At 41.8% G+C, this 144179-nt stretch overlaps 1 protein-coding gene across 3 annotated transcripts; it reads right to left on the reverse strand.

The window, feature by feature from the left end:
* Nucleotides 1-1747: 1747 nt before the first annotated feature.
* LOC104641010 (metabotropic glutamate receptor 3) lies at nucleotides 1748-113841 on the reverse strand. 3 transcript variants are annotated; one of them, XM_075770735.1, is made up of 7 exons: nucleotides 113035-113841; nucleotides 74700-74798; nucleotides 52434-53037; nucleotides 40982-41837; nucleotides 18436-19502; nucleotides 7873-8047; nucleotides 1748-2295 (listed from the first exon to the last, which is right to left on the reverse strand). In XM_075770735.1, exons 3-7 carry the CDS (start codon nucleotides 52929-52931, stop codon nucleotides 2222-2224), a joined length of 2670 nt encoding a protein of 889 aa, XP_075626850.1. In that variant the 5' UTR covers nucleotides 52932-53037; nucleotides 74700-74798; nucleotides 113035-113841; the 3' UTR covers nucleotides 1748-2221. The 3 variants fall into 3 exon arrangements, with proteins under 3 accessions (XP_075626850.1, XP_075626767.1, XP_075626933.1); XM_075770652.1 differs by having other exon boundaries at nucleotides 74690-74798; nucleotides 113035-113832; XM_075770818.1 differs by lacking the exon at nucleotides 74700-74798.
* Between the last annotated feature and the right edge of the window lie 30338 nt (nucleotides 113842-144179).

Consider the following 144179-nt stretch of genomic DNA (forward strand, 5'->3'; position numbering starts at 1 on the left):
GTGATCTGAGCAAGCTCTGCTAGCCTTTGTTTGGAGAGATTCATCTCAGCCTAAAGGAGCAGTCTGAGATAAGCCAGGGGAATTGTGCCTGCTTCTCTCCACTGAATACAAAGGGAGAAGAGGTTGACAAGCTCATATGTAGCTATTTATACTAATGAATGTTAGGTGAGGTGGATTTGACCCTGATTGTTGCTTTCCATAAAAATTGAGAAGAAATTTGCATTGGTTTAGACATTTTTAAGAGGTCCATAAAGATAATGTAGAAGCAGAGATATGAGCATTATGTTCAGATATTTTGACCTTTTGCTATACTGTGCAAATCCTCTTAATCCAAAAGGAGCACAAAAAAAGTCAAATAAATGTAGCTGACCAAACTGAGATGCTTTAAGGGGCCTTGATTTAGAAATCAAGACCCCAACCTATCAAAGCTTGACCCCTACAGGAACCAAGCCCAGAACACTAGCCAATCCAGTGCTTGTGGAGAGAAAGAAGCTGAATGTAGGGCTCTGCATGTAATGTGGGCTGAGCAATACTTACTTTGAGGAAAGTCACACTGCCTGTGTAGCCAGTCACAGAAGCGTAGACATCAAGAGGTCTTTGCTGGTGGACATGTGGATGTCCAAAGAAAATAAGCGTCTATCTGCGAGTAGGAATTTTAAGAACCTGCATCTTTAATTGTTGCATTCAAAATAACAGCTACTTCCTTTGCTAGTGCAGCCCTAAGGGCTTGCACCTTTCTAGAAATATGTAAAAAAGCATATGCAAGTGCAGGAGAACTGGGCTCCAGAGAACTTACATACTGTTGGATATACATCTGTAGTGTCTGCCTTTCAAGCCTCAGTGGTGTTGCCTTTGAAGTCAATGAGAATTTTGCTATTGACCTCAGCTGGAATGAGATCAACGGGAACAAGCCCTTAGGTAAATATGCCCAGACACATTAATCAAAGGTGTGTTTGTTTCCTTAATGACTTATTGGACGCGGCAGAAGGGAGGATTTCAGATTGTTTCAATAGCATGAGGGCAGCTTTAAGACTGCAGTTATAAAAGCCAGACTTTAAAGGTATTTTGCAATTGTCTAAGTAGCTGGTAAGTGTGTCTTGAATCGTTTAGTTTGAATGCAAAGGTCACCCCAGAGATGTGTGTAAATGTCTCCTGGATTTCTCTTTTGATCTCTGTGTTTTTGCAGTGTTCCAATTACCTTTCACTGCACTGTTGATGCAGACAAACTGAACCAGCTTTGTTTTGGCTGGAGGTATAAAACAGTCTTAGCTAATTTTCTGACAGATTTTCTCCCATCTCTCTGCCAACCTAATCTAAAATCTCTTTGGTTTTTATATGCTACCAATCTATTGTGTGCATGACAGCATTAAGTTATGCCAAATGAGTGAGCCAGTGATCAAAAATTTTTTGTTAATAACTCATTGAGATGCAATTAGGCATTTTCACTTTTGGAAATTACGCTACATTTTAATAACAAAAAGAGCACTTGAGATGCTTTAAAAATATGCGCTCTTTTTTTGGTTTTGTTTTGTTTTGTTAAGGAGAGGGAATTTATGCTTTATCCTGACAAAGCATTCACCATAAGCACATATTATGTGATATGGATTTTGTAATACAGGCACACACCCATAGACAGATACGTGTGTGCACACACCAGTACTGCAGACATTTTATCCTTTTTACCTATCCTTATGCCTAGGGAAATGTAATGACCTTGAGGGAGGAAGAAACAAAAATGAAACCATGCTGAAAAACTTTTATCTTTTTATTATTGGTGCCTTTACATTAATACTGCTGTTTTGTGCTGAGAAAACCAATCTGTTACACGTAAGGTAACTGTAATATACAACATAGAAATGCAGTCTAAGTTAATTACAACGAGGAGCTACAAAAAAATTTCGTAGGAAAGAAGTCACCTAACATTGCAACTGTGCTTGCAACAAATCACTCCCTTACTGTAGGACTATGCACATTGTGAACCACGGTTATTTACATGTCCCTTACAACCGTTAACAACAGAAGGGCTAAAATCAGTCTAAAAAGTTCCAGAACATCACTATATACTGTACAATCCTCAAAAATAATTTATTACACCGTTTCTAAAAAAAGGTACTAGTTTTGTCTTGATTTCTTTTTTTTTCTGGTGTTTTCTGGAGAGCACAACATGTGCAAAATTTTGCCTAACAGTCTAAAAACTCAAGAACTGAACTGCAAGTCACAATCACAGAGATGAGGTGGTGGAGTCCAGAACTTCCCTTCCGTTGCAGACGGTCGGTACGTACATACTAGCAGATGCTGAAAGAGAAAGACAGGGGAAAATCAACCCACGGCAAAAAATTATAATTAGAATTTATGTTGATCTGGACTATCTCACCCAATTTAACCAACATGTCCAATGAAAAGTCACTGTACGTGACTGTGTCAGCAGTGGAGCTGATGGAGGTACTGCTTGCACTTCTACAAGGCGATTCAGATCTGAGGCTGGAGTATCCTCTGGAGGAACCTGGTTTCTCTTTGCTGACTATTGAGAACGCTTAGGGACTAAGCTTCTCCAAGAAGTGTCTGAATAAAATACATGAAATATTTTTGGATGATTCTGGGCCACTGGGTCTCACGTGACAGCACTTTGCATGTTAGTGTGAATTAATGTAGCTAGAGTGGTGCTAAGATATCCCCGTAGAATAAAAGGTGAACCTTTGGATTTTTCGTGTTTTATTGGCAAGAAATGCTAAGGTCTGATCCTTTGAGCTTTCACGTAATTGGAATGGACCTTCCTGAAATAAAAGATATGCATTTTTAAATTCAGGAGAGAATTCACTTCTGCATATTAGGACTGTGTGTTAATCTGCTTTTTAATTACCAAAAAAAAAAAAAAAAAAATTCCTATGTACATGTTGGATGGAGTGAAGAAATTTTTGAATAACTGAATTTGGAAGTAAGATTCTTTCTCACCTAATCCCAGAATATTTTCTGACCATAATATCCTTCATTTCTAGGAGCTCTGGACCAGGATTCAATATACATCCAGAGATGAGGGCCAGATTCTGATACCCTTGTCTACATTACCTAATATTTTACTCAACAGGTTTTCATTGCTTCAGTGATACGACAATTGAATCTGAGTCAGAATCTGTTTCTAAATGCATTTGTATTTTGACTGTAGGATATATTGCTATTCTGCTAAAGCCTTGTGGATTTTAATTTAAAAGCAAGCTGGTTTGTCCATCTTTGTTAAAATTATCAATTGGGCATCAGGAATATGTTTTCAGATGCTCTGTGACATCCCTGCTCATGGCACCATAAAGCTGTTTTTTGAAAGATACATTAGGTTAATGATAACAGTGACCCAGAGTAATGTGATGCCTTCATCAAAGAAAACACACAGCAAACAATGACTTCGTAAACTCAATCATCCAGTGTAAAAAGCAATTTATGCAGCTGACCAAGGGCATGCTCAGTCTTCCAAAACTGGTGCTGGCTACACTCAGTTGCAGACCAGCTCTCTGAAGACACTCAGCATCATTTTCAGAACAGATTATTCTTTCTTCAAATCATCTACTATTTCTAATTCTTTCATTGACCGAACAAATATTTTGTGGAAAACAGAACTGCTTTAACAAGAGAAATTTAAAGGCACCTATTAGACTAACCTACTACTCAGAGGTCAGGACATATTCCTGATAAACAGGAGAGCCAAGAATGAGCCCCTGCTCTGAATTAGGTAGATGGAGTTTTATCTTTCATGATCTGGGTATGTGTTCTGAGTCCCATATATGAAAGCAATCATTTGTAGGTAAAAGGGCATCATGCCTATGATTTTGGGAAAATTAGCCATCAGGTTTTGTATTCAGTTTTTAACTGGGTATAATATGGGAGCACATTGACCTGAAATTTTATTATTGTTGTTATTTTTATTTCTACTTATTTTTGGCAAATAGAAAAATCAATATTGCTTAGGAGACCTGATTCAAATCCCTGTTCTACTGCAGTATGACTACAGGCAAAATAATTTTGTTACTGTGAACATCAGTCACCCACCCAGAATGCTTTTAGCTTCAGGGTTTTTTTGAAGTCCAACATATTGAGCAGCATGAATAGATCAAATACTACAGTAACTGGGTCAGGAGGATGTCAAAGTTGGACAGAGAAATATGGTGGTAGGCAAGCAACAAGTGGCCTTGTGTTTTCAGTTCCCAGTCTTCCTCCACAGCACGTACCTCTCTTGTAGTGCTGAGAGGCAGTTGTTAACTCTGCCGGCTGGAGTAAAGCGTTCAGACTGAGTATCCAGCTCTCTCTGAGACTGAAAAAAAGATCTTGCTTTTCCTTACAGACCTTGGCAATGTTAATTGCTGGCCCTGCAGGGTTCTGGGTTTCACGTCATGTCTTACACCAGCAGCCAAGGGGTTTCCTGAAATATTGCTGGACCTGCTAGAGACGCTTCACCTCCATTTTGCCTTGTGTTGAGGCCAAAGAAAAACGTGTGACATGACCAGAAGTCTTGATTTGGCTGCAATTCATGCTTTTGATCTCCTCTTTCCTGGCTGTCTCTCATTTTGCTCAGATAATCCAAGGCAAAGAACAGGAGGTGAAATGCAAGAGCCCAGCACTGCTGTGGCACCTTGCAGCATGCCTACAGTCAGGAACAGGCAGATTCAAACTGCTGTCTGTGTGCCACTTCCTCTACTCATGCTCACAGTTGGACAACTGTGAGTTAATCATGTATAAAAGCCACATATCAAGGCTAGTTTGGAGCAAGGGCTGGGAAAATAAATTCTGAGAGAGAAAATTTTACCAGCCTGGCTATAAACAGCAGGTTCAATTCTTTCTCTGACCCCTGTTGAGCACACCTGGAGGAGCTCAAGTCTGTGTGCAGCTCTCCATGTGGACATAACTTGGATGAATCACACCTTCTGGGTGTAAAAGCTCAACCTGAATCATGTATGTGCTTAAATCAGTCCTAAGCTCCCTGGGAAGTTTTATGAGTGCTGACCTGCTACCTTATGGGAATACCTCTGCCAAGTCTATAAAGCAGGCCACAGGAAAATTGGGGAACATCTTGATGGGGGAAACACTACAGGGGAAGCAGAACTCACGCAGCATTGCCAAATATGAATTTTCAGATTCAAATAAATGTGTACAGATACATACGTTTCAAAAATTGTCATATATCTATATATACATATATCCTGCCTCTCTTCAGCTTAAATCTATATTCTTTTGTAGTCCAGACTTCAGCTGTCAAAATGGTCAAAGCTCAGTGCCTCCAAAATAAATTTCCTTCCTTTGCAGTCACGTATTCACTCCTACTTGTTTTCTGCAGAGCATGCATCTGTATTCAGATGACTACATGAGGTGGTCAATTTGGCTTTCATGACCATCACCACACTGCAGCTTATGTGGTTGACCGTTAACAAAGACCCTCCCTCCACTGCTTAGTTTTGGGATGTAGTTATGATACACATTTAGAGCTAACACTTAACACTACCCAAGAGCATCATCAGTGTCACTTACCTTTTCCCATAGTGTTTGGCCAGTTTTCACGGTTCAAGGAACTGTGTTAAAAACTGTCCATGAGTTACTTGCTGTTCATGACTCACTATACTCATGGCATTAATGACTGATGGAGTGAAGAGGTTGTGGCAGCCCTGAGATGCAATGGAAGTGAGAATCCATTGAGATAGGAAACACACTGCCCATTCGAGCAATTTGGGTACTCCTGTCTTCTAAAGCTCTGACAATGAACAAGAACTGGCTTTTCAGATGTTGCTGTTATTAGAATGCCCTGGAGCTAATTTTGATCAGTCTCATATTAAGCAGTTTCTGACTGATGAAAACATCATCAAGACCAAAATAAAAACAAGCTGACAGCTCCAGGACTCATGAGAGGAATACTTTAGACATGGATTAGAATTAATTTGCCTGACAACATTTTTGGAGCTTTATGAATGACTAAAGAGTTAAAAAAAAAAAAAAAAGAAAATTTATTCAAAATAATTTATCAAAAAATGGGAGTAAGCGAAAATTTTCCTTCTTAAAAAAAATGATGCTGTGATAGACAGTTAATTCTCAGTGTTATTTTCCCAAATAATTGTCCTAGATGGAAACTATAGGACTTTTTCCATAGTGTGTGATGGGCATTTTAGTCCTACTTCCAGGCCCAAGTCTTGCCATGGTCCAAGAAGACCAACAGCCTTTACTCAGCTAGGTGTAACCAGGAAAAATGTCCACCTTTCCAAACAATGAAGTAGCAGGAGATTGTAAGTCTAGATTTTTATGCTTTCCTTAAGTCTAAAAGCTATTAACAAAGCTGAAAAAGTAGGCTTTTAATATAAAGATGTGCAATAAGGATGTCTTTCAGTTGCATGCATGCTTGTGCACACACATGTATTATCTGGCCATTATAATAACAATAACAGATTCAAAAATGCAGTCCTGTACAAAAGTATCCATGAATCAAAATGGTTTCTGACTAAGCTTATTCCGTAGTATGAGAGAATTAAAAAACTTGGAAAGATCATTTACACAAAATTCAGAAGGGATGAAAATAATCTCATGGGACTTACCATTTTGTCAAGGGACCAAACTTCTAAAGGTCATTGGGAGACCATTGGTCTTGCAAATCCATCACTTTTGGGAGTGCTCGGCACTTAGGGCCATCTCATCTCTCTTGGTTTAAGTTTTCCAAAACATCAAGGAGATTTGAGGTTCTGGTGTCAGGGCTGGATGCAGTGCTGACTCTGATGCAATGGAGGATGTGTAGAGCCACATGGCTGCTCTCTTGTTAAGGGACCCTGGGCGTTCATGACACATTATGGTTCGGGGTGGGAAAGCCAGAGATGGCTAGGACCCCTTTATCTCCTAATCCCTGTCAATGTGATACACAGCAGGGTCCTAAGTTTCTTCCATGTTCTGCCTGAAATCTGAAGTGCCAAAGGTATCTAGCAAATTTTGAAATTTAAGTGATACTCAAAAACTTGAAGTTAGGTTAATGTGAACTTGCTGGCACACCTTGCTCTGTGTCCCCCCTTTCCTTTTTCTTATTCCTTGCCTCTTTATAGTTGTAGTGTACTTTTTCAATTAGCTTTCCATGTTAGACATGCTGTCCACAGAGATCTGTGAACAAGGCACTGTATGCTCCCATCCTTGACTAGTTAAGGTTGACAAGGAAAAAAACCCCAAAAACATACAGGTTACTTTTTTTTTTTAAAAAAAAAAATCCAAAAAAGTCTCAGAGCAACTCACACAGAAGAGGAGCGACAGGCTCAAAACAAAATCACAGATGTGAATCTGCTGGGGATGAGGAGATTGGAGATGAAGGAAAGGAGGGAGGCAGATGAGTTGTCCTTGCAACAGAGCACTGATTGCTTCTCCTGGCTGTGGCACTTACAAAGGGTATGGCTCACACTCAGCATACAGATACAGTTTATGGCATCTCTTGTATGCTTTTGCTGCAGACTTGGAGCCTTTCCTTATAATGCAGGCAATAAAAGCCATTGAGAGCACGCTGCATTGTGGCCCAGGTCCTGTCGGCATGTCATTTTGACAGGAATACCCCAGGGCAATCTGTTGCTGTCACTGCTGCAAGAGTGACAGAGAACGACGGGGTCTACTTGCTTTGTGCAGCAGGATGGAGTCAGAGCCCGCCAAAAGCTTTCTGCTGACTTCAGTGAGCTTCAGAGCGGGCTCTGAGCTGATTCCCATGGGAGGCTGATGAGTTCTTCTCTCCAGACACAAATGAAGTGATGCTTGCATAGGGGCACACAGCCCAGCCTATAAAGGTCTTTTTGTTTCTGGTAAAAAACACATCTTGTCTTTACCCAAACTCACCGCAATCCCACATCCTCATAGAAAGGTGGCGGTTTTGTTACTTACACTGGGAATAAGTGGTCCCGGTCCCACTGACACTGAACCTGTTGAGATGGAGTCTGTGAGTGACCACATTCTTCTGGGGCTGGAAGAGGATGATGTGCACTTTGGGTGCGAACAAGCAGCCCAGCACAACGAAGCCGCTCAGACTCACAGAGATGCACATGGTGGTGGTTTGCACCTAGGAGAGAGTGGGCGCAAAGCGCTGTGTTTCAGTATGTAAAGCTCTGAAATGCAGAATATTAGAAGCATTATCTACAACAGTAGGAACCACAGTCCTGGGGGTTTGCACTGGTACAGGCTTGCTTGAACATCTGTCGCATCCTTATCTTCCACAATCCTAGCATCATATGAGTGAGGTGCATGGTGCTGATAGTACCCTGTGTCTCTACATATCAGGGGGAGCTTGACTGAGCGTGTTCTCCCTCGGATTAGCACCGAAAGGATAGTTCTGCTCTCTTTCTCTCATCTCTCATCGTCTTGATTTCTAAATTAATCAGGAAATCCGCTGTAATGTCTGTCATGCAACAACTGGGCAAAGCTGTCTACAGTGGAAACCAGCTTGCACGTACTGTAATTTATGTGGTTATGTGCTTTATGTGGGTTAACATTAGATGCCTCATGTAGAGCATCCCTTTTGAAAAACAGTTTAGTCTCCAACTTCAATCCTGATCAGAGAACTTGAACAATCCCTTGCAGGAACATAGGTGTAATTTGGAGTAAACATAAGAGCTGGTGACATTTGTCAGACTGGGCCTGAAAGGTGCCCTGATTTTGAGACAGAAGTTTTTTGGGCTGAGAAATGCATTGTGTGTAAGGCTGCAGGATTTTAGAGTAGTTGCCTTTGGGGTATTTGTTAGTACAACTTTACTGGTACTATCTTTCTTCCTTTTTGTTCTATGGTATAACTAGGTGGCAGTTTACTGCCTCATTTTCAGTTTATATTCTTTTCTTTCAAGCAGATTCCTTAGTTAAGATGTTGAATTAAACTGCTTTAAACTCTACTGCTTAATTTGAATGATTATACATCCATGGCTCATTTTTCCTTAGTTACACTCCTGCAGTCCTTGGAGATTAGCCTTCTTCCACAGGAATGCTTCTCATACCTACTTGTCACAAATAATTGGTGCAAAACGAAAAATAGAGTAGGGAGTGGATTTTGTTGCTTTATGTATAAACTGAGCACCAAGTGCTTTGTCAGCAGTGAGTATAATTAATGTGATCTTGTAATAATCACTCTTTCCCCAAGGTAGCTGTGGCAAGCACCATGAAAAGGTACTCAGCTTTCATAAGATGAGTGAACATGGAAGACCCCACAGGGGCAGCAAGAGAAAGGGACACCTGAATGTTTCCAGCTGCACTTTGTCCTTCACTTCTTTGCATTTTGTCCACAGGGCTCTGCTCTCACTTCAGGGTGGGTATTGAACCAGGCACTGCACAGGTAAAACAGGACTGGGAATCTTCTTATAAAACAAGAATAAATGAAGGTAGTAGTTTCAAGTGCTCTTCACTAACAAAGCCCTCCTCCCTACCCTGCTCTGCTAGGGTTTGTGCTCAGCTGTGCTGACATAATTATAGACTCAATCGATGAAATGATTTGGGTTAAAAATAGCCCAATCCCACAGGGTTCCTTTTAACCCAGGTCACTTAATGGTTCACTGTGTAACTTGGCCTCTGGTGTGCTGGTACAACAGAGGCTGTCCTGCTGGACCTGGCAGGAATGACTGGCAGGGGGGCAAGCTCCTTGAGCCAGAATTACCCCTAAAGCAAATGCAGGGAGAAACTGTCTAAACAGTAGGAATTTTGGACACCTCATTTCATTATAACCAGATTAACATTCAGACTTTTCCCTTCCAGTGTTATTGCTTTTGTCTAAGGTGATCAGGTTGAAAATGCCTTTAAATGTGCTAGATGTCAGGGCTGCTGTGAATTTATGTTATGTGTGCTTATTTAATCGTATCAGGTTTCACTGTATCTTTGATTCTGAAATCAGTGTGGACCTCTGCATGAACATCAATGGCATCGGAGAAATCTATCTTTTCCAGGAGCTATCCTTTACATTTTTGACAGTGCAGCTAACGGAGTCAGCCACCAAACGCAACTGTTTGCAAAGCAGTTTCTGGCCTCTGCTTTGGGATCCTCTAGACCTTCTGGGAACAACTTCTGGGATCATTAAAGGACTCATGGGAACACTTTGAGGAATGTCAGGGTACCTTACTGCTGTTGGGAGAGGACCGCTGCAGGAGGCTGTGACTTCTAGCAACCTCCATCAGCTCCTAAGCAGCTCTGTCAGTTGTCCTTGACCAGCTTTTGTCCGAGCTGACTCTTGGTTAGGTAAGGTTTGGCATTCTTGTTGCAGGTGCTGGGAAGAGCCCTCTGAAGGTGCTGGACAGCTAACATGTTCATCACTATGCAGAAATGTGCACAGAAGAGGGCTGAAAATTTTGCTGAATGCTGTGTTTGCGTGCAGAGCAAGGGGGATGCCACAGGGCATGGTTCCCAATGCCTGCAGGGGCAACTATCCCTGGCATATCAGGATTGACCAAAACTGAGCTCCCAAGGGAGGATGCAGCTCTGCAGCCTTGGAGTTGCAGGGATGCCCGAAGCCTTTCATCGGGGCTGAGGGAGCTGTTCTCCTTTTCTGCAGGAGATGTGGAAGATTTCTCTTGCCATGTTAAAGAGCTATGGGAGGAGGTCAGCAGACTTTACAGCATCAGACATGATGAGAATAAGGTGGACTTGATCTTCTCTGACACTTTGCAGGTACAAGAACCTGGCCTGTACTAGAGAAGAACAAAGCAGACTATGTTTCTTGAGTTGGGAAATGGAGGCTCCCATGATGATGAAGGCTGGAAGTCTGTGACTTGTTGCAGCAGGCAGATTGTGGAATCATAGAATGGTTTGGGTTGGAAGCGACCTCAAAGATCATCTAGTTCCAACACCCCTGCCATGGGCAGGGACACCCTCCACTAGACCAGGTTGCCCAAAGCCCCATCCAACCTGGCCTTGAACACTTCCAGGGATGGGGCATCCACAGCTCCTCTGGGCAACCTGTGCCAGTGCCTCACCACCCTCATCATAAAGAATGTCTTCCTAATATGTAATCTAAATCTTCCCTCCTTCAGCTTAAGGCCATTCCCCCTTGTCCTATCACTCCATGCCCTTGTAAACAGTCCCTCCCCAGCTTTCTTGTAGGCCCCTTTAGGTACTGGAAGGCTGCTCTAAGGTCTCCCCAGAGCCTTCTCTTCTCCAGGCTGAACAACCCCAATTCTCTCAGCCTGTCTTCATAGGAGAGGTGCTCCGGCCCTCTGATCATCTTCATGGCCCTCCTCTGGACTCACTCCAACAGCTTCATGTATTTCTTGTACTGGGGCCCCCAGAGCTGGATGCAGTACTCCAGGTGGGGTCTCGCAAGAGCGGAGTAGAGAGGGAGAATCCCCTTCCCTCGACCTGCTGGTCACGCTTCTTGTGATGCAGCTCAGGATACAGTTGGCTTTCTGGGCTTCAAATGCACATTGCTGGATCAAGTTGAGCTTCTTGTCCATCAGTATGCCGAAGTCCTTCTCCTCAGGGCTGCTGTCAATCCATTCTCCATGGAGTCTATATTTGTGCTTGGGATTGCCTTGACCCATGTGCAGGACCTTGCACTTGGCCCTGCTGAACTTCATGCGGTTTGCCTGTCAAGGTCCTTCTGGATGGCATCCCTTCCCTTCAGTGTGTCGAGGAATGCCACTCGTCACTGGTCTCCACTTCGACATTGAGCTGTTGACCGCAACTCTTTGAGTGCAACCATCCAGCCAATCACTTATTCACCGCGTGGTCCATCCATCAAATCCATGACTCTCCAATTTAGAGGCAACGATGTCATGCGGGACAGTGTCAAATGGTTTGCCCAAGTCCAGGTAGATGACATCAGTTGCTCTTCCCTTATCCACCAACACTGTAAACCTGTGGTAGAAGGCCACCAAATTTGTCAGGCACAATTTGCCCTTAGTGAAGCCATGTTGGCTGTCACCAGTCACCTCATTATTTCCCATCTGCATTAGCATAGTTTCCAGAAGTTTCTACTCCATGATCTTGCCAGGCACAGTGGTTTAACTGAGCAGCCTGTAGTTCTCCGAGTCTTCATTTTTTCTCTATTTAAAAATGGGAGTTATGTTTCCCCTTCCCATGACTTCTCAAATATGATGGATAGTGGCTTAGCAACTTCATTCACCAGTTCCCTCAGGAGCCATGGATACATCTCAACTTCTGCACCTTCAGGTTCCTTAGATGGTCTTGAACCTGATCTTCATCCTCCCAGTCCCTGCCTTTGCTGTGTGAGGCTTGGGTGGTGTGGCTAGGACACTTGCCAGTGAAGACTGAGGCAAAAAAGTCATTGAGAACTTCAGTCTTCACCATAGCTGGGGTAACCAGGTCTCCAGTTTCCTTCCCTAAAGGGCCCATATTTTCCCCAGTCTTCCTTTTATCACTGACATACCTATAAAGCTCTTCTTGACGTCCCCGGCCAGATTTAACCCTGTCAGGGCTTTAGTTTTCCTAACTCAATCCCTGGCTGCTTGGGCAGTTTCTCTATATTCCTCCCAGGTTACCTGCCCTTGCTTCCACCCTCTGTAGGATTCCTTTTTGTGTCTGAGTTTGTCCAGGAGCTCCTTGTTCATCCATGCAGGCCTCCTGGTGTTTTTGCCTGACTTCCTCTTTGTTGGGATGTATAGCTCCTGAGCTTGGAGGAGGTGATCCTTGAACCTGCTATCTTGGGCCCCTCTTCCTTCCAGGGCTTTGTCTTATGGTACACTACCAAGCAGGTCCCTGAAGAGGCCAAAGTCTGCTCTCCTGAAGTCCAGGGTAGTGAGCTTGCTGTGCGTCCTCCTCGCTGCCCTGAGGACCTTGAACTCCACCATTTCATGGTCACTGCAGCCAAGGCTGCCCTTGAGCTTCACATTCTTCACCAGCCCCTCCTTGTTAGGGAGAACAAGGTCTAGCATGGCACCTCTCCTTGTTGGCTCCTCTATCACTTAGAGAATGAAGTTATCATGAACACATTCCAGGAACCTCCTGGACGGCTTATGCCCTCCTGTGTTGTCCCTTCAATAGGTATCAGGGTGGTTGAAGCCCTCCATGCGGATCAGGGCTTGTGAATGTGAGGCTGCTCCTATCTGTCTATAGATGGCCTCATCTGCTCAGTCTTCCTGGTTGGGTGGCCTGTAGCAGACCCCCGCTATGATGTCACCTGTCCCTGCCCTCCCTTTAATCCTGACTCACAAGTTCTCAGTCTGGTCCTCATCCATCCCCAGGCAGAGCTCCATGCACTCCAGCTGGTCATTGAGATAGAGGGTGACACCCCCTCCTCGTCTGCTCTGCCTGTCCTTCCTAAAGATAATAGTCAGTGGACTGTATGAGGCTTGGTATTCTCTCGGTGTCATCCCTGATCCGAGCCCTGGTAAGCAGCACACCTCCCTGGAGACTCCGTCAGGTAGGCAGATGGGTACTTCTGTACCTCTCAGAAGAGAGTCGCCTACTGCTGTCACCCGTTGCCTTTTCTTACTTGCACTGGTTGTTACATGGGGCGCAGACCAGGTTGCCTTAGCTCCAGCATCTCTCCTCATGTGGTGGGTCTTTCCTCTTCAGTCTGCAGAGCAGTGAAGCAGTTTTGCAAGGGCACCTCAGGCTTCTGGGGAAGTCTCTTCCTCCTCCTGGTCCTTGCTGTCGCAAGCTTCCACTCTTCTGCATCATTGGCCCCCCTCCCTTCTGTGTGTGCCGGTGGGGGAGTTTTTGTCTGTCTGGCCATGAGCTGTGGGTGTGCTGCAGACTGTGCTTGGAACCAGCTATCTCACTCCTTCTTGGCTCCCTGATGTTACACAGCCTTCTCACTGCTGCCTGCAGCTCAGCCACCTGCTGCAGGAGGTCCTCCACCTGGGCACACCTTCTGCAGGTAAGTCTGCCTTGGGGCTCAGGTAGGATGGGTGCCCTTGGCCTGTCACAGGACGGTGCCCAGTTGCTGGGTTATGTGTACTTTGAGTCTCCCACCTGGCCAGTGGAATGTCCCTCCTTCGAAGAGGCACCCCTCCTGCATGCCCTCCTGCGTCAACTACCACATCGACTGCCGTGTCAATTGCCACGTCACACCCTGGCTGCTGCCCCATGCCCTGTTTGTCCGCTCTGGTCATGGCGCTCCTGGCCCATTGCGCTTCCTGGGCTGCCCTTTGTAGGTGTGGGGTGGCCATCATGGCTCTGGCAATGCCCAGGCCCCATCAGCATCTCCCAGGAGAGCTGCTGGCTCCTGGAGGGTCTCTCCGCTCCCCTGGCATTTCCCTGCCTCAGGAAAACCACCAGTGCACCAAGACCTGGTGCTCCACTGCAGGCCAGGCTGGATCCAGAGCAGCCTCAGTGACTGGCTCCTGCTCTCCTTACCAACCTGCAATTACAGCATGGCTGCCATTACAGCATAGGGCAGTGCGCTGGTAGCAGGGCAAGGAGACGGGGTTGCACTCTGTGTGAGAGAGCAGCAGGAGTGAATGGAGGTCTGCCTGGCAATGGGTCTTGAGCCACCTGATAGATTACGGGTCAGGATTAGCGGGCAGAACAAAGTGGACAACATTGTGGTGGGTGTCTGCTATAGACCACATAATCAGGAAGAAGTAGGTGAGGCTTTTTTCAGACAACTGGGAGAAGTCTTGCATTTGCAGGCCCTGGTGTCCTTGGAACAGTTCAACCTGCCTGATACCTGCTGGATGGACAACACAGCAGGGCAGAGGCAATGCAGGAGGGTTTTGGAGCACACTGAAGTCAACTTCCTAAAAAGGTGACTGAGGAACTGATGAAGGAAGATGCTCCTCATGATCTCATAAACAAGCAAGAACTTGTCAGGAATGTGACAGGCAGGGAAAGCTTTGGCTGCCACAACCAGCAAATGGTGGAATTCAGGATCCTGAGAGAAGGAAGCAAGGCAAAAAGTAGGATCGCCACCCTGCAGAGCAGGTTGACCTGTTCAGGCATCTTTTTGGAAGAATACCATGGGATATGGTCCTGGAGAGAAGAGAGGTCCAGGAGGCCTGGCTGTTTTTCAAGAATTGCCTCACCCAAGGTTAAGAATGGCCCATCCCAATGGTGAGGAAATCAAGTAAATGTGGCAGGAGGCTTGCATGGAGGAGCAGTGTCTGCCAGTAGTCAGTATGGATTTACACAGGGGAAATTATACTTAACCAATGTGTTAGACTTCTACTTAGACTTGGTGGATGATGACAGAGTAGTTAATATTATTAAATTTGTCTTTGTAAGGCTTTTCACACTGTCTCCTGTAACATCCTCTCTGACAAGCTGATGAAGTACAGGCTAGATAAGTGGGCAGTGAGCTGAATGGAAAACTGGCTGAACTGCTGAGCTCAAAGGATTGAGATTGTGGCACAAAGTCCAGCCAGAGGCCACTTACTAGTTGTTCCAGGGGTTGATATTAGGACCAATGCAGTTTAACATCTTCATTAACAACCTGGGTGCTGGGGCAGATTGAACCCTCAATAGCTTTGAAGATGATACCGAAGTGGGATAGTCGTTGATACAGTAGATAGCTGTGCTGCCATCCAGAGCTACCTTGACAAGCTGGAGAAATGGCATCACAGGAACCTCATGAAGTTCAAAAAAAGGAAAAACAGAGTCCTGCACCTTGGGAGTAACAACCCCAGACACCAGTAGATGCTGGGGGCTACCCAGCTGGAAAGCAGCTTTGCAGAGAAAGTCCTGGTGGGACAAGTAGATCGTGAGCCAACAATGCGCCCTTGCAGCAAAGAGGGCCAATGGCCTCCTGGGCTGCATTATACAGAGTGTTGGCAGCAGGTCAAGGGCAGTGATCTTTCCCCTCTGCTCAGCACTGGTGAGGCACATCTGGGGTGCTGAGCCCAGCTCTGGGCTCGTCACTACAAGAGAGACATGAACATACTAGAGGAAGTGCAGCAAAGGGCCATGGAGATGATTAAGGGACTGGAACAATCTGTCATATGAGGAGAAGCTGAGAGAGCTGGGACTGTTCAGCTTGGAGAAGAGAAGGCTCAGGAGGATCTTATCATTGCATATATATACCTTGTGGAGGAGAAAAGAAACAGGAGCTAGACTTTTCCTAGTGGTACCCAGAAAAGAGGCCATGGCACCAACCAAAATACAGGAAATTTTGATTAAACATAAGAAAATTGTTAAGATGGTCAAACACTGGTACAGGTTGCCCAAAGAGATTGTGGAGTCTCTATCCTTGGAGATATCCAAACCCTGACTGGACACAGCCTTGAGTGACCTGCTGTAGATGACTTGGCTTTGAGCAGGGGAGGTAGGACAAGACAATCCCCAGAGGTCCTTTTCAACCTTGGTGATTATGTGAAGACATGTTGTGTGTGGAAAAATCCCACAGCTGACATCATGATTGAATCACCAAGAGCTCTACTGTAAACCCTTCCCCCAGAATTCCTTTTGCTGTTAAAATTTATTTAATTCAGGGACAAGAGACTGATCATGCCAATACAAGCAAGCTTTATCTAACAGAAAAAAAGAATGTATGTACTGGAGGCATAGCTATACCATAAGTCCTTCTCATAGCAGAGAAGGCCTTAACCAAATAGCAGGGTTATTTGGTGGGTGAATCTGTAAGACATACAGTAATATGACATCCCAGCATATCTAACATTGTCTGGCACCTGTTGTATAGGGTTCATACAGGGACATTTCTGATTCAGGATTGGTAGGAATGTATACTACATTGAACTACTTTTTTTTTGTTTGTTCTTTAACTACTATGGTGGGGCCAACACCAAATCTTTGGATATATTTCCAAGGCCTCTCTCTTTTTTTTTTTTAGAAAGATGAGTCCTAAGTGATGTTTGTGCTTAATGATAAAATCTCAAGCCAGTCAACATTCTTTTTTTTTTCATTGCTACAATTATGTTTCTAAGGTTGTTTATTGGGGATGCCACCAGTATTGGTCTACATTAGGATGGCACGGGTTGATTCAGAGTCAACATGTAACACTGCATGGAAATTAAACATGGGCTTTTCAAAGGAGCCCCAGAAGTGGAGACATCTAGGACAGGATTTTCAAAAAACTCCTGACATGTCATGAAAGTATCAAAAAAGGTGTTAAAAGCATTTTCTGTCAATTTGGCAGGACTCAAGTTGGCTTACTTGGAACCTTGCATTTAAATTAAATGCCTATGGGTGGTTTTGAAAATTCCACTCAGGAGATAAGGCTGAAAAATGATGCTTGAGCAATCAAGTCATGCTCTTCTTGACCATTAGTGTCTGTGCTGCCCACTCATGTGACTGTCTGCGCTGATATTACCCTCCTTCTGTGTCTATCTTCCTGATTACTTTGGGTGTCCAGAGCTGTTCCCCAGTGCCTTCCTTAAACTTTTCCTTCATTAGCTTCAATCCATTACTCACCATTCTAATTTCTCTTGAGACTGAATAATCCCTTTCTCTCTTTTTGTTGCCTTGAAATTATTTATAGTCTGCGATCACGTCTCCCTGGGTTTACTCTTGTCTAGACTAAATATATTTAGCTCTTTTACTGTCACTCCGTGTGTCTTACTGCGTCGTTTGTTATCTATCCTTGTTTTCTTGAGGTTTGCAGTACCTTTCCTAAGCTGAGAAAAATAATACTAAATATACTGTTCCAGGCTGTTACACCAAAAGTATGTTAAATGACATTATTAGCTCCACAGTTTTACATGCTATTTCATGTACATACTACTGGTTATAATACCAACCTAAGTTAGTCTGCTACCTTTCTTCTGGGCAGAAAGTTGAATTAATTCACTGCAAACTGCTGTAAGGGCCAACTCCAGCAGTCATTTCTCACATCATAATAACTGTGAGATTTCTAGTGGAGCAAATCTGAATCTTTTTCTGAGGCAATTTTCTTCTGTCCAAAAATATGATTTTATTGAACTTTAAGCTTTGCAACACTATATGACAACTTAAACAATTTAATTTTTTTTAGGTTTGTTGGTGAAGGCTGACCAATATTTTCTGCTCAGTGAGGTATGTGCTTTGTCCCCTATAAAATGTAGAAAGAATAAAAAGTTCTGTATTCAAGCATAACATTAGTTGGTTTTTTTAAACAACTCTGTTTTCTTATCTTTTTTATTTAGAAGAAAATAACCTGTTTGGATGGCAGATTCTTTTACAGGAGACGACTAGTTTGTTCAGTTTTTAATTTAAGGCCCACCTCCACCAAAAAATGGATTATGACTCATTCTAACTCATGATCTACTAGGTTTTTCTGTTAGGACTATGACTTCACATACTGATGTACCAGTATGAATACTTTATCTATATTCTATCGCTCTAACATGATCAGACTCATAGTGCTAATCCCTTCCACCTCCAACTGTACATACTCAGTTTGAAATGAGACCATCTTTCTTAGAGATAAACAAAAATTTTGTAATATGCTTAGGTGGACATTAACGTTGAAACAGAGCAAGGGATCCAGGGGACAAAAGAAGTGAAAGAAGCTTTTAGTGAATGATGACACGGTCCTCTAAAGTGATGTACATGATTTATGGAAACAGGTATCCAAAGACTTACTCTGTAGTCACTGGATGTCACATAAAATATGGGGAGAAAGGCCAGCCAAATGATGCACGTTGTGTACATTGTGAAACCGATAAACTTGGCTTCGTTGAAATTCTCTGGACATTTTCTTGTTTTGAAGGCATATACAGTGCATAAGACTACGAGGATTACATCATATGTTAAGGAGATTAACATACTGGAATCTTTGACATTGCATTTCAATATGACAGTCTCTCTCTTCTCAGGAAGAGTGTACCGCCTGGTGCCAGGGGCCTCCAAGATAAGCCACACGGACACCACCACAATCTGTACCAAAATGAGGCTCAGGCAGATGAAGACCTGAGAGCTGGGGCTGATGAACTTAGGCCTTTGAGCACCGTTCTTTACACCATCAAATATTCTGGCTATGCAGTTTGTTTTTGTCAGAAGGGCAGAGTAGCAGACAGCAAAGGAACTTCCTAGCCCCAAACGACGCAGGGTGCAGATAGCTGGAGAAGGCTTGGCTATGAAGAAGAAAGTCATGCTGTAAGACAGGAAGACCCCAAAGAGCAATATGTAGCACAGTTCACGGCCAGAGGCTTTGACCAGGGGGGTATTGTTGTGCTTGATGAACACTGCAATGACCATAAAAGTACAAATAAAGCCCAGGCATGCAATGGTAACGGGACCTATTGCCCAAGCATCTTCCCACTTGATGTAATCTTCTGGTAAGTCATAACAGCCAGTCAGGTCAGCTGTGGGCCATTTTCCAGGTCCACAGTCCGCACAGGTAAATTCATCAGCCAGGTACTCATAGGTTTCACAGGGAATACAAATCCAACAGCAGACATCTCCTGGTTGCATATTCTTCATCTCGTTAGGAGCACAGGGGTCACTGCATTGGGAGATGGGGACAGAGCTCCTGGACCAGTGGATAGAGTCTACATCAAGTGACAAGGTTTCTGCCCAGTGACCAACCTTCACATAGGAGTATCTGCCTCCAGTGTACTGGAAATTAAACACGTTGTATCGTCCTATCCCATCTCCATAGGCATCAAATTTGACCATACTGTCAGCGGCATTGGGAGGGTTGAATGGAGCTGTGGGAAAAAAAAAGAAAGAGAAAAAGGAATATTATTATCAAAACAGCAGATGACTTTTTTTTATCCTTTTGGCAAGCACAGACATGAGACACCTTATAGAATCCAATTCAAGTGCCAACAGGTAAGTTGAGAGGTCTAGATCTGTCTAATTTTTGAACTTGGAAGAAGAAAAGAACTCAGATAATAAAACTCTATTTCACTTTACTGCATGAGAAATATTTGTAAATGTGGAGAGTTACATTAGATTACCAATGTCCTTACTTTTTTTGGACATTTGTATCACTGGATACAAACTAATTCTCCCATTATTTCCCCCAGTATGCCCAACTGCTACCTTTCACATGTTCTCTTGAAAGAAAAAGGTCTGCTTCTAACTGAGACTCAGCATTATTTGGTGAAATTCGGCTGTCATTATATAAGGAAATTCAAATGGTGAGATCAATAAACATCAGTTTTGAGGCCAGCCACCTGAAATGTGATTCAATAGAGGATTCATTTTGAAGATGATGGAGAAGTAACTATGAAGTCCTCAACAGTTTCTTACTATGTCTTTTTCACTTCTCCCTGTGTTGTAGGAAGCTTTGAATCCCTTCCGTTTTGCTTCAATTTTACCAGTTTCTGATATTTCTTGTCTGGTATGAGGTTCCCAGCATGTGCTGCTTTGGTCCTACACCTTGTTTGGGGAATAGATAAAAAAAAAACACAAAATGGATCTGTGACCTTCTGTGAAATCAATATTGTAACACTTCCAACTGGTAAGCTCTGGAGAGTTTTTGTTTTTTCCTGCAGCTGAGGCTCATGCAGGGAATGAAGAAATATTAAAAATGTAGGAGGATATTTCATTTACTATGTGATTTATTGGTATTTGCTGTAGCATCAAAGGTGAATAGCTTTATAGGCAGGAAGCAAAAGGGTTTGTTGGTTTTTTTTTTTTTTTGCCATTGATGAGCAATAACGGTGATTTCATTCCCCAGTGTCTTTGGTTACAGAAGTGGTTCCACTATCATTGCTGGAATAAATCTTTGTTCCTGCATCTGCGCCCATGCTGTGCTTGAGCATGAGCAACGCCATATAAGGATGTAATATCTTCCTCCACTTCAACCTCCAGATACTTTGGATTTCTTGCAGTAGATGTACTTAGCTTCCATAAAGCACTGGGGCTAAATTCTTTCACCTTTATTCCTTACCTTATTTTGCAGTACTTCGACTAAGGTTGGAGGGTTAGTGCACAACCTGCACCTCCCCAGGTGCTGGACTTGGAGTGCTTCTTTCCCAACTTTCTACTTATCTTAGGGCAAGGATGGAAGATAATTCATGCCCATCTATAGTCTCTTCTGGGCTTGAGTCAAGACTCTGCCCGTTCTTATCCCTGCCCTCTCCTGTGCTTTGCCACCTCACCTGTGTCAACTGCAGTGGTGGACAGCCTTGGTTTGCAGGATTACAGACTAGGTCTGGGTAACCCAGGAATGTGTAAAAGAGGATTGTTTTCTCTTGTTCTTCACTGTTGGCATCTAGTTGTACTGCTGTCTAGCCCAACAAGACCTCTGAGTGTACAAAAGTTAAGGGCAGCATAATACTCCCCCAAATGGCCAGTCCTCCTGCAAATAACATGCTCTAAATTAGACAGGTAGCTAAATTAAAAATATAGGTCAACAAGAAGAATATTAAGCAGTTTCCCTTCTCTTCCTCCTCCTCCTCACGCACAGGCATACAAGCTCTCTCATCCAGGAGCAGCATTAAAATGAAATCATAATGCAACACTTAATAGCTCTTCAATAATGTGTTGTCATTGCCAGTGTCTTATTTCATTATTCATAACACTTCTATACATTGCAGAAGCTGTTAACACAGCAGCCCAGTTTTAAGAGCCAATTTATTCACTTTGGTGTTATACAGGCCAGCTCCTGAGGTGTGCTGAGAGCCTGTGACTTCTACTGGCACCAGTGGAGCCCCAGGTAGGCAAACTGCAAACTGGCTGCATGGCTTATCTTCTGTGAAGTGCACAACTTCAAGCGCATGAGTATCCCAGTGCAAGTTACATGAGGGTCAGAAATATCAACACTTCTCAGGAAAGAGTTCCCCCTGTGTAACATGTTTAACAACTTCTTAGTTCCAGTAGAATATTTGTCATTTAAATAGAGCAAAGTATTTGCCTTGGACCTTGCAGGTAGGTCCAGAAGGCAAAGCAGGTAATCTCACATATAGTTAGCTTGAAGTTTATGTGTATGTTGCCTTTCATGGGACTGTTCCACACTACAAATATGAAGAAAATGTTTTGGTAGGACAATATGTTTTAAGTCAACCACAGCTTGTAGCTTGAAACATTCATTTGTGGTGGCTGCTAATAGAGGAAAATAAATCACACTCCTTCAGATGGAGAGGATGAAATCATTTAAGCAAACAACGATGTATTAAATTACAGTATGGTGAGCCAAAGCCTACAAATGAACCCACTGGGTGGCAGCAATTAATATACTCACTGATTACATGTAAAATTACTAAGTAATTTTAACTGATATTTATCAACATATTCTAGATTCTGTAGAACCACTTCCAAAAAGTCATGTTTTCAGAACGTATGATCTAATAATAATCATAAAAGAAGCAGCTTATAGGCAAGAATGTAATATCATAAGAAAGCAGGACTTTATGTTGTAAAGAGAATAATTTTTGCATATTGGTAGATGATTTTCCCACAGAGAATGTCAAGCCCTGTCATAAGTCACTCTGAGAATTTTTTTTGTAGTTAAATTTCATTTTTGATGGTAAAACTACAATGTTTATAGCAGGTATCTCTGGCAGGTATTTTTTCAGAGCTGTAGCTAAGCTGTTTTGCATTTGTCCCTTGGGAGATGAGAGACAAGACTCTCTGGGTCTACCCATGCTGTTAGCTAAGAGGCTATCATCTGAATGACAATAAAATCTTTGCTCCTTTGAGCTGTCTCTTGGAATCTTCTCCTCCCCTTGCACTTCATGAAATGAATTTTCCTTATGCAAAGCAGTTAGTCAAGAGAAATTCTATAAAAGAAGTTATCAAGGAAAAGAAAGGATGATTAAAAGTGACTTAAAGATAAACCAGTGATGCTTTGTGCTCCACCTTGCAGCAGTTCAGCAATGAAGATGCAACAGCAGTGACATTTATGAGAAGAGCAGAAACACTCAGGTCCACCGAGTGTAGAAGGCAGAAACCTGTGGAGTGACAGTGCAGGCAGCCCACCTCTCTCAGCTCACTGAAGAAATCCTATCAGAGGAGAGGACTCCATTGTGTAAGTGGAGGACAAGCTCCTTCAGCTTCAGGTAAGAGAGGAAAGACTGTGTAGTTTTATGACTATTTTAGTAGCAGATATGGATAAGGACATAAAATAATATCATAGCTTTTATGTAGTGAATTATGGCATTTTGTTTCCATCTTCCTACGGTGGGATCATCTTTTCCAACAATCGCATAACTTGGTAATATGTGCTTATGTGTTGGTAGAAGCAGATGAGTTGTTTTCATTTGGAAATCTTTATTGGTTTTGGTTCAGTGATGTACAGCCCTTGGTGACATGAAAAAATTCAGAAAAAAGTTCTGAAGGGGGGATTTATTTTCTTATTGGTCAGAAACTTTATTTTAAGAGGTGGTATGGGAAATCTTTTTTGAAATGCTTCTGATTCTGCACATTAGCTCAGTTGGGTGAAAGTACTCCAGGATTTTTTTAACCAGGGATGAGTAGATGAAGAAAACAAAGCAGTTTTAATCCTAATTAGGCACAGGGAAACTTTGAAAAGACAGAGTAGCCTAGGAAAAGATGAGTGTCATCTTAACTGGCTTGGAATCAGACCGAATTTTGTTTGCCAGCAACATCTTTGGGCCAGGAAGGATATTTTGCATACAGTCTCTTGCATGCATCTGACGCAGAGCTGAGTGTATAGATGTCTTATAGAAAATACCATCAGTAACACTTCCTGGTAGGAATGATGACAGGTATGCCTACATCTGAGAACAGCCTTCATATCCAATAAAACATGCATCTGTTCTTCGCTTGCAGAGTGTATTCTTTCAAAACAAGGTACGGATCAGAGGCACAGCTCACTAGCTAGGAGGCAATTCATTAATAACAAGGCTTGATGAAAGCTCTGCAGTTTTTCAGCTCAGCAGTTTGCAAAGCTGTGGGATTTCATGCGGTTCAGAAAGAAATGTAAAAAGGACTATTGTGTGCACCACAGGCACCTTCTTCAACAGCTTGTTGGCCCCAAAGACTTTCAGCCAATAGACTATAAGGAGATAATCATTAAAAAAGAAAGGCAAGTGTAAAGAGGGAAGAGGCTGGAGTTTCTGCATAGTTGAGTGAAACCTCCTTAGTCTCACTAGGTGGTGCTGCAAAAACTCTGAACTTCTGATTTAAGACTGAAAAACAAGACATTTTTTTATGTAACGGAAAAAATACAGCTTTTTAAATGCCCCTTAGTCCTTCCTGTTACATATCCTGGGCAATGCCTTATTAAAGCACTGTAAGGAAGAGCTTCGATAATAATACAACAACAGGATATGGCGTGTTTGTCCAATGGGCTCATCTGCATGTATGACGCCTTATCTTGAAAAGTATCACAAAGGACCCTGAGAATGCATATATCTTTTCATTTTCTTTGATTTTTAGCTAGATATGGTTTGTTGAGGTCAAAATGGCTTATTTCTGCTTGGCTGAATATTCAGACCAGGTAATGGAGACCTGATGCACCCACTCTTGTTTCTGTCTCAGCATAACACAGCTGGTTTCACACCTGATCGACAGAAAAGACATTGAAATTTGTCAATTTAAAAGTTAATGTAGCGAAAGCTCAGAGTGAAGTGTGACTAGATTGTACCTCTCCACAATTAATAAATAATGAATGGGCTTAAAATATCAGTTTTCACAGAGACAAGTAGTCAGTTTTAACCTCTGCACCATCGCTTCTGGATGTGTTTGGGTCATATGCAGTATTGCTGTTTCTCATTCAAGAAATGAATGAGACTGATTAGTCTTCTACAAATGTAATTTTCTTACCTATGGCTACAGATTTTCCATTCAGCTTTACGGTTTCTCTCTCAGATTAGAAACTTGCTTGTTGTAGGGAATTTTAACACGTCATAGACCCCCACAGCATTTGCAGTAGTCAGAGACAGAAATGTTTCCCCAGGTCTATCTGCAAAGATCTATCACACAGGTATCTGCACATCAGTTAGTTATCCCATGCTCCTGTCCTACAGAAGAGAATGGATATTTCTAAGGTTCGCTTTAGACTAGATATCTAGGATAGCTCTGACGAACTGTACCTGCTTTTTTTCTGCTGACCACAATGACAGTGACTAGCGAAGATACATCTACAGGTAGGTAGGTATCTGAAGTTAGGTGAGACGGATATTACCCAGATAGCTGGAACAGAAAGGCTCACAGCTGGAGAGCCAAGCGACAGCGACTCGTACAGGCGCTCTGCAATGTACCTGCGAAGGGGTGTCTCTTGCAAGCTGTCTGCACATGCCGCTGTGACTGCTGCGGAGGCTGTCGGAAAGAACAGCCCAGGAAACAAGTAATGTGGACAGTGGCAGAATAAACTAAAAATGGTCCGAAAGATGAGAGATTCATTCAGCTTGTCATTCTCCTCAGCCTGGCTGAACGCAGAACTCCCTAGTTACCTTTCCTGCAAAATGTTTGCCCCGAGCATAATGTGTTACTTTTTCCGGTGTGTGTTCTCTTGCTTGTGTGGCCCCTGGGCATATGTGTGGTCTTGAGGACTTGGGGAGAATGAACTAGATGCTGAGGTACAAACCCTCATCAAGGAAATTATGAAACCATCCTTATTTTTTTAAGGAAATCTATGGAATTAAAAGAAGGAATTTCTGATTTCTTAAAGGATTTGGAGTTTGAGACATGGAAAGAAGAAAGCATGTAAATGTTTTGCAGTCATTATATTTCTCCTTAAAAATACAAAACATATACCCTGAAATTAAGAAAATTTCTTGAAGTTTTTGGTTAAGGTTGTATTAGTCCAACTTTAAAATAAATCAAGCATTCACAGAAAAGCATCCAAGGTGTTTTTCTTTTTTTTTTTAATGAGTCTGCTAGATTGATCATTGATATGAATGATTTGTGAAATTCCAACATAGCAATGCCTTTCGATTGATATTATTATTTTAATTTAAAATTATCCACTTTAGGAAATGGCTGGCACAGGAGGCAAAATACATGCAAGGTAATTTATACTAGTAATCAACTTGCAATTACAAAGGAAATTAAACCATGACTTTAAACTGCCTAACTCCTCCCTCAGGCCAACTAGTTATTTTGTAAACAGAAGCAAGGGGAACCCAATCCCATTATGTAGAATTATAGTCACTGTTTGAGTGATAACACAAAAGCCTGGGAGCTGGAACTGTAAGTTCTGGACTGGCCGTTGGTATCTCTTGAAATGTGCTGGTCTGAGAAAAAAAATGAGTTTGCTGGTGAGCTATGTGCCAGTTGCTGAACAATAAAATTGCTTTCAGAGCTTGAGATTTTGTTCAGGACTTTCTGCCACTCCTGGGGTTATGAGTTCCCTGTGTCCAATTTGGACTTCTGGCTGAGGGACATTCTCGTTTAACCTCAGCTCTAGGAACTGGTGCCGTGTCTTACCCCTCTCTTCTCAATACGTCTGGGGTGCAGCTGAAGGAGGTTGAAGATGTGTTTTAATTTTGCTAAAATTCACTTTTGGACGAAATTAGGGACTTTCACAAAGGCATGAACCTTTCTCTTTTTAAAGGCACCATTCCATGATGTGCTAATTCCACTCCCAGATTGCATATAGTAGCTGACGGTTAAGGAAGTGTTGAATACCTAATAATATTTTTTTTGTCCTTTTTGTCAGCCTGAAGGAAATATGAATAGATTCAGTTATTAAGATATTAAAGGAAGTTGTTTAAAACATTCTCTCCTCTGTGGGGACTTGAGGATTAGAGAGGTGTTTCCAGACAGTGCTCTGAATAATTTAGTTAGATAGTTTGCCCTTAGAGATCAGAACCAAATGAACCTTGAAATAGACCCTCTGGCTGTTATTTCCTAATTGACCTGCTATGAAGACACTCCCAAATCAGGTGGACTGACATAGATTTAATTACTTATAATGCAATACTATTATTTAGTAGTAGTAATACTATAGCTGTGATGGTCTAAGATTCAAGAAATTTCAAGCTCATAAGAAAGGCAGAATTTTTTATTATTAGAGCAGTCTGTAGAAGTAAGAAGTGCACAAGCTTTCAGGCACAAGGTCACTTCATTAGGTTATCAGAAAAATTGCTCGATAAATTTGCCCTTCAATTATTTTGAAGGAACAGCTCTGCTTAGAGTTCAGTATATCAGTTTTTTATTTCCTGCTAGAAACACAATTTCACTTTGCAAACAGCCTCATTACTATCCATTTGCAGGGTGATTGCTGAGAGCTTTTTGATCATTTCTTTAAAAGTATATAGTTTAGAAACACAAAGTCTGATCAAGATGCAAGACAAGATACAGCAAAGAGATGTTGTGCCAAAAGCTTCTCTGTTTTTTTCCAGATATGTGGGTAGTCTAATAAAGGTATTGCCTCTTCCTACAAATCTGATGACTCTACACTATTATTTTTGTTACGCATCTACTGAAAACTCTCAGCAATCACCCCACAAATTGCTAATAATGAGGTAATTTGCAAAATGAAATTGTATTTCCAGTAGCAAAATGAAACCATAAGTAGTGAATTCTAAGGAGACCATCTTTCTGAATTAACAAGCTCAAATTTATTCAACCTTTGTGGAAAAAAGGAGTTGTAGGATGCTTAAGAGCTGGAACAAAGAAACAACACTATGGTGAAACACACATAGGAACTTTAATGCTCAGACATGTTACGCAGCTCAGTTATAGTATTTGGCACATCTGACCTAATGGTGGAAGACAAAGAAGGCTTGGAGTTCAGCTGGAAACGTAAATGTTTCATGCATCTTGTAGTGTAAAATTCAGTTTTCTCTGAGCATGTAATAAGTGCATGAAAAAAGTGGCTTATATTTCTTTGTCCTAAACTTAATTAGGGTGTCTGCATTGGGAGTGTAGTTTTCTTACAGAGCTCCTATACTCAGTGGAGAGAAATAGACTCCTCCAAACGTGGGCTCTGGCTAAACTGAGTTGCCATCAGGAAGGTGGGCTTCTTCTTCCATCGATAGTTCTCCACTTATTAGACTACAAAATGAGTTGTGTCAAGGAAGATATGAAAGCTGGCTGAGTTGAATTTTGGCCACTGATGGAGAAATCATCAAAGTAATGCTTTCAGTAAGACCTACCACATGCATTCAATATGTGATTCATTTCCCTCTGTAGAGGTTTGAGCCTCGATTTTCTTTTTACTCATTTCCATGTAATAATGTGATGACTAGAAATACACATCTACTAAAATGACAGTTCAAGTCAGTATAGAGTATATCTATCTCATGAATGACCAAACGCTGAGTCAGCCAATCTAGCGGTGAAAGTGGGCTACCTGCGGCAATGAACTTCAGTTAAAAGATAGTGAGATAAAGCATAAGAACTCCTGGCTTTTAAGGTGATTCATGAATATCACACACTAGCTACAAATGTAGATTGTCACCTTTCCCAACATCATCAGTGTTCATTGGTGTGCGTTATCCTACAACATGCAAGCTGCATGTTCTATTAATACTTGCAAATTCTTCTGCTCTCAGGAAGAAAAGATAAAGCTGAGAGCACAGAATCATTTTTGCCAATGTTTTGCTCCACTGAATCAGCTCAGCAACGGCAGCAACAATCACTGGACCTCAGGGGAAAATGTAAAAAGAAAATGTTGATTTATTTGCCTGTTTAATAGTGGAAGCAGAGACACATTGGTAGGCTTAGACTGATAAAGTGTTTCAGAGATCTAGAAAGGACACTAACAGCACTGCCTCAAACCTTCATCTGACTTGAGGTACTTTCTTCTCTAAAGAGCCTTTAAAGATGGGGTTTTTTATTCTTTCAGTTACTGGACCATTACTTAGCCATCAACTATTTATTCAAATAGCCTTTAGCTATTTGTTCAAATAGATGTGCAAATGTAACAGAGGAATGTACGTTTTTGTCAGTTCCCGATAGCAGCTTCATACAGTGTCTTATTTGCCACTGTCTGGTGGAGATCTGCGCTTGCACAGCGGGCCAATCTCCACTACTAAGCTGGCATCAAGACCTGGGAGCAGTGATCAGCTACTCCATCCATCAGGGCCACAGATAAATGTCATGGGAAAAAAATTTACTTTTTGAGAAACTATAGGTAAAATTTATTTACAGAGGCACATGGTGTCTAGTTATTTATGGCAAGGGAAGAGATCACAAGAGCACAAACTTCTGCTGTTATGGGCAGCTATGTCATTGCTGCTTAGACTAGAAGAGTCCACAAACCCACCCCATACACTTCTACATGGGATCAAGCATTTTCTAGTGTTTTGTAGCAATTTCAAGACTTACTGTAAAAGGTAAAGAAACTGTTCCCACAGGAAGAGAGCAGAAGAGTTCTGTAGCAGCAGCACAGGAAGGTGCTTGAGGCTCCAGAGCTACACACAAACACAACAGCTACTGATCACTACAGAAATTCAGCCTTAGCAACAAGGGGGGATTGCTTTTAGGGCATAATCAATAGAAAGAAGAGCATATATACAGCATATACAAAACATCCTATGTATGGTGGAAAGACAAAAGAGATAACAAGAAGCTATGAGGACAGTAATGGCCTTTGCAAGAAAAAGAACAAAGGGAAAACTGAGAGAAAAATCACTCTGGGCTTGTCCCCTGGTTACGGATGCTGCAACTCATCCGTGCTGCTACCTAAACACCAGGAGGTTCTACCTCCCTTTGGCAGTAAAAGATCGCTGCTTTTTGATTTGCTGTTCACTTTTTGCCAGTGCAAACTCAACAATCATACAACAAGTATTATCTTTTACTGTAGAATTGGGTTAAGTTAATTTGAATTTTAAAGAACAGTGAGTGCTTTTGTGTGTGTATATGTGTGTGTGTATGTGTTTTCTGATCCAAACTTCCCACATGACAGTGTGGTTGATACTGGTTCACACAGTCAAAGCAATGTCAGGTGCAGCCATTACAAATCACAGTCCACCCTGAAAGTCCATAAACTCTCAGCTACAGAGTTGCATGGGACTTCTGTAGCACACACATTCTGTATGAAGACTTTGTTGAAGGCTCCTGTGCCTGAGCCATGCCACAGCTAGGATTTTGTGGACATTTTTGTTAGAAGTTTCTCTGCTTCTGATAGCCCTTGCATGAATATGTGTGTGATTCCTCCTGCCTTGAAGAATTTTAGTATTCTTTGTATTCACTTGTTAGATCCTCAGACATAATACGCTTTCATGGCAGGAAGAAGGAAACAAAAGGAAGTGACTCACCCAGGTAACAGCAATGAAATATCTTTTTACATTACATTCTGTATCTGCTAAGAAAATAGCCATAAATATTGCAGTGATGCCAAAGCAGACGTTCTCTGAGATGCTTTTAGAGGTGTTTAGAAACGTGGCTCTAACAGATGGGGAAATGAGAGAAAGTCATCCTTTAACACATTTGTCTGTTTGCAGTTGATGGGAATTGTGTAGAAGGTCAGCTGGTGAAGAGTACTCATACATAAAAGGAGTTTCTGCTCCATGAAAGCACAGAGCTGATTGCTTTTTGAATTCTCTTCTGCAAGGTAGGTGTGATCTACTGGCCTGAGTAATTTTTTTTAAATAAATGTACTCACTAACACTTACATGAATAAGAAAGGTAAATTTGTGGTAGGAAATCATTTTAGTCATTCCTCTGAAACTTTTGCCCTAAGTACTTTTGATTCATGAGACCATTTACACAGGGGAAAAATGTGTGTTAGTGTAAAAATTTACACAAGGAATGTTTTAAGGCTGGGTTGAGTTCCTTTCTCCATTTTAGATAAACACGACTGTATCACTGAGCTGCTTTTTTCTGCACTGGGAGTCAGAAATGGGCAAGACAAGCTTGAAGGGAATAGTTCAGGCTTTGCAGAAAGCTGAAACAGATTCACGTGCTCATCTGGGCTGCAGTTTAATAAGTACAAGTACAGCAGTCAGCTTGTGACAGGTTTGCCTGGAAATACGCTACGTGGAAGTGATGTAGGATTCAGGCCAAGATCCATGTCTAGATTGCAGCGCCAGGCTGGGCTGAATGTTAGTGTCACGTTAATGCAGCTTATACTGGTTTGGTACCAGTTTGCGTGTAGTCAGTATTAGCCTGGGAATATCTTTGCACTGGGCTCTACTGGGTGAAGCAAACATGTCTTCCAGGAACGTAGTGATATTAAGGTTATTGCACGAGAAAAGATACTTTTCTACAGCTTATACTTTCAGTTCTGCCTTTCTGGTATAATTATTAGCTGCCAACAAAAATAGAGGTTTGGTAAAAATAACATAACATTTAGTTATCATAGGGATTAGACATCAGGGTTTGTGACTTTCTGTAGGTTTCTTCACCTAAAAAGACTAATTTTCTCGGGGACTCACTGGAAGACCAGATCACACCTGGATTCCTCAAAAGAGGAATAATTTATTTTCCCAATGTGTTGCACTGTCCTATTGTGTCCCTATGCAATCTCCTTCTCATGTCCTTGTCCTCATCCTCATTAGCACTGCTGTGGCCATGTTCTGAGTACAGCCTCTGCCTTTTTCAGCCCCTAAAATAGCACCTCAGCACGCAAGTGAGACTAACTGAGATTAGTTCTGGAAGTGCTAAAGTGCTCTTCCATAGTAGGTAATAAAGAAGAATCTGGTCCTCCCATTGGCTTTTCAGAGCCAAAGTAGGTGCTAAAATGTAAGGGGAAGGAATCCTGAACTCAACTCCTTTCTCACATGATATCTTGTCCTTCCAGGTCACAAGGAGAAAGAAGCAGACCGGACATCTTTTCACTTATGTGTGGATGTCTCTCACAGGTAAATCTGCAGGAAGAATAAGAATATAATCCCGTGGTATGTCCTGAGTTGTCCCCCTATTGTAAAGACCAGTGGGATTGGAAAGGCGAATGTGCATGGTTGGGAGATGAAAAGGCTGTACGACTCTTCCTGCTCCTCCAAGCACTTTGACTGCACAGACCCTTGGTGTTTGGGATTCACATGGCATTTGCCAGTGAAACAAAAGATGAAATAATATTATAAAACAAGCAGCAGGCAAACACAGAAATCTGTGATTTAGAGAAATTAGGTTACTGAGCCTTCTGTCTATCAAATAAGTGATCTGAAAGAAAATCATTGCTCAGTTTTTCACTCATGTGTTTCTCCATAAACACTGGGTGTCTAATCTCATCCTCATTTACACACCCGTACGGACACCGCACAATCTAGAGATTTATAAGTTGCCTAAAGGCTACATTATTAATATGACAAAAGGAGCTGACTGTAAATTACATACAAGGTACAGACTGTATAACTTTATGTTCAGTTTTCATAGCTCAGCTGAAGGGGTGGGTTATATAAATATTCAAGCAGAGGAAACTGAGATAGAGAGCTATTTGCTATTTTAGGGATGTGAAAGCATCTTCACGTAAATATGCTGGTATAACAATTTTTGGGCCATTGCTGACCTGTGGTTTCTGCAGACTTTCCAAGAATGGCACCCAGTTGGGTAAAGGCCAAATGCAACATACTTCCAAAATCTTCCTAAAGGAGTATGAAGAAAATCTGTTGCTGCTCTGTGTCCTGCTAATGCTGCATTTCCCATCTTTTTCTCTGTGGGAGCTCAGCGCCCAGGTCAGGTAGAAGAGTGGTGGCAGCAGGCAGTGGTGGCAGTGGTGGCAGCAGGCAGAAGTACCTTGCTCCTGAGTTAGATGGGAAGCAATGGTCCAGCACACCTTGGCCTCTGCTGCTGGAGCTCATCTCAAGAGGTGAGAACACAATTCAACCTCTGCTCCTGCTCACTCAGGCTAATTACTGTTAATTAGTACCAAATAAAAGCATGAAAAGGTTATGATGGTCTCTGACCAGATAACAGAGACCATTAGCAGGTAGGTCACTGATCTGCCATCATGGCTAGAGAAGTTTTAATGAAAATTTTATTTGGACGTTGTGCCCTAGAGATGACGATATCTGTGTCCCGCTGCCAGCTGAAGTATCCAGTACACATGGTGCAGTGTGTGACACACAGTGCATCCAGGGTGCAGGTTGGATTGTTTGCCATCATGATACCTCAAATCTAAACTAGACAATGAAAAGGTTCCATAGTATTTTAATTTCAGTCACTTTACATCTATAAAGCCCTGAGCAACTTGGTCTGATCGCACAGCTGACCCTGCTTTCTGCAGAAGGTTGGACTAGAGACTTCCTACGGGCCCTTCTAACCTGATTTATTCTTTAATTATGAATCTATATTATACACAATTAAATATATATGTATGAAGATATGCATGTATATAAACAAAGTACATAAATATGTGAATATATACACTTATTAAAAGCTTCAGGAAGGACTAAGCAGAGATTTCTGCCCAGGAACCTCTTGGAGGGGTAAAGTTACCCAAAGGAAAGGGACTGCAGATCCCCATCAGCACCCAGGTCTGCAAAGAGGCAGCTGGAGGAACGAGAAAGTAGAGGAGGTCATCAGGAAAACCAGGCTATCAAAATCTTGCTACAGCTCTGTGTGTGTATATACACCAACGTAACTCTAATATAGAGACAAATATGGAAAATACTGCGCAGGTTCAACTCTTCCTCTGCTCTGAAACAGCAAGTTTCAAGTATACTAAGTGTTCCTTAGCTGCTTTCAAGGTTTTAGATGTTATGACTCATTTGTGGTCCCAGGAAAAGGCAGTAATTTTTCCTATAAATCCTAGGCATCTTTTTCATGTCTATTTTTAATGAATATCTTGGGGAATTCTCTCTACATTTTCCTTGGTTTTATTGGTCACAAATCCATCATGAATTACACTTCTAAAGCTTTTATGATTAACAAGGTATTAGATGGCTTCTGCCCATGAAAGTTTTACCTCCAGCTGAAAGTGGTGGTCTGGTTTATTTTATAAATGAGCATCAGAAGGAAGGCCAGGAGGACCCTACAGCTGACTGTCTGAGTGCTAGAGGCGAAGAGGATCTGACCTGATGAGCAGGAGCTCTTTGGGTGCGATGACAGAGTAGCAGGGCCATTTGCTGCAGAGCCCGAGATATGAGCTCTAGCTTTAGACTGCACATCTACTGACAGGTACTCCCTGCTGTAAATTTATACCTGGCCTTTGAAGTTTCTGCATCTGTAATCTGCTTGTGATAGCAGATGCATCATTTGTTGGTCTGTGCTCCATGCAAGCCTAGCAGGACACTGAGCTTTGAAGTGGACTTTTGAAAGGAAATATTTATGGACAAATCCCAGAGCAGGGAACATGCAATACGGCTATGCTCAGTAGTGAGGTGACATCTGTCTGTTGCAGACCATGACTTTTAAGTTCTTTCCTACTCAGGTGGAACAGTTATGATGGAAATGATCTATGAATGTTCCCACCATGGAAGTCACCACTGTTCAAGAGTAAATAAGAAGGAGAGTTTGTGTTTATGCATCACATCATCTGAGTGTTGACTGGGGCAGAGTGCGGAGGAAGAAGAGAAAATAAATCACACAGAAACTTAGGACCAGGCAGGAATAAAAGTTTTGTCATAAAGTCCAGTGCATGAAAGGGGACAAATCAGACCTGACTTACAACCCTCTTCTCTTTTGGAGTAGTCATTCTGGTTAGCCGTAAGAGAGGATTTTGCTCAGTATAGCTAGATTTGATGATAAAGGCTTTGCTGTAGAAGAGCTGGATTTCTGCACATAATGGAGGGAGGGACATGACAGTGACTCTGGTAGCCGTGGAGAAAGAAAGGGGTAGGAAAAGACACCAAGTACTATCAACATATGTGCTGGTTAAAATTTTTGATTATGGACACCCCTTTTGCACTGCCTGTGCTAACGTTCACTGTCCTGGAATATGTCAAATGTTGTGAGGCTTGCAATAGCACTGTGGGCAATAACACTTCTTTTCTGTGTCATCCTGGTGGCATAAAGAAATTAAAAGTTAGTCAAGCTGGTTGCACCACTGGCCCCTCCATCCGTCTGAGGGATGGAGGCTTATGGATATGTGAAACTCTGCCTCGTGTTGGGGGTCACCGTGGGATTCATTGCCCTCCTGAGAGTTACCTCCACATGGTGCCCTCCACCATTTGGCTGGGTGCTGGCGAGAAGTTGAGATTATTCTGTGCAGTCTTCCATGGAGCCCTTTACTTTTGTTCAGCATAGAATCAGAATCATAGAATCACAGAATCATAGAATGGAAGGCACCTCAAAGATCATCTAGTTCCAACGCCCCCTGCCATGGGCAGGGACACCCTCCACTAGATCAGGTTGCCCAAAGCCCCATCCAGCCTGGCCTTGGACACTTCACAGGAGAGGTGCTCCAGCCCTCTGATCATCTTCATAGCCCTCCTCTGGACTCGCTCCAACAGCCCAATGTCTTTCTTGTACTGGGGAACACAGAGCTGGACACAGTACTCCAGGTGGGGTCACACGAGAGTGGAGTAGAGGGGGAGAATCCCCTCCCTTGACCTACTGGTCATGCTTCTTGTGATGCAGCCCAGGACACAGTTGACTTTCCAGGCTGCGAGCATACATTGAGGGGGCTGTTCTCAATCCATTCCCCACCTAGCCTGTAATTGTGCTTGGGATTGCTCCAACACATGTGCACTTGGCCTTGTTGAACTTCATGTGGTTCACAGGGACCCACCTCTCAAGTCTGTCAAGGTCCCTCTAGATGGCATCCCTTCCCTCCAGCATGTCAACACCACCACACAGCTTGGTGTTGTCCAATGCATCTCATCAGGTCCCAGGGACTTGTGCACCTTCAGGTTCCTTAGATGGTCTTGAACCTGATCTTCTCCTACACTGGGTGGTTCTTCATTCTCCCAGTCCCTATCTTTGTCTTCTAAGACTTGGGCGGTGTGGCTGGAGCACTTGCCAGTGAAGACTGAGGCAAAAAAGTCATTGAGAACTTCAGTCTTCACCATAGCTGGGGTAACCAGGTCTCCAGTTTCCTTCCCTAAAGGGCCCATATTTTCCCCAGTCTTCCTTTTATCACTGACATACCTATAAAGCTCTTCTTGACGTCCCTGGCCAGATTTAACCCTGTCAGGGCTTTAGTTTTCCTAACTCAATCCCTGGCTGCTTGGGCAGTTTCTCTATATTCCTCCCAGGCTACCTGCCCTTGCTTCCACCCTCTGTAGGATTCCTTTTTGTGTCTGAGTTTGTCCAGGAGCTCCTTGTTCATCCATGCAGGCCTCCTGGTGTTTTTGCCTGACTTCCTCTTTGTTGGGATGCGTTGCTCCTGAGCTTGGAGGAGGTGATCCTTGAATAATAACCTGCTATCTTGGGCCCCTCTTCCTTCCAGGGCTTTGTCTTATGGTACGCTACCAAGCAGGTCCCTGAAGAGGCCAAAGTCTGCTCTCCTGAAGTCCAGGGTAGTGAGCTTGCCGTGCGTCCTCCTCGCTGCCCTGAGGACCTTGAACTCCACCATTTCATGGTCACTGCAGCCAAGGCTGCCCTTGAGCTTCACATTCTTCACCAGCCCCTCCTTGTTAGGGAGAACAAGGTCTAGCATGGCACCTCTCCTTGTTGGCTCCTCTATCACTTAGAGAATGAAGTTATCATGAACACATTCCAGGAACCTCCTGGACGGCTTATGCCCTCCTGTGTTGTCCCTTCAATAGGTATCAGGGTGGTTGAAGCCCTCCATGAGGATCAGGGCTTGTGAATGTGAGGCTGCTCCTATCTGTCTATAGATGGCCTCATCTGCTCAGTCTTCCTGGTTGGGTGGCCTGTAGCAGACCCCCGCTATGATGTCACCTGTCCCTGCCCTCCCTTTAATCCTGACTCACAAGTTCTCAGTCTGGTCCTCATCCATCCCCAGGCAGAGCTCCATGCACTCCAGCTGGTCATTGACACAGAGGGCGACACCGCTTCCTCGTCTGCTCTGCTTGTCCTTCCTAAAGAGCCTGTATCCTTCCATTCCAACACTGTGGTTATAGGAGCCATCACACCACATCTCTGTGATACCAATAAGATCACAGCCAAGCAGGAGTGTGCATGGGTCCAACTCCTCTTGTTTATTCCCCATGCTATATGTGTGTTTGCACAGAGGCATTTGAGTTGGGCCCCCGATGAAGATGACTGACTGGCTGGAGTGGCTGGAATTCCTTTGTGCTGCACTGCAGGTGCTCTTCTGCTGACCTGTGATCCTTGTTCAGGCTCTGGGCATCTATTGCTGGCACTGGCATCAAACTGGTAGGAGTGGGATGGATTGACGTTCCCCTCCCCTGGCAACTTTAGTTTAAAGCCCTCTTCACCAGTCTGTCTTTGTTGTTCTGGCAATTCAAGCTAACAGCCTCTTGAACCAGCATCTCTTTATCAGCAGAAGAGCATCATGATTCAGAACATCAAGTGCTGCACTTGTGCCCTCAGGAGGGAACACAGAGGATAAGAAGATCAAGAAGATGAACCAGCCTATATCTCTTTGAAAGGCCAAACAAGCACTGAGATGGAGTGAGTGTGTTTATCTAGGGGCCAGGCTTTGCATTCTCAGATCCTGCTGCTGGAAGTGGGAATCAGGCATAAGCATCTCTTTTGTTACCGAAAAGATTCAGGATGTCACGGCATTTGTCATATACATCTTACTGACTTGCCAGAAAATTATGTGTTCAGTGAATCTCACAGACAATGAGGAATGAAATTGCACCCTGCCTTCGTGCCACACTGCAGTTCTATGGAGTTATTTCAATTTAATGAAAAACAAGAAATAAGTAGGACCCCAGAGATATTAATGAAATATCTGTCACACAGGATGTCAGTAGCAGTGGCAGCATGACAGTGCACAAATCCTGACTGGTCCTCTACTCCAACCCTGCTGTTAGCTGGTGCCTGAGTATTTCCCTACAGATCCCATTATTGCTGTGCCCGAGAGTCCGACTTCAGGCTTTCAGCTAAATGGCAAGTGAAAATCCTGGTTGCTCTATGCTTCAGCTGTAGTCAATAGCACGGGGCAAATCTTATCTCACGTGGGCTACCTCACGTGGGCTGAACATGTCTGTAAGTGCTGATCCCCTCCATTAACAGTAATCAGAGACTAACCAAAACTAATTCAAGTGTGTAGGGTAAATGTCTAAAATTGTACAGTCCCACACCAGTCATATAGATGCACCCTATCATTTACTCAGACTGGTATGTTTGAAATGCACCATCACCTGTTCCTGGAAGCTGTGAGAATACATTCAGGGCCATTTGTCAGATGTTTTTTTCACGGCAAGCTGCGGGTTTATGCATGCAGGGATCATCTATTTGTACCTCTGCCTTTCAGGAGAGGAGGCGTTGCTTAAATAGCTGTTTGTGTGTGTGTGTGAACATGGTTATCGCTGTTATTCTATTTCTTGCATGATTCCTTTTGGATGTGGATAACTACCTAGGCTAAAGAGGAAAAATAATTCCCAATCATCTGACTTGATTGCAGTGTATCTGATGGGCAGGTAGCTTCCACAGCAACTTCTCTCTGCACTGGGGATACGTTCTCAGATTTGGAGCTGGAAACATGAGAGTATCAAATGTACCATGCAGCAGGGTCCTGAAATTATATTAACAAGACACCCAGAGACTTTCTTCAACCAGAAAAGAGCAAAGGCGAATGCTTGGTCCCATGGAAATCAATGACAAGTCTTGTATGTATTAAAATTTCACACCTTTCTGAAAGGAAGAAGCCATGGGAGATTTGCTGATTCTCTCACTACATAAAAATCACTCATCTGCTTTCAAAAATCACTGACATTAAAACATGAATTCACACTATAATGGAAGAACTGATAACAAAGAAACAGGAGATGAACTAATCATGCTGTAGGCTAGTAGCAATATATATGGAACAAAGCCATTGGAAAAGAACTCGACAGGTTTTTTAATGTTTTAAAATGGAAATGAAAATTAACTGAAACTAAAGCTTTTCAGAGTTTCAAAGATTTCCATTTTGATTTTAAAACAAATTAATTTGGTTCAAAAAAGAGCCTTCTGTTTTCAAAATTGCAAAATGACAGGCTTTGTTGGCTTTTTTTAGCTTGAACAGCTTCAACTTCCAACTCATTAAAAGTATAAAAGATATTTTGGTCAAAATGAAAATGATTTTTTCTAACTGTATCTAAATGAAATTTTTTCTGGAGTTTTGGTCAAAGAAAGTTGTGGTTATTTTGATATTATGTCTAAATGCTGAGTGGGAAAATGCTTAGGTGCTTGAAAAATCTCTGCACGATAGAAAAACAATTAGGAGTCATGTACTGGAACCAAGACTGTTAGTTACAGACAAAAGCTGGACTCTATTACGAGTGTATACATTTAAGCCCATAAAAATACCTGGAGTATCAGAAAAAGTTTAAAAATAATTGAAGTTTAAGTTATTGAAGTGCTTACTCGTTTGGGTAGGTTGTTACTGTCCTGAAGTGTCTCCCTGACAGGGGCAGAAGCACATTGCACATCACTGCCACCCCTTGTGATCAGTATGCCAGGACCCAGCTTCTGTGAAGTGCTGTGCTCCTAAAACCATTTGATTTCAACACTTTGAAGACATTCAAGTATCTCTGAGAATAAGTGTAGGCAAACAAGAAAATAATTTCAATGTATTAAGTGCTGTATGGAGAGGGAGGAGAAATGACGGTTCTTATTTTCCATAGCTCTAAAGACTAAAAGGTTGTTCCATTCTGTCTTGTGCTGCTTGTGAAATTAGTAAATAAATCAAATGCAATTACAGCATGACATATGATACGTATATGTTGTCTGTGCATCTGTATATGTCATGGTATGTGACTATGCTTACTAATGCAGCAGTTTTTAGGAGGAGACCAAACGACATGATGCATGCAAGCGTCATGTTGCTCAGACCAGACATACGGCTTCAGCTGCATTGCATGCAGCACTCAGATGAGGGTTTTGAAGTATCTCAACTTCCAGATGCTCTCATATTATTTTTTCTTTGTGACTGAATCTGTATTACTAGAGCATGTCCAAGATCCTGGGTCCTCCTGAGAGATGAATTCAGATGCAGCAACTGACCAGTCCCATCCGCCCCTTCTTGATTTCCATGGTAAAGAAATCCAGGCATGTGGTCTGCAAGAATTCCTGATGTGCTCTAAACAAGTCAGCTAGTCAGCTAGAAGAACACTGGGAGACCTAAGGAGTTCTGCAGCATGTGCTAGGAGTTACGCCTACAAGTTCCCAAGAAAATGGAGTACTTGTCTACACCAGCCATACCCCACTGAGACTGAGAGAAGCACTAGGGATGTGGCTGGCAGTATCTCGAGGTGGTCTGAATCAAGAGCAGAGAAGACCTTTAAAGGAGGGAAAAGTTCACGCTCCAATCAGACAGTTTCATAGTTTCCAGTGCTAGTCATGGTATGCTATTATTGAGGGTCTCTTGGGACTGAGCATGTTGTATCATACACGTATTCACCCTTCAATTCTTCTTGGAGCTAGTTCTTAGACAAAGCACAGCATGTTTCCTTACTATCAACTCGGTCAGCTGAGAATAGCAGTTTAATAATACATAGAAATGCAAGGTCAACCTAGATGTTTCAGGAGAAAGTTAGACATGTAACGACAAAAAGACATGATGCTCTACACTTTACTTGTTTCCTCTGTAGATCTGTTTAGCTTTGCTATGGTGTTATATTAATAACAAACCTAAGCTCAGTCTAATGTGATGGCAAAACCACAGAGATGTTATGTGCTGCACAGCCAGTCCCCATGAAGTTTGCTTATATCATTGACAGATCATCCAGTCTCTCTCCACAAGCCTCCTGCACATGTTTAATCCAGCTTTTTATACTTTGTCATCAAGCCTAAAGATCTGTAACATAGGTAATGGCACTATCCCATGTATTTAAATATTCTATACTGATCTGGTTGTATGGCAGGAATTATTGCTTTACTATTGCAAGGACATTAGCCATTGACCGGGTCCAGCTATAATGTAAATTCATTAAAAAAAATGAGGAAGAGAAGGCCAAGTTTTGGCAGTGACATAGCAGGCGATTGCCTAGTGTAGCAGGTGGTGAAATGACCACTGGCCTCCAGACATGCCCAGCTGAAGCCAAACTGGCTGTGAATGAAGTGGAAAGTTGGTGTGTGGAAGTAGGCAACATTTCCAAGACCAGCTGTTGCCAGCTCAACCTCTTCCTTCTGCTGGAAACAGGAGGAGCATCAAGCTTGGTTTTTTTAGGGTTTTCACCATGCTCCCTGTCCCTCTCCATCTTTCTCCCTTCCTGCGTCAGGAGTGGCCTTGCCCGGGTATCACCCTGGTCTGAACTTTGATAATAGGTGCTACTGGGAATTCATCTGGCTCTTACTGTGACTGATGAAGATTTCATTAATTACAGTGACATTCTGTATGTACCAAAAAAGAAGTTATTACCTGTAAAGTTTACTTTCAGGAGATAATCTTTGTACAGCTTCCTTCCATCCAGATGCTTCATGGCATCACAGAGTTTGGTGGTGTTTGGACACAGAGTCCGCTGCATTTTATGCAAGGCATGGGCCATTGCATACACAGCATTCACAACAAACATGATCTTGGATTCTTGCTCGTAGTTGGAACTGTTGATGGTGAAGTGCTTGTCACAAGCCTTTTTATGTGGTTTTCGGTTCTGGAGATTACACTGGAATTTTTGCTCCCAGAAGTCCTTGAACCAGGGATTGCGTCTGTTATTGTAGGGGCTGAGGCTTTGGAAATACCTGTCAAACTCTTTAACTGGATGGGAAGCAAGTTCCAAGGTTATTGCCCCAGAAGCTATGTGCTCATTGCCCTTGACAATACTCTCTTGAGCTCCCCATCCATCACTGGCAATCCAGGTAAAGGAAACGTTGAAGCGGTTGGCAGCTGCAATGAGCTCCCGAGAGTCATCACCTCTCATGAAGAGCACCACCACTCTGGCATTGGGTTTCTGGAGCAGCTCTCTGATCACGCCATCGTAGGACTTCCTGATGTTGGACCTGCCCACTTTCTCGGAGGTGGCTATGCAGATGTTGCGGAGGCGAGCTTCCTGCTCAAAGGCTTCGATCCCTGTCTCCCCATAGTCTCCCTCTGAAGCAACTGTTGACACATAAGTCCAGTTGAAGTACCGTAAGATTTCAGCCATTGCTTTTGCTTGGTAAAAGTCAGGGGGCACTGTCCGCGCAAAATAGTCATAGCGGGATTTGTCACTCAGCTTGGCACTGGTGGAGGCATAGCTTATCTGGGGGATCTGGAAGAGTCTCAGCAAATTTGCCACCTAGAGAGAAAGAGGAGAACATAGATTTTTAAAGGGTGGTATTTATAAAGCTGAACAGAAAAATCTAGGGAAAGGCATAACCATATTTTTTAATAGAAGATGTTCTGACAATCACAGATTAAGGGTGTTGATAGAGGATGTTGATAACATACTCCAGTGAGAGCAGTGCACTGTCCATATGCAGAATAGCTGTTCTGTTGCCCAGTTAATTCCCAGAGGAATTCCCAGTCCCCTATTGGGACTGTAATGGACCTTTTATTTCTGTCAAACTGAGTCTGTTTAAACCAACAGAGAATTTGACACAAATGGACAATATAGTTCAGTCTCAGCCTGTGCTCCTTGCTAGGGTGTGGGGACTGGCTTGCCTTTCCTGCTCATAGTGTGATTCATCTTCTCCAAGACTCATTGTATTTGATAACCAAGTGCACTAATAAGAGATAAATTTCTCTTTTATGCAAATATCACAGATGTACATGTACAGGCCTCTCACATAACTTTCTGACCCCACTTGTTCAAGCTCTGAGTTTCCATCTCTCCTAGCTTTACCCATTTAAACCCTTTTTTCTGAACTGTTTTGACTGCAGTTCTCCTGAGATGGCATGTGTTGCATGTTAGTACTCTTCAAGTGCTGCACAATGTCATGTTGACCTACAGTTTTTCATAAATAATAAAAACTTCTAATACTCTCTAATTGCCCTTCTGTGATTTATGTTGTCTAAAGTCCTGGGGTTTGTAGGGTTTTTTTCATGCGTTGCTATGTCCCTTGCTTAAATATTCCAAATCTACTCTTGGTAGTAAGAATGTTCTTGGTTTGGCTATTCCAGAACATTTCTTGCAGAACTGTGTAGGCTGGAATTGCTATTTTTGTCTCAGTTTATTCTAGCAGGAATTATTTTAGTTGAACTAAACCACAATAAGGATATCCACACACATCATTCTGCATTCTCCCCCCTCCCAAACTAACTAAAAAGTAAGTTTTCTAGCTAAAGCAGTACTATTCAGTGTGTAGTCAAGCCTTCAGCTCACAGAAAGATACTCCTAACAAATATAGCAGCTTTTCTATTGCTTTTGGAGTGGTTGGGGGGTTTTTTTGGTGATTTTTTTGTTTTTTTCTTTTAGTCTAAGCAACAAAAGTATCCATACGCTGGGAAACAGAACTACACCTTCATTTCACAAGGGGGCCCCGAGCCTTGGAGGTCACTATACTTCTAAGGTCCCTGCAAACTGCCTGCAGTTCTGCTTCCTGTGCCACAGGGAGAAGAAAGTTTTCCTGTGGCAATGCTCTTTGCTCTAACGCTGTTCACTGCAAAGCTGTCCAGATGGTAGGTTTTTCATAGGCCAAAAATTAACGAATTTAAGAAAGTCTGATTAATCATAGAGGATAGTGACCCAATCATCCCCGAGAACTGTGACTGATCATGGAGCTCAGTGAAGTTGTATCTGTTATTAATTCAGATCAGGACACTCTTCTGGAAATTCTGACATTGGGGATGTCCTGCAATATTCTAACATCTTGATTTTAGGGACTAATTTTTCAAAAGAGCTCAGGTCTCAGGCTCTTAGCTGATGCAGCCAGTTCCAGAACAGACCCATTTTCTAAACGTTTCCGTGCTGATCTGAACATCTGATTCTGAAAATCAGATCCTGATAAAATGAGCTACAAGATAAAGGCACGGCTAACAGGTTATGTCTATTCTGCAGCGGCTCAGTGTAGTAGAGGACAGTGCAATGTGAACCAGTTATGTGCACTGAGATTGAACCACCTGAGGCACACCTACACCGCAGCTCCACGCTGCTTTGGGATGTGTGCTACAGCTTCAGAATTGCAGTGCAGATCCAGCTTTTGCTAAGTGAAATAATCTGTTTTGGCAAAGCTCCAGGCAGCAATTTAGTCAAGCCACGGTGCATGCAATTAGAGCTTGAAATCCATATGTTGGCACTTAAATAGCAGTAGCAGCCTGGTTTTTTTTTTTGGTTTTTTTTGTTTTTTTTCTGTCAAAACCAGTGGGTTTTGCAGATGCTTAGCACCTTTGAAAATAAGTCTGGATGTTCTTTGCTGCAACCCTAAAACAATCACTTTGCACGGCTTGCTGCACGATGGGAAACCTTTACTTCCAGTGTGATGGGAAACCTTTATTTGCCCTCACACTGCCGGGTTTATTAGTGTAGCCACTGTCCTGTGCTAAAGTGACCACTTCCCAAGCAAACCTGGCTCTCACCCCGCTCCTGCGATGGTGAGTGATTCATAAGGAGCTGCCCAACATAAGCATGACAGAAAGTCCAGTGTGAGCCACGTCCCTCCGTAGGGACATGCTGTACCAGCAAACCCTGCAAATGGAGTGGCCAGAGCAGTGCCAGAGGAGACTGATGTCCCTCTCACAGCATTGTAGCCACATCTGTCACTTCTACTTCTCTGTACATCAGGGACAGTACAAATACTTGTGGGAAATCGCCACTCTGGATTATGACACTGAAAATGGCTTCCTAATAACTTCTTGCAAGAAGCAGTGAATTAAGGACAGCTATCAAACATGTGAATCTGGTTTCTGAGTATACAGATATAAGGAAGAAATTTTTTATGATGAGGGTGGTGAAACACTGGCACAGGTTGCCCAGAGAAGCCGTGGATGCCCCATCCCTGGAAACGTTCAAGGCCAGGTTGGATGGGGCTCTAGGCAACCTGATCTAGTTGAAGATGTCTCTGCCCTTGGCAGGGGGGTTGGACCAGATGAGCTTTAAAGGTCTTTCCAACCCAAACCAGTCTGTGATTCTATAATACTATGATTCTATATTTCTGGCCATTAAAGAGTCCTGATGATAGGTGGGCTCAGGTTGATAACACCTATATGTCTCAGAAGCTCATATATGGATTTACTGAATCCCATAAAGCTTTTTGCATATCTTCTGTAGGATTTTCTTTGCTGGCGGTAGGATTTATTCTGATGTTTTTGGTTAAAATTTCCCTTTTTAACAGCTCAGAGTCTGTTACATGGGTTGCCTGAATGTCTACAGAGCTAGGGAGCACAGAAAACACTTCAGAAAAAAAAATCTCAGAAGTGTTAGAACAGATAGGGTTTCTTCAACAAAATACACAAGTGTGTATGACACATTTGTTGGACAGAGGAGGCCCCTTGTTAGATGACAGTGCTCTCTGCACTTCTAAAATTTTACCATGCGAGAATCTCATAGCACTTAGCACGGCTTAATGAATCTAATTTCACAGAGCTCCTTTGAGACAGGCAAGAGCTCCTGTGGCTGTTTTGAACAGACAGTAAATTCGTCTGCAGAGCAGAATGGGGCTGAGGTAAAGGAGGTTTGTCTCCATTGAGAAACTGGAGAAATCCCTGTCTTTCTGAACTGCAACCTGTCCTAAGGAAAATTCAGTTGCTGCCTTTCATTACCTGAAAGAGTCATTCTATTCATGAGGATAAGTTGCTTGTCCAGATTCCTACAGCAAGACCATGGCAAAAACATGTCCCAAGGATTTCCTATTGTCTGGATCATTGCTATAACCCAGGAGCTGAACTTTTGTTTTGAAGAAATGTGTGCTTCTGCCAGTGTATGCTGTATCTAGTTCCTAAATTATGGTAATCTACAGTGTGGGATTTTTATTATTGGACAGCTGTAGGTCAAACTACAGTAAAGCATTTGCTCCAATTAAAAATTTATTTTCTTACTTTAATTTTTATTTTTTAATAAATCTAAAAATATTTTACCAAAATTTTGGAAGAAAGTTTCATTTTAGAAAGGCAGGAAAGAAACATTGGTTCTGAATGGGCTGGAGTGTGGGTGTGTGATAAGTGGTGAGCATAAACCTAATGGAAAGAATAAATGAGGTACCTGTCTCTAGTCATCTGCCCACACTGGCCTGTACACCCTTCCCATGCTCCCAGCTCCTGGCTTGCACATTTTATGTCAAATTAGAACTTCCTTTCTTTCAATTTATAACCATTTTCTTCCATCTCCTTGTCATGTGTCTCAGTAAAAACCTTAGTTCTGTCTTCTTGAGAACCAACTGAAAAGCTGATATTAGGTTCCCATCAAATCTTATCTTCTCCAGGTTAAACTCACCCACTTCCTTCAATATTTTCTTGTAGGGTGTGTATGCCTGTATTTTTTTAATCTTTCTTTTATTTGAGGACCCAAAGCTGGACATAGTATTCCAGATGTAGTCCAATGATAATAGAATAAAGGGAAATAATAATTTCTGTGTATCTACTGGATATGTTGCTGTAGGAACAGCCCAGGATGCTCAGAGTCTGCAGTGCTGCCAGATTGCATCGTTGGCAGTACATACGAGCAATACTGAAGAGACAGGCTCCACCATCAGTTTCCCTGTCCTCTTGGGATTCAGTAGGCTCAAAGGCACAGCTCTTACCTTGGGGACAGGGTCACCCAGTGTGACTCAGTTTGGGCACTTCTGACATACTCACGTGGTTTGGGAGTATTTGGGAGGGGGAGATGTCGGTAATGTAAATGCAGCTGCTCAGCTCAGATCAAAGTAAATGCTTCACTCCAAACTCTGATTTGTTTTCTAAGGGAAATTAGGAGCTTAAGTTCCTTACTGGTTCCAGAGTTGAAACACCTCTATCAGCCTGGAATGTCTTCTCTCCATTCCCCTTTTTAAAACTGTGGGTGTCATGTCTGGGGTATTATAATAATATATGGAAGACAGTCTCTACACGGGGGCTATGTCACCACCTGCAACAAAAAATTCCCCTTTGGATTCTGCTGGACATCAGGCTCTAACCCCAGGAATGCATCGGCCATGCCGACATCCCAGCCCTTTCACTTGTTAAAGGTCATTGTGAGGAACTAAGCCAGAAGCAGTGAAGTTATTTAGGAGTCCCAGCCTGGCTTGTATTCCTGTGTAATCTGACATATTGCAGGACTGAAGCAGTAGTTTCCATCAGCTTTCTCTCTCTTTGGTATTAAGAGGGCTGTTTACTAGTTGGTGAGTGTTCCTTAAATAAATTCCTTCCAAAAGGTAACTCAGGAAAAAAACAATGAATTACCAAACAAATAAAAATGTCTGGGAGTTTTTGTTAGCAGGGGGAGGGAGAAGACAACATTGTTTTTAGCCTTGCTCTTCTCCTGAAAATTTTGGCAATGAAGCTGGAAAAATATAGCTGAATATTTGCGGCAGACTCAATAGCTGTCACATCCAGAGAAGCAGTGTTTGAACAGTGAAATAATTGCATCTGTGAAATGAACATCAGAAATAGGGAATACTGTCAGAATAACATCTAAGATTTCGGCGGAGGACCCGGGAATTTCTTTTTATATGTGTGTCCTGTGTAATCAAAAATAAACTGAGAAGAAAAATGTTGCACTCTGAGAGAAGAATTGTTTGGAAATCTTTTTTTTTTTTCCCTGCAGGGGATAGCACAGTGAGCTGTCGCATATGCACTCTCTCTCCCTACAGCACTAACTGTTGAAGTGACGTAAGCTAAGCACTAAGTCGGCACACTGAGAAGAGACCTGTGCAGAAGACCTGGCTTTACACATGAGGAATGTGACTCTTCTGACACTTGGTAAACCTGACAGTGAGTGACTCATGTCACATTTACCCATTATGAGAAAAGGGACTAAATCTGGGGTTGATGATTCCAAAAGCATGAAATAGCCTCTGGAATTGAAAGAGCTATCATTGATAAATGTGGTTATTTGAGATTCATTAACTGCTGCATAAGTCCTAGTCAGAAGGGACAGAATGAACATGGGTGATGTCAAGATGTCCCTAACTAGTTCCTATTCTTGGCCACTTTCTCTTGCAGTTACATCCTTTCCCACTTGTAACACGGTAGGGCTCCTTCCTTCTTACCTGTGATCTCACGGATTATTTACCCATCCCTGTAAAATCATATAATCTCCCTTTGGCAAAAAGAGAAAATGCTTACAGTGGGGAAAAAAAAATAAAAAATCCCAAACAAAAAAACCCTGCAAAGGAATCAGTTACCTTGGGATTTTCAAAGAAGCCAGCCAGAGGGAGGTATGCACATTTCTTTGAAATCTCTAGGAAAGACACGTCCAGTGCTGTTTGGGCACTTTGAAAATCTCAACCTAGTGGCTGTTCAGTTTCTGAGTGTGGAATAGAAACAAAAAGAGGAAAAACCAGCAAGAATCCGGCTGAGAGGTAGCGGAGGGAGAGAAAGAACAGAGATGAAAGAGGGAAAGAATTTAAAGGAGGCACCAGGAAATCATCGAGTGCATGTGTGGCTTAAATGCTAGCGATAGATGGCCCAGCTCGAAGAACAGATCTTTTAATAAGGATCTGGTTTAATTTTACAACCACAAAATCACCAGAGGCTGTTGTTGCACAGTTGAATGCAAAGCTCCTCTACAAGCACAGCACAAATGGTATATGTGCTCTGTGGTCCCCGATGAAGCCCTGCAGCCCCCCACACGTGTCTCCTGCCTGTATCCCCACTGGGTCCATGCACAGGGGGACAGAGCCCCATGTTATGGGGAATTTTTTTTTTTTATTTTTTTTTTTTTTGCATGTAGCTCTTGTAAGGATTTTGCACTATTTTCAGTGGTTATGGAAGTCACAAGCTGGTGTTAAGATTCATTGGTTGAAAGATGGTTTATCCTTGGAAGAAGGAAATTGGAGGTGATTATTTTTCAGGTTCCATGAGCCCTTGGCAGACTTGTGTGGCTAAGGAAAAACGACAGCCCAGGAAAGACTGCCAGCAAATGAGTACATATTCTGAATTTCATGCCAGATGGTCACTCACTTAGGAGAGAGGCGTTAGCTTTTGTCATAGCAGTAATGTACCTTTAAATCTTCTCCAGTGGTTTTGCTGCAGTTTACTTGAGACACAACAAGGAGTTCAAGAGAAGACAGCTGGGTAGTGGTTTCTATTCTGCCGTTTTTTCTGAATGAGGCTCTAACTTGTGAATAACTTTCATGACCGTGATCTGGAGGTCTTGTGGGTTGGTAGCATAAAGGAAACTTTACACAGGGCTAAAGCCCTATATCAACATGCATATAGTGGATATGGAAATGCAAAGCCCGGCCCATCTAAGGGAATATCTTAATGTTTCTAAGAGACCTGACTGCAGGGAATGGACCCCACTCTTCAGAAGATTGGTCCAGTTTTCCGAAACAGAGAAGAACAAAGCCAGCACTTGAATAGTTGTATTCCTGCTTACACGTGCATATTCCTGACAGAGCCGACCTGAGTACTTCAAACATGGCATTTGGATTACCTATGCAAGTGCTCCTCTGTGCAAATGAAAAATGCTTTATTCTTATCCTTTTTACAATGTCATTGAACACCTCCAAGGAAAACATGTTTGAAATTTCTGTTGTAAACTAGGAAAGAGTAGATAATCTGGCTCAATTGAAAAGCCATGAATCCAAAATAAAATCCCTGAAAGTTTGGAGAATTCATCTTCTGATCCTAGATTAAGCTCAGGTCAGAATTTTATTTCATGAAAACAGCTTTTTTTACATGAGCTGTTCTGCTGACTGAGAATCCTGGCTTGGGTTTTGAGGGATCAAATGCTGTGCAGATTGGGCTTACTGCTAATTTAAACACAACATCTAAAACCTAATTATCCAGATCATCATTAACGATAATAGCCTAGTCTGACCAGAAAATAATTAAGCATTCTGCATTCTCTTGTTGTTTTTAGTCTCTGCAAAAAGTGCCTATCGTGCATACTGACTCAGTGGGGAAGGTGTTCATTGCTGATTTACCAGCAAATTCTTTTTTCCTTGGTGAAAGGATAATGAAAGAAGCAGAAATCTGACAGCAGGAGCATCATGATGTGATTTGGCAGACAGCTGTCCAGACAAAAATCTGGAAAGGGAGAGTGAAAAAAGGAGAATAAAAGGTATTGAAATACAACGGCAAATTCACAGGAGGAAAAAAAAAAAAAGCAGAAATAATTTCTTGTCTGAAGAGCTCAGCTTGGTTTATTTTAAGGCTAAGAAACCGCACTGTGGACTTTATGATGTTTACAGCTCTCAGGCAAAAGAGAAATGCTTGGCAGGGCTACATCTGGAAGCACCCAGCACCCTGAGTGCTGTCCGAAGGCGCAGGGAATGGGGATGCTCAGCCTTGCACATGCGTCTGCTGAAGTGGTTTGGCGTTCAGCAGCGGTGCAATTCCACTTGCTACTGGAGCTACTCTGTACAGGTGACTGTCTCTGAAATTTGGTAGTCTCTTCTTCTAGTGTGGCACCAAAATGTGTGACATGCCTGCCTACCTTTCTGGGAGGGACGGAAATATCTGTACCATTTCCGCAGCTGTAACTACTTTCATGAATGTGCCTTTTAAGCTACTACATGTCCTTTGGACTGAGAAACAGACTGACCACAAATGACTAGACCAAAGGTACAGCAAAACCACTGCCACCTCTCCACCAGTGGCATAGGGCAAGCATATGATGTTTCAAAATATTTTACCAGCCTTGAAATACTTGCAGCTCTGGGAATTGCTGAGGCAGAGGTGGTATCCATACAGAATTTCCTGATTTTTTCTAGTAATTTCTTGAACTCATTTAGTTTTTAGCATCCACAACAACCTGCCATTTACTGGTTTCACTTGATGTACCCTTTGTCTGATTGGAAGAGACAATGAATAATGATTTCCTTAACAGTTTGCATTGCCCAGGGTTTTGTAGCTATCGTTTCTCCTCTTCAGATGTCTCATTTCCAGCCCTGGAACTTACTTGTTCTTTGTGCTCCAAGTGATCAGACCCTTCCTGGTGAAGGATACATCCCTGCCGTGCTAGCTGGCCTACAGTGGGACAAAACCCTCCTAGTACGAGATGACTCAGGTTTGCTCTGCAGAAACTATTCTTCTGTGGCATGGGTAACCATTTGGCCACGTATTTCCTACTATGACTACACAGGCAAGTCACACACTGGAACATGAAAGGGAATAAAATCTAATTTGTTGAAATTTGTGCTCATGCACTTCTGATGGAAAGTGGCCTTGCTCCCAAGCTGATGGGATTTAATGCCTTGACAAGAGCAGGGGCCAGTTCCCTGATGCAATTGTGACTGAAATGAGCATTGGATGAACTCTTGGCCTGTTTATGAAACAGGTAAATGAAGCTGGGATGGAACACTTCTGTCACTGCTGGGATGGAACATTTTTCTCCTTTGACACTGATGCAGTGATTAGCACCTGTACTCAGTCTGGAAAAATCATATTGCTCATAGTAGTCCAGTGGCCTGCTTCAATCATGTCAAGCACTGTCAAGGCTTGGTGCCTTTGGAAACCTACAGCTGACCATTAGGAAATACTAGATGCAGGGTCTTAGCCCACCTGAATCTGGGTTTAAGACACCACTCGCTTGTGATTATGAGTGATGTGGACTGGCTTATTAAATTTAACCCAAACCAATGAGATATATGTAGATTTGGCAGCTTCAGTGAAGCTAGGGGGCATTTTTTCTCGTGGGTAGTGCCCACTGGCAGTGGTAGAGAACTTCAGGACATTCGAGGCTGCGCTGACATAGAAGTAACTACTCTGAAGAGGAGAAATACAGAATTTATGCTAAAAAAGAGGGGATATATGTTCTTCATGTTCATTTAATGGAAAAAAAATGCCAAGGATTTAAAGTTTTATCACTAATTTATAAAAAATGGTAAACCAAGACCAAAAGCAATCAGCATTTTGTTTAGCCCCTTCCAAATGAAACCAAGCATGCAATAAAACCATAGTTGGAAGGATATATGGAGCATTTAACCCACCTGCAACTTCACACCTTTGCAAGCCATTAAATACTCTCCAACACCCTACCGAGAACCTATTTGGGACCAATATTGTAAAACCAAAGCTGCAGTTACAATATGCCTGAAGGAGGGAGCAAGATATACTGAGGGCATCTATCTTCTGTGCTGGACTTGTAGCAGTGATTACACTGCATTCTGCCTGGAGACATTTCCTGGCAAAAAAAGTATTAGTATGTACTATATCAGGAAACAAAAGGAAAGACGGCAAATTTAGAATCTATTCAGAAATTTTACTGGCTGCGTGGAATATTTGAGACTTCGCTCACTGAAGTCAGCAGAATAATTTTCATTGGCCTCTGTGAGCTTAATTAGGCACTAAAAACTTGCAATTATTTGGTCAGGTGTAATTTAAGTTTCTGGCTAGTATGCCATTCTTACTTTATTTTAGCCTGGAAGTGAGATAAGGATTTGTTCTTTCATTTTAAATCTCTATTGTTTAAATGACAAATGTTATGTACATGCAGCATGGCAGGCATGACATATATTCAGAAATATAGGTGGTATAATTATAACTGGTGTGAAAGCAGAGACCTGAACTTAGAGTTGTAAAAGTGTCATGAAATTCAAAGTTTAAAATAAATGCTAAGACTTCTGGAAACTTCAGATGCCCTCAGGATACACCACAGAGGAAGTGGATAGCTGCCAGAGTTTTAAACTACAACAAGTGTTTTAAAGGGTGAATCAAACTAATACAAATTCAATAAAAATTAGATACTAGATTGACCCCTAGGGTAAAGTGATCGAACTAAGACTTGCTTTATCGATAAACTTATGGAAGCAGTGGTTCTTTCACAGGAATTGCAGATGAATGATTCTCACCTGATGGGTCTCCCATGACTTACCTGTATGGAGACACTGCTATAGGAACCGCCTATGACTCCTGCAATGAGTAATGGTAAATTCTCTTGAATGGCATATGAGCCATCAGGGCACATATACTCTGTTTCATCCACTTTAGTCAAAGATGCCCTGACGAACTCCAAAGACTGTTCTAAGGCATACGTATCCCTGGAACATGTGTCCAAGATGTGAACTCCAAGCTTAATTCCTGGCAGTAAGTAGTTGTCTCTGTTGATTTCATCAATGGCAAACAACATCGCCTCCAAGCGCTGGATGCCTCTGTCTTCATTGATTCTCCCACATTCTTCTATCCCAGTGCCTTTTTCGTTGATTGGGAATAAGCCACCTAAGACCAGGTCTCCTTCTATCTTAATTTCCTTCCGTACAAAGCTGTGGTCACTTAGAGAAAGGAAAACTCCTTTCGAAAATAAAGCTAGCGCAAGGACTTGGAGTCTGGTGAACATCTTCATTGGTCCTGTTTTAGCAGCTCTAAGAAACATTGGTGGGAGCCAAAGTGCTCTTCAGTCCTTCTGATCCATTGCCAAATTGGAAGTGCTGTCCCACAAGCCAGTGAAGAACAGGCAAACAAGTCTTTCCACTGGACCTCTAAAGAAGAGATGGGAGGAATTAGAAAAAGCAAAAAGAGATGTGAACTGTTACAAAACTTTTATCAATAAAACATTAAAGAACAGTGTTAAGGGATTGCTGGATATAGAAAATAAGGAATTTGTCTTGTGTTCTCACAGAGCACCTTATTCGATTTGCTTCATAACTGATTACAGGCTAAGCATCTACTATGACAGTTGTGCACAAAGACCACAGACATATGAGGTGATATATCTGATGTTGACCACTGCTCAACAATGTTTTACATTTTGCAAGGACAGAGACAACTTCTGATATTTTTCTCATACCATCCTCTCTTATTCCATCCTCCACGCCATCCTCTCTCTCTTCTGGACACAGAGTCTTATGTATTCTCATTCTCTGTCTCCAGTGGCTTCCAGCCTTCCCTTAATAAAGTTGGGGGATTTTGGTGGGGGGTTTTTTGTTATCGCACTCTACTTACTATTCCTTCAACTATAGCATTGTCACAGTGTTATCTCCTTGCTGTTAATTTTTGCTGAATTAAGCATTTGGCCTTCAGACACAAAGTCTCTTGCTGAAGTCCCCCTACCCAGCCTTCCTGTACTAGCCTGCTCAGCTGGTGCAGACAATGGGAGGATGGGAGAAATCTCTTGGGGCTTTACCTCTATTTTGGCCTGTGACAAATGTTTGGAACATGGGAGAAGCCCTTTTTTACCAGGTGGGAACTGAAGGCTGTGTCTGTAATAGAAAAACAATCAAGTCTATGTCATACCATTTAACTGTTAATGTGTTCCCTGGGATGGTTTTGACTCAGGTCAGCTAGTGCTCTTCTAAACAGTGCATGGACCAGAGATCATTTCCAATAAACAGTTTTGATGTGATCACAGTGTTTTGGCCTTTTCATGCTGCTTGGCATCACCAACAGAGAATGGTCCATGGTCCATTTAGTTATTAGCACTGAAGTTCTGCAAGGCACTTTACTAAGTGACCTACCAAGGCTAGTTACTGTGTGGAGGGTCTGGAAATTGAACCTGGCTCTCCATCAAATGCCTTAATCACAAAATCATCCCTCCTTAAGGCACAAAAATATTGTCTTGCAAGCAAATTAAGTTAAATAAATAAATAAATAGATGAAAGAGAAAAAGAAGCTACATGACAAGGAGGAGTCTCGTACTTGATGCTTGCTTAGAGCATGAAAATGCTTACGGCTGGACTTGCTCTCTTTAATGTTAAACACACTTCAGTGCTCAGACCAAGGGGAGAACAGAGTAATGTATGTACTTAGGACATTATTTTATTCTCAGTAAGGTCAAGACAGTTTGCCAATGACCTTAAAAGGAGAAAAATCAAGCCTTAGACTAAAGATCATGTTGTAACAATTCTGTAACTAAATACACATACACAAAGTCTATTTATGCAACATAGATACCTGATTTGTCCATAGGCTCCTTGTCAATATCTCTTAAAATATGACAGTGGCTGTCTTGATCTCCAAATCCTCAGATAAATCAAGTGTGGTAATATTTAAATAGATCACATTAATAATTCATTCGTGTACTTACTTTTTCCTTAACAGACTATATATTATTATTGGAGTTGCAGGGTTATTTATAATTTAGAAACACTTAACACAAAGAAATAGGAATAAGAAATAATTAAGTTTTAACACTGAATGAAGGATGAGCATGCTTATTGCAAGGCAGCTGTTTATCCTGCTACAATTTCAATGTTGCTGTACCAAATTGTGTGAAAGGATAGATTTTTATTCATATTTAGTCCAACATTGTTCTCTCATAAATCAGTAATGTGTCAGATGCACTGCTAAAGGTTTTTCTCTGCAATCCTAGTAACGTGCATGTAGTCTGAGCTGCAGGCTGTCTCATCAGAATTTTCCATTCAGAAATAAGTGATATTTCAATGGAAAACAAGCTTCATCATCTCTCAGTGATCTATAAGTAAGCTAGTTTGCTGATCACATGAAGTTTACTACGCAGGTCCAGAAAATATATTTTCTGGTAATGTTAGGAGGAGTAATGAAGTACCTGAATTCAGCAGTACTTTCTGTGTCAGACTTAATACTACCATTTACCAAATACTGTAAGTGTATACAGGGCATATCAAATGGTGATTCTATCCCATTGCTAATAATTATCAGGCAAAAAGGTGACATTTGTCACATAAATGGTTGTGTGGTTAATAATTCAGTTAGACCAACTTCCATTGTTCTCATCACTAATCCACTTTTTGGATTAAAACAGGACTTGGGATTTTTTTTTTTAATGCAATGTCCATCCTATTTACTTCTGTAGCTTTTGTCACCACTGCATCTCACCAAATATTCATACATTTAGCGTTACAACACTGGTAAAATATTTATTTCCCCCGTTTTACACTTGGGCAAAAAGAGGCACAGACCGATGAAATGAGGTTCTCAGAAGAGTCTAAGTTCAGATTTTGATTTGCTCAGCCCTCACAATCACTATCAATCTTTGAAAAGGTCTCTGCTTCCCTTCAGGAACTGAAGAACATGCTTTCAGCCATGCCCTCCACCCCCTGGTTCCCACTGAGGCACTGAGTCTGAAAAAGTTCCTGAGCAAGCTGGTCTCTCTTCCAAGCCTAATCCTGAATGATTTACCTAAGGTCATCAGCACAGCCAAGAATCAAACTTTGATCTTTTCCAGTGCTCCTCTGATAACTAACAATAAACTGCCCTTGTTTCCCATTGCTCCTTCTAGCTTTTATGTGAATCTTTTATAAGGTCATATTTAAACCAGCCTGTTTTCAACAGCTGTTCAACACTACCAAGAACAACTAATTTTGCTGAAGAAAAGGCTTGTAATGGGGTCCTCTATCTAAAACCTACCCGGGACATGCCTAGAGCTACAGTGGATTTACCCTGAACGGCAAAGAGGCTGTTCTCATCCCCCTGACTCCTTCATAGCCTCTGGTTTCTGCAAATGGCTTCACCCTCCACGTTGTATCACACCTGTATCTCAGGGATCTATGTGTCTCTTATATGTCAGCAATAAAGGCTAGAAAGGTACGGAAAAATATTTCAACATTGCACGTAAAAAGCGTATATGTGAAATGAATGATGCTATAGAGAGAACTGATTTTCCCTGCAAAGAATGCAAAAGATTTCTATATTTGGTAACTTAATCTCGTTACAGTGGGCCTGCTGAGGGGAACCAAAAGCAGTCATGGCACAGCAGAGGATCATTCCCAGCAGAAGTCAAGGAGTAATTGGCGAAGGTGAGGATTGGGAATAGGCATGACCATTTCTCTGCTTCTTCCTTGCTGCTTTGTGCTGAGAGCACCGATCTGAAGATGTCCAGGGATATGAAGGGAGGATATGGTGGGAACCTGTATGATCCTACTCTACCTGGGGACACGCTGCTTGGTAAGGGGTGCCCATGGGTGGGGGAGTGGGCACCCATACCAATCATCCTAGCCTCTCCACTTGACAATTCCTGTGAAACTGAGCTTTTCATAGAGGCTTTGAAACTCTAGGGACACACCATGCATGCAGAGTCCTGCTTTCCAGGGAAACATGATCATCCTATCTCACATGGTCAAATCCTTTATTTATAAATGAGAGACAGTTATCAAGAACACAGCTTTGGGTAGTAAATGTGCTTCTCTCCTTCTACAGGCTCGGTAGCCTGTGCACCACTGCCCATGTCGTGGCATCACAGTGTCCTGCAGAGGAACAAGGGTGCTGTGCATGGGTAGGTGAGCGGAGGCATGAATGCGAAGGCTGATTTGTCAGGGGAGGTTTCCCCTTCGGGCTGTGAGGGAGGGATGCTTCCAGGAGCAACGGCTTCTCGGCAGTGGGACTCCTGAAGGAAGCTGCGAGGCAGATTTGGGTGGCCGGTGAGCAGCATCACTATGGTGACACTGAACAGACAGCTTGATGTGAAGAAGGGAGGTTATTTTAAAGCAGTTTGCAATGATGGGCTAGCAGCTCAGTTTCTCTCCTGATCTCTCATGCACCTCCCACATGCTTTCTCTGCAGCTTGCATAACTCACGACTATATATACAAACATTTTGTACCTATTCCAGGCTAATACAGCCCATATTCCTCTCCTTAATTGTGGTGCAGGTAGCACCCCAGGCTCGAGGTTTGCCATTACCTACCTAAAGTGATTTCACTACACTAACCACACCAGTTTGGCTTTGCAGTACCTTCTTCTACTAAAAGCATGTTTCTGGGACGTTTCAATAAGAAGTACCTGTTGGTCAAGCTGCAATTATTTATTTTTTCATTTGTATTTAATGTTTTAACTCCAGCTACAGGCAGGGTTATATTGTTCAAGGTGTTCTGTTAATATAAAAAATTTGTACACTCCAGCCCTATAGGCTTTGGATCCCTGGTGGAAACAGATGTAGAGCCTAGGTGAAAAACCAATCCAAATATCAAAATGAAAAATAAACAGAAATGGGCAGAAGGAGAAAGGTTTCCATGCCTGGATCAGAAGGCTTCTGCCAGCACTTCCCTATGTGAACTTGAGCCAGCAGCACTCGGCTTGTCAAACACCTTCTCCTGGCACCCGGAAACCCCTTCTCTTTCCACCAGCAAAGGTCCACAGGGGAGAGTTACGTCTGCTCTTGTGGGACACTGTCAGCACTTCCCTCAGTAAAAGCAACTCATTCTTTTGTGTTAAATGGCAGCTGTGCTGCTGTTGTGGAAAATACCCTTGCCTCTTGGTCTGAATAATCAGCTTTGGTGGGCTATTTCTGTGCCTGTAAAAAGTTGACTGCACAAATCCAGTATTTCTTGGTGCAAGTTTGCTTATTTACTAAGGATGTGCACAGTCTTGTTTCTGTGAAAGCAACTAGAATGAGAAAGAGGATGTCTGGGTTTTCCACATTCAGTATGCCATTGATATAATTCTGAAACAAAATCTGTTTTTCCTGGCTTTCTTCCAGGGCTATATTCACATGACAGCTTTGGTCTTCCGCAGGCTTTCTGTTTGCAGCTCACAGAGTAGCTCCCCCTCTGCTATCAGTTCAGGGTTCAATTCTTATTAGGCTAAGTTTCTTTTCAGTCTATTTTTCTAGGTGTCAAACTCCAAAAAAAAGTGCAGTTGAATCTTTCATTTAGCCAGGTGACTTGTAAATGGAGTATGATTGTTAATACACCAATGATGATTTTGCTGATACCTTCCACCATATCAATATCAATGGTTGGCATTGGTAGTCTATCCAACAGTTGTAAACTTTCCAATTTTCCACTTATAATGTTAAGGTTGAAATGAGAAACTTTACTGAGAGCTGAGGCACCTCAGATCTCCTAGTTAGTTTTCAAAAACATTAACTAGCAAACGGGACAATCTACATGAGTGGGCTAAAACTCTGGATGCTTTTCCCCTCATCCCTGCCATGTTCTATATCCTAAATTCCCCCACATTTGTTCTCCTTTGCAGTATTTTGCAGGGCTCATTTGTTTACCCAGCTTCCTGAGAAAGGATGCAACAAGAGTTGACGTGGGTGCTGGAGAAGATTATGTTTAGCTTTATTGTGGGTGGCTCCTTCTTGGCAGTCATAGATTTTTTACTGCATTATTCAGGACTACAATGTGATACTGTGGTGCCTGGAGCCATATGTCAACTTGGTATCACCTACCACCCTTAGTAAACTTTCTATGGAGGAGGACTGCTCAGTGGAAGGTCACAGGGGAGGTTCCCCACGCCTGTGCTCTTGCAGTACATTACAACATGGAAATTAATAGTTCCATCAATGTATCTGCCTCCAAGGACACCCCATCAGTGAGATATCTTTCCCCAAGCCCTTGCTGTGCCCTACAAATCTTATTCTAGGGAAGCAGATTTCTAAAATAATTCCAATTTTGGCTCAAAATTCTGGCGTATCTTTCAAGACTGAAATGACAAGGTGAATGCCATGATTTCTTTCTCTCAGAGATCATGGATAACTTGCAGAGTAGCATTGCTCATCCAACACATTTGGGACATTTATATGTGCTCTACCAGAACTTGACCTTAATGCCTGATGAGAACTGCACTGAAAGATATGCTGTCTCACTTTATTGGAAAACAGTGATGGACAAGCTTCAGCTTCCTTACCAATTATAATTAGAGATGCCGTCACCTCTGAAAAAGAAATATTTGTAAAGGAACCCAAGCCTTACGGTGACAGATATGCGGCAGGTACACAAATTGCTCACATCCTGATTCTGGCTGGTTGAAATCTGATAACTTAAATCAGGAAGTAAAAAAGAAAAAAAAAGAGGAAAAAAGTTGCAGAAAACATGGTGAGGTAGAGAAAACAAGTAAATTTCTTCCATGGAAATGGAGAAATTTCCTTCATGAAATGTTAATCGGGTGCTGACACATAAATTTGCTGAAAATGAATCAAAGTACTTTAAATTTCAATTGCTGGCTGTTATATCTCAGATTTTAATTTTTTTTCTTTCCTTGGGAAAAAATTACAAAAATGGTTTTACAGCTCAGTGATTTTGTGCCTTTCATTTCAATTTGGAAGTCCATACATGAAAAACATTAATTAATACAATTACCACTGCCAGCAGCATGACAGTACAAGCCATATAAGTTCATCCCATGTCTAGCATATTGTAGAAGAGGTTGAAAAGCCCTGAAAAATTAGGGGCAATTTCAATATAAAGAATGACATGCAAAGCAAGAGAGAATATGACAGTGTAGAAGGACCCCCTTTCCTCTTAAAATACAAACTTCTGTTCCATTACTTTAGAATGAGAAGGAAAAAAAATCAGAACATTGCATTACTGTTTGTACTGTGTTAGCATCAACAAGTGATGCTTTATGTTTTCTACAATGTCAACATACAACAGATGCCCAGCCCTTTCCTCTGAGATCTATGATATATCCATCCTGTTTCAAAAACAGAATTTAAAATATTAATCACACAGGAAAACAGATGTCTCTGACGTGATACTTTTGAAGTTTCTACTTTTAAAGGATTCTATAGATTAGAACAAGACCTATTAATTTTGCTTGGTGAGGAACAAGGAGCCCCTGAAGATTATTGGACATTAACTTGGTGTGGAAATATGGGTCTTTGCTACTTGTTACATCAAATAAACACATTTGGCACTGACTGAGTCCTGTGGTAAGTTTGGTCTTAGGAAACAGAGCTGCAATGAGCAGACCACCAGAGCTAGAGATCTGGGTCAGGCTGTGCAGTCTCCTAACTCGTTAGAGTTTCTTCCGTACTTTGACAATAAGTATATTCAAGTGTATTGAGAAGTCCAGCCATGAGCCTGAGGCTTTGCACCATCTGGACAATTTGTGGTGTAATGATCTTGATGTAATGCAGGGTTAGACCTTTGAAAGTCCCACCATCTTCCCGTCTGTCTTTTTTGGACTGAGCTGAATCCTACTGCTTTTTATCCATCTGCTTATTTCTTCCAGGCATTGGCGACAGCTGAAAGCACACCAGCAGAGACAGCAACGAACAGACAAGTGCTGTCTGCTTATTGATTGCGTGTTAGTCGACTTTAGTCTCAGTCTCCCTGTGTGGTCCCAGAAAGACATGGAAGAGGAAAAGTGGGAGTGTAAAGACAGTGGAGACAAAGGAGCAGCTGGCTTCTGTGACCTGTGGATGTCACAGCAATTATTCCTGCTAGGTGGTGCAAGGACACCATTGCCATGCTGAGGTCAGCAATGTCAAAGGCTGGGGAGAGAGGTAATGGCATAAATTTGGAGCAGTCCTGCACAAAGCAAACCGTGACATTTTCAGCTGCATGTCCTGGGATCAAACTTTTAGCTAAGAGGAGCTTAACACTTGTGCTTCATGCAAGTCAAGCTTAACTAAGTGAAGTTAACACCAACCTAAGTATAACCCCCCCATGTAGTATCTGTGCATTTAGTCTCTGGAGAAGTATTTAGCCTTTCCCTCTTATTTGATTCTTCAGCATCTATTTTTTTCTGCCCTCACAGACCTCATTTCTCTCTTGTGCTCATAATCACTTTTCAGCTCTCTGCAACATCTGCAGGGTTTTTCTTGGGCCCAGATTGCTCCATGAGTTTCTGCCCGCGCTCCAGCTGAGGTGCTCTGCCTGCGCATTCTTGGCTGCCTCCGAATGGCATCAGCGCGAGCTGCCAGATTTCACTCTCATCACTCCTCTGCCAAGACATTTCCCTCATGTTGTGGCAACATGGCCAAAATATGGCTGAGCCTTTGCATATGTGGAGGGCAGAGAGTCCTGTCTCACTATTGCTTCTGCTGAGATTCAGCCTGGCTGCCGGCACAGCCAGCCTTAGAGTCATACAGGCCTTGCAAAGCAGCTAAGCATGCACCCTTTCTCTTCTCCCTCTGTAGGTGGGATAACTTCTGCTGCCACCTCGTCTGCTCTAATGGGACCCTATCCTGGCCTGCATCCCTAAGTGGCATTCAAACCTGGCCTGGTGCCTTCAAATCGTTGGTCAGGATAGGGGAAATTTGACTGGAATAGTCAAGGTGATGGCCAGCAGTGGCCAGAGACGCCTCCAGGGCTCCTTGTTGTCCCCCCATGACTTAGTCATAGGTCAAATAAAAACCTTCCCAGACTGGTGCTCCCATCCCTGTCTGGTCAGCGCTGTATCTCCCAGCTTGCCACAGCAGTACAAAACACTCAGCTGGGAATTTTCCAAGTTAAGATAGTTTCTCTCATTTATCAAGGGAGGAAATATTTCTCCCTCTGACATATGCACTGGAAGAGCTTCAGAGCAGGAGCTGTTGTGTTGCCTGTGGCTGTTCAGTGCCAAACTCTGTCTCATCAGCACCGACCATATACTGGTGAAATTCAATCTAACTTCCATACTTAGCATATGGCAACGTTTTAGGCACCTTTGACTTCCCCCAGGAGAATCTCCTGCCTATTCTGAGTTAAGAAAGACACAAGGTGTCTCTGGAGACCTCCAAAGGCACAAAAACCTTTCTAATGAAAACTTAGGCACTTGCTTTCGGTGGACTAGTTCACCTATCATCTACAATATGAGATCCAGGTAGGTGCCTGATTACACGAACAGGGTCTCACCTACCAGTCATATGTCTTGTGTTCTTGATAACAACACAAAGCAATAGAAAAGAATCAAATGGGGAAAGGCTGTTCAGGTTTATGAAAAAAGGAAATAATTGTTTAGCAGTGGATTGTAGCTATTTGCTACTGAGTTGCTGGTTTTTGGGTTTTTTTTTTAACATAAAAGGATTAAAAATTTAACAACAGTAGCCTCTCACAAAATGATCCTTCCCCCCCCCGCCCCCAGCCCAGACTGGTAACTCGTCCATCACATAAATGTTACCTCCAGGCTACAGCATTCAGCAGAGTGTGAAATCACAATTAACGGAGCAAGTGTTTTGTAAGTGAGCAGAGACGGCTGCAAATTACATCCTGCTATTAGCTGATTTTAGAACAACGTTGTTGAACAGCTTCATGATTACTGGGCTGTGGCGTGTATTAAAAAACCATTAATAAAACATAATTGATTGTGAATTGTGCTTACTGCTTTTACAGTTTTAGTCACAAATGTCACAGAAGTTTACTGGAAACAAAAGCTGCCCTCAGCTATCTACAGGAACAGGACTGTTCTAAAAATTTAACTGAACTTGATTTGCAGCTGTTGTAAATCAGCAAAACTACTGAAACCTGTGGGTTTTGCTGACTTAGAGATCCTCTTTGTGTTTTTCTTTTCCAGTCAGCAAGGAAAGGTGTGAGACTTGCCTTGCCTCTGCCAGCAAGTACCCCTGGGAACTTGATGGGAACAATATCCTCAGTCTCTCAGACCTGCCATTCACTCGGCTTGCCCGTAGAAGCAGGTAATATCACCAAGAGGGAACAGGAGCTGGTGGTTTCTATTTGCTCAGAAACAAGCAACAATATAGAGCTATACTCAGAAAACACTCACATTTATCTCTTTCTTTTGGGCCCAAAATTATTTTCAGACCTTAAATAGTGTGTTCTTACAGGAACCCAGTAATGTGTAATTCTGATCTACGACCCTGTGTGGGCTCATGGATGGACAAGGTATGCCACAGTAAGTTTATGGCTACATTTTTTGAACTTGGATGCCCAGCTGTGAATTTATGAACTTTAAAAAGGCCATTCACAATCAGTCTAATCTGGGACTTTGACAGAATTCTGGTCCCAGTCAGTGATGCAAACTGCTTGTTCTTCTGTATCAGTTAAGGCCATGGGGACCTAAAACTCACTCTCAGGCTGAGAATTCCCAAAGCACTTAACTTCAGGCACTGCTGCCTTTGCTGATCAAGGTGATGCCTAACTCCACTTATTAGCCAAATTTAGTCAGAGGAAGACTAAACTCTGCCAAAGTCCCCAAGGAAATATGCTCAGGTAAGTGGGCAGGATCTTGCCCTAGCTGTAGGTATTTAAGCCTATACAGTTTTCTCATCCCCCAGAGACGTAGCATAAAGTGAGAAATAAAACCCAGGAGTTCTGACTCTGTCTTGCTGTGACCACCATAAATCCTAGTGCTAAGAGTGCAGAAATATCTTAGAAGAGGACCTAAAATGAGGTAATACAAAACCTGCATTATTTATTGACTTTTTGGCAGCCTGTGCCCTGCCAAATAAACTAGTATAAACACTGGGAGTAGATTGCTGAAAAGCATGTCCTGCTAAAGAGCTAGCAGTGAGGTGTTTTGTGTGGTGTGGTTTTGGTTTTTTTAAGTAAAAATAAACCTGTGAAAGAAAATTTTTCCTGTTTGTGCAAAGATGTATCCCACAAAGGCAGTAACAAACATGCCTCATCCTGACAGAGGCAGTGAATTCTACCAGTATGAAACCAAATATAAGTCAGTCACGGCTCAGGCTCATTTGTATTTTGGACCCAGCTATTTGCAGTTGAAAGTGCATCCTGGAACAAACACCTCCGACCTGCAGCAAGTCAGTCATTTTTCCATATCCTCTGTCCATCCCTCAGATCTGGTGTAAGCTGTTTGCTTGGCTCCTTTCATGCAGCTCCACAGCAGTGTACCTACATGCATATGTATTTTTTTACGTGAAGAGCCAGACCCTCACATCCCCAACACGCTCACTGCCTTCTCTTGATCTAGATGGCCATCACTATGGCAACAACTGCTTAACTCAAAATTTAGAGAGGCACTTAGCGCAAATTATGAAAGAAGAGATGCAACAGTGTTTTGTGTAAAGCCACAGTTTGATGGCCTGCCGTGGCTCCAGTCGCCGATCGCTCCAGGACACCCCGGGGACCTTGCCACCTGTGGTCTGGCACCTTCTGCTCAGCGTGATGCAGGAAACAGCTTTCTCTAACACTGGCTTTGTCTTTATTCTTCTCTGTGCTGCCAGTAAATGGTATTTCAGCCATCTGATCAGCCACAGAACTGAATTCGCAATCCGCCCAGCCTGGTCCTCAATACCTCTGCCAGAATACTTCATGGTCTGATAGCAAGAGGCGGGATTCCTTGCTAATGAAGGCAAGGAAAGATACAGGCCTGATTTAGCGTCTCTTGAACAGTACTAGTGTTCTGCATCAGCATGCCTGGCAGCAGATGAGGGGCCCAGCTGGGTTGTCGGACAAAGCACACTGCTTGTCTGTGACATTTCTCCTGGTGAGGAGTCGCTCATGATGCCAAATTTCAGACATGATGATAGAGCAGAGGAAGGGCCAACACAACATCTCAACAGTTCCTGGTGAATTTAGGGGGTAGCTGGTAACTCAGTCCTTCACTTACTTCTTGGAGGTTGGACTAGATGACCTTTAAAGGTCCCTTCCAAACCAAACTATTCTATGATTCTTTCTAAACCTGCACAAACTTTGTCCTCTGTTTTTATATATGGCCACATCTCATATAAGAAAAGATGAAAATGTCTGTATTCATTCTTTACTCTTTGGATGAAGAACACTAATTGATAAAAACTGCTCAGATTGGCCACTGGGCTCCATCTTAATAAAAAATTCTTGGGAAATCTTTTCCTCAGGGTCACTGGAAAAGTTCACGGGGGAGAAACCCACCCTGGACTGGTAAGCGTGAAGACCACATGTCTTCCCAAGGAACTCCCCACCTAGGAAAGGCAGGCTGTGATCTCACTCTGGGCATAGGCTGTACTGCAGGTTTGCTCTAGCCCTGTGAACTGCTGCAAGGTGTGGGACAGTGATTTAAGCTCTCTGTACCTCATAGTCACTGTTTACAAAGCACAGGGCTAAGAGACTTTACTGAATTAAGACTTGCTTTTAAGTTTGTGGAAATTGGGGTCTCCTGATTGACTTCACTGGGAAAACATGAATGCAGTAGCAGAGAGAATCTGGACCTTCATTTGTAAAGGGATTAGGAACAGCTGCACTGCGTGAGGCCAGCAATCCACCTTTCCTAGATCCTTTTCTGGCAGTGGTTAAAACTGGTGCTTATGAAAGTGAGCAAAAATTGTCAAGTGCGTTGTGCTACTTCCCATGAACATGCTCCCAATCTCCAACAACTTACAGCTCAGGATTTGCCTATGCTGGTTGTGATTTCTTGTGAATTTATTAGCCAGCAATAGATTTATCTTGTACATTTTTCCTTCAAACCCATGAAACTGTTAGCATCCATCAAATGACCTTCAGAGCTCTGAAATAGGATTCTGGAGCTTAGCTAGGAAAAATGCCTTTTTTCATGGTTAAAACACACCTCCTTGTTTCATCCTGCCCCCTTCCATCTTTGTCTGATGTCACCTCATTCTTGTACTGGGAAGGTAATATGCTTGGATGAAAATTAAGAGAGAGAAGGCAACTTCCAAAGTTCACCACTAAAACTGAATGTTCATATCTAATTTTGGACATCTAAAGTGATGTTCCTTGTTTGGTTTCCTTTCCAACGGATGGATGGAGATAGGAATCTCCAGGAACTCTCTACAGGTGCTGTGTCCACTGTGGAAAGCAGGTGTTAGGGTGAAAACAACCCTGACTTCACTGCCTCAAAGGCCTAAAGATAAGTAGGATCAATCTAGGTCTTAACTGTGCTCCTCACTTGAGGCAGACAGAGAGTTTTGGTCAAGGAAGAGTTAAAACTCGTTTGCCTGACTGTTTTTATAGAGGTTTATTATTTCTTGGAAGATACAGTCCACATTAGGGATGTACTCCTCTCTCACTCCAGGAAGAGTTAGATTTATTTTGGGAGGGCCAGGGCTGAATATTCTTTCTGTGTGGCCTGTGTGCCTTGAAAAAACAAGCTTTCTTGTTATTACAATTCTCATCACAATTTAAGATTAATACCTGTAGCCTAGATTTCACTGAGGCCAGCATGAATGAATAATAATCCCATTAAAGAATTCAGGAACCGGCCAAGATTCACTACTTGTATTTGTTAACAAAACTGAACCAGAGGTGAGGATTTGATTGCTTTGCTTGCACTTTCTGGCTTTGATTGCAGAGAAGCTCCATGTCTGCCAACATTTCTACTGACCACAGGAACACCAGCAGAACCGTCCACGCAGCAGTGGGTGCGCAATGAATGTTATTCTGTGATAATTACCCCAAATTCTCCTGTCAAACAGTGATTGAAAAATGTGAGCTGAGAAACCACAAGACCAGGTGCATGCGAAGAAAGTAGGTTAGGAATCATACATGCCAGATTGTGATCCAGGCTGCATTCCCCTCAAGGCCATATTCTTCTAGATCCACAGCTTATTCCACAGGGCAGAAGACGATGGAGAAGAGCAATCTCTGCAGATCATCTGTTCTTCCCATCGTGCAGACGAGTGGGGAGTGAATGTGTGGAGGGACACTCGGGCTGTGATGTTAACCCCTGTGCCAGTCCCATGGATCTAAGTGGAGAAGGAACCCTACATCACAGGTGACGATCTGTGGGGGTGCCTTCGAGCAAGGAGAAAAATCCAGAAGGAAATGGCAGCCCTGGCAGTGGCTCTGCTCCAGCGGTGGTGCAGCTGAGCCGTTGCTGAGCCTTGGGACAAATTCTGGGGGTCTCACTGGCAGCGCCTGGGCAGAGGGGAATTGTGGAAGGAGAACAAGCCCATACATATGAAGGAATTCTGAGGGGAAATTCACTAGTTTTCTAGGGCAGAATGGTAGCTTTAACAAAATCCTAGGCCTTTAAGCTACACAATGGTTTGCAGGGGAAATAGAACAGCAGTTCATAGAGCTTTAAATTAAATGACCTTATGTGCTTTTAGGACTATCACACTCAATTTGGCAACAAGCAGTGAAATACCTTCCCTCCAGGGCTCAGGCCCAGCTGCCTGGCTATGGTGCTGGCACACTTCTTCTCAGGAAAGCAAAATCAGTGTGGCCAAAATCCTCTGCCTTTTCCTATTACATGCAGGAATGAAAAACATACACGCAAAATGGAGGAGTCCTGTGAAAGCAGGTGAGCTATTTAAAATGGTAAATCCTATGATGTCTCTCCAATACAAAATGAGGACAATACTTGAGTAATAGCTTACATTTGCTTTGTCTCAGGCTACATGTTTTCAGCACATCCAAGTGGGTTGCAGAACAGACAGAGATGGTCAGTCATCCTGACTTAAAGGATTTCTCGTTGGCTTGGATAAGCTACTGAATGTGTGCTCTACTTGTAAGCTTTCCTCTCTAAAACAAGGCGTGAAATCTGAGTTTACTGAATTCAGAACCAAACTTCCATTGATTTCACTCAAACCCAGGCTATCCCTGGATGACACTTGGGTCCCAACTTGTGTGTTTTCTTTCTGATCTTGTATAAAGTCAGGGCATTTTATTTTTTCCAAGAAAGATACATTGTATGGTGGTTTCTAGCTGATATAAGATAGGTTACACCAGGAATATAGCCCATCTGAGCAAGGGAGCTTATTGAAACTCTATTTTCCTGTGGCTTTCTCCAGGGAGATTCTCTGGTGTCTGATAATGTGGCTGAGCTCACTCTCCAGCCTTTCTTTTTCAGTGGGATTTTAATCTTGTTCTCCATTCCTTTACTTGGACACCTTCCTTTCCTCAAAAGGAAACCTGTAACAAATTAATGTCTTTGAGATCTGTATTTTGTACAATTTTGTTGAAACTGGTTAGCATTCAAACTTTATTGGAATTGACAGATAATGTAATTGCATAAGCCCTATTTCCTCAGGAAACCAGCTATGAACACTCCTCTATCCTTGCGATGTCCCCAGTTCTAACGTTTAAATCTTGCTTATTGTTACATAAGTCAATAACACAGTTTTATTCCTGGAATTAGACAATTATAGGATGTGATCTGTCTAATATATTTTCAGACATTGTAATAGGATAAAATAAATTGAACCCAACCATATTTATTTCTCTCCACTGATCGAGAAGAGGGCCTGTGGAGCTGGAGAATGGAGTTTTCTGCATCGATTGAACTCTTTAGACTCCCATTTAGTCAATGAGGTCAATGTAGCCAAAAGAGGTTGGCATGCAATTCATTTCACCAAATGGAGACATCTATTTTAGGCTGAATCACACCCTGCACTCTATTGACTACATTGATGAAATCCACCTTAAGTCAGTTAGTTAACATGCAGACATCTACAACAAAGATGTCTAGATAAGATGGATTCCCCTTCATGCACTCTTAGCTTTTTGATATAGCTGAAGACTGGTCCCTCGTCACATTATTTGTATGTTATCAGACCTTGATAGCACCAGACCTTGTGCCTTAGCACTAAAAAGCACCTTCTGTGAGTAGGAGCAATACCATATCAAATAGGAAGAATTCACATTTTGAAAATCCATTCTTTCTATGGGTACTGTTTCAGCTTCATTCTGGAATCATTGATTTGCTGGCTTTGAGCTGTTTTCTTCATCAAACCCAGAGGATAAGCTTTTTTTTTTGCACAGCATCTTTCTTTCTTCTATCGCTAATGCTAGCTTATTCTTCAAATCTTATGTAAAGCTTTTACAGGAGAATACATCTGTGATATGGTCTTTGGCTTGGTGGTTTTTTTTTTTTTTTAAATATGAATAAACTGGAAGATTGTCAGTGTCTTTTGCGGATTATCTGTGTTCCAGCCCCACTTACAGGAAAATGCAAAGTCGATTAAACCCCACCAAGTGTAATAAATATGTTTTTTGATTCTGTCAGCATGGCTAAAGATGAAAGCTAATGGCAAATCCGTAATACAGTCAGACAGATCAAATGATCTATCAATCTATAAGCTTGCATTCATGACAGATAAATGCTCTTATTTTTACAGCATGCCCCAGTTAGTCCAGCATGAACTTGGTGAGTTAACTTTGTAGGATGCTTGCATGTAGGAAGTTTGCTTTTTACACTAGGATTGCAAATGCTAAAAGTGCCATTTCTTCAGTCTGTGAACTGTTCCCTTCACTGATCACTGCTCAGCTCAGTCCCCCAGCAGCTCTCAGACATATCCCACTCCTTGTTCCCAGCTGCGATCTCCTTGTGTTCCTCTTCCAAATCTTCCCCTTCTTCACACTAGCAGCCTCTTTCTCCTAAGTTATTTGTACACTGTAAGACACTTTGGATGGCCTTAGCATTTCTGTAGCATTTTTTTATTTATTTTTTGTTTCATTCTACCTGACTGTGCTGACAGCAGAGAGGAGAATTCTAGAGGTCAGCCCTACCATGGCTGGCTGCTGAGAACAGCAATTGCAGTAAAATCCTGGCTTTGCCTCTGTGCTCTTGTCGTTCTCTGCAGGGATAAGCGGGTCCCAAGCAGCCACTGTGAAGTAATGCAACATCCTTCTGTATTTTGTGGGATTATTCTGGGTGGCACTAGAAGAGCTGAGAGGCTCAAGTGTTTTCAGGGAGGACAGACTTTTTAAAGGCTTCAGTCACTGGTCTCTTAAGAAGGTTTTCCTGAGTATGTGTAAGCGGTGATTATGTTGAAGGGCTGGTAACAGCCCAGCTTCAGGATATTCTCAAAGGTTTAGAAAAGTCTCGACCAAAAGACTCTTGTGCTCACTCTTAGTGTCCTGCTTCAAAGCATAAGCAACTGCCATTACTTTTTGAAGAAAAGCTTCCTAGAATTTTTTTAAATTGCAAAGCAGCAGTCCTTCCATCTCCATTTGTACTTACACAATTCCTGGCTGAAACTTTCTGACACTCAGCACACTCTTGGCTCACCTTAACTTGAGCCTCAAGCAGACCACACCCTACATTTCCATTCAACTAGGGCTCAAGAGAGCCAGATGTTTGACAAATTTAGCAACAGGCATCACTGAAAGGGTCTCTTACACTGAGAGAAAATGCATACATTTTTCAAGCTGAATTCAAGAAGTTGTTTCAATTCCTGAGTCAACATCTGTTAGAGTCAACATGAGACCTTTGACTGGCTCCAGTGGTTCATTGAGTCAGGAGCATTATAGACTCAAACTATGAGTTCTCTTGTACAAACAGACTGTTTTGAGCTAGGACTGTAATCACGGGGAATAAAACACTGTGTAATGCAATGGCCAAATTAAGTACCAGTGAAAGGGACTCTGTTTGTGTCATCATAGTTAGCTTGTTGATGGACCTGGCCCATTGTTAGCATTAAAACCTTTTTGTTCTCTTGTTCCAGCTATTCAGAATTATTCATTCATCCTGAATGAATATTTTGTGTTTAAACTGAATTTTAGGACCTTATTTAGAAACACTTAAGATCTTAAATTAGAGTGTAATGTGGGAAGGCATAGAAATGAAATACAAAGATCCATAATTTTTCAAGTGGAAAAATTAAATTCCTCCTTCCTTCCCTCTCTTATTTGATGCATCTAGTATAAAGTATATTGAATTTGAATAGGTGTAGTAAGAAAGTCAGAGAGCTTTAATAGATATCTGCATGTGATGTAGAGCTGGATCTTGTCTTCAGGTATATGGACACACCTGCATTCACTGTCTGGGGCAGGAGCTTATCTGACACATATGCAAGTGAACTAATCAATTTTCCCAGACGCATGCTGGTGCCCCTGAGTGACTGCTGCAAGTGTGGGTAGGCCCCCATTGTAAACATATTGAATAAAGGAACAAACAGATCTGCAAGATGAGCACATGGACCATATTAACATGAGTATTCGAGGTCCATATAAGTACACCAATTGATTATTTTAATTTCTGCTAGAAAGTGCAACTTTCTCTGTTGATACTTAAATGTCTACAAGACTAACTTATGAATTTGTTCCTGTTCATCTATTGCATCTCAGGACCCACGGAGAAGAAATTAAAAACTCATCAGCTGGCCAGCACGGTGGCTCAGAGCTTTGATGCTTTCAGCTGTTAAGCCTGCTGTTTCAGAGAACCCATTTTCAGCTTGTAGATCTGCTGCTCGAATCAATGTGCTGATGTTTGGTTGGAAGCAATACAGTTCCAGACAGGGTTAGCAATTTATAAAATTTCCATCAGCCTAAGAGTAGCACTGAGCATGTATATGTATGCATTCATGTGGGTTTTCTGGCTGCTTTCAGCATTCGGAAAACAATTACAGGAGAGCATTAGCCGTGCTTCAGTGCATACCGTGAGTCTAAAGTGATGGCATGATCTTCACTCAGGGACTGTTACTATCCTGGATAGCTCAGCAAGGCAACAGGGAAGTAAACCTGCAACAGACCTCATTTTCCTTTGGTTACTTCTCCTACACTCAGAAATATTTTTTCATGGACTTGTGGACAGCTCTCTCCTTTTCACTAGCTGAACTAATAAACACGAATATTTTGTACTTCACCACCACGTACAAATCCCTTTATGACTGGGGATAAGTGTCATCCCTGTATTTTACCAATGAGAAGCTATGGAGAAAACAAAGTATGGTGTAAATCAATGGCAGAAGCAGCAAAGATCATTTCTTTCCCAGTGCCAGAATCTAAGTCTCAGAGATCATCAGTGTCTAAGAACAATGAAGAGAACAAGCAACTAGAGGCAGTGGGATATTACCTTCAGTACAGCCCAGTCCATACACAAGAAGTGGTTCCTGAGTGGTTCTTGTCATAAGACTGATATGACTGTAAAAGTAGACACCATTTAGGGTACCAAAATTCTTTTTCAGGGCTTCATTATCCAAAGCTTTTTTTTTTTTTCTCCCCAAAACATTCTTTTTACAAATGTTGCCTTACTTAAATTAGACCACTGTAGCCACAATGCTAACCCTTTACAAAGCTATTTGTCCAGAAAGTTGATGAATTTCAGTGGGGAAGTGACTGCATAGCCAGTAGCAGAACCAAGAGTCAAGAGCTCTACAACATTAGATCAGAATGACTCAAAATGCCCTGAATATTCTTTTTTTTGTTTGTTTTGTTTATGAGAAAGAGAAAATCCTGGCATTTTCTACGGAGGTGTCCTTCAGCATTTTTTGACTTTATGACAACCTGTAATTTAAAGACTGACTTCCCCAAATTTCTTAGGAAAAAACTCATGTACACTCCATATGTCCTGCAGTCAACTCATTAAAAACCATGAGAATTTTTTTAATTTGCTTTGGGCTTACAATATGATAGACAAAATCCACTTCCATTTGTTGGAAGGGCACCAGTCTAGTAAATAAAACAGTGTACTGAAACTTGGTTTCAGTCTCATCTCTGTCTTTGGCTCACCTCTTTGCGCTTATATAAAATAGGGATAGCATTACTTTCTGACCTTGCGGTTTTGTCTTAAGAATTAATGTTTGTGATGTGCTATATACTCCTCCAGCAAATAGTATAGCCTTATCAGTGAGTACACTCTGTTCTTCTTTGCATGGAGGTAAATTAGGTATGCCTCTGGTGGCAGCAGAAATTTGGCCAAACTGGATAACAACATGAATCCCATCTTCTCCAAGCTTCAGCCAGATTTCATTCAGCTGGCAACATCCCTCAGATCTAACTTCAACATCGTGACATACCTTGTAAGGAAAGATTTTTTCCTGGGTTGTGAGAGACTATTTTAGTAGGTTGAGCAAGAACTGGGAGCACACACCCTGGTACTCTCTCTGGAGATACTCTCCAGACCATTACACCTCCTGCACCCTCTGAACGGATTGATGGAAGAGCAATTAAACAAGGCATGTGGGGTCATCTCTGTTGCTAGCATGTAGAGAAAAAGTCATAAGCTAGCCATCTTCCCAGGGCTCCCTATCATTTCTAGGCACATGTAAGTTCCTTCACAGGATTTTGAGAGCAGCTGGGTCTGGCTCCTGCTCCAACATGCTTTCTGGAGAGCCTTTCTAATGGCTGTAGGGGAGTGTACCGTGGCCAGCTGAAATACGAGGGTGTCAACAACCTCCACTGAGCTGAGTCTAAATTACTCTGGGATAGAGCCACTGGCTTAGACAGACAGCATGTAGGCAGTGGTGCTTGGCAGGCTGACACTGCTTTCTGAAGCCAGCCTTCATCTTGCAGTCATAAACAGGGTGTTTCTGGGAAGTCCTCCTCACTGTACTGAACATAGCAGCCTACAGCTCAGGGTGGAGCCCACAATGTGCTGGGGGATCTGGACATTGAGGAAGCCCTCTCCCCAAACAACCCTTAGTCTGTGACCCCCCCTGTCATGACAAGCATCAGCTAAAACCACAGCACACACCATTCTGGCAAGCATGAGTTATTATTGATATTAATTATTCCTGTAGTTCAATTTTATTTGATAATTGACTTGCATATGTGTTCACATTACTGTGCCCTTTTACTCCAACACTTAAACACACTCAAAGGGCATACTATAAATACATTTAATACTTCCACAAATGCAAATGCTTTTGTTTGTTTTTCGATGTTTACTTGCTTGACTGGACCGTTCCACTTGAGCCTCGTATCCTAGTTAGTTACAACAGATTGCGAAGTGGGATTCATGCCTGGGTAAAGATAGTCTGCTTGCTTTACAACACCAAGATAAATGCCGGTCTGAAGCACCGTCATGAGGTCAATCAGGTCTAAGATTTTAAACACCGAAAGATTTACAATCCCATTTTGACAGCCCCTCCGCTCCTCCTCCCATTTCCCCCAGCAATAAGACTCATTTAAAGCTTTAAAATATGGGAAGCAGAAAAGGAGTCATTAATTTTACTTACACAACAGCACTCGCACTTGTAAGGTTTTGACAGCTTCACTAAACCCAAAGGAATTCAGATAGCTAGAGCAAATGAATGCGTACCAATACTTGTATTGAAAGGAGGTAGTTTTCAGGGCTGAACACATATTTTCTTCCTACAGGAAGCTGACAGTGATGAGAGTATGTAGGATGTTTTACTACTGCATTCACGTGATGCTACTTAATGTTGTTTTTTCCTCCTCTTCAGCATATTCTCTTTGTGTTTCTGAAATCAATAGAACTGCAGCAAGCCAACAGATTATTTCAGTATTTCTTAGGATGCTCTGCCCTTACCACCATACTTAGTACCTATGGATTTTGGTAAGGCAGATAGACTTCTTAAATGTTATATTTGCTACTTAGAAAGTTCACTTGTTGACTGTGTCTTTTTGGGAATGAGAAATCCAATTGCAGAAAGCTAAACATATACTATAGAGCTGAATGCTTTTGCAAACAAATACTGTGGGATTTTATTTTTTTATCACTGTCATGATTTTGGATGGAAAATAGAAAACTTGCAATGAATTCATAATAGGCCATTGCATTTCCATTTGAGACAGAAGGAACGTGCTTACTTCTTCAGAAGGGAAGATAGATGAAGGCAGGCAAGCTGCAGAATAAAACAAGAATTAAGTGGTAGCTGCTTGCTGATCATTGTTCTGCTATCTGTCCATTATCTGTCTGGGTGTAGGTAGTAAATACCACATGAATTTAAATAATACCCATTACTCACACTCACTTACAGACGTGATGATAAGAGTTGCTTGACAGATCTTACACAGGAAACTCGGATGTAATTGAGCCCGTTGCTGTGTTGATTCTTCTCCAGCAAAATCCTCTACCTGTGCAGGAATATTTTAAGACCTCACTAAATTTGAAATGGTGACACAGGGTTAGGATTTTTCGTTTGTTTTTTTGCATCATTATTGGGTCTCTACAATAACAGATGGTGAAATCTCTCCTGAATAAACCAAATGCCAGTGCTTTTTCTTACAGGATGTCATGCAAAAGCACTAACAGCTTGGCTCCTATTAGTACTAGAAACTGATGGGCCTGCTCCAGCGCCTTTTAAAGTTCCTGGGTGTCTTTGGATCAGCTCCTTGACACATCTGAATGAGGTAGACAATCTGCTTTAAAAACTTCCTTATTCCCAGAGTTTCTGTTGGACATGCTTGTAAACAAGCTAATAATCTCTCTTTCAACAACACTTGTTTCTATAATACACAGGCTCCCTTATACATGAGTTGCAAGTAAATTTAAAATACCCTTTTGCTTTTGCTTCCTGGCTGAGGGACTGCTTGTTTCTGAGATGGCCAGTGCTGGTGGTTTGGGTCCACTGGCAGCAAACACCTATAAGGTTATAGCTGACAGAGATTAGATGGGTGACAATCATCTTGACCAGGTTTGTCTTTTCTTTGTCCTTTCCCTGTGTCTCTTGCTGTGCCATATTGAAGGAACATGGTTTAATGGCTATAGAGGGATATTTAGAGCTATGTCATGTTCCTAGAGCTGTCTTAATTCACTCTTTTCTCTCATTGTGATTAACTTAATGAGATGATGATCAGGAAATCTCAACTGAATTCACAGTTCTGGGTCGAGTGTGACTGTAGGCACATTTTTTCATCCTTATAAGTCCCATATTCCCCACTGGTGATAAGAGACAAGTTGAAGTCCTTCCATCACACTGATGGGCTTTCAGACTAAGTTTGAGTAAATTTATAAAGTCCATAAATTCAATATTTTTTTCTATTTATATCTACCTGCATATCATGTTAAAATTCTATCTTATTTCCAAGCATACATATCTATTTATGATCACTTGTTTCATTAGATTACTTTTGTGATTTATGGACCAAAAAGTCTTAGGAGATACATTGCTTAGAACACAACTGTGAAATAAATGAATGGAAGAGTATATAGATATCTCAAATTTGTAAAAATTAGCAGCATTTGGCCCTAGAAGAGAACCCAGCCTGGTGGTATACTGAGCATGGTGTGCCTGCAGCTGGTGGGGAGGGACAAGATGACAGCTGGATTAGTCCCGAGGCACCTTCTTCAGAGGTGCAGGGAAGTGGCTGGAGGCACTTCTGTAGTCCATGGCATTGATCCCTCTCTGCATGTATTCTGTCCTTTACAAAAAGCTTGCATGTACTTAACTTGCTTCTTCTTAGATACCATCAGGGGAGGAAGAACTGATGGTGGTCCCCAAACAAAGAGGATTTTGCATTGTTGAATGTTTGGTCTGAACATATGCCAAACTGGGAGCAGGTTTGAATCTTTCCCCTTTGCACTTAAAGAAAAAGGCAGATAAGTGCTTCTCATCCCCTCCCTGCCTCCTTAGATGAGATACCTGAATTTGTCACAAATATTGTCATTTAAGTATTGTGTAAGTATAAGTAGGAGTCCTAACAAGGCAAAACCCTCACTGCAGTAGGCTTTATACAAACACACACTGAGAAAGAGTCCTTCCCTCTTTATCTCTGGCACTGTCTGTGCTGGATAACAGTCAGTGGCTGGCAATGGACACTGAGTGACACAGTAACAAGAGGGACTAGATATCTGCAAACTTGGTATGACCCTAGTTATGTACAGATGTTCGTGGGTTTGGGCTTTCACTTCTCTAGCCTCCTTTCTTTTACAGAGGGGTAAGCCTTGAATTTATCCACTTTGGCACTTTCCTTGAGAGAGGAGACAGATAGCAGAGGGACAGAGGAAAGAAAGAAGGGGATTTATATGAAATGTCTTCAAGGAGACTAGATTTCTTTTGACTGCTGCCTGTGGAGTTTCCATATTTATTAGGAAGGAAATCATGCTCAGCAATTGTCATTGCATCCCAGAGAAGTGCTGCATCCATTTGAAGGTACATATTGTGTCAAAGCTCACTGTCTCTCTGACATGACATGTGACAGTTGAAATCATTTGGGATGCTCCAGTTAAAGGAATTGAGGACCAAATTCCCAGGGGTTGTGGACAGTTTCTGTACATAAAACTCTCTTTGACTATAAAGCGCATTTTTCAAAAGCATTCAAAATCTGTTTTACCTGCTCTCACAGAGTTAATTCTGCTTGCTTTAGATCACCCAAATAGCCCTTCATTACACCTGATTCAGTTTGTCTGCAATTACCGTAGCAAATAGGATGGGTCATGGACCACTCTCTGGTCCGGATACCATCTGGTACAGCTGTTTTGTGCCCTTACAGCTAAAATATCTGGCACTCCATATCTGGATGGTTACATCCCAGGGATCTGTTGTGAATGCTGCTGGGGCTGAGACAGTCTCCAGTCTCTTCCCGGATGTTGTCTTGGGAGAGTTATCTTGGCCAAAACTCAGGGGCCGGGGATTGTGTTAGCAATTAAGTGATATGGATGATCGCATTCTGGTGTCTGTCACTGTTTAAGAGCTATAGTTGCAACCTTCAAGCTCCTCTGTCATGAATATGGATGATCAGAACTGTGCACAGTCCTTCAGATGTGGAGCTGTACACTAGCGTCAATAGCTATGTCTAGTCTCATAAATTAAATTTACGTGGGACCATTCTCAGGCAATGAGATCATTAGGCCCACAGTGGTGTGCACCCACACAGCTAACGTCTCTCAGCCTCTAAAACAGGGTGCTCACATTGAAAATGTATATGGTGACTGGTCCCCACTATGTGCTAAGTCCCAAGCCATGTCTAGGAATTACATGGGATCGTGTCATGTCCCAAAAGAACTCCATGACTCAGGTCAGAACTATGCCAGGGACCATTCCAGTAATTTCTCAGTATGGGCAATAAAATGATATTGTCTTGGACTTTTCACTGGCACTGTTTAGCTTATTAGTGAAGGACAAAGATAGTCCTCACTACTTCTGCTAGAGAAATCTTGCCTGATGCATCCTAGCACTGAATTTGCTTTGCTAATAGCTGCATCAAGATTGTTCCTGAGGATCCTCTCCTGAATGAGAAAACTCATGTGTCTCTTCTTAAGAGGTCTCCAGTGTTGAGCTTCCAGGTGCTAACAGAAATTTCTCATACTTTCCTCAAGCTGAAAGCTCCTTTGCTGAAAGCAACAGTGGAAACTGCTTTGATGCATTCAGTACCCAATCAGTGAATACAACTTCCAGGGTATAGACAGAAAGGGTATTTTCTGTAGATGCAAGGTGGTGTTGGTGCCATTGCACAGGATACCATTTAAAACTTGTGTATATTCCATGTAGTATTGTGAAAATAATAATTGAAATAGGAATAGGTAGAGAAAAGGACTACAACAATAACCGGGGGACAGGTGAGCCTGTTTTAAGGGAGGAGAGCAATGTGGCTTCACTTATTTAGCTGAGTAAAGGGAAAGCTGAATTTTTTGACAGCTATTTGTAGGCACCTCAGAGGGCTGAGTACTCAGGAGGGAGGAGACTAAAAGGCATTTCTGGCACAAGAACAAATGGCTGTAACCTGGTCCTGAATAAATGGGCATTGGAAATTATAAAGAAGTTTCTAAACAGCAGAGAAATGAAGTTTTGAAAAAGCCTTCTGACAGCAGAAATAACAGACAAAGAAATCAAAATTGAAGAAGGAGCTTAAGAAATCCATGGAAGGGATTATATGACCTGATGGCTCATGACAGTAGGAACTGAACTCAGTGACAAAGAAGTCCCTTCAAGACCTGTCTCTAATGATCTGAAAAGTATCTAAGGAGACCATGTCCCATTGATGTGCAATGACAGAGAAGGTGGAAATCGAGTCTCAGTCTCTTCAGGGCTAAATGCAGGATGATATCCTTGAGAGCATTCCTGCCATTCCATATAATAGCAGAAGAGCTTAGGAGTAGCTTCTGTGGAGACACACACGGTAATTTGACGTAACATAGTTGGGGAAGAATGATCTGAAAGAATTATTTATCCTAATCCATGTTTGCAGTATCTTTTGTCCTAGGTATGTTATAAGCATGAGAAATAAATAGGCAGATATCTAGATATAAATTTAAAATCCATCAGATCTTAAATTCAAGAGCTTTTGTATCCAAATGGCTGCTCCATGCCCTAAATTCTCTGAGCTGTGCTTAATTCTTGCAGCACATAAGGCATGTAAAAACCACCCACCCACTACTTCAGAGCCATTTTTCTTCATCTAAATGAAATTTCTTTAGTTCCATTCATCTTTACAGCTCATTCAACAGGTCCCTCTGCAGCAGAGAAGGGAAGCATGTTTCAATGTGCTAATCCAGCTCGGAGATGGATTAATTGACTCATAGGCCCCTCTGATCACTAGCCAGATGTCTCTCCCCAGCTGGCAAGCCTTACTAATTTTCTTGTTGTTGTTGTTGTTAATTCTGGGTTTCCAGCCAGCGGGGGCCCTTCTCCACACAATCAAGGGCAACGTGCCCTCTGCCGAAATTTTGTGTTCTTTGGCCTGCTTTCCCTTGGGCAAAGATATTCAGCTATAAACCTCCTCTCCTGGCTCTTCGTCATCTGGCCTGTGGCCCTAGAGAGAAGTCTCCTGGTGCAGTTGCACTTGCGTGTCTGGCATGTTGGTCTACCACGGGACAGTGCTGTCCATGCTCAGGGTGGGTGATGGCAGCATATGGGGCCTGCAGTGCCAATTTCAAGAAGTGGTCCAAAATTTCAGGTTTGTGAATTGAATTTTTGGAACAAAAGAGACTCATAACAAGAGTTAGAAACAGTTCCTTCACCAGGCTGTGCGCTATGAAATGACGTGAGAGCAAACTCTCAAGAGTGCTTAGAAGGACTGAGCATGAGTAGACCAGTTAGGACACTAAATCAATGTAGCATAAAAGATGGTTAGAAGATGGGATGTGTGAGCACTCCAGGCTCCACTCCCGATTCTGTCATTGGCCTCGATGTCTTGAGCAAGACACTTCACTTCTCTGATATTTCTATTTTCTGACCTAACAGAGGTTTAATGTTAACCTTTCTTTAAAGATATCTGCTAATGAGCAAGACACTGTGTGAATTAAGTATCATCACATACAGCCATGTATTTTCAGTGTGAAGGATTCTGTAGTGGCTTGCAGTGATTTGGCTAAAACTGTGTTGGTGCTGAATGGAAAGGTGCCGATTTAGGCCAGACTATAGAACATTGTTTGCTTTTTCCCAGTGTCTTTGGTGATTGCCTTGAGTAGAAACTTAAACTACAAGGATTCACCTGGATAGTGCAACCTTTATTCACCTTGGCAGTGACTTCCTCACACAAGTCATGGGGGGTAAGTGGTCACAGAGGGAGCACAGCTGAGAGTACTGGCAGCAACAGGAATATTGGAAGACTTGGACTGTTTAATACTAAGACCCTGGGGTCCTTCTATACATATAACTGAATCATCCTCATGGTTTCTGAATTATAAAGGTGGAACCCTGGTTTTCTAGTTTCTCACTAATGGGAGTTAGTTTATCCCAAGCTGTAAAAAAAATGAATTCCTGAATTATATGAACCCTTTCCCTTTCCCCTTCCCCTTCCCCTTTCCTTTTCCCCTTCCCTGACAGAAAGCAGTACCCCAGAATAGGGAAAAAAAACCCCACACCAAACAAAAAACCCCACTTCTCCTTGACTGCACAGTTGTTGTTTTTTTCATTAGAAAAGAAGTTGCAAATATTTTTTCATGACAAGATCAAGAAGTGCACAGCTTGAGGAGAGAAGTAAGAAGTTCATCTAAAGTGTGAACATACGAGTTCAGCTGCATTTGCTACAGACAAAACACTTCCTACTCCAACTGAAGTTTGGGAGGACGTCATTCCTTCAACATCAGAGCAGTTGCTTACAATTCATAGGGATGTAAATAAGAAGAGAATCTCACTCTTGCAATTTAGTGTCTTTGGTCTTTTTTAGCTTAGGTACGTGCCTTGTATAAATCTCACCACTAATTTCTTCCCACATTAAGCATAGCCCCGGGGAACTTGTTTTACAGGGAACTGAAGGCTTCGACCTTTGATCACTGTAACCTGACTTCTCACAACCTTGAAAACAAGCGTCTAAAAAAATGAAATGTGAACAACATGCACCATCAATATCAATTACTGCCTTGTTATGTGGTAAATTTTCCCCACAGGGGGTGAGCAAATCACTTGATGTATTTGGCAAAGGGCTTGATTCTCCTCCCCACTTGCAGTGATGTGATGCTGACATCTCTCTGTGCACTTCAGTGGGGTGCAAAGCAGAGTAAGGGAGCGCAGAGTCAGACCCAAAGCCTCTGCAAGCGCAGAGAAAAGCGGTCTCTGTCAAGAGAGGGTTTATGCAGTCTGAACAGCGAGCTGCAATCTTTGAAGAAAAGACTTCAAAGAAAAGAGGAGAAAAGAAACAATGTCTAATCTTCATACAAATGTGCTCAGGGGTCTCTGAAACTCAGAAGCTTCCAAGATTTAAGAATTAATTATCACTTGCCAGAAGCAAGCTTTATTCACAGGTAACGGTTACAGCAATCCGAGTCCTTTAGGTGTAAACTTCATGGAATTATATTGAACTGATTAAAGCTCAGTAAATCACCATGTTTCCCTTTGGTGTACTTGCACACTTCCAAATGTTTGATGTTATCCTTTGCATTGTTTATGCGAGATATATGACAGCAGCTCCCAAAATTTCATCTTTCAAAGGAGATGCACTTGGAAATATTTTGGTACAGGCATTGTGACTTGCAGGTTTGCACTAAAGCATGCAACAAAGCAGTCCAGATTCTCAGTTCCTGTAGAGCTACGCAGCCCTGTTGGCTTCTATTTACTGCATCAAAAGACAAGACTCTAAATCATTTGTCAGCTCCGCAGCTGTAAAAATAACGAGGATCACTGTGAATGACTAAAAGCAAAGCACTGCTGTTCTGATTCCTATTAGCAGAACAGTGTGTGTAAAATGTCCCTCAGGCCAGCTGAGGGATTCTGGATATCTCAACACCTCACAGGCTTTATTGTATTTGTCCTTACAATACCCTTTTGAGTAAGCACTCCTGTTATATCCATTTTACGCTTGAAGTTTGAAACCTAAGGAGGTGATATGACCCATTGTTGCGGGGCAAGTTAGTGGTGAAATCAGGAATTAAACTTTTAACTATCTGGAGGACACAGGTATATGATGGAGTTATTGTGCTCAAGAAAGTGAATGATTTATTGTGAATATCTGACCAGAGACATACTCAGGCCATAGTAACGTGTAGTTTAAATCCTGCATTTACCGCAAGCTGAAGGTGTGAACCCAGCTGTGCTCCGCTGCTGCACAGAAACACATTAAACCTCAAGAACTTGATTGTGCATCCCAGCCCTCTCCTCTATAAAGCGCTATCTGTCTGTCATCTTTAAGACTAAAGTGAAACCCGCTGCTGCAGAAGCTCGTGAGAGAGCTGTACCGCTGCAAGGAACCATTTTCCTGACACGAGCAAGGGTCTTCAGACCCAGAGCAGCTATACCTGATATACAATTAAAAAAAATGCCTCTCTTAAAATGTCAGTGAGCCAAGGCACCTGCACAGAACAGAAAAGGAATGAAAGAGCCACTTTGAAAGAATGAATCTCTCTGGCAGGATTGCAATTGCTTCATTTTGTGTTTATAGCCATATGACTTTTGAGGTTAGATGGAATTAATAATTTGCCCACCAGCGGTCAGGAGGCATCTGCCACTGTTGTCTCTCCATATATATGAATACTTTGGATCCTGATACCAGACCCAACCACTGTGCACCACCAGCATCGCCAAAGAGATGGCAAACATAGATCTGTCGCTGCTTGGGAGTTGCTGGCCATGATGGAGGATCTAAATAACACAGGGGCATTGCGTTATCCCATGTTAGCATCCAGAAGGATGCAAAGGACAGAGTTTGACCCTGGTGTTGTATTACAGGCAGGGCTGTGGGTGTTTGTTTTCAAAGGAAATTTTCTTCTGTGAACATTCAGAAAAATCCCAGGCAGTCTCCTCTCAGTGACTGTTGCATCTCCCAAGACAACAAAACCAAAGGTAACTGGAGTTGCCTCTCCCTCCAAACGGGAAATGTTGATATTTCAAGTATTTATTTAACTGCGGATAGTTGACACAGCTTGTGAGAAATTATTCTGGGAGGAAAGGAAACCTCCTGAACTCCTCCGCTTCCTTTGCCCCCGGCTCCTCTCAGCTCCCGCTGGGTGCTCTGAATCACCCCACCAGGAATGTCCCTGCCCCAGAGCGGGGTCCTCCACCCCTTCCTTGGGGTTAATGTTTTCCTGCAGCCATCCCCTCCTGCCAGAGCCGGGCATCGAGGGCCACGCAGTGAGCGGGTGCTCGGCAGCAATAAAGGGGTTCGGCTCTCATTGGGGCCAAGCTGTGACACCTCAGCCCAGATGGCGTAAATCAGGCAGACTGGCCCCGAGTGACTTGGTACCAAAACAGGCAATCTGGTACCGACTTAGTTTTGCCCGGTGGGGGATATTTGCTGTGTTTGTTGTAAGATTTTGGTGTCACTTATCACATGCTTGTTATAATGCGTTGCCTGAGGCATAATTAAATTCAAAGGGCATGTCTGTGTTGAAAGGGAGGGTTGCAATTTGTTGGTGTTCAGATTTTTCATTAAAAACCAAGCAGTTTTCCTGACTGGCAGGAACAATGGTTACAGAACAAAAATGCTATATATAAAAAAAAAAAGACTGCAAAGGCTTTTTTTTTTTTTTTTTTTTAACAACTACCTGCCTGACATTTCCACACCAGCTTGGAATAAAGCCCAGCATTTAAAAATAGCGGGATTGTGACAGAAAGATAAGCCAAAGAGAAGAGCCTTGATGTAGAGAAAGGTCTGGTAGGTAATAGGTATAGCTTATATGTGTGTGTATATATATATGTATCTCTATACACACAAATATCTATATCTATACATGTGTGTATGTATGTGTTTCATCTCCAGAAAAGAAATTTGCCTTTTCTGCTGAAGTTTCCCTGAAAGCTCAGTTAATTAGTTCTCATAACACCCACGGAGGCAGACATTAGTATCATCCTTATCCGCAGATGACGAGATAGGAAAGAGCACAGAGAGAAGGAAACACAGAGAGATTAAGGGGTTTCTACTACAGTAAATTCAGTGTCGAGCTGGGAATTTGGTCCAGCAGGCAAAATCCTAACTGTATTAAAAGCAATGGGACACTAGCTTAAGAGATGCCTGGATCTGGCAATTTTACCTGCTTTGTTCAAACCTATCTATCTGATCTGTTCACAGTTATGTGTGTCCTGATGATGCTTTCAGAAGAAAATTGCACCTCTGACTGTCTACAGATCCTGGTCAAATCTCAGCCAGGTCCCTCAGTCCCAGAACTTCAAAACAGGGGCTGAATCTTTCTTGGAGGGACTCTGTACCATACATTGACATATATCTCAAAAAATAGTCTGGAGTGATAAGTGTAGTAATTTAAAATCTTCTTAAATTGAGTACTATATTCTCCCAGGCCACCAGGGTCTCAGGAACCGAAATTTTATATCCCTTGTTGCTATATTCCAGAGCACAGTACTATCAAGAAATGGCTGGAGGGTTTCAGCTAAACAGATGAGCTCCATTTAGAATAGGTTCAGCAGAACTAGCTCATTAAAGAAAAAAAAAAAAGTCCTCATTTTATGTTGGCTTTCTTGTCTTCTTGCTTATATACCCGTTACAGGGAAATATTTTCATGTTATTAGAGTATTTCCAGCTCTTCTTTTTAAGCTCACTTCATTAATGTTGGTAGAACACTTTGAAGTAGAAAATGTAAGTGCTAAGTGGTATCACTGACACACTTTCAAGGCAATGCTTTTGCCTTCCCAGAGGTCATGTGTAGCAAATGTGTCACACCTGCAAATGTGCATAAATTGCTGCTGGCAGTAGAGGGCCAGATTTCCCTCAAAACTGTTACAGCAGCTGGATGCAAGCGCCTGGAAGAGGATTCCTCTTTTCAGCAGGGAGCTGGTCTGCCGAGCAGGGGTCTGCCAGCGACAACCTCGCTGTGAGGAACTCAGCAGTGAAGCAGCTGTGGGGCAGGACTCCTCCGCCTGATACTTCTTATCTGCTGGACAAAAATCCCCTAAACTGATCTGAAAGTCACCCAATGCCTCCTCCAGTGTTTGGCACCAAATCTGCAAAGTGTCTTATTTCTCAACAAGAGCGTGATGGTCTGAGGAGTGCCGGGAGGAGCACAACGCACACTGGGTTATGTGGGAGAGGAAAGACCACCGGGGTGGGCAGCAGAGGCACCTGCAGTAGCCTCCTTGAACATGGGGACTGCTTCATAGAGCTTGCCCACTGCTGCAGCGCTGCGCCGTTCATCACCGGGCTTTCCTGCTTGCTTGCCTCCAGCCTGCAGGATGACAGGGCAGGAGACAGGTTGCCAGCTCCTGAGACAAGGCCTTATCCATGGAGGGTGCTCCCTACAAGAGAGTCCTATGGCCTGTTTGGGAAGTCTGCAACATTCAGTTGAATTCTGAAAATCTGTTCCTGCAACTGCGCCCCTGCTACTTGTATCCCTTCCCCATCACCCCCCTGGGGTGTGGGCACACAGGAGGGATCCTGTCTGTTGACTTCAGGGTAGGATTTGGACATACACACTGCTGCTCACAAAGTGGGAAGCAGTCATGGCACTGTACAGCAGCCTTCTTGCTAAACTACTGTAACACAGACGCCCCGCTTGCCCGCAGCTGTGATTTATTACCTTGTCGTATTTCAAAAGCTAAAGCAGGTTGAGCTTGGTCAGGGCTTAGATGGAGAGGTCTCCAAGGAAAACACAAGAGCAGGAGGAAATGCTCCCTGAGTCAGAGCTGGGGCAATAATCCACCATGGTGTTAAAGATGTTGCTTTTGGACTGATTGTAAAATCAATGTATTGGCCACTGGTTGTCTGTGGGGAGGGAATGTAATACCTAACGTGACTGGACAATAGCTGCCAGGTATTTCTTTTCCTACAAGGGTCAGCTCTACAGCAGGTGTAAATTGGATGAACCATAGATGATGAATACGGTTGATTGCTTTCTCTGCTGTGTCCTGTTATATGGATTTAGAGCCTTTGTTGTTTTTCTTTGTTCTCTTCCTTCGTATGTTACATAATTCCTTAAATGGTACAGAAACGCACAAAATACAAGAACAGGGAAACATTTAGTGACTTTTTTTTTTTTTTTAATAAAGCTTCCAGCTTCTGGAAATCCACAGCTTAAATATCCCCTTAAAGATATTTCTGCTTAAGACTAGTGGTTATGTGGACTTGATTTTCAACTTGATTTTCATCATTCCCACAGAGCTATCCAAAAGCACAGGCTGCTCACCACAGTTTGCAAAGCTGGATCCATTTTCTACCACCTTCTCATAGGGGGCGACAGCTCTGTGCCTGACCCTCAAAGATAACCAGCCACATCTGTTCCCATTAGCTCTTTAGATATTGTGGTTAAGATCCTGGATTCTGCCTGCCGGAGCCCTGGGACAGTGCATTTTTCTACAATGAAGTGTGTGTGCTGATTAATCATTACATAGTTTGTTTGAAACAGCGCCAGTCAAGGAACATACACTTTTCCCTGCTGCTAGGCAAGCTACATGCATGTAACAAAAGACACAATCCCTTTTGTAATTGCAAAAAATATATTAAAAGAACAATGATCTGAATTTAAAGAGATAATGAAAATGAACAATTTCATCCATGTACCAATCTGGCCCCTCTGGTTTCTAAACAAATACCTTTTCTTCTTCTATCCTCCATTTGTAGCACAAAAAGAAACATTTTCCCAATGGACCCTGGAATTCAGGTTCAAAAGTGGTGTTTTCATCTCCTATTTATGTGTTTCTGGTTTAAAAACTTGCAAATTTATAGTAGGAAAAGTGATAAATAATCCCATTCTAAAATCTGCAAAGCAATTGGAGCATCTCTTTCCACTCTGTTATTTTATGTGGTCAATTCAAGAATGAACCAAGTGGACACCTTTGAGGATGGCAGGGTGTTTAAGAACCACCGCTGCAAACATTCTGTGACTGTAGTAATTAACTGTGGCTCCCCGCTGGGAAAGCGAAGCCTTGATAAGCACATTACAAAACCATTGTTGGGAGTACAAGTGCTTTGAAGAGAGCATTGAAAGGAATTTGCTTCAAAATATAAGAAAGTATGTAATGTGAGATTTCTCAAAGGAGAAGATTATGCTTTATTTTGGCTTCTCTATCCAGGCTGAGAAGCAGAATGTGAGAATACTTCACAACTTATTTAGGAACACAGACATTTGCTGGCTGGACTGCACCCAAGTCCAATCTAGTTCAGCATCTTGTGTCAGAGAGTGGCCAGCACCAGATGCTGCAGAGGAAGGTACAAGAGAATTTGTAGAGGTTATGTTTTTACAAGTGGGGGAAACATCTTCCTAATTACCAGTTATTGCCGCTGCTATTATGTGGAGATTTACTTTCTATCTACAGGAAAAAAATTAAACAGAGAGGTACCTATTTCAGACATTAGATATCATTGTCTAAAGCATAAATTGCTTCCTCCCAGTCATACATTGAATGACTATAATCAGGCCAAAAACCTGAATTCCACCCGTGCAGTTAGTAATTCCAGTGCATGTGCCCAGTATAGAATCCCATACTCTGCTTCAGCTCACTGACGTAGAAATGACAACTGAACTTGGCTACACAGCAGTCAAGGCAAATGGGATTCTGCCCTGTGGTTCTGAACGAGGTGCAGGCCTTTTTCTGACTGTCATACTAGCAGATCAACACAAAAGCCCCCCTCTAGCCCTCGCAGAGGGGACACAGAGGTGTGTCCCGTCCCCCCCACGGGCTGGCACCCTTTTGATGGGGGTCCTTACTGACACTGGCTGCCTGTGGGCATGTTGTTTCCTCTCTCTGTGCTGCCTCTACAGAACAGAAATACTGACAATTGCCTTCTTTGAAGAGCAGTCTGATTGATAGCTGTGGCTAAAAAATAACCGTAGAACATAACAGAAGAGATTGTTTTTTAGGATTATCAGCTCCACCACTGAAATTGCTTGAAACCACCCACAAATCTCTTCTTTAGACAGAGAAGAACACATTCACCTGCATGCAAAGCTGCTTCTTATGTTCCTTCTGCAGAATTAAGCTGAGCCTTTGACTTTTATTTCTTGGCATTGGCTTTTTTGTTATTATTATCATTAAAAACCCACAAACTTAACTGTGGTCAGATCCCTCATTGAGCTGCAGCAGAGGAAGGACATTTGCAGTGGAAATTAATATGACTGGCATGTCTGCCTTGGTTTTGAGGATAGTGTTTTCATGTTCTTTTCCTTTCTTCCCCAGCTTTCTTCTCTTTTGTTTCTGCCTGCCTCTTTCCCATTTCTTTCACGGTCGCTATTTTTGCTCCAAGCAAAGAACTCAGTCATGCTCTTACCCTCTCATGGGCTCTGTGTACACTTGAGGTCAGGCTAGCAAAACTGACTCTCTCTGGAGCCAAACTTTGTGTTCTTCCCTTGCCCTTTTCATACCCCTTGCTTCATCACAGTTTTCTGTTCTGTTTGCCAGTTTTTCCTCTGTCTTGCCTTGCTCCTGGAGGGCGGCAGTGCCTTGCTGCTAGCACATCTGGCTGGGGCTAGCGTGGGTGCTACCCGGTGGCTCTGAAGCAGAGGCCCTGTTGGACACCGTGCCAGTTGTTCCTCTCCCCCCTTACGCATTTTATCCATTTCAACCACATGATTTTCAGGGAAAGGGACAGTCTGTTACTCTGTGTCATTACCCACTGTAGCACGACACAGCTCCCCTGTGGTTCAAGGCGCCATATGCTTCTGTAATATACACAGTCATTTTCATGTGCCCTCACATTTCTCTGAACTCACTTCGCCCTTCTGACTCTCCTTCCTCCCTTCTCTACTGTGCTTTTAACACTGTCTTCCTTTTTGGCGGTGTGGGCCTTCTTCCTTTTCCCCACGCTCTCCTTGCCCTCCTCCAGGGCTGTGCTGCCAAGCCTTGGGCAGCTGTCCTGGGGTGGAGATGGGACCATGGCCAGCAAGGGTCTGCCAGGAAGGGTCAAGCCACTTTGACCCCTCTCCCTTCAGAGAGGGAAGGGAAATAAAGAGAAAGAAGAGGCAGAGCTGTCTAGCAAGCTCAGCAGAGGTGACATGGCTTGTAGAAAAGGCTGTGTGAGCAATGGGGAGCAAACCTCGCTGGAAGGAATATTTAACATCTGGCTTGCAAAGCCTCATTCTTTGGAAGTCTACGGTCATTTTATCACTTTCACTGGCTTCCATTTTCATATCTGCCCTAATCTGTGCATTTTCTTTTTTACCATTTTCTCCAGTTCTGTCCAGCCCTTCTTCCTACGATTCCCACCAACATGGTCTATGAGCTGCTTCACTCCAACCAATGTTCCTAAAATCCCTTGATTGGGGTGCTTCAATGAGGCAACAATTAATTCCTGTATCTGTAATTTGTTTATCTTCTTCTACAGAGTCTTACAACAAGCCTCAGGAGAGGGATATAAATGATGAATGCAGGTTAATAACATGGGAGTCTGCAGAAAATTGCATTAAGATGGCACAGCAATAATGGGTATAAAAACAACTGAAGCATGTGTTGAAGCCCCTGCTATATCATAATATTTCCACTGGTAATATACATCGTACTTTGTGCTAAAAACTCTGAAATTTTAAAGTGATAAAAAATTAATGCCTCCAAACTGCTACCGAGAAGAAAGAAGGTTGGGCAAATTATTCCCAGTTGTTACAATAGGTGAAAAAATAAGCAAAATGGGTGAATTTAGTCCCATTTAATTTTAATCATCCAAAGGACTGGAGCCTAGACACGTATATCAACAGAGCTCCCTCTCTCATCAGTGCAGAGAGGCAGAGACCTCAAGGGAGACAGATTCATCACAACCCAGGAAAAATGCTTAAAAAGGGAGGAGCTGAAGACCCTGCCTCTCCCTTAGCTGGAGAAGACTAGTTAATCTAGTCTTACATAGACAAATCTCTGACCCCTCCAACTGCTATGCTTTCGAGCTTCCTCCTTCTCCAACACATTTTTTTTTAAAATGACCTCAGTTCACTGTGGGATGACTAGGATTAGCAGAATTATTTGTGATTGCTGATATCTTGAAATGGACATGAAACCATTTCTATTTGTCTCTACCAGAGACAGCTCATGGATTTTTCTAGATGTACTGGAAAGCCTCTGCCAGGTGTGAGGTGTTGGAATCAGAGCTACATAGCTGTACCAGATGCTCAGGGTGTAAACATTTTGTGTACCTGCATGAGCCTAAGGGGAAGGTACTCATGTGAGCTAATATCACAGAGGGGTTTGAGAATAGCTGCCACAAATCTTCAAGCAGGCAAACAAACTGGAGAAGCCTTGCCCTCTCATGAACATTTTATTGGTCTGCTTTAACAGGTTGAAAAGAACTGACAAGAAGTGATGTGGGAGGTGATCACACTGATAGGAAAAGGGAGATCTGCTTCACTTTGTCCAGTAACAAACCAAGAGAATGAGAGCTAGACACCATTTCTGGAGCATAAACTGGACAAATGCATAGGACATCCCACCCAGCAATCACAAACCAGAATACTTTATGTATCAGGACATAGACATTGTGGAGATGTAGCTGCCAGGGTGACGGGAAAATGATGACAGCTACCTGCTGAACAGAGAACACAGGTAAGGTTTGTCATCATGGTGAGATATGTTTCTGCTAAAATATTTCATCATAAAGAGTACTGATGATGTTCTTGGGAATAACAGCATAAAGATGAATTGGGTAAATCCTTGGGTTAGAGGTGCATTCGTAGGAATCCAAGAATGTAAAATTCCACTTCAGTGGGATAATGGAGAACAAAGTGGAATAGCACCTAGGTGAAGAAAAACTTAATCCATATAATTGTCTGCTCTTCCAAAGCCTTAGCCAGAAATCTGTTGGAAACACTGGTTTTCTCTGTGTAGTCTGGTAGCCCAGAGATGGCTTTTAAGGTGGTGTTTCTTAATTACTTTTTTAAATGATTTTGGTTTGGTTTGGTTCTGCGAGTTGACAAATGCCACAGATATTAAGCAGAGCAGACAACCTTTGATCTCCAATCCCAACAACAGTAAAATTGCAGTTTTCAACCTGTGGCCTGTGAATGCACATGGATCCAATTTTCTGACGCCCATGCTTTTCTACTTTTCTGAAAAAAGCAATCCTAATGCCAATAAACTTACAGCAGAATCTCCATCTACAAGGGAATACAGGAAGGGTTCAGCAACAAGAAAAATCACTGGTACAAAAGGAACATTTTTGAACTCAACACAAGATAAAAGATATCAAGATTCCCATGGCCTTTTTTTTTTATATGGAAACACCCTGGTTAATGGAAGACCACCTACATTTGTATCAAGAAAAACTGAAATGCAGAGAAACTAGATGGCAACGGTCATTGACACTGTCAACAGCAATGACAGTCATTGCCCCCAGAAAGTAGCACAGGAAGTGCAGAACTGAAGTCAGACTTGCTAAATTGATCCCCAGGAACTGGAGATTTAGACTGTGGCCTAAATCTCCAACATGGTGCATAAGTCACCATTCTTTGCTCTGTGAAATGGGAGACCTGAAATCTTATCATCACCCTCGATGACAGGGGAAAGAAGCCAAGGGGTCAGCAAGAGGCAGTTAGGAAGGGGAAACTGCTAATTGCCATTTTTATTGCAACAATATAAACATAGCATGGGCCTCTGCAAGTTGCTAGACAGCTGTTTTTAGATGATCATGGCATGTATTTTAGCATAATGTAAATTTGGGGGTTATTTTATTATACAGCAGGATGACTGGTCTATACAAGAAGTTCTGCTGGATTTGCCACAGCAATCTGCCAGACAACAACATCGCCAGCCAAGTGTTAAAAATATGAGCGCATTAAAGATATTGAGAATTCCGACTGATCCAGCGCTCTATGCAGATGAGCCTGCAAAGTGCATTTTCTTTTACCTGACTTGAGTTTACTCAGTGGAATAACAGCCTGTGAGCTAAAAATAGCCCATCAGTGGCAAACAACAGCCAGCTTTCTCCTCAGCATTGTCTGAATTCCTCACTTGCTGCATGTTGAGCTACTGTTTGTTTCTGTGGCAGGTCTGTGCAAAGAATTTATGTTGAATATCCAATGGAGAATTAGCAGGTGGATTGGAGATCAAAGGTTGTCTGCTCTGCTTGATATCTACTGCGTTTCTCAACTCTCAGAACCAACCAAACCAAACCAGAAAAATCATCCAGGAAAAAACCTGTTAATTGGCCAGATAAAACCCAAGATCTGCGGGAACAATTAGGCAAAATCCACATCTTTGGGTGAATCATGGAGGGGGACATTGAAATTGCAGAGCTCAGATGTATAATGCAAGCTATGGATAAGACTTTATGAAATTACAGTCTTTGATGTCTTTTTAATAATCTTTAGCTGCTTGTCAACCTGTATTTGTGGAAAACGTCCTTAACTCTTTCAATTCATTATGCTCTTCTCTTTTTAAAAAGATCAGTAACATCCTTAATATTCTCCTAGGGCTGTTTTGCTTGAATATGACATATTTATTTGCCAAAGACAGATGTCCAGTGTTATGAAATGTCTAGCCTAATATCACACTTTTTTTTTTTTAACACAACATGACATTAGAACTGAGTAATTTTTAGACATGTGTTTTGTACCTCTAGTTGTCTATTGACAGTTGGGATTTATTTTAAAAATATGTTAACTCTGGACTGGAGCAGTTTAAGAACAGTTTGGACCTAATAATATATGAGTCATAAGGAGAGTTTTTTCCTTGTTCTGTAAGTATTTTTTATTTGATTTAAGTAGTAAATATGCAGCCTGATGAGACATAAACAAAGGTTTATCTATGAAAACAACCCTTTTAGTCTATGTAGCTACATCTATGACCACAAGAAAGTTAGTGCTGGTGGATTTGCGAATCCAATGATGCAAAACTATAACTTGGTTTGCTTCCCTGATATTTATGGTGCTGTAACTCAAAAGTTATTCAGTGAAAATCGATGCAGATCCTTCAATTTCATGCTGGAGAGATATTTTCAGCTGTATAGACATTAGCAGAAATGGACAGTCCTAAACACAGCAGGAATATGCTAACACTAAATTCCAATTTTTGTAATGCAGTCCTAGAGAATTAAACCCAAATCATTAAAATCACCAGTGCAACAGCATCATCCTGGCAGGTCAGTACTAGAGACCAGTACCAGCAGGGCAGGGCTACCTGCAGTCCCAGTGGCTGCCTGTCCTCTAGTGCTCTGACACCTTAACAGATACTGATGGAAGGGGATGTGTGTGGGGGTTATAGGCCCCTTGATACAAGGACAGAACATGAACTGATGAAAAGAGGAAAAATTTCCCCAAATCCCTGAACTCCAAACCATAAATACAACCCAGGCTATAATGACTGAACGATTCAGATGGTGCATCCTCTTGAGGTTCAGCAGGGGAATGTACTTGTAATTGTTGCTATTGCCTGGTTATACCACTCAAAGTCAGAAGGACCATCTTGAACTAATAAGTAGGACAATTTGAATACGTAGAGAAAAGAACCATATTAACCCAAATCATACCAGGGAAGTGATTCTAATTTTGACTGCAGTGAAGACCCGTCTAACAGTTCATGGATGTTATAATGGCCTTGTCCTGATCCTGTTGATAGTCCTGTCTTTGGGGCCTTAAAGTCAACTGACTTAGAGAGGAGAAAAATCAAGTAGGTGGGGAGATCTTTGCAAAATTACAGCACACGGGAATCTCCAGGAAGCTTTGACAGCCCCAGGAAAGACTTCCCCTAGCTCTGAGCCAGCCTCAGAACGAGAGACACTGCAAAGTGCAGCAGGGGAGGAGGAATAAAAGGTAGCTTTGAGGAGGAGAAAGGAGTACATGAGGGAAATCATGAGAATCCACTCCTGGGGGCTATAAGACTGAGATTCATGCTGGTTTATGCAGAAGGGGCAAAGTCTAGCCTTTTATGAGAGAGCTTCAAATGCATGACAGCTTTTAACGGAGAAGACAGCAAAGGCTAAAGAAAGAAAAGAAAGAACTCAACCCACCAGTCACTGAATTTAAACTAAACTAAACTGGTGAACCCTGTCAGGGAATCTGTGTTCAAAAAAGAAATCAGGGGACCTGACATCTCAGGAACTCTTGACTCGAGGAGGAAGAGCAGGTATTTATGATATTGCAAACGCCTCTACATGAAAACCTTGAGTCTAGCAGAAGTCACTTTCTGACAGCATCACTTGGAAGGAAGTGTATTTGCTTTAATTTGTGCAGTGTAACCTCCTCCACACTCAAACCACAGAAGCTCTGAGCTTAATTCAGCTCAGGAAGCAGTGATTTAGTTTAAAAGAGTGTTAAGTTTTTGGCTTAGGAAATTGTTGGTTCAGTCTTTATTATAATCAAGATGAAAGTTATCACATGTGCATGGTATGCCAACTGAAAATAGTTTGTATATTTGAATACTTTAATATTGGACCAGAGTGTTGACACTATCAGATTATTGAAAGAGTAACTCAATATTTTCAGAAAAGTCTGAGATACAAATCTTTCAAATCAACAAGATCAAGATGACCAGTGAGCCTAGGCTTGAATGCTTGCCAGGTTTTCTAATTTTTTTTTTCCTCACTTTAGTACAGTTTTAATTTGGCATCCCTGAAGATTATGAATAGTTAATTCACAGATCTATGGACTTTAAAGGTGTAGGGGCCATAATGACGTTCCAGCTTGATCTTTCATATAAAGCAAGGAAAAGGACTTCCCTGGATTAATTTCCACTTCAAGTCTAACAGTTTAGCACTAAGAACTTAAGAACCTTTGGACTGGGTTAAAACAATGTCTGTCAATATTCAGACTCTGACAGAGGTCATCAGCGTGCACTTAGGGAAGCACAGGTATAACAATGCATATATAGAGTGATCCTAACATCCTTTGACGTCAAGTTTTAAAAAAAACTTTGCATGTCTAAAAGTTTCAGATGGCAAAAAATCCCCATCAGCATAAGTAAGTTTTTGCTTTTGTGTTTGGTAAAAAAGTTAAATCTCAGTGGAAAGGCAAATTCTGAATTCTGGGAGAGAAAATTCCCTTTGTAAGATAAACATATCTCCAAATAATAAAGGTTGTATTTTAGGGTCTCAGACACATTTTGCCTTCCTCCTACAGAAGATCTTGTGCTGCACAGAGATTTCCTTTTTGGAAGATATGCACAGCAGATTCTGGTGGAAATAAATGAGAGAGGACAACCTGGCAAAGACCAGAGGAAAAACAGCAGCACCAGGTTTTCCTCTCTTGCTGACATGGCATTTTGTTCGAGGTCAGTCACGGAGCAGGCTCTGACTAAAATTATCACTAAAATTTCAATCATGTAAGATGCACAGATAAAACTGAGCCTGATCTGCTGGAGTCCTACCCTAGATGTTTAGGTGAGATTCTTCCAAGCAAACAGCCAGATTAAATGTTCCTACATGTGATCCAATTATTCAAGGTCCCTTTATAGTCAGGTTATAGGAAAAAAAAATAAAAATTTTTCATTGTTCTCTTCCTATAGTAGATGTCTAAAATAGGTCAGCTGAATCACTCCTTAAAAATGTTGTTTTTCTTTTTATCATTAAATAAGATTTTCTAAAGATGTAGACCTCCACACTGTGGCTGTCTCTGTCTTCATGCTATGTCCGCTGAGATAAATCCTACCCTCAGATACTTATTTTCCTTGATTTGAACAAAGAACAAGGTTGTAGTATGAAATGACTGAAAGAAGTCCCAATTCCTGGGTAGTCACAGAAGTGGTGAAAAATGAAACAATTTGCTACAGATATTCCTGTTTCCCCCCCCCCCCCCCCCGCCCCCCCCCCAAAGTCCACAAGCACTTTCTGACCTGATGAAAGGGAAATTATCTCTCAGAAGGGGAATTGGAAAGAGACTGCTTGGTCTTCCAGATATCTGACTGGGAGTCAAGTCAGTTTTGGTCTTTATAAGAGATGTGAAGCAGATTAAATATTACCTTCAATGTTGGTATTAATCACAAGCAGAAAGATTCAATATAAATATGTGTATTTGATTAGAAGTGGAAAGGACTACTTGCTTTCTCAGAAAACATTTCTATGTGATGCAAGTCTGAAGTGTTTGGGGTTAAATGCAACCATTTGGTTAACTGCAAGGAGTTTGTAGGGAGACTAAATGGTATGAAGTTCAGACCTAATGACAAAACAATTAGCATAGTTGTGCAATCAGCTGAGCCTTTACAGTTGCTCTGGACACACTTGGTTGGGCTGGAGTCACACATGACCCCAAGGGCTCAGGGCACAAGGTTCCCAGCGCTACAGGCAGTGGAAGGCTTGTGGGCAAGAGTGAGGAGACAACTGCCTACGTGCCAGGCACAGATCCAGATGATATTTTACTCTCCACAGGCCCAAAGGTCCTCCAGCGCATTGTGGTTTTACTCCAGAGGAATGTGTCTGAGAAACTAAGCCAGTTTTAAAATCTCAGGTATTCTTCTCTGCTGGCACTCTGAAAAATTCAGCGTGGGAGTTATCTAGAGAGGACCAGGTCCTGCTGATGCAGGAGACAGAAAGGAACTTCTGCTGCCTCCAAGTAGCTTTGTTAGAGAAGACCAAGCCCTAGAGAAGACAAATGAACAAGGGGGATGAAGTGTTATCAGTAACTGTTTACTCAGGAAAGGTTTTGAACTGATTTGCTTTCTTCTCAATAATCAACTTAGGAAGCACATTGACTCTTAAACCATCTGTGTCAATCTGGGAGGTTTTATTAATCATAGTAGAATAGTTCATTGATAGAGAAAAAATTAACAGAGAAAACCAGACATTTCTGTCATTCTCAATACCTTTTTCATCAATGCCTTCTCACCAGCAATAGCTCTTTATTTTACTTATGCTCTATTTTCTTTTCAAATCAATATTATTTCCTTCACCAAACACTGAGTCCTTTAGTCTAATAGAATCTAAATATTTTCTTTAATGAGTTTAAGAGATGACAATGAATCATGTTAATCATTCGTTGGAATCACCATGCAACAAGAACTCAGTGCCATGTGAAAAACAATGCATGGGCTGAAGTTTGTCATCTCACTAAAGAGCATAAGACTATTTAATGTTACAACTTAGAAATGAAACATTATCCCACTGATGAGATTGTGCCAAAAACCAGAAAGGAAATGCTTTTCTTTGGAACAGACCACACTAATTGCACAGACAGTCTAAGACATCACTTTCTATTTCTTATGCTAAAACTTATAACAGAATGTCGCTGTAACAGGTGATAAACAAAATAACCCCCAATCTTAGAACTCCAGTTGTTCCACACCCATTACTTTGAGTCTTTCCAGTGGCAATAAATGTTTCATGATTTGATGGCCAGTTCACCAGACTGGAAGCTGTCTTAGACTGAGAAGTGGGCCAGTCTCAGAAGACTAGAGAAATCATAGACAGACTGGCCTGAAACTTAGTTTTCCAGATCTCATCAGCAGTCTCAGGTTCATCACAAATGTGGCCAGATCAGAAAGTAAGCAAAAATGCATCAAGTTCAGGAGATGAAAAATTAGTCGGGATGGAAGGAGAACTTTGGCTGCAGTCATTAGCTAAAGCAGAAATGAACTTAAACTGCAAAAATAAAAGTTTAGGCTAGATACTAGGGAAAATGTTCTGATCATAAAGGTAATGTGGCACTAGGGCATGCTGCATGGGAAAGCTGTGGAGTCTCCACCATCAGAAGTTTTCAAGAAAAATTAATCAAACTTTTGTCAGAAATGACACAAAAATGCTGACTCTGCTTTGGAGCAGGAGATAGACTCAGTGACCTTCTGTTGCCTCTTCCAGCCCCCGTATTTCCCATATTTACAAGCTGTCTCTGTCCTTGGAGCTTGTAAGAGTGCAGTTACACCGATTTACTCCAGTAAATTGGGATTGGGAGAACATGTTCATGGCTCATGTTCTGATGCCATCAACTCCTCAGCAGCTTCCTTCCCACAGGTGACATCCAAGCTCAGAGTCAATCTCAGTTGGATAGGCTAGTGAGCCTGCCTGAAGGTAATACTTTATTGTAATGCAAGGATTTTGCTGCAAAGTCCTCTCTACTGTTTGAGTAAGCATATGGGAAGCAAGCAGGCTGACATTCGACAACTTGAAAACGCAGGTCTTATTGATCTCTTGAAGTTATGAAATGATTGAAGTGCAGCACACCTGACAAATTGAACAGCATTGCCAGTTGGTGTAACATGGAGGAGCTCCATTGACTCTGTTGCTAATTTATCACAGTCTAGGATGTGACCCACTGAATCCTGAATTAAATTTTTATGTATTTGTGAACTATTTATACTGTATGACAAATCAATATCTTTTTTTTTTATTCACCTGGTTTAGGATGGATAAAAGGAATATTTCAGTATTCTCCAGAGTCAATGCAGAGTTGCATTGAAGGCTGAAAGATACAGTAGTTTTTGAATGGAAGCAAAATTTCAGGGTAGAAAGGAAAGAGTGTAATTTAGACTAAATATCTTTTCTATCAATGATATGAATAATACATTTTTTTGCAAACTCATGACAAAACATAATGTCCTTTTAGAAGATGGCATATAATTCTTTATCTCTCTTTAAGAAAGAGTTATTAATTTTGAAAAATCTTCTTTCTGAATTTCTTTGCATTTTGTATGAGCCATAAAACCTCCAAGGAGTTATTTGAATTTCAATACTGTCTCACACTTTTATTAAAATATACTCTAACCCTGCTTTAGTAATTAACATGAAGATAGGGCCCTTATTTCTAACAACTGAAATCTCTCAGTTATTTCATATTTTCCTTAAGTATACTTTTGATTAAATAATTACTGGGTAACTGTATTAACAATTTGTCTATGGCAGGGAACATATCACAAATTTTCTACTCAAGTTTCTGCCATTTATGCTTTTGCCAATGTGTTTTATGAGTATTTATTAAAGATGACGCCTTGAGTTAATAACATAAAATACCTACTAGTTTCATAATCATCACTGCAGTGCAGAAAGCATTAGAGTTACAGTAGTTCTGCACTGACGACATCAATAGATTTACTGCATTGACTTACTTATGCAAATATTCCAGAAATATACATTACTTTATGACCTTATATAGTGTATTGCCTACACATGAGGTTATCAAAGACTATGAACACGCAGAACAGACTTTAAAGTTGACAGTACAAGTCGTGCTGTTCCTTCCTTTCTTCTTTCTCTGTTGTCCTAATATTAGAGTTCATTTAATGTTGGTTTTTGTAGACACATACACTTCTGCACAGCCCCTACAGTAGGAGATGAGACTGCTAATGGTCTTTACATGACAGCCTACTTTGCCATCTATATTGAAGATGATGCAGAATGCTCCTGCTCCTAAGTAGAGCTGGAACTGAATAGACACTCATAACGAGTCTGTGTGTGAATTAAGCAGGGACTTGTCACGTGTTGTCTCCCTGCATACACACACGATCTGCCTCTGCATGGCAGAGCTTACTTCGCTCTTGCTGGACAACCTTGTTAGCTCCTGGAATTTGTCCATTTTTTCCCTTCTTCTCCAAGAGAAGCATGTTGTTCTCTGCTCTCACTGTCTTTGCTTCACTTTGCAAAGGGAGCAGTGGAAGCTCTGCTTTGCTGGCAGATGTCTAGGTTCACTCCTAGGGACATAGATGTTTGCAATATGGAGTGCTATGTTGTAAGATCCTGGGGTAGGAACCCTGAATGATGTTCAGGTCACTTAGAGAAGAAGAGGGTTAGAAGGAACCCTGAAAGATCTTGATCTTCCTTTGCTATCACACAACTCAGGATCAACTTCAGTTATGTCTTCTCTAACTTATGTTTTGGCTAGCTTGTTTGTAAACACATTTGGTGATAGGAACTTCCTAGACTTCCCAGAAGTTTATTCTGTTTCTTCACTCACTCTCCTTACCATTAAAAGTTTTTCCTGACGTCTAGTCTTCTGTGTGACAATTTAAGCTTGTTACTTACCTGTGATTGATAAATCAATTTTTTCATGCCTCTAATTCTTCTTTTTGGTATTCTCTGGATTCTGTCTCAGTGAGTTATACTTCTTCTTAAAACATAATGCTCAAAGTTGGGCAATATACTACAAATGTGTCCCTACTAGTGTTGAGTAGAGAATAATGTTTACATTCCATATCCTGCAGACAATATTCCTATTTATTAATCCCAGGAGGAATTTTCCCTTTTTCATAACAATATTATACCATGGTGTTGAGTCATGCATTGCTTCTGACCCTCCATAGCCTGAGATCCATTTCTGTTGCACTGCTACCTGGCCCATTGCTCATCTTCCCATATTTGTGGTAATACCTATGTGAATAATCTTATGGTGAGTCTACTTTCCTCCAGGTGTTATTTTGGGAGCCAGAATCTGGCAATACTAAAGTGTAGCCAATCTGAAAAAAATATTGTTTTCTGGAACTTAGAAGACATGATAATCAAGTTAGCTATCAATAACCCTCTGTCCTCTACTTATCTGGCAAAAAGATAGTCAATTGCACATCAAAATACTGTAACAATTAATACACAATAGTAGTCAGCAATTAGCAATCAATTTTAGAACAATTCTTTTAGGTCAGGTACAATCAGGACCACTTTCATAGGACATTACATAGAACTATGCATAATTTTGCAGAATAATATGTCTTAATTAAACATGGAGAGTATCTGGAATCAATACAGATGGAGAATGCATTCACATTAATCTTATTGAAAGAGTTTAAGTTTTTATTTTAGGAAAAGAGCAGTACAGAGAGTTCCAGTCACATCTTGAAGTCATTCTGCTTCTGCTTGAGAAAGGACTATAGGATTCAAGGCCTGCATTTCAAGTGAATTCCTTTATTAATAAATAAACATAGGTGAATTAATATATGCAAAAGAGTTTTGGCAGGGATAATAATGGAAACAAATAGAAAAAATATTAAACGGATTAGTACACTTAGTCGGTCTTAGGTTGCCTAATGAACGATTAGCCTACTGTTTAATCCCACTCGATCCGTTCGTTTTTGTAGCTCTTACTCTCTAAAGATAACCACAGATGATTCCAAATGTACTTTTGTTTTTGAAACTACTCATATTAGTATTACATTGTAATCATTGGCATGGAAACTGTGTTATAAATGGGAATGGACAAAAATGGGACATACTAGAGCACCTATTACTTGGTGATTAAAAAATGTGTTGCAAAAAACTTGCAGCATTCTAAAATAAGACTGAGATGACTACTGTTGATTAAATATAGATGACTTTTTACATGGAAGGCCTTGGGAACAGACTGTTGATCATCCAATAAGTAGAATTACAATGCTAGGCTCTGCAGACCATGATCAGACAGTGTATCTTAGGTACTTAGCTTGATCTAGGTTCAAGAGACAACATATCAGATGAGTATTTGGGATTCATCATACTGAATCCATGTATTACTAGTGGAGGGAAAAAGCATCAAGCTGCATCCCACTAGATGCCTGAATGTGCCCCCCTGAGACTTTGTATCCCAGACTGTAAAAAAAGGGTGCTCTCACACGGAGATGGACCTTCCCCTTCACTCAGTGCATCCAAGTAGCATTTATTAAGTAGTCCCAGTGTGACCAAGTTAGACAGAGGGTGGAGGAAAGGGACTACTCTCATGCATAATACTCTGGTAGAGTTGCTCCAGTTAAATCTTCAGAGCAGCTGCTTACCTGTTCAGTGGGAATTCAAGGCTTGGAAGTTAATGGTCAGGAACTAATGAGATGAACTGGATGTGTTTCAATTTATTGAGATATATTAAAACACGTTGATTAGTTTGAAGGGCTAGAGGGGACATTTTTTTGTTGCAATATTAAAGTGCTCCATTATTTGCTGCAGATACTAGAGTGAATGCTTTTTACATTTTTCTTCCTTTCTGAGACTTTTTTTTTTTTTTTTTTTTTTTTTTTTTTACTAATTGCTACTCTCATATGCATGAACCTAACAGCTGCAAAGGGTTCTCTAAGGAGCCTTTGGGGCAAGTACCTGTGGCAGCTCTGACATTATCCGTGTCCAGCCAGTTTGGGATATGTTCTAGTCTGGCAGGGGAAAAGTTTGAGTTTTAATAAAAGAAGAGAAATTAAACAAGAGAGGCAGAAAGTGTGTCTAGGGGGCATGAAGTTCTGGATTCTTGCCTAATGCCACATTCATCAGGCTTAATGTAGATGAACTCTGAGTGGGTTTGCCAGCAGCAAAGTCAAACTTCTCATCCGAGACTTCCTGAAGCATTGCTCTGCAGTTATGATCCTAAAAGCATGAACAGCTTCTGCCTTTTGATGGGCCCATAGCTAGAATATCCAAAGAAATACTGATCCCATATCTGTATCCATCACTTGGGTCTGCAATATTTACTGGTATATTTTATGCTCGGAGTTGGCCTGGAGGCTTCCATTCTACAAATGCTCCCAGGGAGCTTTTCTCTGACTTGTAGACAATCAGGCTGCTAGCTGACGTTAACGATCGTGGTGGTCACTTCATACTAAACATGCTACACGTGTTGCATGCTAAACACGATTCATGCTAACAATGCAGCAGTTAAGCAGCCTTCTGTTTAGCAATGATTGAACCCAGAGAAGCCATTTGTCCTCTGGCAAAGAAAAAGCAACAAGTTGTTCAAACTATCTAAGAAGTTTTCTTCTGGAATGTGAACGTGGATGCGAGGGCTGTCAATTGTTTGGGTGGAGTTGTATGTGTTTGCAAACTAGAAATGACCAGAAGCAGTCGAGAAAAAATGTACCAAATTGGAGGGTGAAGGGACAAGGACATCACTATGAGTTTGTGAGGTTCCTGAGGGGTCTTTGAGCAAAATGATGGCTGGAGTGAGGCTTGGAGCATAGAACAAAGAAATGGCACAAACGATTTCTTTGAGGAATGTTGTATTCAAGACAAGTGAAGTCAAGTCACTCATCTTTTGGGTACAGGTCCAAATAGGCAACTGGAGAAAGTCCAAAGGAAAACAGCAAGAATAACAAGATTCTAAAAAAAGCACACAGCTAAAAGAAAAGCAGTTATTTCACTGAGTGAAGAGGAGATGACTGAGGGGAACATTACGTAAATGAACATTAAAAAGCCAAAATCCAATCTCTTTGCTATATAAAAGGCTGGAATGGAAAGGAAAGTACTAAATTTCTTCTAATTTCCATAGCAGAGAGGACAAGAGTGATAGGCTTGGTTGCAAAAAGTGGGATTTAGTTAAACTTTTAGAGACCTTCTGTCCATAAGAACAGTGAAGCACAGGCATGTGCTGTTGCAGTAGGCTGTGAAAACTCTGTTGTTGCAGATTTTAAGAGAATCATTCAACAAATATTACTTAATAAAGAGTTAGAGATAGTTTATGCCATCTTTGGAGAGGGAGATGGATCAGATGAAGTCCTTATTGGTGTCATTATCTGTGGAACCATAAATACTGCATTCAGGAAAATGGTAGGTTGTGTACAACCTTTGAAAATGAAGAAGCTTACATAAAAAAGGCCTCTTTCTATCCATTTCTACCCTAATGGATACTGCACCCTTTCAGGATAAGTTCTAATTGGGACCTTGTGCCCTCGCCAGGAAATCACAGGGACTAAGAAACCCTATTATTCTCTGCAGCCGCTCCCTGGACATTGATTTAAGGTATCTAGGTCTAAATAGAGCTATTTGTCTGCTTCCTTCCTTAAAACTGGTGAATGTTGAATAGACAGGCTGGTTGAAAGGAGTATGTGGAGACTTGGCTCCACCTTTTTACCTACTGGCCAAAATACCTGGATCAGTGACATTTTAGGGTGCAAGAACATTTCTCGCAGACAACAGGGCACTGCTGGATCACACCACTCCCTGCTGCTACATCTGCATGCTCCAATTTATGTTTCACCCGTTGGTCAAGAAACCTGGGCTTTAAGTCATCTCCCAGCTTCCAGGAGTTAGCATTACTTCAGGACTAGCCTTCTTTCTTTCCTTATACCGAATAATGCCACGAGGAATATGTTTATCCGAGATTGATAGTCAAGGCATTAACATTAATCTCTAAGCTTTGTCCTAGATATCTGTTTCTGGGAAAAATCTTGGTCAGATCGACTGATATCTTTGAGAAATTCATAGTCCTTAGAAATCTCAAAAACGTCAATGAAACAATAAAAAGACATCAATCTTTCCCTATTCGTCAGAGGGCTCCAATACTGTTGAAATGCCTGATTATTTCCAAGTCTTTTAAATAGTCTCTGAAACTGTTAAAATAAAGACACCTTTCCCACATTTTCCTTCTCTGCCTTTCACAAATGATGGTTCTTTTAACCTCCTTCTCCCCTTTTTGTTTGCTTAGAGGATCAAAGCTTTTTTTATTTATTTCTTTTTTTTTTTTTTCTCCCAAACACTTTCTGGAGTGTTAAAAAGCACCACCAGTATACTGAGTTTACATTACAAACAAGTTAAAATTCCCAGTCTGTCAGAGCTTTTCTCCTAGGATACCAAGGAAAGCAAAGTTCAGCTAAACTGCACAATTAATAGGAGATCACTTCTGAGTGAAGAAGAAAAAATTGTTTTAAGCAGGGCTATTCTCTTCTTGGAGATTTGAAGTCCACTTCGGAAAGCAAAATTATTATTCTCTGAAAGTTATCTCACTTTATTTGTATTCCTGGAGCTACCCCATTAGGTCATCTTCCCTTTTCACTCATAAAATCATCTTAATGAATCGACTGTTGGATTAGCCATATGTAAAGACATCCTTATTGACAGCCACATTGACAAGTGAATGGATGGAAAAGGGCATGGACTGCATGCTGCTTTTGCTGGAACAGCAGTCAGTTTTGCTCTGCTTTCAAGACCCGGAGGCAGACAGCTTATTTCTTGCTTATGAAGAAAACGCTCTTTTTCAAGGTAAATGTATCCTGTAATAATGGTAAGATAAAGAAGCGTGTGCTGGATGGTTTAAGAGTATTGGGCTGAAACAGACTTTAGTGTTGATCTACCATTCCCCCACAGACACTTGCTACCCTTTTCTCAACTTCAGAGAGCAAAGACTAGCCTTCTAACTCAGTCTAGTACATCAATCCCATGTAGGATGGGCTTGCACCGTTTCAAGAAAATGCATTGTCTCTTGATCTCGTTGTCTGTTATTGTCAGGGTTCTTCTAAAGCCCTGATGGTTGCAAGGAAGAAAGTGAGCAAACATAATTAAGACAGCCCGAGAGAATACACTGAAAACAGTTGCAAGGTAGATTTGACAAGTGTACTTTAGTGTGTTCTTATAACATTTGGGGAAAAAAAATGCTAAGACGACTCCTATAAACTTTGTAAATTTTCTAGTAAAATGTCATTCTGTAGTAGCATTTTGTGGACAAGTATTTCAAAATGAGGAAAAGCAGACCCTTATTACTGTCTATGCAAATAATGTGCTGTACAGACCAGCATTGTAAGGTATCCTTTTCACGAAATTTTGCTAAAGTTTAACCCAATATTACTATATTGATGTCCCATGTGTTTTTGTTGGTTTGTTGGTTTGGGTTTTTTTAACTTTTTACAGGGAAAATAATTAAATACTGGCAAAATACATCTGTTAGCAGATAAAATCAAGTTCTTTCATCTGTCATACACTGAAGCATCTGGAATCTTTTACAATGGAACCAAACTAGATGTCAGTTGACATACAGTGAAGATGTCTTTCTGACAGACTGAACATTAGTAAAAATGCCATTAAAAATCTGTGATAAAAAGCCTGAAAGTCTATGGCCATATTCTCAACTGGTGACACTCAACACTCAAATAAATACATAATCTCACCAAAAATTCTAATGAGGCTTTTTTGAGAACTCCCTCATCACAGTAAAATCAATTATATTTTTGTGTAAAGTATAAATTTTTAAATGTTCTTGCAGATAAAGAAAATTTTTGACATGTCTTAGCCATGTGAGCTGACCCAAACGATCAAAGTGTTTTAATACCTCAAAACCAAACTCTCCACCTTACTGCACAATATCTTTATCTTTCTTTTTGTCTCCATCCTTTTGTCTGTTTATCTGTTTCCTTTTCTCATGAAAATACACAGAAGTGAGGAAAAAAAAAAATAAATCATTCTATGAGTTTTGGAAACATCCCCAAAATTTACTTCTTGATTTCTATCATCAGATCTCTGGTATGTGTTTCTAACAGCAAGGCAGACAATTTCTGCTAAGCATCACAAATATAATGTAATATTTTCAAACACTAACAGAACAATATCTTCTCATGCTTTCTTATAATTTCTTCACTGGATGATGCAACCACTGTGAATGAAATTAATAGTAACAATATACATATATAATAATTATAAAATAATACAGAAATTGCTAGGCAGTAAGTACCGAATCAAAAAACAGCTCAGCCAAAGACCTCCTATGAGACATATATGTAGAAATGTTCACTTAAGCACAGCTGGAAGTCTCCCATCAGGAAAGCACGGCACATGGATCTAAGAATCCTTAATCACAGCTACATTATATAAAAAAGACAACCATCCTGATGCTGTGAACTATACATTATAATGGTCAAGAACTGCAATGCATACCCTATATAAGATAACCAAGGTCAACAAGGTCTAGGAGCCTCTCGGAAAACACACTAGCTTTCCATAGGGCTCCATTCCTCACCAGGGAGGAGGAGTGGATCACGCCCGCAGGATCCCTTTATTCCCATAGCAGAGGACTGGCGTTGCCTGGCAGCTCCTGCACCATCTCAGCCCTGCTGTTACATGTCAGTGGAGCAGGGACATACAGTACTGATGACACAATAATTAAGGATTTTTAGGGATGAAAAATTTTATGAATAAATTTAGGGATAAATTTTAGGAATTTAGGGATTAAACAATATTTTGTGAGATTTTCAAAACCTTTTCAAATGGTGTCCTAGCCTATACTTCATAGGTTGATGTAATGGTCATTGGTTGGACCACACAGTATTCAATGACTGTTGCAAACCACTGATGTCCTGAAGTGCTAGATTTGGCATCTGACACACTAGTTTTGCTGGAAGACGTCTGTGGAGTTGCACCATACAATCAGGCAGCGCCTTCTTGGCCACCTATCTCAGCCAGCCTCTTCGCAGGGCTAAATCCAGGGAAGAGTCTCGGCACTGCCAAATCTCAGGCTCAGTAAATTGCCTGCAGCATCCTCCTTCACAGACTGCAAGGTAATATCTCAGTCAGCCTAACAACACGTGCTTTTGAGGACCAGCTACCACAAACCAGAGAGGCTGAGGCTCTGCAGAGCCCTACGTTATGTAGTTGTGCAGTTATGTTAACCTCTCCAGATATAGCATTTAGGAAACACAGAAAATGTATCTGATTTGAATGTGGACTTGTTAGTGGAGCTTGCCATGGGAATAGATGCTAATGTATGAGTCTTACTATATTTCTCAGCTGAGGATGCACTCAGTCACTACATCCTACACGCTTTCTTTTTTCTCTGTTTTCCACCAGCCTGTCATCTTCTAGACAAAGGTTTTTCACAGTTTTCAGGCTTCCTTCAGCTCCTTCCTCTGGCTAGCCTAGGCCCTGCTTTCTCCTCTGTACCAGTGGGAGGTGACCCACCCCCTCTGTTCCTCTTTTCTTTCCTTTTTTTGGCAGTCCCTGCTTCTAATCTTTGTCGGTGCTTTTCCTCTGATTTCATTTCACTCCCAACCCTTTCATTTTCCTTCCCTATTTTATTCTTCCCTTTGTCCTCTACTCAAGCACCCCTTATTTTCTCAAGAGCACTCCTGTTTCTTCTCACCTGCGCACTCTACCTCCCCTTCTCAGCACCCTTCCTCTCAGATGCCAGGTTCCTTAAAGGGTACTCTAAGCCAACATATTCAGCCTTCTTTCCACTGATACCTTCTTTTTAACACACTAATTCTCCTAATACAGTTCTGACCTATGAATTTGCTGACTTTGTGGTCACCCACTGAGCTTTTGACTTCATTGTCCCTCGTATGTGCTTGCTTGGTTTTCCTCTGGTATCCGACAGTCTCTCCACTGACTTCCACTGACTTCTGCCTCCTTTGTTTTTCCTGCACTATCTCTGGATTGTACCCGAAGTTCATGCATGACTGCAAGTTTCCTCTCCCTCCTTTTCTCAAGGATATGCTTAGTTTGTTGATGTGTGCTCACTGTATGCTGATACCCTGCTAAGACTTCTTGATCACCATGGACTTTAAAATTCTCTTACGTTCCACCTCTCCACCTAGCTTCTTTATCTTTCTTATTACTTCAAATTACCATGGAAAAAATCAGCTCTATGACGTTTTCTCCTCTAGCTCACTCTTTCCCACATCTCTGATTCTGTTCCTTTCCTTAGTATGTCTGAATGCAATCCTCTGCCTGGCTAAATTTTGCAGTTACCACTTCCGTAACGTATGCAATATTTTTGCCCTGCTAGTTGGATCACAGGATAATTTCTAATCTCTTTAATGATGCTTCACCACCTTCATCAGCTTTACAATCTCTTCATCCCACAACTGACTTACTATTCCATGTACTTTTCTTCCAACTTGAATACTCATCTGAGTGTCTTTACTGCTCTTTCTCTCCTTTATTATGAAGATATTTTCTTCTTTTTATTTTTCCCATTTTGTCTCTCATGGATATCTATTTTCCTTAACCTTTTTTTTTTTGCCTTCACAACTTTTTTTCTTTTCTATTCACTTTTCTAATGGAACATTTCAAGATCTCACAGCATCCACCAAAAGTCTGCTCCAGGTTCCCATTTCATCCATGAAGTGTTCATCAACCCTTCCCTCTGTACACACCTTGCTTGACGCATATTTGACATAGTTTATATACTTGGTCATCATCCTGTATCCCTTTGGATGTACTGGGAAAGGGACTTTCAAGGTCAAGGTCATCAGTACTGTCAAGGTCCAGCCACTTCCTAGACTTTAAAGCACTCTGTAGAAAGGCTGCCTCGGTAATTGGGGTTAAGACCATGCCTTTGCATGTGGGTAAATTGGATCTTAGAAGGTTTGGAAAAGCTGCTACACTGCTACTGAGGTTTTTGAGACAACTCGTTGATTTACATGAGGAGCCCATAGGTTCCTACATAAGCAATACAATTGCTAACTACATAAATGCTCTCATAATCTCAGCACAGCTATGAACAATAGTATGATCATAGTTCCAACTACATCATTTTATATTTGGGAGGGCCAATATGAGATAAAAGCAATATAGTTCTACAGCCTTTTTTGTGTACTTTGCTATAGCTCTAGTAAATTCTTTTCGTTTTTACTTTGATAGGTTTATAGTGATTTAACCCCTATGAAAATTTGCTGAATTGCTTTCAAAAGACAGCTAGAAACAAGGCACTATATTCCTTGCAGTATTTTTGAAAAACTGAACATCCCTAAAATAAAATAACTGAAAACCTCATAAGACAATAGATAAGCCAGCAAATTCATTTAGGTCACACACTGGATTCTGGGATTACCTGGAAAAAGAACCAACTGCACTAATCTGTAATAGTTAAAACACTTCTAACAATGAACTGTGTTTTTGTCTCAGTGGAAATATCTGACAATTGCACTGAAACTGTTCCCAGACATCATTGTGCCCAGGAGGAATTCCTATTTTTTTTGTCATTTTACTCCTACTACTAAAATAAACCCATGATTTTCAAGCCAATCTGTATTTTCATAAGATGAAACGTGTCCCAGATTTTTCTGCCAGTTTAGGGCTACATTATCACAGTGGAAATTTGCCGTATTAAGTTCATAACCAGGAACAGTCACAGGCAGAGCTTTACGAACATAGTACCAGCCAAAGTACTCCTTCCCTGCCACCTTTGGAGCCCAGGTCCACCACTACAATGCTCTAGACATTCAGCACTGGGTGCAGGGGCAGGGTGGTGAATCATCCTCCTGGTCACCCCTTCTTGCGGGCTGTGGATACCCCTCCATTGCAAATGCAACCCACCCAGGGGTTAAAGCACAACTTTATTCTCCACACTAGTAGAGAGCAAGACGACAATCTTCTTTTTAACTCTCTGACCTGGGCTAAGTTCTTGATTAAGATTTAAAGCAGCTGTCAGTTTTATATCAACAAGCAGAGAAAAAGCCAGTAAATATTACTGAATATTACTAAATATTACAGAACTTCTTCATAAGAGCTTATGTATCTTACTGTAGTTATACGTATTCACACACAAACAGTAATGCTGTCTGATCCTGGAGTGTGTCAAACATCTCTGTGCTGTTCTGTGGCATCTTGAGAGTGATAGTACGCCTAGCATTTTATCAACCAGAAAAATTCATACTAACTGATCAATAGCTATAGTACGAGTCGGAAGAAACAAGGTGCAGAAATCCTAATAAACATTTTATAAGGCTTTGGAAATAATAGCTTTCAAAAACTGAACAGAGAGTAAAGTCCCTTCTGTGGGATGCTGTTGGCAAGTTCAACAGCCTCACAGGCAGGATCTTGCACCCTGTAAATCTTTAGGCTGGATTTTCAAATCACAGTGCTAAACCAGACTCTTGGTGGGTGTACACTTCATGTGACCCTACTGAATTCTTGCAGACCAATAGAGAATTTAGCCCACCAGGTTTAAAGGAAAAATTGCAATGTGACCCCAGCATAAGTGACATCAGAACCAGATCATCCAGGTTTTACAGTCTTCTGTATGGGACTCTTAAGAGTTTCAGAACAATTTGTGTTCTGTAGGACACTTCCACAGGAGCTTTGTGTTTGAACAAAATGTCCGAATAGCTCTTTCTTTAAATGCCAGTACATCTCCTTACACTTTCTGCATTTCCAAATTCAGCTCCACTTATGTAATGTACACAACTGAACTATTTAAATGTATTTCTTTTCTTTTGGCTTTCCAGTATGATTTAATACTTTGCTTCATCACAATTTAATTAAGTATGAAAATGAATCCAGAAACATACTTTACCACTGCATCTTGCTTTAGATTCACTCTTGCAATGATAAAATTAGAATCTTACTCCTAGACAAGGTGTCAACATTTGCCTAAAAAACTTTATTTGTAGAAGCTTATAAGTAGGTCATCAGCACAAGTAACCCAGACAAAGATCAACAGCAATTACAAAATCAGCTCTGGGACGAAAGTCTTGTTTTAGTGTACTTGATACCAATGCCATTTTGCTTGTTTTTAAGTTACAGAATAGTAAATAAATTGGTATATTTTCTATTTTGTAGTGCATTTGATGTTTTATATATATTGCAAGACTCTAGATATATTGAGACTAGCAGTGGACGGCATCATTCTTTACAAAAAAGCAACAAGCAAAAGAGCCACAGAAATTAAAGTATGAATTCTTCTAGGAGAAGACAAATTAGCTTCCATTGTTCTTCAAGTAATCAGTTTATTAAGAAGGGTTTGCATGAATTGTTACTAATTTCACTCAAAGAGTGAACATTACAAAAGTACAATTTTTCTATTACATTAAGTGTGAATAAAAGTAGCTTAATGTGCATTTTCTCCCAATATAACTGGGGAAGTTAGATTTTCTTTTAGATTTTTCTTTTCAGGTAGTAATACCTGAATTTATCAAGATAAACAACAGCAGAAGAAGTCATAATGATTTAGGCGTATTTCAAGCAAATGAGAAAAATAATTTTCCTAAAATATGTATTTGATCAGGTGGGCTGTGTGCTTTTCAAATTGTTTTCATGCATATTTAATCAACCTGAGACATATACTTATGCAAGCTGAAATAGGTACCAGCCTGTGTCCCAGGCTGTTCTGTTTCACAGTCTTCCGATGGAGATTTTTTTAAAGCTGAATTAATTATTTTTAAAAATGTACTAAAATCATCTTCAGCAGGTGGCATAAACTGAGAAAAAGCCAAAGAACTCACAAACTACAGGAAATCCTTAGCTCTATTCAATGCAGTATCAGTAAGATGCCTAGTTTTTCAAGAATTGCTTGGGTTTTTATCAAGATTACTGAAATACAGGCATGTATGCATAAAATAATCTATGGAAACACTGTGATGACTGGGGGGGGGGGGGGGAAGAAACCCCCAAATCCAACACACACCCCAAATCCTACCTATACACTGGCACAGAGATACACTTTCTCACACCCACATGTGTATCTCAGCAGATATGTGCGCCTGACACACACACACAGATGAAAGATATATACCCACACACCTCTAGGTCTACACAGATAAATACTGTCTAGGAATAACAACACATTCCTATGAATCTGTACATATCATACATCTATATGCATCCAAGCAAACACAAGCACAGATATACACATGTACACGCCCAGAGACATAGAAACATAGGCAAGGCATATACATAGGCACAAACAACTCTAGAAGCACACACATATACCTATACAACTGGATGCATACTCACATGGACAGATAGATACACAGGCACATATGAGGGAGAGCTTACATTGGCTCTACCATCCCTGCTAATTTCTCCTTTCTTTTTGAAGCCTTCCAGTTTTAGGATCCTGGAGTGAGCCAGGTCTGTGCAGGGGTGATACCTCAGGAGGAGCAAAGCACTTCCAGTTTCTTTAAGGTTCCCTACCTCTCTCCCCCCTTCTCCCAGCAGCAGATTCAGGGAGATGAGCTGGGTACCCAGCACGGCTCTCCCAGCTGCTGGCTTAGCACTTTCCACCCCAGCTTAAGGAACGGTATAGGATGGCACACTTAAGATCTCCTCCCTTCACCCCCAAAGTCTGCCTCTGCAGCAGCAGGAACCTCTGGACAACATCTGGACACAGCTGCTTTGCCCTGGGCAAGCCAGCCCCTTTCTAACCGCCCCCCCACCCCCCCACCCCCCCCAGCTGCGGACTACAGGGGTCCCCCTGCACCCTACCTGCCCTCTGCAGGTATGAAAGCCATTGCCCCCCTTCTTCTCTCTCCTCCTCCCCCCGCCCCCCCCCCCCCCCCCCCCCGTCAGCAAACCTCTTTGCACACCACCACTCCAAACTTTTTCCCCGGCTGCACAACCTGCAATCCCTGGGGCAGCGGCTGCGTGTCTTCGGGGGGCAGGGTACGGGGTGGGGGTTGCAGGGACACGGGATGCAGGGATCAAGGCTGCAGGGTGTGGGATGAGAGGACTGGGATGCGGGATGCAAGGATGTGAGGACAGGGATGCACAGATCCGAGATGCAGGATGCAGGGACCGGGATGTGGGATGCAGGGACCAGGACGCGGGATACCAGTGCCCAGCTCCTTACCGTGCAATGAAGGTGGGTCCCGGCAAGGGTCTCCAGCTGCTTCCGGGCATCGCGGGCCTCCCGATGTGCTCGTTAAACATCCACAGGGAGTCTCACCCCCCAAACTTATGTGAGCTGCTTCCTCTGGGAACAGTCACGCTTTCTCCCCCCCACCTTGGATCGGATCCCGATGGAAACTCATCAAGGCCTCCTCAGCGGTCAGGGGTAAGGCTGGGGGGGGGGGGGGGGGGAGGAGGAGGAGAGGGGGACAACGGGAGGGAGAGACTGCGATCACCAAGCAATGATCCCCTTCCCTTCCCCTCTTCTCTGGAGCACCCGCTTCCCCTTCCTCTGAGCAACTTTGGCTCTCCTTGGCCAGGCAGCGCCTGGTACCAGTGCTGTTAATTGGGGTTCCCTTTCGCAGCCTTGCATCTTTCTAGATTTCCTCTCCTTTCCGGGCAAAGGGGATTGGTGCAAAGCTTTAAATTAGGAGGCGACCTAGAGTTGCAAAGACCAGGAGCGAGAGCCGGCTGGCGTTCGCAGACTGCCTCTCCCGGCACTCGGGGCGTGCGATGCCTCTGCAGCCGGCGCTGCGCGGAGGGGCTGTCTGAGGCTTATTCCTACCGTTTATTCATTTACTGCGCTTCTAGTTCTAACTTTGAAGCTGGCTATTGCTCTTGGCACGGCCGGGAGCGGAGCTGTGGCAGGGAACCCTCGGACGGAGGCGAGCCGCTGTCCCCATGCTGCGGGGCTGCGCGGCGCGGAGCTCCCCGCGGCTGTTTAACTGCGCCGGCAGCGCGGGCAGGAGCGCAGCCCGGCCCCGGGGGGGAGAGGGGGGGACGGGACAAGGGGACGCTGCTGTCGCCTGGCAACCCCGCATCCCTGCCCCAAGCATCCCTCCTCCAGCGCCCTGATTGGACGGGGCCGGGGTGGGGGGGACACACACACACGCCCCTCCGAGGATGCTGCGCTCTGGCACTGCGACTTGTCGCATCCTCAGAAAGCCGGGCGCGGGCAGGGGGGACGGAGAGCAGACGGGAGAGCCGAGGCAGTTCAGGGTGTTGTATCACCATCCTCCTGCCTTCTCACTTCCAGCTGGCGTGATAAATTTGCTTCTGCTCTACATCCCCTCGAAAAAGAATGTATTTGTATGTATCTACCTCTATATAGATACAGAATACACAAATATATGTGTTTATATATAGATGTATATAAATGAACATATATATTCTATACATGCTATCTGTATTATCTATATGCTTTATGTTATCTCTCTATATGCTAACTCTCCCATATGGGAAGACAGAAGAAAAATACTTACTGGGGAAAGATCACTCCAGAGTGCAGCAAAGCTGGATGCAAAAGGAAAAAGAAAGCTACTTTTTGTGTTATAAATGTTTGAAAACCAAAGGTTTACATCACCTGGAGTGGTAAAGGAGGTCGCGGTCCTAGAGAGAGAATTAAACACCATGAGGTGAGTGTGCTGTAACAGTCAGTGAGGGTGGATGTGCTGACTTCAGAGAGGGCGAGTTTAAGCCGTGCTGCATGGGGCACTGCTGGTATTACACGTGGCTTCATTGCTCATTCTCTGCTATGGGGACAGCAAGCAGCTGCTTCCTGCTGGCTGAGCGTAGTATGGAGAGGGTGTCCATAAAATCCCAATACCTCCCTTTCCATCACAGCTCCGGTTGGGACACTGTGAATTTCTCACCTCTGAATCTTCAGCAGGGAGAAAGCTATCATCCACTTCTTCCTGAATGCTTCCCCCCATCTTTGGACTTTCCCCCAGCCCAGCTCCCCACTTGCGTACCATCAGTGCTCAGGTAAAGCAAGGAAAGAGGCACTGCAGTCAGGAGCTGCAATCCAGCAACTCACACGGGGCCACTATTCTTTCAGCAGCAGTGGTTCCGGTAAGGAACTAAGCCAAAGTAAAATGAAATAAACCAAAAAAGTCTGTTTCTGCTTTTTAATATTTTAAGTTAAGTTATTCAACATCTGCTTATTTTTGTGATCTACCCATATATTTGAGCTGCTTGGCTAATTTTAGAAGAGTATTTTTTCTTGGAAGCCAAGGACATTTGCTAAGATGTGCATGTTAAATTGTTTCATTAAGGGCTTCAAAGTTAAGCAGGCAGCAAAATGAAAGAGTCCAGTTCCTCTCAGGTTTACCCTATGTAAATTGGATTAAAATATACGTGAGACATTGGAGTAACATCAGGGTAAACTGGAATGAATAGGAAATCAGCCCCATGTCTTTTAAATCATAGCATAATTTGACAAACAGGTCTGGAATATTTTTTTTTTTTTTTTTTTTCCACAGTCTTGCAGACTGATTGCCAGGAAAGACTAGTGGAAGGAAGGCTCTGATTCTGCATTACCCTGTACACACTGGTCATGGCTCAAAGGAAGTATGAAAGTAACTTTTTGGTTGGGTAGGATATAAAACCCACTGTGTATGAAATTGGCCACTACAGGCACCAAGTGGAATTTGGCTGAGACGTCTTGTGTGATTTGCAGCAGGCCACTTACAGAGAGGCAAGGAGATGACCTGGTCATTCATGCCTTTGCTTTGAGAAGCATCCTTGGCACCAATGGTTCTCTCTTTTCCCATGCCTGCTGCTGTGCAATATCAGATAACGGTCCCTAACACTGCTACTACTTGCATTTACACCTGATTTATGGCTACTGAGAAGCAGGAAAATAAACCTGACCAGTTGACAAAGCTGTAGGTGAAAGCACAAGGGTTTCAGTCCTGCTTTCTGCCAGTGCGCTTCCTCAGCTGGTCCTCTTAGCACAGCAGGGTCTCGTTTTAGCCACAAGAGAACTTACCCAGTCACGCCAAAACAGGATTCTGGAGACCTTATTTCAGTGTATGACTCTGGCAGAACCATCTTTATTTCTGTAGGGAAAATAACTGTGCCTCAATTCCCTTTTGGGATACCACGTGCTACATGTGGAGAGTGTTGTGAAGATGCAGTCCCATACTGAGCACATGTTTTCTAACAGTCAGATGCTAAAACTTACAGGTACACACAGTGGTATAATGCAGGGCAATCCAAAGATATCAGTGAAGCTCTGTGCTAAGCTGTGTTTGAGTGTTACCAGGCAAATTACTCACTTGAGGCTAAATTGTGCACCTTACCTTACACTACACTTGATTGTAGATATAGCCATGTTAGACAGAGCAATCAGGCAGTATAAGTTCTGCCAAGGGACAGCTTTGAGAAAACAACAAACAGCCCCCAATGTCTTTGACCTGGATCCAAAGGAGAAGTCTTAATATGATTTTTTTTATTTATTTTCTCTCTCTTAACAAAGATGTTAAGCAGCATTAAATTTTCTGAAATAGGAATATTTTGCCTTTGTGAATTATCTGTTAGTGAAATAATAGTTATAACCAGTTAAAAGATAGATTCCTTTCAAATTGAGTTCCCACATCACACCAAATTGAGTTTGTAAAAAGCTTTGATGAGCAGAAGTATTTGTTTTTATAAAATTCATGAATGTGATTAATTAACAGGCTAACCACCACAAATAAACAGATGCTTATCTTTTTCTTACATGGAATTTCAGCATAAGCTTCAAGATTGTACACATGGGAACTTTCCAGTTTTACATTGGACGGCAAGAAACCGTTCCAACAAAACACTTTGTAGGGTTCCCTAATTTGCTATAAGCAACTGTTTTGAGATATGCTCGTTATTTGCAGATTAAAGCCTAAAGTGATGCTTTAGAAAAATTGCAAGTGTGCATTTACAGCCAGAGAGTGATCTATGGATTAGGCTCAGCCTACCTGAATAATTCATGAGGCCTATGATCTTTCCTCCTTTCCTGGGGACCTTACGGAAATGGACAGGGAATAGGGCCATGAATCAATGAGTTTTTTCTAGCAAATTGCTCCCTGCCACCTGATTTCCAACAGCTCTGCAGCTGCTTCCTTTGTGTGTGATTGGGAATAATCCCATTCTTCAGCAGTTGTCCTGACCTGACAGTTGTGGTCATCACCACAGGACCAAGCCTGGTATATCTCAGTGGTTTGGGGCACAAATCAGCAGCCACTAGAGATGATATCATGTCCTCAGGGCGCAAAACATCAGTTTGATGGAAGAGGAGGGCTACTGTCCCATTTTTGGATAGCCACAGTGGTCTAGATTGTCTTTACATCACTATGGCTGTGGCAGTCTCCATCTTTGGAGATAAAAAGGCAAAAAGTTCATAATGGCTGATGCAGAGATCTACAAAGCCCCACACTGTTTGGCTCATCCCTGCCTGTCAATTGTAGATGACACTGACATACTCCAAAGGGACAGCCCAACAGCACAGGGACATGTGTCTCCATCTGGTAATTCTTAGGGGAGATCCACAGCTATGGAAAGTGTAAGGGGTGTCATTCTGTCATACTCAAGGGCTCATGGATCACTGTGTAAAATTATGCACTGTATCAAGAAGTGGCAATCTAGTGAGTTTCTCCTGGAACAAGTATGCATTTTCTTCTCTCTTAACAACACTAATGGCTGATTAACTTCATCATGAAGCTCATAATCAAAATGGAACGTCTTCTTTTCTTATCGTTAAGCAGTTTTGAAGAGATTTTAGGTCAATACCCATGGCGCAAAAAGTCTCCACGTACGTTACTACTAACAACGCTTACCCTCTTGCAGCTGATTTGTATGGCATCCATTGGGACTTCAGTGACATTGTTATTTCCTGTCAGATGTCCAGAGATTACTTTTGTCAGCTGGACCTGCACCAACATGCAGAACATGCCATGATGTGCTCAGGCATTTCTTGGGCAGCCTGAGCCTTTCTCAGCCACAAGGACAGTGGAAACTCTGACCACAAGGCTCAACATGACAAAACCCTGGGCTTCATGTGGTATGGTATGGGATGTGGAAGGAAGACTGCATTCAGCACTGTCCGTGCACATGCAGCAGCATCTTCCCTTCTGCCTCTACCTCCCACGACCATCAATGTCTCTACCCACTCCTCCTTAGCTCCCCTTTCTCCAGCCAACTTTCCCATTTCTTTCAGTTTCCTTCTGCCTTTTTCACCTTCTTCCCTTCTACTCTTTAGACACTTGGCTGCCTGCTCGTGCTGGCTGGCCATGTCTCCAGTTAACCCCAAGGTTTCCTTGCCTCTGTCAGCAAAGAGACCTCTGTCCATAGAAACAAACAGCAGTTGTTACTCATCTTCATCAGCTAAAACAGGAGAAAAGGTCTGGCTTCACTGTAGGAACTAGCCATCCTCTTTCCACCTCTGCTTCCTACTCAGAAATCAGGTTTCTCAACATGCTGCTGGGGACACACATGACACCCAGCTGTCACCCAAGGCAGCCTACATTCAAGGAAGTAGGGACCTTCATAAAAATACATGAACAGGCAAGGTTCCCTCCAGGTCCCTGTCAGACATACAAGTACACACACTCCACAACGCTTCCCTGGACAAAATCCTACTGCAGTTTGTGCAGGTGCAGGCATGAGCATCACTCACACCCGGCCTGTGGCATGCCTGATACGTGCAGCACTCTTTGAATCACCTCTGATTTCCATTGCTCATCACTCTGGAGCCAAGTTGCACCACCAGTCTGCATCTTCTCGCTCCATCCTCCCCTAAATCTGTGATATAGGAGGTGATATGTGTCTTCTGAGAGGACACTAGCTTTCCCAGAAGGACCAGGGGTCTTCCTCATAAGAGGACAGGGCACAGCACAGTAACACATTCCAGTATCTGCCATATTCTTTAAAGTAAGATGTGCACATGACCTCATTCTACAAAATCCTGGCTGCTTTCTTTTTTCCCTACCATGTCAATAATTGGGTACCAGACAGTGGAATCACCTAACACATTTTGCTTTAGATTTAAGTCACCTTTACATTTCTGTGCATTATTATTATATTTATTAGTATTTCAGCTGCTAGCAATCTGGCTGCTTCAAACTACTCCTTCCTCCCCCCTGAAAATCCCCTAACAACATTTCTTCTCTTCTGAAACATTTTCCCTTCCCCCATCTCTCTTCTCTGTAGGAATTACTGCATTTACATATTTTGTTTAAGGTGCTTAGGAATTATTGACAAGTTTGCTTTGCCCCTGGGGGGTTGTGTGACACAGTCAAGCTGTGAGCCACTTAAAGCATTGACTGGCTGATAGAAGGGATTGCTTGTGACTCTGAATTAGGGCACGGGCCAAGAAATGCAGCACAGCGCTGTCAGGGACTGTGGCACATAGATCCATTTCCTTTATTATTCTATCATATCTATGACCTACCACATACAGAGCAAGGCAAAAGATCTACATTTTCCCATTAGCTCAAGATACGGGCTTCCTGTGAAATAAATTTACTCACAGCCTCTATGCCACTGCTTTGCAAGCCTGAAAACCCTGTTTTTATTATGTCAGTGAGTGTATTTCAGACTTCCTTCACACTGAGAATCCATCTGGATATACTACTGTCTAAATGTCCTGCTGAGATTCTGCTTTGCCACTAGTTAAAAATGAATGGCTAAATTTATAAACAGGAAGTTTATTGTGTTTGTCTGCTGAAAGATATTCTGGATTTCATCTTGGCTGGGATTTTTGTTGGTGCTGTTTTGTTTTTTGTTGGGGTTTTTTATTATTTTTTCCCAACTATTTAATTTTACTAGCACTCCTGAAAGGAACAGTGAGCCTGGTGTTAGAAAGCTGAAATAAAAGGAAAGAAGTTCCTGGAAATGAAACTGGGCAAGAAAAAAAAAAAGAAACCTCAAACCAGTAACAAGCTAAGGATCTCAACTATCCCTTAACAAAGACAAAACCTTTTCCAACAAGGAAGGCATACCTGGGCTTGGAAAACTGCTACTAGCACAAAATATAATTGGGTAGATGGTGATGAAAATAGCATTTGGGCTGTTTTAAAAGCTTTTATTGAATGCCTTTTTTAAAATTAATTAATTAATTTATTTATTTTTGGTCAGAATGCTGTTGTCCTCTCTAATTTAAGAAAAGAAAGGAAATATAGGCAAATTGACAGAGTTGTATGTTTTTTTTCAGCTTGTTCTATTTAAATAGCACACCAGTAAATGTGGTTAGGAAAATAACTTAAGGTTGCAAAGCAATCCAAATTTAGGAAATATGAATTAACATTGACAGTGGAATCTTAATTCAGCTCCCTTGTGCATGTGCATGTTGATGCACTCTTTAATTGGTTTAATACTTTTTTTCTTTTTCAGAGTATCTCGACACATTCAGCACCCTAAAAAAATAGGATTTTGTCAACAGTTTGTTTTCTCTGCATTGCTCAGTGAGTTTGCATTGTATACTGTACGCTATTCTTGCCCTGCATTACAGAGAGAACGGTCCATTTCTTCTGCAGAAAAATATTCAAGTGGTTTGCAAACTTTTTTTTTTTAATTTAGTTTTACTACATTCCTGAGGTAAGGTGCTTTGGGTTTCCACTTCACAGATGGGACATAAGTATTACAACCTGAAAGTGTTGGTGGCTTCCGAGTGTCTAATTTTTCACATTTAGGAGGCATACACTTTCTGAATAGTTCACATTGTATCTTGAAATAATGGCTGTTGCTCACAGTATTTTTAGTCCGTGTTCCCAGACATTGGGTTTTATTGGGTTCTAGTTTGGCTGTGAGAGCAAGATAGTTTTCTTAGACTTGTTATTATAAGTCATTAAATCTTTTTGTATGAAATTATGCATAGAGACAATCAACATGGGCAAGTCCATCCTGACAACTAAATTTTGGCAAAATTGTAAGCCATAATCAGAGCTTTATGATGGGAAAAGCTCCGTAGTTAAACTACTACCCAGTCTTCTTCCTGGAATTCTGTGTTGGGTTTGTGTGGCAAGGTTTTGGTACCGGGTGGGGGCATGGGCTATAGGGGTGGCTCCTGTGAGGAGCTTCTAGAAGCTTCCCCTGTGTCTGACAGAGCCAATGCCAGCCGGCTCCAAGATGGACCCGCCCCTGGCCAAGGCCAAGCCAATCAGCGCCTCTGTGATAACATATTTAAGAAGGGGGAAAAGTTTTTTTTTGTTTTTTTTTGTAGTTGGAGGGGGAAGTGTGGAGATGTAACACAAAGGTCAGTGCAGAAGGAGGGGCAGGAGGTGCTCCAGGTGCTGGAGCAGAGATCCCCCTGCAGCCTGTGGTGAAGACCATGGTGAGGCAGGCTGTCCCCCTGCAGCCCATGGAGGGAGGATGAGGGGGTGTAGAGATTCCACCTGCAGCCCGTGGAGGACCCCACTCTGGAGCAGGTGGAGACACCTGAAGGAGGCTGTGGCCCGTGGGAAGCCCACACTGGAGCAAGCTCCTGGCAGGACCGGTAGACCCGTGGAGAGGGTAGCCCACGCCAGAGCAGGTTTGCTGGCAGGACTTGTGACCCCATGGGAGACCCACGCTGCAACAGTTTTCTCCTAAAGGTCTGCACCCCATGGGAGAGACCCACGCTGGAGCAGTTCATGAAGGACCGTAGCCCGTGGGAGAGACTCCATGCTGGAGCAGGGGAACGATGAGAGGAGTCCTCCCCCCGAGGACAACGAAGCGGCAGAAACAACGTGCGCTGCACTGACCGCAACCCCCATCCCCCTCCCCCCCCCGCCCCGGTGCTGCTGAGGGGGCAGGAGTTTGAAGCCAGGAGTGAAGTTGAGCCCGGGAAGGTGAGAGGGGTGGGGGGAGGTGTTTTAAGACTTGATGTTATTTTTTTTTCATTGCTGTATTCTGTTTAGTAATAAATTAGATGAATTCCTTTTTCTAAGTTCAGTTTGTTTTGCTCGTGATGATAATTAGCTCTCCCTGTCCTTATCTCAACCCGAGCCTTTTGTTACACTTCTCCCCATCATGCTGGGGAAGGAGTGAGTGAGCAGCCGCGTGGCGCTCAGCTGCCAGCTGGGCCTAAACCACGTCAAATTCTAACCAACTCCGATAATTTGGTATTAAATTGCGAAGACAATTTGGTTTAAAATACTAATTGACATCAGAGTAATGATCATAAATTATCCAAAGCTTATTGATACCTTCACTCTGCAAAGCCAGTTTCATGAGCCCTGTGAGATGGGGGTGGGGGCAGGTAGCTTGTTCTTTTACTGGTCTCTGTCTCTTACAAGCTCTTTGCCAAGTATATGTTTTTTTCAAAGTTCATAAGGACATATCTCAGTGGGTCTTTCCCCTCTGCTTCCCAAATAAGGCAATACTGAGATCACCTGCAGATAGTTGCTAGAGATGGTAGACTTTGTTCAGACTTCCTATTAGAGGGGCTGCCAGTGTTGGGTCTTACATAGCCATAAGGCTCATGCTGTGCACTAGTACCAGTCTGACTGTGGATACATGACAGTAATTCCATTCAAACATCCTAATTTTCTGTGCAAAGGCTTAATGAAGGAAAAAATCTTGGTTTTCCAAGTAATAAATGGTGACCAACAACATCAATCCCTCTCACTATAGTATGTCCCTATGTCACCTGGCTTAAGTTAACAGCATGCTCTAAAAGGTCTGGACTTTGGACTGTTGTGGAGGAAGGGTTTCAGGATGGAAAAAGACAAGAAAAAAGAAAAGATCCCCAAAGTACAGATCCTAGATGGATCATACCCAGGTAGCTTTCTTATGGTGTGCAGGAAGCACCTCATGTGGTGACAGTTATCAGAGCCTGGCCTGGGAACAGAATTAGCTTTCTAAAAATAGTATTATTGGATCACACCAAATATCCATCCAGGACAGTATTTTCTGTCTAGTCATTGTCAGTAGCAGATGCTTAGAAAAACGTGGGGACTGGACAAAGAAAAACCTTTTTCTCTTGATATGGCTTTCAGTAACCTGCACTTTAGGGACTTTAACATTCTTTTGATCCCATGGTTTTGTTTGCCTTTACAAAATTCAGCTGTAGGGAATTCCCTCACTGAATTAGGTGGTGTGCAAAAAGTGCTTCCACTTTTCACATTTTAAGACTGCCTCAGTAAGAATCCTGATTCACTGTATTCTGAGAAACCACAAATACTTTTTCCTTCCTCATCCTCTTCACACTGTTCATGGCTTTAGACATTTGCCATATCCCTCCTCTACATGCAAGCTGAAAAATTCCAGGCTGCTTAGTTTTCCTTTCTCGTTATTTGCTTCTGATCACTTTTTTGCCCATCTCTATTCTCTTTTTAGCTTCACCATACCTTTTTCTGAGATCAGCAGACCACCATTTGGAGCCCTCAAGGTGTGGGAGAAATAACTACAGTGTCACAATGATGATATTGATTTCTTTTTTTCCTGTTTCTTCCTAATATTTTCTAAACATTTTCCAACATTGTCATTTTGACAGCCGAGCTGGCATTTTCAGACAACTATCCTAAGCAGTAATAGTTAATTTAGAGTCCATTGTATCATACACATAGCTCGAGTTATTTTTTGTCTCATCTGCAGTGTTTCACACTCATCGACAGTGACTTCCATCTGCAATTTTATTGTCCAGTCAGTCAATATTGCGAGATCCTTTTGTGCTTTGTAACTGGTAGTTTTACTTGTTACTCTTCTGAATATCTCTAAATACGTGCAACGGTGCCATGTCTCGTTAGTCAATCATTTTCCAGATCTTTTCAGACTATGTTAAGCAATGCATGTCCCAGAACAGACATTAGGGGAACTCACTGGGAGTCTTCTTGCATAATGAAAGTTGAATGTAAATCCCTGTCCTTGGCTTCATCATTTTCAGGCACTTCCTACGTCCTCCTGTCTTTGCTAGGTTTGCTTGAGAGTCTTTTATGAAGAGATTTGTGAGTAATATTGCAAAGATCCAAATATAGGTCGCCTGCATCTGTTTGCTAATGGGCTCCCAAGTACTCTTGCAGCCCTGTGCAGCAGGGTTTTCTCCATATCCAGAACCTACTCCCAATGGATTTTTCCACACATTAGTTAATAACATTCCTTGCCGTATTTTCTTAGCAATTTTCTGGCACGACAGACAGATTTATTCATCTGTATTTCTCCAGATCACCCCCAAAACGCCTGACATATTTTATTCCTTTGGTAACAGGGCTGATTTAAGAAATAGTTAACAGACCAGAGGCAGTAGGTCAGCAGTTTCATATCTGAATCCCTTTATCGCTTGAGTCTGGCAAATTTTTACTGTTCATTTTATCATTTTTTTATATATCCCTCCTCTTGACAACTAGATTTGAGACAGTTCCTCAGACTTGTCACCTGTAAAGAAAGGCTATGGTGAACACTGATGCAAAAAATTCATTGTGCTTTCTGTTATAGCCTTTACATCCTTCAATGTTTCTTCTATACCTGGACTATTTATTGACCCCTTAACTGTGGCAGCTTTCTTCTGATACAGCAAAGAAAAAAAATCACTATTTGCCTTTATGCTTTTTTTGCACCTTGCACCACAAAACCTTTTTCAGTTTAATGCATGACACTGAAGATTTTATATATCATAAAGCAATTGCCTAAATCCTCTCTCCAAGTCCAACAGGCATCTACTGCAGAAGAGGGAAAAATATAAATAAGCGATGCTGAAGACGAGCTTCATAACTATTCATGAAAGCAGGGATATTTGTGGCCATTTGGGTGGCATCTGAAGCAACTTGTACAAATGTGAGGTAGATGCCAGGAATCCTAAGGTCAATTTAGTGGAATCTCAAAGTACACTTCCAGCTACCTCATCGTTTGGTCCAGTGACAAAGGTTTACTTCATCAATTCTTACCAAGCTGTTAAGGCTTACTGTAGAAAGCCTTGCTGAAAAATAAATGGGAAATACTTTGCTGACCCTGCTCAAAAGAATACTCACTCTTTGGACTGGCTATTTCATTTCTGAGTCCCTCACCTTTCTGGTCATGCTTCTAAACATTAAGAGGGTCAGAGATATTACACTAGCAGTAAAAAAGAACTTCTTTCTTCTGTCTCTATTTCAGATTTTCCTGAATTGGTTTTATGAGAGCAAAAAAAGGAGAAAGGGAAGTGAAATGTTTAACTTATTACACCAGACTGATCAATATATGTCTTTTTTGCACTACAGGAGAAAGATGAAATTGGCTTAGCTGGTTTCATAGCTTGCAACTAACTTTCTTTACTTCAAGCTAGGCAGACCCGAAGGAAGCCTGTGCATGCTAATGAATAAAAAGGCTTGAGGATGTCTGCAGAGAAAAGTGCTTCCCTCCAGTTCCAACAAAATGGGTCTTGTTGACATAGCTCAACTTGACAAAGAGGAAAACTGGCACTAGGTACTTACAATAGGCTTGGCAGATTTATTGCAAACTACAAGTTACAACTACCTGTATATAACATATAAACACATATTCCTAAGTACTTGAGAGAGCCCTGTGCTAAGAGGTGACTGTCAGAATAACTCAAACTTTCCTAACTTGCTAATCACAGTCAAAGTAATAAAATGCTAGTCAAACATATGAACACATAAGAACACAAGGAAACTGAGAAAAGACATTTCTGAAGAACATGCTGATGCTCCCACAGTGGACCAGAATATCTGTAGGTGGACAGGTATCTCAAAGAGATGACATTACCCTAGAAGAAAAACATGTGGAAGGACAAAGCTGGAGTCAGACCTGCAGCTGATATAATCCTAAAACTAAGGCTTATAATAGTTCTCAAGCTTATGTTATTACAAGGATTGTTATAACTAACATCATGTATAATTAATACATGTTACATATATGTTACACATAATGCATAAACATGGTGCTTAGAAGCCTTAGCTGAGGTGTGGTGCCACTATAATATATGCCTTATGTATTATTGGGACTTGTCTTTTATGCAGTTATATTCAGTCAAAGCACATAAATACAATTAATTTCTTGCACAATGCTTGTATTTTAAGTTGGATGGTTCTGAAAAGGGACAGACTGCAAAATATGTGACTGCAACTCTGTAACTGATATCACAACCTCTCAATATATGCCGATGCTTGTTTGTACCCTTAGAGTGAGTCACGTTAGTCCTTCACATCCTTTCCAAGGTTCTCTTCTGCTCTTCCTCAAAAGCGTGTTGCACAAGTTATGAACCTTACGGTAATGCTGAGAACCACAGCTCTTGGCTTCAGAGGTGGTTATTGCACACACAAAGAAGAACAATGTGAAAATGTAGGTATCAAATCACATGAGACATCTCCCATCTGAGTGGGGACAAGGCAAAGTGAATGTCTGAGGTGCAGCTGCCTTAGGTTGGCACTGCAGAGGCCATAGGTGCAGGAAGCAATAAATCCCTGCCACTGATGAAGCAGATGAGACAGGCAAAGGAAAGATTTGATTTGCCATAGATTACAATCCAAGCAACTGAGACAGAATGAAAAAAGTCTGAAACCCAGCTGACACATCAGCTGTGAATTATAGCACTGAGAGTTAGACCTCAAGAGCATGAAACATCTATGGCATAAACGAGTGCAGTGGACTAGCCACTTTTGGATCTCTACATAGCCAATGGAGAGAAACAACACTTTTTTCTTTTTTTTATTTAAGGGGTGTAATCGATCTAACCCATTTTAGATGTATCTTTTTAGATGTAGGGTGTTAGATGATTCACATCCTTAAATTGCCTGTTTCCCTCTGCTAATTGTAAAATGAGTCTTAGGAGCTGAGAGTTGCACCCTATACATTTGACCAGATGAACACCTCTATAAATGCTGTAGTTGATGTCGGTGTCTGAACCCTAAAATAATCCCTGGCAGATGTGGGGATGTACATGGTGAGGTGGTCAGAGGGGTCTGCAGCCTCCCTCCCTCCGGCAATGCTCATCTTCCCTATATGCTATGCAGCAGCAGCCCTGCGGTGCCCAGCCCTGCAGCTCGCATGGCCACAAAACTATCCCTTTTCCCTGCAGTGTTACTAACACTGTCATTTACTGAAACTGAGAGGATTAGAAAAAAATAAATAAAGAAAATCCCTACTGCTTTTTTGCCTTGGGGCAGCAGAGGACTCTGGTAATGGACATGCCAGGATCACCTTGATTTATAGAGTAGCTTCCTAGTCAGACTCATGCATGTAATCCTTTTGTGCCAGCAGGAAGTTGAAAAATCTGGACAGTAAAAAGTTTAATTACATATTTATAAGGCTAATTAAAAAAAGGAGTTAAAAAAAAAAAGGCATCCTTTTTAGGATTTGTAAAACCTTACCTATTCTAAATGTAAAATTCATTTCCATGTGACTGAAGGCATTCCTTTAGCAAATGCGAGGAAATAAGGTTGAAAGGGGAAATAAAAACTACAGATCATGTTTTTTATTTTTCATTTATGTCCTATTCGCCTTAGAGAAATAGCAGCAAATATTTTTGTAACAGATACATATACTGTGTTGCTCTGAATGATGAATTCATGTTCAAATTTTAATGTTGCTAACAGCTATTCTTTCAGTAAAAACACATTTTTGTGAACAAACTCTGCTTATCTTATTTCTTATAGTGCTAAAACTTCTTCATATATACTTATGTCAAATACATACCTGTGATACAATATGAACGGGATATATTGCAAAGCTTTTTGGTGACTGCATATAAAATGAACTTTGCAGTCTTTCGCTTGTGCTTTTTCCCAATCCATTTCTCTCAGACATGAGTACTGTAAACCTCTGAGATAAAATCATAACAAACACAGTGAAATAAAACTCAACTCACCTCAAAAATGGCTTTCTTGTAAATGAGGATTCTTCACTTCTTTCTCTGTCCTCAGAATTACATGTCTCAAACTGCGAAAAAGTGAGATCCAGCATGAGCCACATTCTACCCTAGTTATGGTTTATTACACACACTCCCCTACCTAAATCATTCTATTGTCATAATTAATGACTCTTTTTACTGTGGAAGTTTATACTTGTCCTGGTTTTGGCTGGGATAAAGTTAAGTTTCTTTCTAGTAGCTGATACAGTGCTGTGTTTTTGATTTAGTATGAGAATAATGTTGATAACACACTGATGTTTTTAGTTGTTGCTGGGTAGTTATTGTGCCTACGTTAAGCCAAGGACTTTTCAGCTTCTCACACCCTGCCAGGTGCACAAGAAGTTGGGAGAGCACAGCCAGGACAGCTGACCCAGGCTGGCCAAAGGGGTATTCCCTGCCACAGAATGTCATGCTCCGTATGTAAGTGGGGAACCTAGCTGGGACGTGGAATCGCTGCTTGGAAACAGACTGGGCATCAGGTTGCTTTTTTTCCTTTCACATGTGGTGAGCAATTTCTTTGTGCATCGCTTGTATTATTGTTATTATTGTTATTATTTTTATTTTTATTATTGTTATTCTCTTCCTTTGATATCCTATTAAACTCTCTTTATCTCAACCCAGGAGTGGTTTTTTTGTTTTCATTCTCCTTCCCATCCCCTTGAGGTGGGAGGGGTGAGCGAGTGGCTGCATGGTGCTTAGTTTCCAGCTGGGACTAAACCACAGTAATACCATGAGAAAGAGACTTACAGCTTTTTGAAAAGACTTGCCACTTAGTTTAGTATAGGAGACTTCTAAGTATTTCAATTTTTAAGGCCTTGACTTATTCAAAGAAAATTCATTTTAGGTGTTTTGGGGGTTTGGGACTGAGATTTGCAAATGGAAATTAAGGCCTTGTAGATATACTAAGATGTTATCTAATGAAGATTCCCCTGGTATTCATAAAACCTCATCTCACTGCACCTAAAAATCCCTCATTTTGGATGTGTCTGCAAGGAACTCTGGAACCTGCATTGCTGCAGCTGCTGCATGGTATAGAGCAAGCTAACACCCACCTCTTGCTTAAGTCCCATCAACACCAATGAAATAATTATGTTTGCTAAGCATTCCCTGCCTTAGCTGTGAAGCCTGATCCAAACCTGCTTTGCTTGCAACCTTTTGCAAATCCATTTCTCCAGAGCCTGTCACACCCGATGCACATTGCAGGGAGCGTGTGGCACGCTTGCTCTGCACCTGCAAATCCTGCAGACGTCGAGACAGCAGCTCCTGCACTGTTGATAGGTGCAATGCCTGATTTCCCCTTGGGTTTCTGGTTTGTGAGCTTCTGTTTGAGGACATTGACAGAACAGGTGGGATAAGGTAGACATATTCCTGTGAGCTACTCACCCTGAGCTTGCTTTCTGCATGTCTACCTTAGGATAAGGTGAAGAGGCTTCTGAAGGTGCCTTTTTGTCTCCCCTGCCTCCGAAGGCAGCCTCAGGCAACCGGCTTGGGTGAAGATGTCTATCCTGTAGAATTAGGAGAGATGGATCCCATCTCCAGTAAGAATAGTTTGTTCCTCCAAATGCTTATATACGTGACATGCTGCGGGGCTGCTCCCGTTTGCAGCGTTACTCATATGCATTGAAGCTTCCTGTGTGGGTGCAACCTGCAGAGGCAGGCAGTCAGGTCTGCCCCTATTTCTGGAAATGGGCTCAGTCATGCTGTGTTCAGGGAGGTGGTGTTTCCAATTTCTTTTGGAAAGTAACTGTTACTTTCCCATTACAGGATATAGACCATACATCAATTTGGGGTAGGGAAAACACAAGACAGAAATGCAGTGCGTAGTGATCATTTCAGGCTTTCTCACACTGGAAATGATAATTTGTCTTAGGTTATACAGAAACATTCATTTAGAGGACTTACCGTATTTTTTAGGCCCTGTCCCTTTTCCCTTTCATCCATCCTTTTACCTCTGGGGTAGGAATTTTATGTTCCCTTGGCCTCTGCCAGATTCCCTGTCCTTCCCATTGACTGCCTTTTCAGGTTCACTGGATTTTAATTCCATAACTTTAAAGAGGCTCCAGCCTTCAGCCCCAAAATATTTCTTTTCGGAATTTATTTCTTGATATGAATCAGTCACTTGCCTTTTTTTTTTTTTTTTAATATTTCAATTATTTGCCCTCATTCTGTGTATTAACTGTATCTTGGTAGCCCTGAACTGCCTCAGCTGGGACCTATTCATAATGAGATCAAAATACATTTCCTGCCCCAAAAAACTGACAGAGAGGTAGAAGAGGCTCCTTTGTAGCTGAGCGCCCTCGCTGTTTGGCTATAAAGCCACCTTTTGTTGCTCTGACTCCATTTTTGAAACATCATTTTAGCAGAATGATGCAGTTTCCCGTAGCCTGGGTGTGAAATCACTGAACAGGGCTGAAACCTGAATGGAGGTATTGCTGAGGGCTAGTCTTGATCAGGTATCCAACCCACAGAGAATTATTACCTAATCATTCAGATCATGCCTTGTAGGTTCTTTTGGTTTGTTTTGTTTTGTTTGTTGGTTTGGTTTTGTTGTGGTGGGTTGGGTTTTTTGTTTGGTTGGTTTTTTTAATTGGTTAGTGGCTCCATTCAGCATATTCATTCTCTGGATCATTCTTCAAAGTCACCTCCTTTGCTCTAAGTGGCGACATATAAAGCCTAGCTAGCCAGTTAGAGTAACTGCTGAATTTTCAGATGTCACTATACTTTGCTGCCTGGATAGATGTCTCAGATCTTAGTGTCCTCTTTAGCAGTTCTGAGATAACTGCAAACGAACCCAGTATCTCTTAATCATAAAATGTTTGAGCCTTGCCTGCTGATTTTTGAGAGCCTGAGGCTGGCAGGTTTGTTATAATAACTTTTTGTTAAACTTCTCTGTTTTCCTCTAAGGCTTACCTCTTCATGCTTCTTTTGTTGCCCAAGGTTCCTTTGTGTCATTTTCACAGAGACTATTCTATAGCAATTCATTCTATCCAAGCATGTATTTAAATCAACACTCTTCATCTAGGAGACATTTGCTTGTAGATAAAAGGATGTAGAAGAACAGCACTTAGTAAAGGATCTCAGAAGCCTGTTTTGATGCTGGGAACACTCACTCTTTCTTATATTACTATGTCAGAAAAGCTTTTTTTCTTCTTGGTCTTTTTTCCATCCCATGCTTTTGTTTGGATGGTGAGATTAGTACCACAAACACTTAAAAATAGGAGTGCTCTTGAGGTGACACCTTATTTCTGCTTGATTAATGAGCCAGTGTAATCAATGAATCCTCAGATACTCAGTGCTTTGCTTAATGGCATTTGGAAATTCTATCCAACTTGTTTCTTTAGTGTTTTAGGGGTAAGAGGAGACCCTTCTATTTCCCCTTCTGTTCTTTCCTCCTTTAACAGCAATATAAAGTCATACACATAAACCATACAATTTAAAGCTGATATGTTTCCAAACAGGATTTTTTTCCCCAGAAAGAAATGCAACCACTGCATTTTCTCTGTTGTGCAAGTTCACACTGCTAATCAACTGCTTGATAACAAGCATAGCAGACAGACAGAACAACTGCAATTTCTTAGTATGTGTATTTTTGTTTGGTGTATAGAAGCCACATTGAAATGACAAGTCTAGTTGGGTGAGGCATTATAATATGACCACACAGAAAAACAAGTGCAGATAACAATTACCTTACTAAATTACCTGGGGTGAGTTATCCTTTCTTGTCTGTCCCAAGATGATCCAACCTGACCTAGAAGTTTGGCTTGTGCCTTCAAGCTCTAATACTTTACACTTCAGCCTCGGATGCTTGTGGTTCAATTCCCTGTGGATTGCCTGACAAGACAGTTATCAGACTTCTGTGTAAGGGAGACAAAAGGTGGAAGAACAATAAAGAAATGGCTCCTTTATATAAACTAGTGGATCAGGCACAGAGATAGATAGATCAAAGTATGCCTAATTTCTATTTCTTTTAGAGGGAATGAAGGCATGTAAACATATTCCTAGATTTGGCCCAGAGGCTAAGCAGAAGACTTTTAAAGTACACATGACATTTAAGCACCTAGGTATTTTGTAAGTAAACAGTCTTTAGGTGCTGTTGCACAGAAGCAGCCTGACTTTTAGTTTTTACATGTAAGAAAAGTTCAACTCAACCTTTTAGACACAATTGTATGTGAAGGTAAGTCAGACAAGAAGGCATCCCAAGGAGACTAAATTACCCAAATCTTTCTAGTTTTGAAAGGAAAGTGGGAGTATGACCATCAAACAATCCTAGCACTGCGGAGAAAAAAGTTCAAAGTGACCTCAGAAGTTCATTGGTCCCATTTTCTGCCTGCAGACAGGATCTCCTGTGCTTAAATCAAACTAGGCAACTTTAAAATGACATCTAATCAACAAACAAGATAAGGAGGTGGTTACTGCATTGTTTTACATTATTTTAGGACCTTTTCTTGATCCTAAGACTAGAATGGAGAGGTCACACCATCTCGACTCAGGCTGTGACCACAAACCGTGCTACTTTAAATTACAAAATATTTCTATTTTAGTCCTTTCTTCTGCTTCATTTACAGTTAATGGCTTTTAGTGACAGCTGTTCTCCATGCTGCCCAGAAGAAAAAGGGCTGTGTAAAAAACAACAAAAACTAGTTTATCTGTAAAATTATTTCTTGACACTTTTGACTCTAAATTTTTGTGTAATGATAATTTCCTATTCTGTTGAAGATATTTCATATGACATCTCTGACAGAGCCAGGACCCAACCCCTTATTTCCTGAGGTTTTTTCCAAAGTCTGAAGTATGATTTCTCTAAGCACTCACCAGTGTGAGGCTACATCAGTTCCTTCACTCTTGAGATGAACTGTACTACCAGAGGTTTTATTTGCTATACGTACCGTCAGCAACATGCCAGGCAGGAAGGGTGGGAGCTTACAGTGCTTACAGCATGGATGGCTACACCTGACTGTGCAGTCTGTTTACAGGCAGGAGATAAGCTCTTGAATGGTATTTTTCTGACCTTTTTGCAGAACTTAATGATGGGAGGACTCATTCCCTAGACTTTATGGATTATTTTGGTTTGACCTTCTTTGACTAGAACAGGAGATTAGACGATTGTCCTGGATGTACCTACCTGGCTGAATGTAGGCACTTGGGAATGTAGGCACATAAATGCAGGCATGGAGTATCATTTGAGGTACCCTAGAACATCTGAGCTATCTGCGTACCTGTAAGACACAGGAACTACTGGACGGAGGCCTGTACCTTTTCCAAGCAACTGCTAGAGGTCAGTCAGAATACTGCAGAAACCTGTGTTCAGACAGCTGATTTGCACCCCTGTGCTGTAGACACCCCTCATCTTGAACATAGTCAAGAGAAATCCTACCCCACCTCTTTATAAGATAGCACCATGATATAAATAATTACAAAAATTAACTTTTGCAGTCCTGCTTTTGTTTTGTATCTGAAATGTTCAAAAAATCCCAGACAACCAAAGGAAAAAAGATCTTGCCCATCTCCTTCTATCTAAGGTCTATCTCTTGGCTTCATCTTCAGCTATATGAACTATTATGCCTTTGGTCAAAATCAATGAAATCATGCCAGTTGACTTCCTGTGGATATGCCCAAAGCTTAACCAGAACACTTGCTTAAAATATAAGAAGAAGACAAAGACTATTTTTTAACCTTAAGTTCCCCAAATACTAAAGAAAAATTATGCCATTAAAAATGTTCACAGACAGTTAAAGCCCCAACTGCTACTCATGACCCAAATTCAAAATGGTATTCAAATTTATTTTAGGCTGTAATATGATACTTTTTTTTTCCCCCTTTTGATCTGTTGTGGAAATTGAAGTCGTTGTGGAGGAACAATGGAGTTTTCAGTGACACATGATCTACCCAGTGAAATCTCTGGAGTGAATTCCCCTTTAACTTCTACTTGTGTGAAGTCAAAGGTAGCCCTTAAGACAATTAATGGAATTACACAAGTGAGATATACATTTATGTGGGAGTATACTCTAGGCAGAATTACTTCCTAATTCACACCTCGACAGTGTTAATGAAGGCAAAAGAAATTTGTGATTTTTAACAAGGGAGAAGCTGGCTTAATAATTCATCAATAAAATGTGCATGATATGCATGATAGTGGATTCTTTACAGAATCAAAACACAAACAAGAATCCCTCATTCTGTTTTCAGGGAGGAAAGCCATGACACTTAATCTATATTATTTTAAATCTACCATGTAAACATCTTTTTAAAAGCCTTTATATTTGGAATGTAATTGCTACCAGCTCTTGATTACATACAGACTACATAATCTATCATTGAATCAAATAATCACTATTACTGCTGGGAAATAGGGAATTATACAAGAGCCTAAAGGAGAACACTGCATGGCAGGCAAGAAACAAACGAATCAGGGTTGGGTAATCAATCTCTGTACCATAAAATGCTAATGTTGTCCTAATAAATAAGAATTTTCTTCCATTGCTTGATATGCTCCCTACCAAGCATGTCACTTAGCCTGTGGTATGCTTTAGTTTAGCTTAAAGTGGCACTACCATTAACGCTTTAGCGAAATAATAATAGTTCCCTTTCATTTTCATAAAAGTAATTAAACTTATCAGTTTTCTTGTTAATGTAACAAGCCAACCAATAAATGGGAAAAAAAAAGTTTAATTCATGGTATTTTCAAATTAGCATCCTATGTACCAAGGATTATTCAGATATGAGGTTCTGAATTAATGATTTTTATTCTAAAAAAAAAAAAAAAAAAAAAGAAGAAATAAGAGTGACACTGGAGGAAAACAATTCCTGCAATTCCTGCCAGGTCCTGGTTTCAGCTGAGATAGATAGTTAATTTTCTTTCTAGTAGCTGGTACAGCACTGTGTTTTAGATTTAGTTTTAGAATAATGTTGATAACACACTGATGTTTTTAGTTGTTGCTGGGTAGTTGTAGTGTTTACATTAAGTCAAAGACTTTTCAGCTTCTCATATCCTGCCAGGTGCACAAGAAGCTGGGAGAGCACAGCCAGGACAGCTGACCCAGACTGGCCTAAGGGATGTTCCCTGCCCTAGAACATCATGCTCCATATGTAACTGGTGAAGCTAGCTGGGAGGTGGGATTGCTGCTCGGAAACAGACTGGGCATTGGATTGATTTTTTCCCTTTTGCATGTGGTGAGCATTTGTACATCACTTCTACTGTTGTCGTTATTGTTATTATTGTTGTTGTCTTCCTTTGATATCCTATTAAACTCTCTTTATCTCAACCCACAAGTGCTTTTTTTTTATTCTCCTTCCCATCTCCTTGAGGGGTGGAGGGGTGAGTAAGCAGCTGTGTGGTGCTTGGTTACCAGCTGGGGTTAAACTATGACAGACAGCTACTAATACTGCATTGCAAGCTCACAATTTCTTCAGATAAAGTTAACCTGATGACTCCAGAATGATACAGAAATTTGAATTGCGCTTAAATAAACAAATACCTTACCATGGTGAGAATTGAATTGTATGTTAGCAGGGACTTGGACTTTTCAAGGTACATTGAATCTAGGGGATGCACTGAATGGAAGGATGCATTCTGCTTATGGAACGTAAATTGAAGGAGCTCCATCGTGAAATCTGCTCAGAGATATAGCAATGAGTTAAGAGAGGAAATAACATTCTTGGAGAATTTATAATTTGCATTGACCAAATTTAAATCCCCTCATGAACACGAATGCTCAATATATCTTAAAACCAGTCCTAATATATTACTCAGAGATAGGAGTAGAAGTCTGCATTTGATTTATGATCTCAGAGAAGGAAGAAACAGTAAGATGGGCGGTCCCCAAGGCTATTTTGCCCAGGTGATACATTCCCCAATCTGACTTGTAATGATGAGATTCCCTATGCCTTTAAAGGTCAGTTATGCCAGAACAAAAGTCCAGCAGGGACTTTCTGCTGCTCTTCCAGCAATATGCTAGCATACAAACGAGGACATCTGCAAACTCAGCTGCCTCACTATACAAGCAAGAGAAGAAAATTACAGAGATTTGTGTTAAACTCAATTGATTTCATCTCATTACACCATGCTGTCAGAATGGATGGGTGTTCAGATGTGTTATCCCTGCCCTTCAGCTGGCAGATTATGGACAGGGGCAAGGAAGCTGTTAAAAGGAAACTTACCTAAGAGAATATTTCTGATGCCCAGCTGCTGAGAGCTAGGAAGGCTCATGTGAATGTTGCCAAATTTTGTCAGTAGCTTCTGTTAGACTTTCTGACCCAGGAAATTGATCAGTGAGGATTTGCATTGTAAAAAAACCTTTATTTTTCCATTTTATCCATGACACTTCCATAACCTTCCTTAATAAAATATTGTGCCTTATCGTCATTGCTGGATAGGACTGTGGGTAAGATGCTTGATGTGACACAATGAGAAAAATAGTCCTTGTTCTGTTGCAAACCTGGTCATGGATGAGATCCTCAAAGGTGTTCACACCCCTAAAGGTAAGTATATATTCCAGATTTTCAAGATTTTCAACTTTACTAGCTTGAAGTACTTTTGCCTCCTTGATTTCATTCAGGTTTATGTACTTTAGGTGCCTATATAGATGCACAACTGAAAAGTTCACAAGGTGCCTGTCTTTATCAGCCTGCTTTGCCCTTAATTTCTCAGTATAACAGATGTCTTTAGCTGATCTTAGTCTTTAGAAAATTAGCAGTGTATAAACACTTTTTCTCTTTTTACATGCAGGCAGTAGAGCATGAGCAGACAACAAGGCTTCTGTAATAATGAACAATGTTTCTGCACTTAATTGGATGACCATAAGATTTGGGAGCAAGAAAATTGTCTACAGTCAACACAATTTTAAACAAGTGTATTCAACTGCACTTTCAGCCTTCGTGAACAGATTCCTCTTATTTGGAGACCTGTGACCTTAGTGAATACTAGAACCAGAACATACCAGACCCTTAACTTTTGATAACATTTATGGAGTAAGGCTTTGTTTTCACTCTCTGGCCACATCTGATGGCAAACTTGCATTTTTATCAATTTATATTCTTTAATATTATGGTCAGGAAGACAAATATCTGTCTCAATATCTAAACATTTCACAGCAAAAGAACAGATTTCAAACCCAGAATTTTTCATCGTAATCATCTAATTTGCTTTCTTATATAAGAGAGGTTGTGGTATTTCAGCCAGTAAAAGATGCTGATTTTCAAGTTCAAAGTTTGCAGCTAACTCTTAAAGGAATCTGCTACCCTATTTTGGAGACATATGGGGCACAGTGAGATTAAACTTTAGATTCTCCAAAATTTCTTTAATTGTTCAATATGTTAGAATAACTGGACCTGTATGACTCATGTAAAGTAACCAGGAATAAGATCTGGATTTTGGAGTCCTAGTATGGTATTCTCTATGGCAGGAGACTTGACTTCTATTAGAAACAACATCTGGGTTTTCCCGCAAGCCTCTGACGCCTTCCAGACCAGCAGAAGGTGGTAACTACTGCCTGTACACTAAACCAAAGTGATAAAGTGTGCTGTCAAAACAGCACATTTGTCAAAGAAACTTTTGAACATTTTACAATATTTTAAGAGAGCAAACAAATCTGTTTTCCAACAGCTGAAGTGATTACTCGCCCCACCACAAGTTTTAATGTCTATTTAAGTGATTATCTCTGCTATGTTGAAATACACAAAATAATGAACATCTGCTCTGGCTGATCAAATGCAGAAACAAAGTTGAGGTACTGATCTCTCATAAAACCAGTTTATTGCATCTGGAATACAAAAGCAGTAGGGGATCATTGCTGATGTAGAACAAAGCATAATAGAGATAAGAAGAAAATAAAATGTAGCTTCATTCTCTTCCTTTGTGAAACCTGACTGTGCTATCTGTGTAACAGACATTTGGATGATGTGCACATCAGCATGGTTCCTGGGAGGGATGATCTGTATTCACGTCCCAGTGCTGTGTCTGGATACAGTACCTTTACCTGTCTGTACCATTTAGACTAGTATTTAGTTACTTATCGGTTATGGTTTTGAACTACAAGTTGAACTATGTCTGATTTTCTTTTTACTCCCATTAATTATTATTATTCTAGGCAAGCTTGCTAACTTGGAAAGAGTGTGCAAAGAACATGTAAGGAAATTACTTGAAGAGAAAAGTTTAGAAGCAGCAAAGGCCTGTGAGCTTATCCTGACTGGACTCCAGACTTAAGCAAGTGTAATAAAACTGGCCTTATTCTGACCTTATCCACATAATTTCTGAGTTGGGAGTAACCCCATTTGACATGGTGGAATGAGATCTGGGGAGATATCTTTATCATTAAAGAACAGTAATATTTTATAGGACTTGAGATGTGACATTTGCTGAGGAGGGGGTAGTAAAAAGGGAGCCTTCTCCCCTCCTGAATATTGACTCTTCAAATCATGCATGTCTAGTTTGGCACTTTTTTCTTTCAGCCTCCTTTTCTTAAGAGTGGTTCATCTTGGTCTAGGCTGATAGCTGGTCCTTCCCTGCCTTTATCTATTTGGCTTCCTGGTGAAAGGAAGGAGAGGTTCATAAAACTGCCTGAACTTGGGGACTGCAATTCTCCCACACTCCTATGCAGAGAAAATAGTACTGTATATCCACGTAAGACCCAGAGTCTGACCCATCCTCAGTTGGAGCTTGATCCTGCCACCCTTATTTTAAATGGACTGAAATCCCCTGTGGACCAGGGTACAACCCAGAGAGGAGAAGTTAGGACAAACGCAAGTTCTGAAACAAACATAAAACTTGTCAGACATTTCCTTGCTCAAATGCAGGAATAAACCTGAATTCTGATTTTTGCTGACCTAAGAGAGATTCTCATGTTATGGTCAGCGTTCAGCTGGCATAGATATAACAAAGTTGCTTCCTACCCTCACAGTTTGGTGGGAGGGGTGGAGGTAAGAGATGGGCACAATGGAGATCCTCACCATACTTTTAGCAGGTTTAAGAGTCTATTGGTGTTTCTTAGTTGATGCTGGCTGAGACCAATCCATTCAGGCAGAGGGCTGTGACTACCCCGTGGTGACTTTTTCCTTTTGCTGTACTGAGCAGGAACTGGGTAAGAATCTATCTTCCGGGTACCCAACCAGGGCAGTGGAAGTGAGTTGCCAAAATATGACTGCTTTTATTTGAGAGCTTGAATTATAAGCCTTTCTGTGCTATATTGTTTTTAAGAAGATAGTTCTCATATAAATCTTTAAAAAGTGGATGGCTGTCCAATAAATCATCTATGTACATGATGGGTTACATAGAGAAACAGATAATTTAAGACAAAGTTTAATTTAAGAAAGCTCTATGTGAATATTTTATACCATTATGCCTAATCATTTCATTGAAAACAGTTGAAACCATGTAAGAAAGAACAAAATAATGCCATGGCTTCTTAGAATAGTCATTGAATATAAAAGCTCAAACAAACACTGTCACACTAGAAATTTTATCCAGGTATTCAAGCATACCAGGATATATATTTACTTAAAGATGAATGGAAGGGTCAGGTGAAACATAGTTGTGACTCAAACAGAAGCAGGGCCATTGCCAGAGGAGGGTCTCAGGGCAGGCATGTAGCACATCAACTCCTAGAATGAATCAATGAAATGCAAAGACCATAGTGCTAAGTGGCTTAAATAGTTGGGCCAGAACCACAGGTGGTGCAAAATTACAAAGCTCTGTGGAGATTTGCTGAGTTACAGAAACAAGGGGTCTGGCTATTGTATTTGATTTTTTTTTTAATATATTGATGCAAATTACAGAAGTGTTGAAAGCAGAGTGCCTGATTGTCTTCTCACTTATGTCAGTGTTAATCAGGAGTAATTTCACTGAATTTACTTAGCACACTTCTTTCTGCACTCTGGCTTTCTTGTAGTTAGTCTTAATTAGAATTGTACAAATAGTTGGCTGTGTAGGTTATTGTCTAAAAAATAAGATAAAAAAGGAAAAAAAAATCTTGGATTGAGTAAGGGAACATAGATGCTGCTTGTTGTGTTGGTTTGCACTGCAGAGCATTTTTATCTAAGAAGGAAAGATTCAAATATCTTTGAGGCTGGAGTGGTGTAAGCTGAGATCCAGAGAGGTTCTGTTCATACTCCAAGTCAGGTAAGGAACAGTTTGGATGTGGGCTTTCCATACACTGCAGGATATTCTAGTATCTGAGGTGTATTGAAAAACTGGAAAAATGGGCTTCAATTTTGTTATTAGTACCTATTTTTCTAAATCTGGCCTCCAATATAATAATGTGTTATTGTGGAAATGTCAAAACAAAATATTTCAGTGTTCTGAAGATGTGTTTTTTTTCCAGACATGAATGTTGTAAAAGTGATGGTTTGGATCCCAGAAAACCTCTTTTGTGTAGGACAAATAAGTGATTTGCTAAGGTTGTCTTTTTAAAAAAAAAAAAAACAAAACCAAAACTCTCTGGGCAATGCTAATTTGCATCTGTGTAAACCAGAAAAAAGTCAGACCAATGGGATTATGCTGACAAGTGCCTGGTGCAAGCAAGAGGCAAATAGGAGTTGCCGTGTCTGATGGAATCAGACTGTTCCTCTCAGCCCAAGTGAGTAAAGGTCCATTATTCCAGGGCTGCAGCATCAGCAAAGCAATTCAATTAAGGAATTCTACAGACTTCCCATGTAGTTAAAAGAAATGAAAACAGATTGAATTTAGAGCATTACACACCAGGGGAGCAGAATAAGGAGGGTGGGGTTAGAAAATGAAAATCCCAGAGTACCAAACAAAGAGAATACTCAGCCATAAGACATTATTATTATGATAGTGAAAAAAAAGTATGACTGCTTGCAGGATTTTGGTTCTATTTTATGAATCCTGTTTTGTATTAATGACCTTTTGACATCTCTGTTAAGATAACTGTGCTCAATTCTCCATGTGCCATAAAGTGTTTTATTAGGCCATTTGTGCTTATACTGATTGAATCCGATATTAGTTGTAAGAGTGGGGATACAGAAATATCTGGCTGTTCAATAAATAAATACCGTAAGCACTGTCTGTGAGGACTGGCCAGTATCATCTTTTCTCTTAGAGCTGTGAAGCTGCAAGCGTATGCCTTGAAGTTGCATGGCTCCTTCTGGGATGTCTCTGAATCCAAGTAATCTCCTTGAGCAATGGATTCACTTGATGGTTCACAGTATTGCTGCCAAGAGATTTGTCATATGTTCAGACTAAGAGGAGAAATTCTGCAGTACTAGCTAACTCCTCTCCACAGGGGAAATCAGCATATTCTTCTGGTAATACTGCAGTCCTTTGATCAATATATTTGTTCAAATTTAATGCTACATGTGAAAACCAGCATTCTCATTTTGACAAACAGCTGCAAGCAAAGAGTGACCTATATATGGGGTTTGTCTTCTTTCCAACTTTATTCTTAACGGTACACATCTGGAATTAATTATAAATAGCTGGATTTGAAGGTGTCTTGATTTTTTTGTGGAGAAAAGTTGGCATTTAAATTTTATTCTGCCTAGCTAGTCAATAAAAATGTTCTTAGGTTTTGAAATTTGGACAGATTTATAGCTTCAGCAAATTCTTCCACACTGCCATTTCTAAATACATGTCATATATTTCACAGAGCTCCTCAGCAAAATTTTTAGACATGTCAACACGATTTAGAAGTCTAGAGTATATTTAAATGTGATCGAAGTATTTAGGAAAACAAGCCCCAATAACTTTCAGTAAGAGTTAGACCATCTAGAAGTTAATTTCCAAAATGGCACGCGTGCCTAGATGTAAAATTATTAGATGCTCTGATACCTATGACTGAGATATTACCCTTAAGATCTTCTTCATCCATCTTCAGTGGATGATTGAAGTAATTGATAGCTCATCTTCCTACTGGAAGAGTCTGTCAAGCCCATACATTTGTCGTACTCGGCATATGAAGCACTGACAGTGCTGGGAAGAACATTGAATCTCATGGCTAAGCACTAGCTGGAGTGACAAGCAAAGCACCTACCTCTAACCTAGCCCAGTGTGGCAACAGTCTTTACACACCCCCAATGTATGGATAAGCAGCAAGAAAGGAGTGTTTCTGCTTTCCCAATAAATTGATTGTATTCAAATGAGATGTAGAAAGACTTTTTAGGCTCAAATGCCTCCATTCTCTGAGAGATATGAACTTGCAGCTGTTGTGTACGAGAAATATATGCAACCACCAGGCTTCTGCTTTTGGAGGCAGAAGAGAGAGAAGTATCAGCAAAGGCATCTCTGAACTGCTTGTTCTGAAAGTTTCTCACTGCACATGGGACCATTAAATGATGACTGAGATGATGGAAATAAAAAGTTGGAAGGAGTCTTTGACCCAGGCAGGTAAAGCAGTTCTTGACCGAAGTGCTATCCCTACTTGCCTCAGAAGTGATGCTTAAAGCTCAATTTGGGGATAGGGATCAATATCTATTCACAAAGAAATGAGATTTGTGTTGAGGCATCTCTTGTATCTCCATATACTGTTTCTAGACTACTACATAAAAGACTACCTCCATAGGGGTCTGATTCAGACCCTCAGTCCCCCTAGGGACTGTGAGAGCCCATGAAATTCTGCTTTGAAGAAGTAACTTTTTTCCTTCTTTCACTTTTTTTCCCCTTTCCCCTTATTTAGGACAGTCTGATGGAGGGTGGGACTGGGTGTCTGTCTGACATTTTTGTCTGTTCCACAGCAGTAATAAGAGCTGTAAAATGATCAAGAACATCAAATTTCATGCAGTCTCTGCAATGGCTACTGAGGCTTACAGCTCTGGAGAAGACTTTCAAGGACCTGGGGTGTTGACCCTGGAAATCCTGAAAATACTTGAATGGAGCTAGGTTTATAGATTGACCTGCAGAAAGCCTCAGTTGCTGCAAACCTCCTGAAACTCAAAGTGCCTTTTTTTCTGACTGCTCCGGAATCTCAGATCCTGGGAGCCTGTCTCATGGCTGACATGGATGAGTGCTTGAATTACATAGCACACAAGTTATGACTTAATAGGAAGGTATGGACAGAACCGTGCACTGTTGTGCTTTTGCTCAAAGTTCATTTGTACAGTTTTTATCTTCCTGACATCTTTGCTGAATTTAGGTTTTAGGATCACAGTTAATCCTGGAAACCATTTCCAGGCACATTAAGGAAAATCATCAGGAGTAGGCAGCATGGCTTCACCAAAGGGAAGTCATGCTTGACCAACTTGACAAACTTTTGTGATGAAGTGAGTGGCTTGGTAGATGAGGGGAGAGCAGTGGATATGGTCTACCTGGACTGCAATAAGGTCTTTGACAATGTCTTCCATAAGATCCTTATAGAGAGGCTGTTGATGTACAGGCTGGATGAACAAATGGTGAGGGTGTGTTGGGTTTGCATGGCAAGGTTTTGGTAGCGGGGGGCCTACAGGGGTGGCTTCTGTGAGAAGCTGCCAGAAGCTTCCCCTGTGTCTGATAGAGCCAATGCCAGCCGGCTCCAAGACAGACCCGCCGCTGGCCAAGGCCAAGCCAATCAGCGCCTCTGTGATAACATATTTAAGAAAGAGAAAAACAGTCACAGAGAGCTTTTGCAGCCGGAGAGAGGAGTGAGAAGATGTAAGAACATCTGCAGACACCAAGGTCAGTGCAGAAGGAGGGGCAGGAGGTGCTCCAGGCGCTGGAGCAGAGATTCCCCTGCAGCCCGTGGTGAAGACCATGGTGAAGCAGGCTGTCCCCCTGCAGCCCATGGAGGAAGGATGAGGGGGTGTAGAGATTCCACCTGCAGCCCGTGGAGGACCCCACTCTGGAGCAGGTGGAGACACCTGAAGGAGGCTGTGGCCTGTGGGAAGCCCACTCTGGAGCAAGCTCCTGGCAGGACCTGTGGATCCGTGGAGAGAGGAGCCCACGCCAGAGCAGGTTTGCTGGCAGGACTTGTGACCCCGTGGGGGACCCCACGCTGGAGCAGTTCATGAACGACTGCACCCCGTGGAGGAGACTCACGTTGGAGAAGTTCGTGAAGGACTGTCTCCCGTGAGAGGGACTCCATGCTGGAGCAGGGGAACGATGAGAGGAGTCCTCCCCCTGAGGATGAAGAAGCGGCAGAAACACCGTGTGATGAACTGACCGTAACCCCGATTCCCCGTCCCCCTGTGCCGCTGAGGGGGGCAGAGGTTGAAGCCAGGAGGGAAATTGAGCCCGGGAAGATGGGAGGGGTGGGGGGAGGTGTTTTAAGATTTGGTTTTATTTCTCATTCCTCTACTCTGTTTTGCTTAGTAATAAATAAGATGAATTCCCTCTCTAAGTTCGGTCTGTTTTGCTCGTGACAATAATTAGTGAATGATCTCTCCCTGTCCTTATCTCGACCCATAAGTTTTTTTTCGTTGTACTTTTTTTCTCCCCTGTCTAGTGAAGGAGATGAGTGATAGAGCGGCTCTGGTGGGCACCTGGCCCCCAGCCAGGGTCAACCCACCACAGAGGGGTACAGAAAACTGGCTGAATGGCCAAGGCCAGAGGTTGGTGATCAGTGGCACAAAGTCTAGTTGGGGGCCAGTGACTATTGGTGTACATCAGGGAT

The sequence above is a fragment of the Balearica regulorum genome, chromosome 1 (genome assembly GCF_011004875.1).
Source record: "Balearica regulorum gibbericeps isolate bBalReg1 chromosome 1, bBalReg1.pri, whole genome shotgun sequence".
NCBI lineage: Eukaryota > Metazoa > Chordata > Aves > Gruiformes > Gruidae > Balearica > Balearica regulorum.

Coding starts and splice junctions, on each gene's coding strand:
- LOC104641010 (XM_075770818.1), bottom strand. CDS start 52,931: ATGTTTCTTAGAGCTGCTAAAACAGGACCAATGAAGATGTTCACCAGA. Junction 19,503..40,981: donor CCTGAAAGTAAACTTTACAG/GTAATAACTTCT, acceptor TTTTTCCCACAG/CTCCATTCAACCCTCCCAAT. Junction 8,048..18,435: donor TGACATCCAGTGACTACAGA/GTAAGTCTTTGG, acceptor ACTCTCTCCTAG/GTGCAAACCACCACCATGTG.